The sequence below is a fragment of the Arvicanthis niloticus genome, chromosome 4 (genome assembly GCF_011762505.2).
Source record: "Arvicanthis niloticus isolate mArvNil1 chromosome 4, mArvNil1.pat.X, whole genome shotgun sequence".
Classification (NCBI taxonomy): Eukaryota; Metazoa; Chordata; class Mammalia; order Rodentia; family Muridae; genus Arvicanthis; species Arvicanthis niloticus.
Genome location: NC_047661.1, coordinates 83987026 through 84131204, shown reverse-complemented (window position 1 = coordinate 84131204; position 144179 = coordinate 83987026). Strand labels below are relative to the sequence as shown.

The 144179-nt window shown below is 43.9% G+C and overlaps 1 protein-coding gene and 1 long non-coding RNA gene across 2 annotated transcripts; one reads left to right on the top strand and one right to left on the bottom strand.

Annotated features, from left to right (window-relative positions):
- Window positions 1–77293: 77293 nt before the first annotated feature.
- On the bottom strand, window positions 77294–94773 carry LOC143442088 (uncharacterized). Its single transcript, XR_013110003.1, has 3 exons — window positions 94558–94773; window positions 78757–78831; window positions 77294–78661 (listed from the first exon to the last, which is right to left on the bottom strand). It is a non-coding gene; the product is annotated as an uncharacterized LOC143442088 (long non-coding RNA).
- On the top strand, window positions 93811–143889 carry Cttnbp2nl (CTTNBP2 N-terminal like). The gene is made up of 6 exons (XM_034500550.3): window positions 93811–93902; window positions 107925–108047; window positions 113763–113870; window positions 133121–133351; window positions 137457–137564; window positions 139607–143889. Exons 3-6 carry the CDS (start codon window positions 113772–113774, stop codon window positions 141083–141085), a joined length of 1917 nt encoding a protein of 638 aa, XP_034356441.1. The 5' UTR covers window positions 93811–93902; window positions 107925–108047; window positions 113763–113771; the 3' UTR covers window positions 141086–143889.
- Window positions 143890–144179: the final 290 nt, after the last annotated feature.

The window sequence follows — 144179 nt, the reverse complement described above, 5'->3', positions numbered from 1 at the left end:
AAAAAAAAAATCAGGAGATAGTGGAGGAGCACTATCTCAATAGATAATATTTGTTTAGACTGTTTTAATTGCTTTGAGTTGTTTTAATTATCAAAATAAAAATGATTATAAGTTTGATGGTATTTATATTAAAATTCCTCTGGGAGAGAAGTTAAACTATACTTTTATGATTTCCAGTTACTGGACCAAGGTCATGCTATCTGGGGAGAGAGGCTCTGTATTTGTGTTAACAGGGAAGGAGAAAAGGCTTTGGACCCCTTTCAAAATAATATGGATCAGATATGATAGGGGAAGAACCCCTGAAGATCTTGGTTACAGATAGAAAAGAAAAATCAAGAAGTTCAAACAGGATAGGTAACTTGAACTGCTGATTCCTTGGCATGGTAATAGCCCAATAACTAGTTTAGACAAAAAAAAAAAAAAAAAAAAAAAAAAAAAAAAAAAGTCTCTAGCCAAAACTTCAGCTAATTTAGACAATAACATCTGAATGTTGACAAATTGTTAGTTTCTTCCCTCCCAATAGTAGTCACAGGCACCATTGGCCAACTAAGAAGTGGGACTTTTCCCAAAGTATTACTACACACTTCATGCAGGTGTTCACCGTATGCATGTGTCTGTATTTATGGGATTCCCCCACCGACCTGAATTCCACAAGGGAACTGAGAACTGCTGAGCATGACCACTTAAGCCACAACCACAGTTAGCATAGATGAGCTGAAATACACAACAGAGGGGGCATTTGTATCCGTTTAGGCTGGTCCTCAGCTGAAAACAGTTCACAGTAACTTCCAAGTTGGATAGTTGAGCTCCAAGGGCAAAGAGTTGGGGAAGCGTTTCAATGTCTCAGCTTCTTTGATACTCACTCTCCCTAAGAGCTGATATGTGCAAAGGACCTGAGATAGTATCTAAGCCAAGCTTTGGAGGCCCAAAGTGGGGAGTAACTTAACCTCCAGGTCACCACACAGCCACTGGTTTTTTTTCCAAGAGAGGACAGATGAATTAAGATTGCCAGGTGGAAACATTCACAACACCATCCATCACAAAACACTGATTGATCAACCACTATGTGCTTAATGCTTTTCGAGGCACTTTGACAAACAGAAAAGAGGAATCTAAACTGGGAAGCAAGTACTCCTCGTGATATCCCTGCCTGAATCATGCCATAGATGCTCATTAAACATTTGTAGCATTGCATCCCATTAAACTGTGATGATACTGACCACTATTTACTGAATGATCAAAGCTCTTCACATGCATTTATCTCATTCGATGCTAACCACACTTTAGAGGTGGACACTTCTAGTTACTATTTTTCAGATAGTGCAGCTGAAATGTAGAGAGGTCAAGCCCAAAGCCATATCCTGGGCAAAGGGACAGAGTAAGAATGTGCATTCAACCACAAGATTGTAGAAGCCTTGAGACACACGTAATTGTGTGTGAAAAATCAGTCACTTCTAGCTGAACTGCATTTGCCAGGTCAGAGCTAGTAGAGCCTCTGAACACTCATAGAGTCCCCTTTCCTCCCCAGGGCACAGTGAGTGCAAGCACTAACATATACATAAACCCAAATGTATTGGGAGAGGGGCCAAAAAAGAAGTTCAATACCATCAAAATGAGGGCAATGCTTTTATCTGCTTGAAGAGGAAATTTAGGGATAGACTGAGTTAATAGAAAGAGGAGCGTAGAGAGAACCTGGCAGTGTGCACACCATGAATACCACCTGCCAACTATTGGTGGCAGATGTGTACTAAAATTGGGATGTAGAAAACAAGGCAGGGGTGCCTGAAGAACGTTTCAGTGAGTGGCAAAATCCAGGATAGACCCCAAAGAATGACAGAGGTTTCCAGGGACACTGACAAGTGATAGTATCCCTAGCTAACAGGACCGGAAATGAGAGTCCAGATTCCTGGTAAGTAGAAGAATGTTAACATGAGCCCAGAACACTTGCACTGATTCTTCTCAAATTGTGGGCAGGAGAATTGAATGAAAGGTTTTGGCCTCAGGGTGACTGGAGACAAGATTCAGTGGTTAAGAACACTTGACTGCTCTTTCAGAGTACCCAGCTTTAATTCCCAGCACCCACATGACAGCTCACAACTGTCTTTAACTCCCATTCCAGGGAACCTGACACATTCACACCAACATACATACAGCCAAAACACCAATACACTAAAATAAAAATAAATAATTTTTTAAAAAAAAGTATTGACTTGGAACCATGAGCCCTGGAAAGGGTGTTCCACCTTCCTGAGAGGTAATAGGTCATTCGGGTCTAGGTTTTTAGAGAACTAATGTGATTTGGATATGTTCCCCCAAGGACTCTCATATCACAGACCATGGTGGTACTATGGGAGGGGGTACAACTTCTAGGAGGCAGAACATAGAGGGGAATCCTTAGGACGTTGGAGACATGTCCTGGAAGAGGAGTGTAGGAGGACCTCTTTCTCTCTCTCTCTCCTCTTGCTTCCTGGCCATGAGATGGGCAGTTTCCTCTGCTGCATACTTCTCACTGCCGAGCACCCCACTCAGAGGCTCAAAGTGATGGTTTTGTCTAACCCTGAATGGGAACATCTAAATCTAAGGGCCAAAATAAGTCTTTTTTTTTTTTTAAATAAAGTTTTTATCTCGTTTATTTTGTAATAGTGCCTGAAAGCTGACTATTTGCAACACTGTATCACAGGAACCTAGTGGGGCCACAGCAAGCCCTGAAAAGGGTGTGATGCAACTGGGTCCCCCGGATGAGTACACGGCAGCCCTTTCTCTTCCACTTCCCTCAGCCTGGCCAAGCTCTATGGGATTTGTGTGCTGTTTACAGAACTGCCCTTTTATTCTTGAAGCTGAAAGCTTTACTGGGTATTAAATTCCAGCTTCAGACTGTTGTTTGTGCTCCTGGATGAAGAAAAAAGAGATGGGGCTTTAATGATTTCAAAAAGCAGAACCTGAATCATTTATGCACAGGCACCACAGGAAGCCCCAAGCCAGAATTGGGACAAACACTGCTTCCAGGAGGAAAGAGTTGATTGTGGAAGGTGGGGTGCTGTCCTCACGCCATCAACCCCTAAACCATGCAAGCAGGACCATGTGCACTGGCCCCTTCATCACTAATGAATACCCCGGCAGCATGTGTTATGGTGAAATAAGTCAGCCCACAACACTGGGACAGAGAGGGCTCTGACACTTGTCTTTCTGTGATAAAAGAGAATTGCTCAGTCCTGGATCCCATGGCTTCTTCAGCTTCCGCCTTGTTCTTGTTGAAATGTTTAAGCCTCCTTGCTTTTCTCCCACGGAAGCTGGTGCCCAGTGGGCTGCCCCAGTTGATAAAGCCCATTGAGTTGACAATGGATCCTAGCTACTTTCCCAGGCCCAAGCCCAGATGGGGACTGTACAATGTCAAAGTTAAATAGATCCTGCCATTTCTTTTCCTTGAAGCCAGTAGCTCAATGCTTTCATTAGAAAGGTTATAATCAGACAGCAGAATGCTTTTTTTTTTTTTTTTTTTTTAGCACTGTAGCATTACAGTGCTGAAAGGGACAGAAGACAACAAGACCAAGTACCACGGCCATTTAGAGGATAAGTCTCTCCATCCCAAGCACTCCCTCGCCTCCCTCATCTCCCAGCAGTTCCACAGATGTTCCAAATAGCACATGGCTGTCATTCCTTCTTAAAGCTGGAGGGATCTGGTCATTCAAGCCACTATGAACTACCCATCCTTGAGTTGCCAAGGCCCTGAAATACTGAACACAGCTGCTTCCAGAGAGATCTTAAAGGTGCTGGTGTTACCCAGGTCAGCAGCTGCCAGGTCCCTCAATCCCCAACATCAGCTATGAAAATTCCAAAAGGACCAAGATGTCAGGTTTCAGCGTACCACACAGGATTTCCACAGCTGGGAGGATGGGTGTGCTTTCTGCTTTGCTAATCTCTCAGAGCTGCTGGGCAATCATGTTGGTGATGCCTACTTGCTTGGTTTTAGCCCTGGAAAGTAAGGCCAGCTCTGTCACTAATGAACTATGGGGGTTGGATTTTCAACTCCCTGACCTCCAGTGTCCTCATCCTAGACAGAAAAGAGTCGATGGCTCCTATGATCTCCCCAGTTCTATGAACCCAGGTGAAATTTGTAAAGACCATCATAAGTTCTGCCCTGCCTGGTATGAGGGAAGATGGAATCCTGGTACCCAGAGCTGTGCACAAAGGCAGCTACCCAGACCCCTTCATTTGGGTGAGACAGGGTACAGAGGGGTGAAATAACCTAACAGAAGCTCAACAACTTCCCTCAGTGTCTAGGTCAGACTCACAGGGGTCTGGTGGACCAAAGTGTCATCCTCATCCAGGAAGAAGGTGTCCTCCAGAAACCAGCTCCCTGCCCTACCTCCTTACAGTGTCAGGCAAAGGGTCCTCCTCAGAGGTCCTAAGGCACATTCACCGAATGCCACCTTAGAGTCAGTCAGGAGCTCTGGAGGTTACAGGTGGAGCTAATGGGTGGCACACAAGACCAAGTGTCCTAGGGATTAGAAGGACAAGAGCAGAGGCCCAGCCATGGTGCAGAGCGTAGGTGCTGCTGGCCTGGATCTGAGAGGAGTTGCCTGGTAACACCCAGGACAAGAAGCTCAGAGGCCTCAGTAAACACAAGAAGCTGATGGCCAGGAGTACAGAGTACATGGGCAAGAGAAAGCCAGTTAGCTTTAAATAGAATCATGCCAGAAAAGCATTATCCTGGAAGCTTATGCCAAGGGCCACCTGCAGCTAGTCCTGCCTTAGAGACTCAGCTCATCTGGGAGCATAACAGCTCAGGACTGTCATGAAGCCAGACCACATGGCCCAGAGCCCTTTTCTGCCCACGTGCACAGGTTCCAGATAAATGACCATCCCCACCCCCATCCACCACCTACCCCGGGGAGAATGGAGGTAGGAAAACAAGAAGTTGTTCTGGAGTCTTGAGAGTCTTGAGAGTCTGAGAGTCTCTTCTCCTTACAAGGCCTGAGTTTTCCCCCATAGTCAAAAAAGGATTTGAGGTTGATAATCATAAGATACCTACTCAGACATTTTTGGGATTCTATTATTTAAGAATAAATAAATAAGATCATATATAGTATGTGTATTTGTCTATTTTACATAGTATGACATTTTATGTTAGATCATAGCTATGTTAAGCAGATTTATTTAATCTGGATATTTATTTACAATGAATACAAGTACCAAAATGTCATGTTATATACTATAAAATTATGCAACTTTTATCTTAAAGCCAAAGGGAAATAATTTTTAAAACAATAAGAATAATTGGAAAGGGGGCAGAGAAGAAGAGATGAGGAAGGAAACAATCAATTTATGTCACGGTGTCCATACAGTTGGAAGAGACGCCCAAGGTCTAGTCAGTGGCACAGGAGTGGGGGCTGGCCTCTTTTGTAGATAGACATGCTTTGGCGCAAAGGACAGAGCTCTTTGAGTGGCACTCTCTGTTATACTGATGGGAATTAATTTACCAAGACCCAGAATTTTCCTATAAAGTCTTAGCTCAGTTGTAGAGGCCCTAGGTTGTTTGGTTTCCTTCCATTTGAGCCTACACATTGTGCCAGGGACACCTTGTACCCTGACCTTTACCCTAGAGAATTATGGTCAGCTGACACAGACCCTGGAACCTCTAATTACATCATCAATAAAGAAAGCCAAGTTCCTGGGCCTATAGCCATTGCCAAAGCCCTGTCACTCACGACTAAGTGGGGCAGGGCCAGCCCAGGCAGGAGGATTAATGACAGTGATTGAATATTTTATAAGGGGAATATTGTGTATTTTCCAAAACCAAATGGAATGTCATTTTTCTCCCCAAGAAAGATGGGGAACGTCACTGTCCTCGTTTCCCATTCAGACCACATACTCCAAGGCAAACAAGATGAATGAAACCAGAAGTTTCCAGGAGAGGGGGAGAAGCAAGAGATAGAGTTCCTCACTTCCTCTCCCTGTCAGCCCCACATGGTTGCATCCATCATAACCCAACAGTTGAGGCCCTGTTAACCTGCCTACTATGGGTATACCCCTTCCAGACCACAAGATCATCTCTGTCTCACAGAGTGATTAAATCAAAATGCCACCTAAACCTCTCCTTCTTTTTCTGTAAACACAGAGAATCAGATACAGAGAACACATCTCCAACTCTTCCTTGTGTTCTTAGTTGAAGCTCTCATTTGTTATTATTATTAGTTATTATTTATTTGTGTGTGTGCCTGCATGTGTGCATGTGTGTGTGCATGTCATGTGGGAAGAGCATGCACACAGGGAAGCCAGAGGGCAACTTTGTGAAGTGTTTCTATGTCCACACTGATGTGGGATCAAACTTAGGTTGTCAGGTTTACTCTGAAAGTGCTTCATACACACTGACCCTTCTCACCACCCCACTACCACCAAACCCTCATTTTCTTTAGAAATTCCTTCCATCAGTCTAACTGAGATCCATACACTCTGAATGTTGACTCTTGTGGAGAATGGAATGTAAGTGGCCACCCTCCTAAGGGAGGTAATACTACCTGGTCTCAACAGGAAAGTCCTTTGAAGGCCTGGATCTCCGAGTCACCTCCTACGGCAGGCTCTTGGGCACATCACTGGGCTGTGTGAGTGGTACTGTTTGATTAGCCCTGGGATGGTGAGAGGCCCTGCTTTGCTCACGGCACTCGCACGTGCTGCAGGGCCACCCACAAGCTCCACAGCTTTACATTTGCCCTGCAATCTTTCATGCCGGTTGACTTCTCATCTCCAAATCCCTTTTCACATTAAACACAAACCCACACACTCTGTCCCATTTTCCTTTGAAATAAATCATAAGCCCATGCCAGAAACGACTCAGGGTGTTCTCTGGAATTTGTAAACAGCATTAAAGTCTTGTGGGAAATGTCACAGAGTGTTGGGCTGAATTTATTAAGTAATTTCTCAGCTTAAAATATATCTTTCCAGCCCGCTGTCTGACAACGTTTACCTCTAATGGAATTTTATCCACTCTTGATCACTAAGCACAGTCTCATCCAAGAGTTCAGATGCCCAAGCTCTGCTCATCCTGTTAGGCTCTCAGTGGGAGAGCTTCAGACTCACCACCCAGGCCCTTTCCTTCCACAAGCCAGTTGTGGGTGCCCAACCAGGCTGTATTCTCAGGATGTCAGTGTGTCACCAGACAGCAGTGCATACATGCAACCAAACTGAAGACCAAGGACATCACTTGCAGCTATGGTCAGTCCACACCAGTGACAGAACCAGGCAGTATCTGAGAAAAGGTCTCCCTGATGGCCCTTGGCTCCAATCTACTCTGAACATAATATTTAAAATAAAAACCCACTATTCTCTGTATAAAATAGCTTCAAGACACATCCTTTTAAAATGACCTCCTCATCTCCAGCCAATTATCATCTTTAAGTCCTTCTTAGTAGAAAAGTTGACATCATCCTTTGGCGATTTTGACCTCCGGTCTCATTTGGTCACTTAAGTTCCACATCTGTAAGGAATAACTTTTTATTCAAATTTATAATGAAGAACATAAATGAAAAGGCTGCTCTCTTTGGTCCTTCTAGACCAAGTCCAGGCTGTCATTTTCTGTGACCTCAGGCCTGTGGCTTCAGAGCCCATCCTAGCCAAGGCAGAGAGTAAAGCAACAACATTTGGTAGACCAGCCCTGCAACTGGAAGGTAGCTGCCTTAGGTAGTTAATCCTATGCCTTTCACACCTCTGAATGTTAGTCTTCTCTGCTGTGCAGTACAAGAACTAGAGTACCCTGGTCAACATATCTGCAGTTGGGGCTGGCAAGACGACGACATGGGTAAAGAAGCTTGTTGCCAAGCCTCACAACCTGAGTTTGAATCCTGGGTCCCACATGGTAGAAATTGTCCTCTGTAATCTGTCCTCTAACCTCCACACAATCACTGTGGCATGTGTGCAAATACACACACACACACACCACATACATTTAACTGTTAGGTCTCAGGTAGTGCATATGTCTTGCTATAGAAAGATTTCTGGTGGTTAGATACAAACCAGCATTCCCCCAGGAACTTGTAAAATGGGTTCCTTTGTGTCTGGCAGAAGGGACATATGACTCTCCATTGGCATATACCTGTGGCTGCATATCAAAACCCATGCTGGCCTCTAGGCTCCTTCAGCCCCTACTCACATGCACTTGATATGTGTGTGTGTATTATATATGTGTGTGTATATATTTGTGTGTGTGTGTGTGTGTGTGTGTGTGTGTGTGTGTGTATACATATACAAGGGCCAGGATGATAGTGTGGACTTTGAGACATATATATATATATATATATATATATATATATATATATATACATATATACATATATACATATATATATATGCATGTGTGTATGTACATATATGTGTGTGTATATGTATATACATATATATGTACATATATGTGTGTATATACATGTACAAGGGCCAGGATGTTAGTGGGGAATCTGATATTCATATATACATATACATGTACATGTATGTGTGTGCATGTACATATGTGTGTGCATGTACATATGTGTGTGTATGTGTGTGTGTGTATGTATGTATATATGTATGTATATCAAAGCTCACACTAACATCCTGGTCCTTCTCAGTACACAGGCTTCCCTTCTCTGACATATCTGTTCTCTATATATTGGCATGTTTTTCCCCTGCCTCCTCTGTTATCCCTTCTCCTGAAGACTGAAGATAGCAGTGGCCATAACCAGTTTGCTTCCTTTTCTCTCTGCTTTGGCCTCTTCCAGATGCCCCTGGACGTTATCTCTCTCCTATCCACAATAAAAACCTTCCCACTTGTGGTGGTGTGAATATGCCTGGACCACAGGAAGTGGCACTATTAGGAGGTGTGGCCTTGTTGGAATAAATGTGGCCTTATTGGGGAAATGCTTCTCCATGGGGGTGGGCTTTGAGATCCTGTGCTTAGGCTCCACCCAGTGCAGAGGCCAGTCCTCCTGGCTGGCTTCCAATCAAGACATAGAAGTCTTGGCTCCTCCTGCTACCATGTTTCTCACCTTGGTGATAATGGACTGAACCTCTGAACCTGAAAGCCAGCCCCAATTAAATGCTGTCCTTTATAAGAGTTGCCTTGGTCATGGTGTCTGTTCACAGCAGTAAAACCCTAACTAAGACACCCCTAATTATGGGGCCTCCATTTTGGTGTATTCTTTACTGTGCCCTCATACATAGTAACTTAAATGTTTTTCACAAAATCTACAATCTGGAATTCCATTGTTGGAATCTCAGTTTTGCTATTCACTTGCCAGATGATGTTGGACAGAGTTAGTGTGATTTAAATGTACACCCAAGACTTTCATGTGCTGGTAACTTCATACCCAACGTAAAAGAACTAGAAAGTTCTAAGACCCTTCTGAGGTTGGGTCTAATAGGAGGTGATTGGATCAAAACTTCCACAGTGATGAGTCTAATGCTGCTTTTGTGGAATAGGTTGGAAGTGGCTAACTCCTGCCCACGCAGATTATTATGAAGAGCAAGCATGGCCTCTCCTGTATCTGTTGCTTCCTGTCTTATCATGTGACCTCTGCCTTTACATGTATCCACTTTTCCTCCTATTTCTCTGCTGCTACAAGGCAGCTAAGGCCCTCACATTGTGCTGTTTGGATTCCATTGTGAAGTAAACAGAACGTTTTCACTCTGAACTACCAGAGTCAAGTGCTGTGTTGTAGTGACTCAGAGACAGGATGAATTATTTAACCGATTTCTGCTTCAATTTCCTTATGTATATGATTATGATTATATTAGTGTCAACTTCATAGGGTTATCTTGAAAAAATCAAAATAATATGTATAAAATATCTAGATTAATACCTGGTTATTATGCTTGAATAATCATCAAGCATAGTAAGTAATCATCATTTGCAACCATTAAAATGCTCGTTATTATTTTATTATCTGACTGGCATATACCCTTTGCTGTTTTTCTTCTAATTAGATATCCCAGGTCCTTGGTCTCTGTGAGGTATTTATTCTTTGTCTGAGGAGAAACTTTGAGCTGACTTCTCATGCTGGGGTGAAGGTCTTCTTATGGTACCCCTGCTTTAAGGATTTGAAAACAAGTTCAGTTCTCAAAGGGCTTATATTTCTGAGGAGAAGTAAGAGCTGCTCAGCATTCCTCCCCCAAGACTGCAAGGAGCTCCCTCCCTTCACTCAGGCCAGGCCAGAGGCTCTCCTGTGCATGTGGAACCCAGAGAGTGATGGTCTCTGGGAAACTGAAACTTGTTTTAACAGCCAATATCAGAACAAATGTTGCAGCAGAGCTGTTAACAGTTGATGGCTGCTGGGAAGTAGGGGAACCACTTGTCTTTAAGGGATGGCTACAGAAGGTTCCCTAGGACCCACTGAACAACTGCACATCCATGCACATATGCACAGCACTAACTGGACTCAGCAGTTATTTTTTTTAAAAAAGAAGAGAGTAGGAAGTTGGAAGGGAGACATGTAATGGGGTGAGGGAGAGTTGGGAGGGGGGTTGAGGGTAAGATATAATCAAGATACAATGTATACATTTATAAAATTTCCATGGGATAAGTTAATAATTAATTTTAAAAAGCTAAAGCAACAGTTAACCAAGATAATCACAAAATCTTTCTTTTAGCCCCCAAAATCTAGTAAGAGACAAGAAATATAGGACAAAAAATATAAACTAAAACCCACCAGCGCGGCTTAAGAACCCAATTGTAAAATTTGAAAGTTATGTCTATGACAAGTTTTTGTTTGTTTGTTTCCTGGAACATGTTACATTCAGGCACTTCTTTTCTCTGTTCTAATAATAGACCTGCAGACTAGATGAGAAAAGCCAGCTGTGGTGGCACACACTTGTAATCCCAATGCTTTGGAGGAAAGAGCAGGAAGATCATGTCCCTATAAGGAAAAAAAAAAAGAAAGAAAAAAGCAGGTTAACGCACTGAAAAAAGGTTTCACCTGAGGCTCAGTTTTAACTCCACTCAAAAGAATGCCCTTCGGTTTGATGACATTGCCTTGGACATACTGTAGTTAATTATACCAGGACTCTCTTTACATTTTAATACAGGAAGATGTGGGTGGCATCCATTTCTCAAGATTTAGGAATTGGTCTAAACACAATGAAAATGCATTTATAAACTCACATTGGTTTAGTTATGTGCATCCTAGTGCTCTGATTTTGGATTTTGATTTTTTTTTTCTCAGCCAATGGCTTTCTAACTATACAACTGAAGTCTAGAGGCTATTTTGAGTCAGCCAAAAGACAAAATAAACCATACATTTATTTATTTGCCTCATACTTTGTGTTTTTTAAATACATGCAAAGAATTATGAGACCATTTTAAATATTTACTCTGCCTCTTAAGTCCCAATTAAAACATCGGAATGAAAGGATGTTCCTATAAGGTACGGCAGAGGCTCAGGTGGCTGGGGAGACGGACTGCTCAGAGTGACCCTTGAGAGGAAGCCTGGCCTGGGAACGCGTCCTTGGGGCTGTAAAATCCAACGGTTAATGAGCAAAACTACAGAAACAGCAGAGAGCAGGCAGACAGGAAGGAAGGTCAGGTGCAAACAGGCCAGGGCTGAGAATAAACCAGGGATTAATTATAAATGAATTAAACCTACCATCTCAAATTAAATAGGCAATTTCAGTTTGACATTTACAAGTATTTTTGCTAGTTGCCATTTTGGTGTGTGTGTGTGTGTGTGTGTGTGTGTGTGTGTGTGTGTGTGTGCTCTCAGAGATGATTCTATTTGTGTTTTCTTAAAATTTGTCAAGAAATTCCCATTTCTGGGGCCAGAGAGATGAGTCAGCAGGTAAAGGCGCTTGCCTAGGAAGCCGGTGGCGTCCTCAGTTCAATCCTCAGAACAGACGTAAAGACGAAAGAGAAAAATGATTCCTCAAAGTTGTCCTCAGACCTCCCGCACTCACTCTGTGGCATGCATGCACACATGCACACACACCATGCATACACAGACAGGGACCCTAAATAAACACACAACTAAAAACAAAAAAAAATTAAAGAAGAAATTCTTTTTTTCTCAAATGTTTATTAACAATTCATGTGGCTGCTGGGGATGTAGTTCATTTGGTAACACTCTTGCCTTGTGTGTATGAAGCTCTGGGTATGATCCCAACATCACTTAAGTTAGATGTGCTGGCTCATGCCTCTGAAGTCAGCACTCAAAAGATGAAGGCTGGAGGTTCAGAAGTTCAAGTTCATCTTTGGAAAAAAAGAAAAGAAAAAAGAAAAAGGGAAAGGCAACTCCTAGGTGTGGTGGGGAAGGTTTCTTGTAGCTACGTGTGAGAGCATAGCCAGAGGCAGGGACATTTGGAAGAGTCCAGAGTGGACATGACCTGACTGAGCTGGGCCATGTTGGGAGCAGGGAGGGGCATGAAGAGAAGTGGACCAAGCGAACCAGCCAGGAGACTCAAAGTACAAAGAGGGAAGGTAGCCAAAATGGTTGGGTTATCTAGGGAGGAGCAGCCTAGGCCCTGGGCTGGAGAGTTCAGGTTAGGGAGTGGAGTATGCCAGCTAGGAAGACCCCTATAACAAGTTGGGACTGAGGGATTTCAAGGAGAACCTGGCAGTCAGGGTCAGCTTTGGTATGTTAAATAGGCACCTCAGCCATTTGTCCAGGTTTGAACCCTAACAGTCTTCAGCTACTCAGGGTTTATGGCCTGAACTGTGTCTTTTAAAAAGTCCTGTGAGATTTGCTATCTGTATAGTTGATTTTGCAAATCATGGTCCTGGCAAGTTGTTCTCAAAACATGTTCTGTATCAGAGTCCCTGGGACTCTCAGGCAGTCATGTGTGTGAGCCCGAGGACCACTGAAACTTTAAAAGCACAGTCCTAGAAAGCCGCATGCTTTCTTACTCAGTCTGATCTGTGCTTTCCCTGCCTTTCATGTTTGTTCACACTTGGGAATCCCTGAGCATCACCAGGTTAATATGGAAAGACAAAGCAAAACAAACCAACCAAACAAACAAGAACCCTGAGATGTTGCCCTGATCCTCAAATACTTACCTGGAGAACCTAACCGGCTGCAGAGGCACAGACCTGAAAGTTAATTACTCTCACAAGGCAATCAATACAAACCCCAAGGTAAGGGTGCTATACATCCAAGAACATGGCAGAGCTCAGACTGCCAAGGCTGGGGGAAAGTTTATGATGTAACTAAGTCTTGAGCAAGCCCTGAGGGATGGTCACAGATGATTACTTGGAGGTAGGTGGATAGGGTGAGAGAAGGCAGCAATGGAGGTTGCAGAGCAATGATCCGGTCTGGGTTTGCCGTAGTAAGACGCTAATTAAAACTGCCTTCAGTTCCCACAGGCACCATCTACTTAAAGCTCAAATAGGTGGAATTAAAGAGAGAGAGAGAAAGAGAGAGAGTCCATAAAATTTAGTACCAACTTAATTTTTATTCATTGTGAATCAATGCAGAAACCAGAATAGACCTAACACATCGTTGTGGAGTGGGGTTTGGAATCACAACACATTCTTGGCTGGAATCAAAAAGGTAATAAAACTGAAAAGAAAGCACCAGGTCTTCGGTCTCACTGATGCTTGTAGTTCTGTTCTTGATGTCTACTTGCAGAACATCTCCAGAAACAAGAAGTCAGTAAAACCCAGTAGGTGCAGAAGAAATCAAGTCTACATTCTCTATAGTATATATGCTCAGTACCACCTCTGGGCCTGGGGAACAGGATGTTGTTGCCACTGTTTAGAGACCCTCCCTACCTACTTGTAACCCTTCTCACATGGGGAGAACCCACAGGATTAAGCAATATGCATGCCCATCAGGGTTTAGTGACCTCCCTCATAGGCGATACTGTAGATATCAGAAACACTAAAATTCCCTGTCCATCATTCCCCACCCCTTCTTCCAGTTCTGTTATCCCAACATGGACAGTCTGCACTCTCAGGCCTGAAAAATACTTTGGAGGAGGCTTTGGGAAAATGGTATGGACAGAGCTTAGACAAATATCGGAAATTCAGAAGGGAGGGAGGAAAGAAAGGACCGCATCACAAAGGAAATGAAAAGGAGTTGTCTAGAGGGACTTGAATGTCTCTATTTGCCTAGACTGCAGAATGCTCGGGAAGAGCATCAAAGAGGCTCAGCTTCTTGAATTGTGGCAGCCCCCTACCTTGGTGGTTAGAATGAGAATGGCTCCCACAGGCTCATATATTTGAATGCTTGATCCCCAGCTGATGGAACTCTCTGGGAAGGATTAGAGGGTGTGACAAAATTGGAAAAAGTGTGTCACTGTGGGAGGGTTTTGAGGTTTCAAAGGTACACACCATCCCACGTTATCTCTCTCTGCCTTGTTCTGGTGGATCAAGATGTGATATCTCAGCTAATACTCCAGCACTGTGTCTGCCCACTTGCTACTATGTTTCCTGCCATAGTAGCCATAGACTCTAACCCTCTGAAACCATGAGCCCCAAATTAAATGCTTTCATTTATAAATTGCTTTGGTCATGCTATTTAGCAAAGGAATAGAAAAGTAACTAAGATACTCTTTCTTGTTTAAGTACTCCACATTGCACTTTCCATGACAGAGTGAGCATTTTACTCTATCCCAAGAGAGAAAAAGGAGCCTGTCTCCATCCTCAGATTGTAGTAACTTCTGTGGTGGGGACGGTTGGGAAAATTCCTGTAAATGCCCAGGCCAGCCTTTCCTGACTCTCCTGGACTCCATTTGCTTGAATCTATCACCCTTTCTTCTCCCTTTAGGGATCAGAGATCAAAGCTAAAAGCTTTTTTTACCCTGCTCTGGTCTGTCTGTGGATTCGACTCAGAAAAAAAGTAGATGGCTTCCTTTGGCCATAGATCTAACCGTGTCTTTCAACACAGAAGCAATCACAGATCCCCAGGACAATGCAGCATTAGCTCAGGAATGTGGAGCTGAACCGGTAACTACAGCAGAGCCAAGCCTAAGATGGGCTGTAGGGAGTCCATGGGTAATAAGGCAAGTGAAAGTAAAAAGAAACAGGAAAACAGTCTCCATTTAGGAGAGAAGGCAGCCAAAACAAGCAGTGAGACACCATGGACCACAAACCACAAAGAGCAACCTGGGTGGCAGCTGTTGAGGAAGCGGCTGGAAAGTGTGCAGGAAGACAGACTGGACCTTGACCAGGGAGCTAGAAGTTAGGGACTTGTTACTAGTAAGATGTCATCTAGGCCTTGGAGCAAAGAGGGAAAAAAATGCTCCAGGGAACCTAGCAGCACCTCAGTAGGGATTGGGAGTGCAAAACTGGAATTTAGAGGAAAGACCAAGAACAGCCATATGGTTTAAAGTCCACCTGGTACGATAGACATGGTTAAAATGTGTTTATGGCTCTGCTGAGAGCTGTTCTGATTTATGTACGCCTTGAAACCTGAAGCTCCTCCCTGGTGAGCCGGGCTCTGTGGGGGTCCACTAGATGAACAGCAGTGTGCTTGTGAGCAACAATGGAGCCACTGTGCCAAGCTAGACACAAGCTCAAAGTCCAAAAGCCAAATCTGATGTTCCTAGTTCCTGTAGCCAGAGGATTGGGAGGGCCAAGGGAGGGGTCCAGGCAGGTGCTGCCAGAGACACTGTTCCTTTATGCATACTTTCATTAATCTAAATTAAATGACAGTTTAGCAAAGAAGGGAATATTTTGCTTTAAATTTTCCCATCTCTTCCTCGGCTTAACTGAAAGGAGTACCTTGGGATATGGAAAGAACTACACATTGGAATTCATAAGACTATACATTTGTGGAGTTGTGTGCCCAAAGCTAGAGAGATGGGTTAGTATATAAGAACATGGGAAGAGGGGAAGCTGGAGGGCAGAACAGAATGCTTGGGCAGGGTCTTTCAGAAGATGTTTTTTAGAGGAAGAGCCAGCAGGATGGCTCAGTGTCAACAAGCCTGGCGACCTGAGTTTGACCCCTGGCCCACACAGTGAAGAAGAGAACAGAATCCCACAAGCTGTACATGCAGACCATGGCACATGTGTTCATGCAAATAAATAAAATAAGTCTAATAGTTTTTTTAAAGTAAAGAAGGATCTAAGGAGACAGCTCAGCTGTTAAAAGCACGGGCTACTCTTCCCAGAACCAGTGTTCGATTCCCAGCATCCATCTGACAAATCACAACCCTCCACAACTCTAGTTCCAAGGATCCAATGCCCTCTTCTGGCCTCTATAGGTACTACACACATGGTGCACAGATATACATGCAGGCAGACACATACACAGAAAATAAAAAATAAAATATTTTTAAAGAATTTTTAGAATAAAAAGGGAGGAAGGGAGAGAAGACAGGAAAGGGGAAAATAAATGGGCACATGGAAGAAAGAAAAGCAAAGAGAAGAAAACATAGATGTAAAACATCCTCATCTGAAACAAGGATTTTTCAGATTTTCACTCAACCATGTTGCTTTGCTGGGTGTTTGGTTTTAAAAACCAGCAGGCAATGTCATACGGCTGTTTTACAGCCTCTGTTGCTTTGTCAAAACTAGCCTGTGCTGTCCAACTGTGGGCACCAGACAGCACACTGGTGGCCAGGCACTGTGGGTAGCAGATGTGCAGAATCTGCAGGCAGTGCTGTGAAGCTCATGCCTGGGCCCCAGCTCTCCCTTTGGAGAAGGAACCTGGAACCAGAACCCCTAGGAACAGTGCCAGGGAGGGATGAGCACAAAACTGTCCTGGCAGGTTATCTCTCTCCCAATTTTAAAAAACTCTAGTCTTCCTTTGGTGGAAACACTACAAAACACAGACATAGGCTCCAACTTGACCACAGGCCAATTGATTTACTGCCAAGTCTCTGTTTCCCCATTTACAGACTATCAATAATATTTATCATGGTTTTTATGTGAGTTAAGTGATAGGATAGCATGGCACACAGCCTGAACATAATCTTCCCTCAGCTAATCTTGCTGCTGCTCCTGCTGCTGCTGCTGTTCCTGCTGCTGCTGCTGCTGCTGCTGCTGCCGCTGCTGCTGCTGGTGATTCTTCTTCTTCTTCTTCTTCTTCTTCTTCTTCTTCTTCTTCTTCTTCTTCTTCTTCTTCTTCTTCCTCTTCCTCTTCCTCTTCCTCTTCTCTTCTTCCCCCTCCTCTTCCTCTTCCTCTTCTTCCTCTTCTTTTCTTCTTCCTCCTCCTCTTCTTCCTCCTCCTTTTTTTTTTTGGGGGGGGAGGATACGGGTGGGGAGGTGTTTTGTTTGATTTGGTTTGGTTTGGGTGTTTGGGGGTATTGTTGTTGTTGTTCTGTCCTGGAACTTGCTCTGTAGACTATAGTGGCCTGGAATTCACAGAGATCTGCCTGCCTCTGCCTCTCAAGTGCTGGGATTAAACATGTATACCACCAACATTCTGAAATATACTTTTTTAAATATTGGGGGACACAAACACCTAGATGCATGGGTGCATGGGTATGTGGGTTGCATGGGTGCATGGATGCATGAGTGTGTGGGGTGCATGGGTGTATGGAGTTCATGGGTGTGGGGGGTGCATGGGTGTGGGGGGTGCATAGATGCTCAGATACATGGGTGTGGGGGAGACATGATTGCATGGATGCATGGGTGTGTGTGCATGGGTGCATGGATACATGGGTGCACAGATGCATGGGTGTGGGGGGTGCATGGGTACATAGATGCATGGATGCATGAATGGATATCAGAGAAGAGATAGAAATCCAGGAAGTCAAATTAATGTTTGGTTTCTGATAAATTATATAAAGGTACTTTTTGTATCCCCTCCCACTTCATGACAGTAGCAAAGCTACTTGGAATTCACAGAGGCAACTCTCTTTCCACTTCCCTTCTCCCCTCTCCAAAAACCCTAGCATTACTACTCTGAACACTGTCTTCCCATCAAGCTGGATAACGGTCATTTCAAAGGACCCCAAGGACCAGACTTACTCCCAGTGGCCTATTTCCTCCTGAAAGTTACTGCACAACTTTGTGATGTGTCTGCATTGGAGCAGGACTGAGGCTCCAGAGTGAGAAGATCTGAGGGTCTCAACAGCAACACTGTGAGAAAGAAAAGGACAGCATGTCTGCCCCTCTCACAGGGTAGCATGGTCAAGAGAGGGGTCAAAGGTCAAGGTACCTAAGTTTCACCCATCCTCACTAGAGCACTGTTTTCCAACAGGCACATCGTGAGGCTCTGGCCAGATCATCGGCATCCACACCTTCATCATCCTTACCTTCATTGCTCTCAACCCAGAGCAAACCATCCCAGAAGACAAGTGGGTCTTGTGCACAAGGCATAGAAAGTCCTGCCTGAAACTGTGGCCAAGGTCCAGCCTGCTTCATGGAGGTCTCAGAGCCTGTTTTCCTCATCTGTACCAGGTCTACCCCTAACTTCCAGCGCCTAGATCATAGGCGTTAAAAGTTATAAATCAAGCCAACAGACTGTTAAAATATTCTGTCCCCATACCTCAACAAATACACTTTTATAAGCCTGAAAAGTTTAAACTTCGAATTCTTGGGCTCCTTGGAGTTCTGCACTGGAGTGGGGGAGCTATAGAGAAAGATAATTTCTAGCCTGCAGCCCATCTCTATTACCCTAGAGAAACCACACACACACACACACACACACACACACACACACACACACACAGAGAGACGGACACCCAACTTGGATGCCCAAGCCCTGTCCAACCCCATTCCTAGAGTCAGTCTCTGAAAGACTGCTGGAAAGAAGCTTATAAGGGCATAAGAATCTGGCTTAGGACCACTTGGCAGGAAGACCCAATTTCTTAGGACACAGAGAGAAGGGATTCTAGCTTACTAGATCGTGTGGCTCTGGCAGACCCTGCCCTTCTTCCCCACTTCCTCTGTGTAGCTAAAAATCATTAGATTACATTCCCAAGGCTAGCCCCCAAAGTCTATTTCTTTACTTGGCCAATTCTTCCTCCTGAGGCTGACTCCCAAGGTCTAGCTATCAAAAGTCCCCTTTGACTCACTTAATTAACATGCAAATTAAAATTCAAAACCTCATCCTAACACAGGGTCTCACCTTGTACCTTTATAAACTGCCATTTTTCTATATGCCACATATGTCTTCTCTCTATCCAGAGACAGTTCTTTGTCCTCCTGGGGAAAAATCCTCCTTACCCTTCTCCCTTGCCCCATTCCTCCCCTCTCCTTTGTTGCCTTCCCCTCTTCCTCTATCTCCTGACTTTATCCTTTATCCTTGCCCTCTGCTCTTCTGGTGCAAATAAATCTTTGTGCTTAGAACTTGGCCACGGGTGTCTGGGCGGATAACAATCTCTTACACAGGGAACCATGACTCTCCCTTGTGTTCTATTCTTGTTGCTATGAGAAAAGTAACTCGAGGAAGGAAGGTTTTGGTTCATGAGTTGAGGGTACAGCCCATCGTGGCAATGAAGGCTTGACGTCAGAAGCAGATGTCTGGTCCCATTGAACCCAGAGGGGAAGCAGAGAACAAGAACACTAGTGCATAGCTCATCTGGTTCCCTAGCCTATGGGATGGTGCTCCCCATACTGGAAGTGGGCTTTTCCTCCTCATTTAAACCATTCTAGACACATCTAGGTAATTTCAAATCCAGTCATGCTGACAATGGAGATTAACCATCACTGACCTTAAGGGAGTTGTTTCTTCTTGGATCCGAGGATTCCTTTCCTTTTGGGTATAGTAATGATTTGATGGGGGCAGCAAGCAAGCCCAGAGAAAGGTCCCCCTGGTCACCCTGCCCTTGTCATCAACATCCTCATCTGCTTCTCACCAGAGTATGCCCAGTGCCATCCAAGGAAGCAGAGACAGCCCTCAGATTCCCTCCCTGCCTGGGCCTTGCTGTCACCTCGAGGTAAGTCTTTTAACAACTTCAACCAGAAGCACAGACTCTCGAGCCCAAAGGTCTTGTGGAAAAGAACTACACGGGACAGACAGGAGACCTATATGAAGCTGAGTAGAGCTGGGATTCCTCAGCCAGGTCCCATTTTTTCAGTGCAGACACACGTGCACACGCAGGCGCGCACACGCACAACAACAACAACTACACCACCAGATTTAATAGCTCGATTCTGCTGCGCTTTTCACAGTGTTACAGCTCTTAATAGGCTCCCCTGGTGGGCTGCTTAGGGCCCACGCTGCCTCAGAGCAGCTGCTGTGCTGAGGCAAGGTGCTCAGGAGATCCTTTGCAAACCACCCTGCCTGTGGCTTTCTCAGGGAGCCATCACAGCACGGCCTGGAACAGGCTTCCAGGGAAGCATCGCAGTTTAGTGTGTTCCAGCAGCAACAGCTGCTGCCTGAATGAAAGAAAGCCACAGAAGCTAGTGCCAAGCCACTCAGGAATCTCAGGAGCGTCCCCCCCATCTTCACTGAGAAAGGCCAAGCCCAGACAATGTGGTCAGGGGCCCCACATATGTCTGGCTTCACCTCCTGCCTGGCAGAGGAGGTCAGACATTTGTCCAGGCATCAGCTGATCTTGAGAGAGGGCTGCCAGCTAGAAAACTCAGGGAGCAAGTCAGAGCTTCAGAGGGGTGCGTCACCCACAATTGTGTGATCTTCATCAATGCCTCTATTTGCCCATCTGTAGAATGGAAATGAAAGTACTTCCTATATTCAGGACCATGCCAATTTTTAGAATAGTAAATATTTTGTTAAAGGTCATTAGTTCTAGGCCAGGTTCATCAGCATCACCTGGGACTTGTGAGAAATTTACACCTGGACCTACCATATCAGCAACTCTGGCTACAAGGCCCAGTGATCTATGTCCACAAGTTTGCTATGGTGTATGCGTGAGTACCCCTGATCAAGCAGCACACCAGTGAGCTCCCCACCCTCCAACCCAGAACTGTCCAGATTGTCTATAACCCAGCTGCTAAAGGATCAACACCTGGCTGCCTCCATTCTGTGTGATCAGTGCCCATGTCATACCAGTTTAAATGTGTTCACTATAAGCCTTATTGTGGTCCATTTTCAGTGAGTCCAGCCCGTAGGCACTGGCATAAGAAAGGCAATGCTCTGATGTTATGTGAAGGGTTCTTGCTGTTCTTTGAACCCTCTGGGTTCACAGCTCCGTCCTGAGCATGCTCTGTCTTCCTTTTGCTGCAAAAAACCAGGTCATGGTTAACTGTAATGATCAACGACCTTCACTGGCCCTGAAATAATGAAACAGTATACTTCCTGTTTCCCACCTACCTTATTCCTAAAGAAAACCAGCAGCCTTGACAGGCTAGTGCAGTGGTTCTCAGCCTATGGGTCACAACCCATTTGGAGGAGCCAAATGACCCTTTGACAGGGGTCACAAATCATATATCCACATTACAACCCATAACAGTAGCAAAATTATGGTTATGAAGTACCATTGAAAATAATTTTATGGCTGGACATCACTTCAACATGAGGAACTACATTAAAGGACCTCAGCATTGGAAAGGTTGAGAACCACTGGGCTGGTGCATTCGGGACTTGTCTTCTTACAATAAAACACCTGATAAAAGCAGCTTAAGGAAAGGATTTACTCTGGCTCACAGTTCCAAGGGATACAGCCCATCATGCAGAGAAGGCATGGCAGCAGGAGGCAACTGGTCACACTGCACCCAGTCAGGAAGCAAGGAATACTTGTTTGTTTCTCCATTTGTTTGTTTCTTTTTATTCAATCCAAGGGTCTCACCACCTCAAGCTCCTTAATCCAATCACTCACAGACATGCCCAGAGAGTTGTTTCCATTGTGACTCTGGTCCCATGGAGTTGACAAAGGAGATTAGCTCCTGTGGTTAGCATCCTCTTGTTTTGCTGTGCTATGCTTGTATCTTGGCTGGTTGTTGTTGACAAACAGACTTTTTAGAGCAGTTTCCGGTTCAGAGCAAAACTGAGCAGAAAATGCAGACTGCTGTGTACTTCCGACCTCCATATAAGCACAGCCTAAGTCTCTATCGGCATCTATCCCTGGAATGGAAACACGTTCTTCAACCAGCAACTATACCCTGCTATGTCATGATCACCCAGATTCCACAGTTGATAACTGGCAGAAGAATCACTCTTGGTGTGATAGAACTTCTGGGTTTGGGCAAAATATAATGGCATGTGTCCAGTGTTATCATACCATCGAGAGCAGTTTCTCTGCTCTAAAGATCCACTATGGTCTGCACCAACCACCGATGACCATGGTGTCTTTACTGTGGTGTAATGTTGCCATTTGGGGAGTGTCATAATATTGGGATCATAGTTACAGCCTTTGCGGGCTGACTTGTTTCACTTGGTAATTTGCACCCACATGTCCTCCACATCGTTTCCTGGCTAAAGTCAGCACTGAATGACAGACCACTCTCTAGGGTGCCCCAGTTCTCCATTCTCCTAGTGAAGAGTATTTGGTTGCTTCCAAGTTTGGGCAATTATAAATAAAGCTACAATCACCTCACCACTTTTTGTGTGGACATACATTCTCAATTAATTTGGGTAAGTCTAGGAGATGCCATGACTGGATTATACCAGTGAAGCTGATATGTCATCTTGCAAAGGGGACAGATCACTTTGTGTTTCCTTCATTGGTGCAGAAGCGCTCCTAGTGCTTCACAGCCTCACTAGCATTTGAGACGAGTAGTCATTGTGTTTGAGCCATTCTAGTAAGTATGTGATTCATCTTGCTTTAATTTGCAATTCTCGATTGATACATAAGGTTGAGCAGTTTTCTACATGCTTAATTAGCATCTGAATGTTTGATAAGACCTCTGTTCAGATCACTATTCTATTTTTAATCTGTTTCTTGATTGTTGAATTTTAAAAGCTCTTTATATATGTTAGTAACTGTCCTTTATCAGATGTCTTTTGCAAATATTTTCTCCTAGTCAGGGAACTGTCTTCTCCTTCACTTGAGGTTAGCTGCTTTGCTTTCAATGTTTTGTTTTGTTTTGTCCTGTTTTGTTTTGTTTTCCTTATTAGTATATGGAAGAGAAGTTCACAACTCTATCCTCACAAGGGTCATTGAAATAAACTGACAAAGATTAAGAAGAAGAAAAATCATTCAAGGTTAATAATGTGCAAAAGGGGGGGGGGACCTCTGCAGCAGGAGAAATCACAGAACTATAATTATCTCTTTATTTAAAGACTTAGATACTCCTTTTTCTATAGGGAAAGCAGGAAATGGGGGTGTAGACAATTTTGAGAGCTTGAAAATGATTCTCAGGGGATGCAAATGGTCCCTGAGATGGTCTCTGGAGTTTGAATGAATCCAGGAGGCCAACGCTATCTTGGAGAGAAGTCTGTGGCGTGGTTAAGCTCCATGGCCTCCTTCGCAAGGATAGACTCTTGAAGTGTGGAGGAAGGTGTTCTCTCTAAATGCAGATAAGAAATTCCCACGTCTCTCCCTATCTTAGGGCCAGAGGAATAAGGATGTTTTTAAGGTCTTTGGATTTTCTTTAGGTCAGACTGCTCAGCATTATAAGAAATGCCATATTTTCAGGTCAGGGTTCTCTGAGTCCCAATAGTGGCAAAGATGCAAAGGGAGAAAATAATGAGTATGCAGGGAAAGGCTCTACAATTCTCTGTTCTGAAAGTCTCCGGCTCCTGTCCTCCGTCCCACCCTTCTCCAGAAACAAAGCTCTAGCCTTAGATAGGAATTCCACCAGCAGCAGCCAAATGTCCCCAGAACAACTTTCAGCTCCAACAGGCAAATGGTCACATCTTGGGGGCCAATGGACACTTTGAAAATCTAACCAAAACATAAGATTGACATACAAAGATAATACATGCTTTTACATACTATCTCAAGGTACTTGCAAACTTCTCAACACTCATTCCTGAGGTCAAATTCGGTGAGCATGTTAAAAGGTCTTCCTAGAGGCAGGGTGGGAAAAAAGAAAAAAATAAATAAATAAAACAGTTGTTAAGTTGCTAAAAGACTGCCTGGGAGAGTACCAAAGATTAAAGTGTAAGCCATTCTCCTTTAATGAAAATGTTCCAAATTGTTCCAAATTCACAGTCCATATCCTCAAAGCCCCCTGGGCCATTTCCTGGCCATTCTCTTGCTCTTTTGAGATTAGTAGAAAAAATGAAATATCTTAGAAAAGTCATCTAGCCCTGATGGTACTACCTCGTGTAGCCCCAAACCAAGCAGAACACACACTCTACCCTCTCACATCTTGTGATGTCTCTCTTCCCACAGCAGCGGTGCTCCCCACCCTCCATGGTCTTCCCAAAGCTCTCCTCTGCCCCAAAGGTTCCACTAGTGGGTGTGCTACCTTAGGCCTTGGTGGTCCACAAAGACAATTGGGACCTGGGTAAAGCAAATGAGACACCAACATAAAATTTAAGAGGACTCTGCCAAGTACAACAGTGAGGACCCCTTCCCACAATGACCCCAGCCTGACTTTTCCTCCCTTTGCTAACATTCTATATTCTTAAGAAAAATCACAACTGAATGATTAAGACATTGCTAAATAATCTTTCTTTAGTTAGGAAAAAGATAGAACATCTCGTGCCCTCAGAAAATATCAGAGTATGTAGCAACCTGCCCTCCCCCCATTCTAGTTCTGTGCATCAGCTAACACAAAGAAGGGAAATTGATTTCAAGTTGAACTTGCAAGAAAGTATTATGCTTGTCTAAAGAGGCTGGAAAGGTAGCTCGGTAGCTAATGGCAATTACAGAGGATCTGGGTTTGACTTCCAGACCCCATATGGTGGCTCACTACCATCTATAATTCTAGCTTCGTGGGACACCACACCCTCTTCTGGCTTCCACAGGCAGTAGGCACATGTGTGGTGTAACAGGCCCCAGACCTTAGCACAAATGACACCATGTTAGAGGTAACATTCTAACATAAAACCTTAGGACATAGGCCCCAACACCTGCCAAAACAGGAACAAAGACCTAATCCACCAAAGACCTAGCCCATAGTTCCAGCAAACTCCCTAAAAGTACTAACCTTGCTTTTAGCTTCTGTGTTCTGTTTCTTGCTAACTGAAGTGTGACAATCAAGTTGTACATTTTGTGTACCAAAGACAAAGTGCTATAAGGCTCAGGGATGCGTGACATGGACAAGTTCCCAGTGCAGCGGTGAGCCAGCAATATAGACTTTCTTTTCAGTTTTACGAGTGTACACGTGGTAGTCTCTGCTGGGCTTACCTTGCAACATGTGTGCTCATGTGTATCTATATACAGGCAAAACACTCATATACATACAATTTAAAAAATCTAGTTTTTAAAAGGAAGAACTGCAGTAACTAGTACTGGAGACATGGCTCAATCCAATAGGGCTTGCCTAGTATATGCAAGGTCCTGGGTTCAATTCCCAAGACTGCAAAGAAAAAATATTATGAAAGAATTATTGGAACAAGCCCCAGAAGTCAAGGCTAATTGCAATGTTCTATCCAGAAGTAAAATTTAAAAGGAAACATGGGCCCTGGATGTTAAAGACCCCACATAGCACACAGTCTTCCCACGCACACTGCCAGCTGTACCTTTCCTTTCCTGCCCTATAGAAAGCTTTTTGTATCTTGTTTCCTAAAATGGACATTGCTGAAAGGTGACAATAGCTTCCCTCCTCCCCTGTCTTGGGGTGTCTGTCCTTAAATAAATCTGGTTCCCTTCCCATCAACTGTCAGCTCTTGAGTATTGGCTTTTAAGCTGAGAGCAGATGGACTTGGGTCATAAGAGAAATCCATCCAGGAGTTATTTGGCCAGCAGCCTCACCATATCATGAAACTGGCTGACTGTCAGGAATGTGGAACCAACCATTCTCTCTGGCCCAACCAGAATAAGTTGGTTTATAGAAACCACAGCTAATTCAGACCAAACTCCCTGTCATTTCACAAATCCCAGCCTCCCCTTTGGTGCTCTTGAGAGGATAGGGACAATAGATCAGCTCCCATTCATGAGAAAGAGCACAGACCTTACTAATACAGGTCTTTTTCCACATCACTCTGGTTGAATGTGCCATAATGTCTGCAGAGCCAGCTTCTTCACTAAGTTGAAGGAAGCTACTCCATAAAAGCCAAGTATTGGTAGTCAAACCTGGTCCTCATACAGACCATCCTTACCAGTTTCTGTCCTGAACTCTCCCAAGCCCTTCCTACAGCTCTGCAGTCTTACCACCCCTTTCCCATAGAAGTAGACTCTACTGCCCAGCAAGCGCCAGCTCTTGGCTTCTTCTGTCCATCCCACATGTTTGCCTGTCAACTGCCTGAGGTTCCCCTAGTCTTTCCAGGCCTAGGAAATTCCAGTTCAGTATAGGAGGGACCATCCTCCGGCCTTCTGAACCACCCTCTGGCCCTGGGGGCAGGAAAGAAGGAAGAGGAATGTGATGGAGCAGCCAGTAACTGATAATGGCAGGCAGAAGCTCATCAACAGTTACTCAGGTGTGAAGCTGGTGAGCCCCGGGTTAAATAGGGTGTGAAACACACCCTTAATGTCTTTTGAATGGGGAAGCCTTTACATGCTGGATCTCCCCGTCTAGGCAATCTGGAAGGCAGAAGAGATGGGGTCTGTGTCTTCAATGTAGGGTGTACTATCCCCACTCATGGGCTGCCCACCTCTCTGTTCTCCTTTCTGCCTTTTCCTAGGCTTTATCCAACTTGCCTGTCATAACTGCTATCTTCAATCTTGGAAAGGACTAATGCTGAGGCCATTGAAATAGGGAGGGACAGGTAGGCGGGGAGGCCTAGAAATTGAAGGAAAATTTTCTACCCATTTCTCTTAAGGAAGATAGTTTTCAGAGTTAGAAGACTACAGAGAGTAACCTTACTATAAAAAACAACAACAACAAAAAAAAAAAAAAAAAAAAAAAAAAAACGCCCTACAAAGAATGGAGAGCCTATGTATCATTTAAAGTGTTTAAAAAAAAAACAAAGGAACTTTTGATGGCCTCAGAAAGAAAGCTTGGAAATCTAGAAGTTGGCCATGTAACTTGGAGAGACAGTGCAGCTTCCTCCCTCAGAAGGCATCCCACAAAATGTTTTGCCTCTTGAGTGTCAGGAACATGACAGATTCACTAAACCTCTTCACTGAGCCAGCCACTGGACTAAGTATAAGTGATCAAATTAGTAACAGCCACATTAAGTATGTGTTTCTTCTGGAATAACCAAGGTGTTCTAAGAACTTTACCACACTGGATTCTCACAGGCAATCTATCAGGTAGAGACTGTCATGTTAATTAAGCAAAAGGTTCATAGTCTCCATCTGGGGATCAGTGGGACAGGGCAGACCCACAAGTCAAACCCGCGATCTTAATTACGTGGAAGAGTGAATCATATCTCTCTTCAAATGTATTTCTTTGGCATGGTTTGAGTTGGTGGCGCAGAGAAAGTGTAGTCCTCTGCAGACCACAGGGATGGCTATGAAAGTCTTCCCCCATGTTCAGGGAGGCAGCAGCCAGGGAATGCAGTCAGGCTGTTCTATCAAACATCTTCCTTTCTGCGTGGAAGGTTTCTTTTGCAGGAAGAAAAGACCAGAGTGAGCCATCTGCCCAAGTAAGGATGACCATGAGCAGCAAGAACAGGACAGCACAGGGTGCATGCTGGATTCTTCTTCACTTTGATCTTCTACAGTTTGCATCCCATTCCTTCCCCCCAATAAATCCCACGCTCGGCCCCTTTGTCTGCCACGATATAAACTTCAACTGTCTAGCCTTAATTTGAGTCTTGTGCTTTGTATATAACTTTTATAGTTTTACACATTAACAAACTTGTCACGTTTTCTTGTTAATATGTCAACTGCCCATTTATTTATAGACAAAAAAGATTAAACTCCCAAAGGCAAAGAATAAACTGAAATTTTTCCTAAACCACGCTGGGAAGATGGTTCAATGGGTAAAGAGCTCACAGTGCAAGCATGAGGATCTAAGTTCACTTTCCCTGCACTCACACAAACGGATGGTCCTGATTCGTGCATCTGTAACCCCCCAACACTGAGGGAGGGATGCAGAGCCAGGATGATTCTGAGAGCCCTCTGGCCAGCCAGTCTAGCTCAGACAGCAAGCTCTAGGTCCAGTGAGAGGCTCTGTCTCAAAATCAGACTTTAAGGTGGCGAGTGAGAGAAGACACCCAACATTGTCTCCAAGTGTACACTGCACACACAGAGAGATAAACACACACAGGCATGCGCACATACATACACAGTCCTTAAATTTAATTTTTCTCCCTAAACTACTATTATACAGTGCTTCTCAAGATAACAAAAAAAAAAAAAGAAAGAAGAAAAAGAATGAAAGGAAGGAAGAAAGAAACAAACAACAAAGAAGAGAATCTCTGCCTTATGGACCTCACAGTCCATATTTAACCCAACACCTATTTTTCTGAGTAAAGCTTTATTGAGGACTGAGTCAATAAGGAGCTGGCCCTGTAAGCAGAGAGTCCTATGTGTAGATCCCAGTAGCTGCATAAAAAGCCAGGCATGGTGGCACCGAACTGTGCTGAGGAAGCAGCAACAAGAAGATCCCTGGGATGTGCTGACTAACTAATCTTGCTGATTCTGTTAACTGAGCTCAAAGCTCACTCAGATACCTTGGGTAAAATAGTAAGATGGAAGACGACAGAAGGGACACCCAACATTGACTCTGTAAACTGGCTTCCACAAGAACACACATGCATGTACCATATACACATATACATAAACACATGTACATGCATGCACCACACAAAATAAAAAAAAATAACATAAGGCTTTATTGAACCACTCACTTATATATCCATCATCTGTGTCTGTGTTTACACTGTGATAGCAGATTTGAATGACTGTGACAGAAATTGCATGGGCCACAAATCCTTTTTATTAAAAATAACTTTTTCATGCAGTACATTTTGATTATGGTTTTCCCTCTTACATCTCAGACCTTTTCCAGATCCCCTCCCTGCAAAAAAAGAAAAGAAACAAAAACAAAGCAAGAGACAAGTAGGGGGGAAAAAAAGTCCCAAAACCAAAAATAAATATTATGAGATAAAATATTCATTTATGTTGGCCATCTACTAATGGGCATGGGGCCTCCCTTACATGTATGCCCAGTGTGACTCCATTGGAGAAAACTAGTTTTTTCTTGGTGAGCACTTATCAATTGGAGATGGGTTAGAGTTGGGGGTTTTGTCCAGTTCCCCTTTTACATGGAGACCCCTTCTGGCTTGGACCTGTGCAGGCCCTGGCATGCTGCTATAGTCTCTGAATTCATATGTGTCAGTCCTGCTGTGTTTAAAAGGCACTCACTGTTTCCTTGAGGTCCTCCATCCCCACTGGCTCTTACAATCTTTCTTTCTCTTATTCCACTCAGTTCCCTGAGTCCTGAGTGGAAGGGTTTGATGAAGACATCCCATTTTGGACTGAGTATCCCTACCTACTGTAGGAGAAAGCTCCTCCAATGTTGGCTGAATCAGCCGCTGATCTATGGTTATAGGAGAATGTCTTCAGAGAAATGTTATTATTATGTTCTTTTAACAGAACAATACTATTTTGTTTTATGGGTCACAAACCTTAAAGCATTGCTATATCATCCATCTGTGTGTTAGATTTTCATTACTGTGACCAAATACCTAACAGAACAAGGGAAGGAAGATTATTTCAGTTCATGGTTTCAGAGGACTCGGGCCATGGTCACATGGGCAGAACATCATGGTAGCAGGAACATGTGTCAGTTGAAGTACTTTTCTTGGCAGCCAGGAAGCAGGAGAAGGTAGCCAGGGAAAGATGCACTCCCAATGAGTGACACACTTCTTCCAACTAGCTGTCCTACTATGGCTACTCTCACCTCCTCCCCAAAGTACCATCTCATTTGAGGTCCTTGAAAGATTAATCAAAGAGACAAACTGCATCCCTAGAGAAACACAAAGGTGCTTCATTAATCCCCTAAGCTTTTTTTAAGCCAGTCAGGTTAATTATCAAGACAACTACTGCAGTCCTCTACAAAAAGAGTGCCAAATCTTAGTCTGGTGAAATAGAGCCATCCTTTCTTTCCCAGGAACATCAGAAGAGTTCAAAGACAATATTTGAGTCACTGATCTAAGAAATGAGCAATCCAGCATACCTAACATATATTCAGCCCATTACCCAGATAGATACCATTCCATCCATCTTGAGAATGACCAGAAAGGATAATCTGTGAGCAGCCAGATCCTAATTATCCTACCATCACCTCGATACCAAAATCCAAAGGAGGCAGAAAGGCACCAAGTGGTAGGAGTCCTAGCTATTTACTATGTTAGTCATAGTTACAAAAGGAGAATCCATAAAAATTGTAGCCACTAGAACATTCTCTGGGCCAAATACTGAAGACAGCTTGGGAGACAGTGAGCTCTACTTTCACCCAGTAGGTCTACTCATCCATTGCATCTAACCACTCAACATTCATTAGTCAAATACTGTATACCAGACTCCAGAGTGGGTGTTGTACTCGTTGGGAGTAACATAATGGACATAATTCAAACAAAAATCAGATATTGGTCTAGAACTAGATAAAACAAACAAACAAACAAATAAATAAAAACGATCATACTCCCCTTTATAACTTCAAAATGTTAAGCTTGTATAGTCTCCTATAGCTTGTTTTTTTACAAGGACCTCCTCTGCTTTTGGGCCTCAGAGAGCACAAAATCACTGTGTGAAACTATTCCCGAAGAGTTGTGAACAAACATCTACTCTCCCCAGATAGGAAATTGATGACAGTAAGGAAACCACTGAAATCCAACCTAATGAACCAATGAGTTTGTAGGGGTTTCTTACAGGAGTACAGAAGATGGGTTATCTTACGGGAGCAGAAATGACTCAGCACCAAAATGACCCCTGCATAGGTGACAGCTCATAAGAACTGGAACCCTGGAGTTCACAGCATAACTTGAGACAGCTTGAGAGGTCAGAGAGTATCTCTTCTAGCCAACTCAGCTAATATAAACCTCTTCGGTCAACACTGGTAGTCTGAGCCTCATTTGGACAGGTTGGCTATTCTGATCGCTTTAGCAATCCTTATTGTTTACCTAAGCTTAAGACGGGCAGGACCTTGTGCACTTTGTTGGTTTCAGGGACTTCCTGAGGCTTCCAAGTTGTTTCCTTCCTGAGTTTTAAGGAACCTACCTTCAGAACTTGCTGAATCTTACTTAGCATCCTCAGGATGGAATATTCACCTCTTTTTAAACACCCTGAAATCTTTTGCAGAAGAAACTGCTATGCAACAAAAGGGCCAGACTAAGAACCAGCTGCCCCTGGTTTCACTGCTTCTAAGTCTACCCTCTTTGTTCTATAGAGTAGCTCTCAGCAAACACTGTTTCATTCACTAGTTTTCTACATATATGTAATCCATATACATTATTTATATATGTATATTCAAGATTCTTTTGTTCAACCTTTATTAAATGGTACCTAATGAAAGAAAAAAATCAAGCAAAGAAAAAATTGACAGAAGCATTTTGAGGATGTGAAACCTTAGGTTAGCCTGGGATTTGGATTGACAGATGAAAAAGGTTAGAAAATATTTACATATCAGAAACAAAAATTTGGTTAAACCCATACTTCTTGTCAGCATACAGTTGAGTTTCCATAAGTCTTTTTTTGGTGGGGTGGGGGATTCAAGAAACTTTCCTATAATACTGAATAATTTAAGAGTTCTAAGAACTTATAGTTTGTAACCAAGAGACCACTGAAATTTGCTGTCAGAGACAACATGTGTGAAAATGTTTGCAGTAGAAAATTGTTCACTTAAAGTAGCTAAGCTGTGTTTATCAAAGAAAGCTGGATTTGTCTCACCCTCCCCGCTATAATTAATCCACTGCCTATGACCTCACTAGTCTTGCTGTAATTTAGCCAGTGAAAAGAGACTCAGCCGAGCCTCTTAAAATTAGGACCGAAACTAAAGGCATTCCTTCTGTTAAAAGGAAATTTATTTGGAAAGTCAAATAAACAAGTGGTCCTGACAGATTAGTTTCAAAACACCGTGCAGAATCTTGATTTTCCATGACAGCAGAATTGTCGTGTCAGGAGGTTTGATGAGAGCGCCTGAAGATCTTCCCCTCTTTAATGCCAAATGTGGGCACATCTTCAGGTCACCAAGCTGTTTTCCTCCAGGCCTAGTGATGTTCATCCTACTTCACTCCAGGTCTCAGAAAAATATGCAAAGTGCATCTTCTCCACAAGCCACTGGCCTGAATCTTCATTGCCTCCCTGTAGCTTGGCCTGCAGAAAGGCTCTGGGAAAACTAGCTGGGACTGAATATGGGGAAGTTCCCTGGAGGACTCCAGCTGTTCTCTTACCCAGCCTCGAGCCTCCCTGAACCAAAGACCTGTGACTGAAAAAGCAATTTGCTTTTCAATGCATTTTCTCCTCCCAATCAGGGACAGAGAAGTGGTGCTAGCTGCTGCTTTTGGGTTAGACACAAACACTAATGGAATGACAGCTGGTAAAGGCAAAGGTTGCTGTCTTGCCAGGTGACTCTTGGGGGAGTTGGCTGGATGGCCCCAGAAGGCCTGGGGGGTGGGGGGGAAGGCATTCAGTGCAGTTTCACAAACCAGGGCATGACTTCTCTCACGAGTCCCAAAGCAGGCTCCTGCCGACAAGCTCACGTGATGCGGCTCACGTGACCCCAGGAAGACTCAGTGGGATAAGGTTTTAAATGATCTGTTCCTTCATAGTTTTGTTTGATTTTTGAGACAGGGTCTCTAGTAGCTTTATCTGGCCTCACTAGTGATGATCTTGAACTTCTGGTCCCCCTGTCTCTACTTCTACTTCCACATGTGCTGAGATTGCAGCATTTGCCACCATGCCCAGTTTAATGGTGCGCTGGGGTCTGAACTCAAGGCTTGCTGCTTACTGGTCAGTATTCTACCAACTGAACCACATCCCCAGCCCTGCAGCTCAACTGTGAACAGCTGAAGCCACTGTCAGTTTCCAGAATAAACTAGGAGCCAGTTCTATACCAAAATGTCATTATGCCCCCTTAGATTCCCAGGTGGAGGACTCGTGGACACCCCGAGGTAGTCCGCCCCTCCCTCTCACCATGGAAACACATAACTCCAGCTGAAGGCTCCAGGGAAGGGTATCTCCCTCCTCCCTTTCCTTCTAGATTTCCTTTCTTTCAAGATTTTAACTTCTCAGCTGTTACTTCCTCTCCCTTTTTCTAAGTCCCTTTCCTTTGCTGATCAATCCAAACTCAGAAACGGTAAAATTTAAAAAAAAAAAAGGGGGGGGGGGCTCTAGCTGGGGTCTTAGTTTGGAAGATGCAGGTTTAGAGCGCAGTGAGTGCTCAGAGGAAGGTAGGAGAAGCAGCTTGTGTGGAACTGGGGCTGTGCATCACAGGATAGAAATGCGCATGAAGCCGCGGCAGCACTTGGGAGGCAGAGGCAGGTGGATTTCTGAGTTCGAGGTCAGCGTGATCTACAGAGTGAGTTTCAGGACAGCCAGGGCTACACAGAGAAACCCTGTCTCGAAAAACCAAAAAAAAAAAAAAAAAAAAAAAAAAAGTGCATGAAACAAAAGCCCCAGAATCTCTTAGTGAGCATATGGAACCTCTGGGCACTTTAGCTCCAGATGCCAACAGTCAAAGGGCAGAGAGAAGAGTTCCCATCCCCAGCTGTGCTGGGGTGTGCTTTAGCCCTGTTTCCTGATGGCTCCAGAAGCCATTTGCAAAGCTCTTACAGTGTCGCCTCCATTACACATTTGCTCTCCACACTCACCCTGCCTCTTCCCCATCTTCCTTTTCTGATGGCCTCTCCCTGACGATCTGAGGATTCCTCTGCTCACTGGAAAGGAATTGTTCTCAAACTCAGGAGCACCAAATGCCTCTCCATAGATAAACCCACTGGTGAAAGAGCCCAAGTCATAGGGAGTCCCAGCTGACTCCTGGAAGTGGGAGGAGGCACAGGGTGGAGGTGGAGGTGGAGGCAGGGAGAGGTCCTTTTCTCAGCTCTGGTGAAGGGAGAGTACCTTGGATCTGATGGCAAGGCTGCAAGATAAAACATCTGGACCAGTAAAAGTAAGCCAGGCCTCTTTCCTTCTCTCTTCTGTGAGTCAGTAGTGAGTGTCATCCTGTAGGAGTAGCATCCCTGGAGAAATGGTCCAGGAGACTGGTCCATCCATATTATACTCCACTATCTGCCTGTCTGCCCACATTCTAGGACATCAATATCTGCAGTGTTTCCTGTGTCTTTTGTCAATCCTCTTCTGGGTCAGGTTAGAAGACCCTGGTTAAGAGCAGAAATAGGGGCCTGAGAAAGTAGCTTTGTCAATTACACACTTCCTGAAAAAGCCCAAGGCCCTGAAATCAGATCCTCAGCACTCATCTAAAAAGCCAGGTATGGCAATGTCTGCCTATATCCCAGCATTAGGGAAACAGAGGCAGGAGGATTCCCATAGCCTGCTGGGCGGCCAAACTAGCCAAAAGAATGAGCTCCAGGTTCAGTGAGAGACTCTGTCATAAATAATAAAGTGGAGAGCAATGGAGGACATTAACCTACACACACACACACACACACACACACACACACAAAATCAACTGGGATAAACAGTGAAAACAACCCTGTGTGAAGGGAACAGAGATCTGAGTGGTTCACACGATCAACCAAGTCTCCCCTGGCCTGTTGACAACTGGTTCAATTCTATTCCCCTTTTCTTTAGTCCTAGAATGTTCAGCCCATGAGCAGAGGATCCAGATAGCCACAGGCCCATCAGATGTGCCCCACTGTGCTGCATACTGCCACCTACTGTCTGTTCTGATATAGGCCTGCTCCTCTGTGCATGAGGGACCAGGCAATCAGAACTCCTCTTCCTGGAGTGGGTCTGTCCCTACACTGCTTCACTTACACAAAGGTGTGCTTAGTCAGACCACTGCATACGGTCCAAAGATCTCCCTTGGTCCTCTCCATCCACAAAAAGATTTGAGGACTGTATAAAGCCTGGAAAGAAGTCCCCAGCTATGCTCTCGGAAGGTTTTGTAGAATAAAAGCTATAATAATAACCAGTAACACTAGTGTAGCTCTTTGAAGTTTCTGAGGAATTTTTATCTGTTTAAACTCTGTCAAAAGTAGGCTAAATGCTACAAAGAATGACCCCAAAATTTCAGCAGCTTAACAGAATGAAAGTGTTTCTGTTTTCATCTCAGTTCAAGGCAGATGGAGATGAGCCTGGCAGGAAGAAAAATCTGTCACAGAGGCAGAGGACCAAGGTTCCTTTCGTGTGCCACTGTCAACACTTAGAGCCTGAGTCCTTGTCTTCTAGTCCTCAGGTAGGGAATGCAATAGTATGGAGGGCCACCAGAGAGGTCTCTATGTATCAGACCACCTGGAAGTGGAAATATCAGGTCCACCAATGACAATATTAATCATAGGCTAACCCAGTTCCAAGGGAGGCTGGTGCTGAGAAGGGAAGGATCCAGGATGTGGTAATTGAGTTACTCTGCATTTCGTGCTATAATACCATGAGACAATACTTTCCCCTAAGCAAAAAAAAACTAGATCTGAGAAGAGTTGATGTGTCCCACGTGCCAGTCAATAAATGGCCTTGAACATGTATCTCCTTCCAAGCCTTATCTCATGAAGGACTTTTTCCTTCCATAGTATAAGCTGTTGAGCAACTGATGGGGTCTTAAGCATAGCCTGATTCTGTCTATGCCGACTCTTTTCTGCCCTGCCTCCAAGTATTCAAAAGCAGGAAAGAACCATTGTTGTATAACACATACATCCCCATTACCTCCCAGTTGACTGTTGTACCACAGAAGGGAGACCAAGGCCTCCCCTGGGGCTCAACTGGGGGCGGGGGGGGAGATGCTCATGGGCTACTGTATTTCTAGCTCTGTGAAGAAAACATGGTCCTCTATTTCTAAGAGTGCACAGGCTGATGACAGAAACATAAACTGCTATAACTTGGCTTGATTAGAAATCAGCAGGTCACCGCAAAATGCTCTGAGAACACATGTGAGCAGGAAACTGATTTTCTTAGAGGGTCAGAGAAAGTTACAAAGAGCAGGTCATGCCTGCCCTGAGCTGTAAGTCAAAGATAGCTGGGTAGGGAAGATGAAGGAGGCATGGTGGGCCAGAAAGGAGCATTTGCCCAGACATAGACATGGAAAAGAATGGGCAAGTCCTTGACAGGAGACAGGGAATGATCCTAGAAAGCTGCAGAAGCCCCTGCCTACCCCTGACTCTTATGGAACCCTGGAAAGATGGAAGACACTGAAGAATATCATCAACTGGAAAACGTTTCAGGGCATTATGCTGCAAATCTGAAAGGCTGGAAGACCACACTGGGGTAGCATTAGCCATCACTTGTGTAATAGCATATCTAGACTCTCTACAAACTATCACTGCCAGTTTTCATTATGCAGCTGGGGAAGCAAATGTTAGGGAAATTTACTCAGTAGGCAACAGCAGGATCAGAACTTACCCTGAGTCCTATACTCCAAAGGCCATAGAGTAGAGAGCTGATTCTGAGAGTATGACCCAGGGGGACCTCCGTGGAACCTAAGGGATGAGGAATCTCCCCATTCTGGAGCAGACCTACCTCCCCTTTCCCTAATCATCAATAGTTCCTCTACAGCATCCCTGTACTTCACTCATTCCTTCCCATCCTCTGGTTCTTAGAGTGTCTATGCTTCTTCTTTCACAGTATTCCTTAAGCCTTGTAGGGGGTTGATGTAGATGTCCCACATAGGGCTGGGCACTCAGAAATCACTTCTTCTCAGCACTTTGACTGGTTTTGAGTCTCTGCATTAACTTCTGCCAACTACAGGCACTGAGAGCAACACAAATCTATGGGCATAAGCATAAATATTGAGGAGGTAATTTGACAATATGTCAATTTACCAAAACAACAGTTGTAGGTTCCCCACTGCAGGCCTATGACCTCCAGAGACATCAGCTTTTGCCCAGGTTTACATTGCCAAGAAAGAGTTCTTTTCTGTGGAGCAGGCCTCTAATTCAATCAGAACGTGGTTGGTTGTCCCTGTTACCTTCATGCCACTATTGTATTGGACACATCTTGCCTGGCAGATCAGTTTGTAGCACACAGGGTTTACTGCTGTGTAACACCACTGGTGATGTCCCCCATCCAGCAGCCTGCATAGCATTTTCTGGCTCTATGAAAACAAACCAACCAGGATCAGTTGCTGTTTAATTTCTATATGTCCTGTAACCAAGGTGTGTATGTCTCTAGCAACAGGGTTTTGCCATCTAGTGACAAAGGTAACCAAGCACAATGGCAGTAGCCTATGTGCACCTAGGGTCTTCCTGATCAATTACTCATGTGCACAAAACTTTGGGGGAATGTACATATAAGGAGTTTGTGAGTCCAAAGTCAACACTGTCTTCATCTTACTGATGAAGAGCCTCACTGAAACCCATTAAAAACTTATAAATTGGCCCATCTGTGAATTGGGAGACTATAAGCTGTGCCCACCAGGAAATCTATGTTTTACAGAACTCTGCTCTTAAGTTTGTTTTCTTAACTTTAGAGTAAAAAAAAATCTTCAAAAAGCAATACACTGTTAGTTGCAATCCAAAGAAAGGAATTTTGTCCAAATGTAGTAGTAGCAATACAATTAAACTCAAGGCCCATTTTAGGGGTAGACAAAGACTATGAATAGAAGACCTTGGGAAGTTCCTAATTGCTCTTCACTAAAACTGAATTAAGGAGTATGCAACTAGACCTCAATCTACAGAGCCAGGAAAGTATTTTGGTCTGAGAATAGATATTAATAATAATAATAATAATAATAATAATAATAATAATAATAATAATATAATAATAATAATAATAATACAAAATCACCAGATAGTGAAAATGGTTGAGCCAGGAAGATCTGTTTCACGTCTGCTAAGACAAACTTCACCAGAAGAGACCTTAGAAATGCAGCAGAGGGATCTTCTGCAGATGCTTCCCATCATGCTGTAGCATCTACCCCACATTTCTTTTTTTTTTTCATTAATTTATTTATTCACTTACATCCTAATCACTGCTCCCTCCTCCCAGTCCCCACTCACATAATCCCATCCCTCTCCCCTACTCTTCTGAGATGGTGGAGCCCCACCCCCATATATCACCCGACCCTGGCACATCAAGTCTTTGCAGGGCTAGGCACATCCTCTCCCACTGACGCCAGACAAGGCAGCCCTGTTAGGGAAACAGATCATCCACTGACAACAGCTTTCGAGACAGCCCCACTCTAGTTGTTGGGGGACCCACATGGAGACTAAGTTGTAGATCTGCTACAAATATGCATGCAGGGGGGGCAGAGGGGAGTGTCTAGGTCCAGCTTGTGTATGCTCTTTGATTGGTGGTTCAGTCTCTGAGTCCCAGAGGTCCAGGTTACTTGACTCTGTTGGTCTTCCTGTGTAGTTCCTATCCCCTCCAGGACCCTCAATCCTCCACATTTCTTAAGGGTAATATAACTAATTGGTTTTGCAGACCATTGCAGCTTTACAAGTTCTCTCTCTCTCTCTCTCTCTCTCTCTCTCTCTCTCTCTCTCTCTCTCTCTCTCTCACACACACACACACACACACACACACACACACAGAGGAACTCCATGCATGGTAAGTTTGATGGCCTGAAGGAATTAGGAAAGACAAGCACATTAGCTAGGCAAATAGGAAAAGCAGCTGGTTCTCCTCAGTTATTTAATGCAATTCCGCTCTGTTTGTAAAGGGGAAAGTTCTTCCTCACCAGGGAGCGCAACAAAACATTTATTGAGGACTCCCTGTATATTATGTTGAGTAGATACAGCCAGATAGTAATTAGTATAAACCAAACTTTGGTAACAAATCCCCAAAGTGTACTTTTGGGTCTTGGTTACTGTTAGGGGTTTCCTTTTATGGGGTCCAAGAGAAAGAGGAGCTGGCTGCTATGGATATAGCTTAGGTGAGTCTGTTTTGATTGACAGACTTGTGTTATGTAAACTTTTTTCTTTTAAGTATGTCTTTCCCCCAATACACCTGATTCTAATCATATGTACACCCAACTAAGCATTAAGTGTTTACCACTAAGCATTAAGTGGTAAACAGAATATTCTCCCTAGTTCATTCAAAAGTCACAGATTGCCTTATTTTGCATACATCCAAAATCCCTCCAGACCAGATTGGTACCCTATCTTCCAATTTTGGATATATTCAGTAACAGGTTTGAATAGAAACAAAGCAAAATCAAGACGTTGCCAGGGGCATAACTTATTTCCATTTTTGAAGTGTATACATGCAGCTCTGTGCAGGTGGGGGTTCCAAGTTGTCAACAAGTTGTTGGGTGCATCATTAGGAAAAGGAGTGTCTTTATTGCCCAAGTCACATGGAGTCCCACATTGCTAAACTACTCTTATGTTTGCTGGCCTCACTCTCATAGAGCTTTATGAGTCAAGGGAGACATAAAGTCAATAAATGAATAAGCAAATGAGATCAGAAATGACATCAAATCAAGTCCTTGTAGGAGATCAAAAGAAGACAGAGTGAGACAGAGTTGTGTGGTTGGTTGGTGGAGCTGCTACTGCACATGGGAAAGAAAAGCAAGTGCTGTTGTGAGGTAATCAGAGGCCTGGGGGAAGAGAAGAAATGCACACATGAGCAGCTTCCGGAAAGCACATAAGTGATGGACAAGTTGGGGGTGCTGGCTAAATTTGAAATGTGAGTAAATGAGAACTGCATGGGGCATGTTTAATCTAAACAATTATTATTTATCTGGAAATCCATTTTAACTGGGAAGCCCTGTATTTTCACTTGCTAATTCTCTCAGCAAGCATGAGAGAGAGAGAGAGAGAGAGAGAGAGAGAGAGAGAGAGAGAGAGAGAGAGAGAGAGAGAGAGAGAGAAGACCCAGGGGAGGAAGCACGTGTGACATCTTTGAAAGACAGTATGGAGGGTGGAGGGTGCACTGGGCCGTGGGGCTGGAAAAAAAGGCTGGAAGGACATGGGGCCTGAGCACTGAGACCATGTGCAATGGAAGGCTTTACAGAATTCTGTACAGTGCATGACGATCAGCAGAGCACAATCGCTCCTCTAAGAGTGTCTGCTCCTGAAGAAGAGGAGGAAGTTGATAAGCTATTCTGCACCTCGTCTGCCACTGTGTAGCATAAAGATGAGAATCAGGGAGTTTTGTGATCACCAATGCAAGTGGAGCCATCATAACATGCACAGGGATCATGAGTACCCTTCCCAACTTCCCCCTTCCCATTCAGTGAGAAATCAAAAGGTTAATTGGGACATCCACCACTATTTTCTCATCATATCTGGAACAACCTGGTTGATGCCACTGCTATCCATAGACCCCTGGGCACAGTCCTAGGGCCCACAGGCACTACCTCCATGCCACTACACATTCAGCTGCTTCTCCTTCCAAAACAGGGCAGAAGGGAGAGGGAGAGAGGGAGAAAGGGAGGGAGGGAAGGAGGGAGAAAGGGAAAGGGGGAAAAGAGAGGGAGAGAAAGGAGGAAGGGAAGGAAGGAAGAGGGAGAAAGGGAAAGAGAAAGAAGGAGGGAGGGAAGGAGGGAGGGAAGAAGGGAAGGAGAAATGGAAGGAGGGAGGAAGAAAGGGAGGGAGAAATGGAAGGAGTGAGGAAGCATGGGAGGGAGGGGGGGGGGGGGGGAGGGAGGGAGGGAGGGAGGGAGGGAGGGAGGGAGGGAGGGAGGGAGGGAGGGAGGCTGGAAGAGTTATGTGAAAGCAGAAGGGGACAACTGAGAAAGGAAAAGAGAAAATAAAAGACAACCTCTCCCACTTCTTCCTCTGACCTGACACCCTTCTGCTAAGTCCAGGGTCTATGAGGTGGGAAAGAAAGGCCTAGGTTTCTCTTGGTCCCGCTGCTGCTATTGATTCCTTTCCCACAGTCAGACAGTTGTAGACTATGCCTACAGTCTGGGTTCCTGGTGTTCCAGCTGTCTACTTTAATCAACAACAAGAGTAAATATAGGCAGATGCTGGTGACTTCCAGGATTCTTTATAGAGCTTCTCACTCTGCTTGAAAAGGAGCATTTTCTGAAATTGATTCAGTATATGTGACCCTAGAAGCATCCAGAATGCAGCCAAGCCAGACACGGAAGGGACCCTGTCTCACAGATGTGGAACAAGGAGGTTTGCTTTGTGACTTAAGAAGCTGTAGACTTCAGTTTCCGTCCGCAGCATCGAATTCTAACAGCAGCTGACTGGGCCTGTACACAGGGTATTGACTTGGGATTGGTGTGAGAAACATAGACCTTCCTTACACAACGGTTTCTTCTGTGACTTGTCTCTGCCCTTGGCTCTGTGGTATGCAGCCCTGATTTCAGTAGCCTGAACAGAACCATAACATTTCAGTGTAAGGATAGTGTGGTGTGGGAGAGATCCTGAGCCACCTCAGGGGCTGGATGAGCTTCAGGTTATTGTTTATCTGAAATCCTATTTTAACTGAATGTCCTGTATTTCTGCTGATTAAGCCCAGCAACCATTAGAGAGGAGAAATAAAATGTAAAGACCCAAGGCAGGAGACTGGAAGGGAAGCAGATGCCTGCACGATTTGCTGAGCCACTTTGAACTGCCGTTCCCACCTGTGTATACATAAACTCCATCCTGCTGCTTCAGATTGTTCTGAGGATTCCCTGAGACACTCCACGCAAAGCACTTGGCCCAATATCTGGCACAAAGAACCTTGTCATCTGCAAAATGGAGGCAGCAAAATTATACGTGACGTTTGAACCCGAAACCCAACTGACTCCAGAAAAGAGGACTTCATTATTGGATAACTACCATGCACTCAACTAATAGATCAGAATTAAGACAAAGGACATTAATAAGCCATGCAATTAAAAACCAATAACAGTGTGGAGATTAAATATGGGCTTGATAACGATTCCAATGAAAAAGACTCAGGAGTTTCAATTAGCCACGAGCTCGGTTTGAAAGGAGAGTGGAACGAGCAGCTCACACAACGGTAGATTGTGTAATGATAATTCACATATAGTGAGTGCTTACTGTGGCCCAAGTGCTCCTTAAGTACTGTACTTTACATATTCTATGCCCTCAGATACCCAGGGAGATGCCACTTTTATCACCAGTTTATAGATGACAAAGCTGGGCAGGGTATGTGAAGTAACCTGCCTGTGGTGAAAGAGCTTGCTAATAGCAGGGCTGGGACAGACTAAATCCCCTCTTTGCACAGCTCTTCTAGATTTGCTGAGTATGTTGTCAAGGCACAGCCACCACTCCCTGACTCCACATCTCCCCAGCAGTTAAGCTCCTTCGCCAACACTCGCTCAAAGGCCAAGCCTTGTAAGATGCCCGCAAAGCTTTGCATCACACTGTTTGCTGGGCATGAGACTCTGCCTCGAGGAGTTTCTGTGAAATACTGTATTGTTCCTAAATTGTCACTTCTCTCTCCCCACTCAACTGAACCCCAGAAGCTAATAGCTACCTGCCATTCAAAATGATGTTACCTAAGGGAGGGCTCCTGTTCCCCAAAGATTTATATGCAGTTAGTGGTCAATGAAAAAGGAGAGATGTTTTCTTCAGTGGTGTAGTCACTCTGAAGGGGCTCGTGATCCTTTACCCAAACCCTGATGGAACTCGTTGGGTCACAGAAGGGAAAATAAAGACATTAAAGCAGAAAGGAGGCTAGTTAAGAAGAGAAAGGGGATTAGCTGACTTTGGGAGAAGACAAGAGAAGGAAATGGAGTATGATATACATGCATGGCATTCGTGTATTCAAGAGTAATAATGAAGGCTGTTTATTATGCACAACTAATATACTCTAGCATCTTTTAAATAATGGGACCAAAAAGAGGAGACAAACTTGATGTCTTTGCTGCCTCAAATCTTCTAAAACTTCATGAATATTTTGCACTCCACTTTGTATTATATCTAGCTTTGTTTGAACATAACGATAGTATTTTAAGCAATTTAGCACTCCGTAAAATTGATGCTGTAAGTGTGATGAAGCACCCCTGCTGCTTCATATGACTCCAGCATACTGTTAAACATCCCCAGCCTGGAAAGCTCAGATGCGTGTTTCATAACATGGAGGGTGTCCACGGCATACCACCAAGGGATAAGAAGGTTAACAAGCTTTGTATCCTTTAGTGCCTAAATGACTGTGCTGTTTCTGTATGTATACTAGAAAGTTCACAGAGATTACACATATGGCCTAGGAAAATGTGGGAGGTTTTATTTTGCTCTTTTTTTCTGGTTATGCCATATTATTTTTCTACTATGAGCATATGAAGATGTTATGCAATTTGTGGTAAGTTTTGGGGGGGAAAGATGGATAATTTTGTGTGGGATTTTGTTGTTGTTGAAGTTTGGGTTTTTTTGAGATTTATTTTTATTTCGGGGTGTGTGTGTGTGTGTGTGTGTGTGTGTGTGTGTGTGCACTATATGTACGTGGGTACCCATGGAGGCTGGAAGAGTATGTTGGATCCTTTGGAGCTGAAGGTACAGGTAATTGTGAACAACCTGTTGTGGATACTGGGAACTGAACTCTTCCAATCCCTTAGAAAAGCAGCAAGTGCTCTCAACTACTGAGCCACATGGGATTTCACATTATCTCCTAGACTGACCTAGAACTCACTATGTAGCCCAAGCTAGCCTCTAACTTGACCAGTACTCCTGCCTCAGTGTTAGGATTACATGCCTGAGTCAGTTTGATGGGCTGTTAGTCTTGCTTTTTAAGATTCAAGAGTTAACTGCTGCCTGAATTATTTAGACACCTCTTCAGCAGGCTTGTCCTTCAAAAGCCTGAAGCCATTTCCACCGATGCAGAGACACAAAGCCACAGTATATGAGAGTTTATATTCTCCCTGACTCCCTTTGTCACATCCAGCAGTGACCTGAAATTCCCGAGATGCTTGTACAGACTCCACTCCCCTTCAGAGTTTGCTGTGATTAGCCCACAGCCTGATCCCCAAAACTGTTTAATCTTACAGCCAAAGGTTGCTGTGTCCTGCCTATACTGTGTCATTGATACATACCACTGCAGGATAAGAAGTAAAGGGTTCCCCACTCTGGGTTAATTGTCCTCAAGCTGGATGCTGGCTGAAGCTTGTCATAACCCACTGGACATTTGGTACTTATAGACTAGCCCTCTTCTTATTCTTAGAGATGCCCCCAGTGCAAGCTCTGTCTCCCATTCTTCTGTCTTTACCTCATTCTAATGTCTCAACCCAGATTCCATTACCTTATCACTTATGACACTATTAATCATATTTATTACAAAATTATGTTATGACAAGCACAGGTAGAGTGATATATATATATATATATATATATATATATATATATATATATATTCATTCATCTGGTTTTTTTTTTTTAGACAGGGTCTCATGTGTTCTAGGCTGGTCTCAAACTTGCTATGTAATAGGTGATGACCGTGAACTTCTAATCATCCTGCCTCTGAATGCTGGGATTGCAGACATGTGCTCCAGGCTTGATTTGCGTGATGCTATAGACTGAACCTAGGGCTTTTGTGCTTGCTAGGCAAGCACTCTAGCTACTAAGCCACCTCTCCAGTCCTGTGCATTGTCTTTTAATGCCCATGGTAATCCTGTGAGTAGATTTCATGAGCCTCACTTCACAGATAAGGAAACTGAAACTCGAAGAGCTCTAATAATGCCTAAAATAACCATCCAATTACCTCGTGCTGTGTATTGAATCCCTCCTAAACTTAGAAGCTAAAGACAACTATTTCATTCAGAGGTCGACCAGGCTCAGTTGAGTGATTCTTACCTAAGATTGTTCATGCTTTTGCAGTTAAATGGTTTTGCCGTTAAGGACTAGATTCAAGTATCTCAGGGGTTTCCTTATAATACATACAGTTATCTTGATGACTGTCTTTCTTTTTCCTATTTGACAGGGTCTTACTATGTATTCTGGGCTAGCCTATAACTTACTATATAGCCCAAGCTGGCACTGAGCCTTCAGACCTCTTCCCTCAGGTCACCCAGTGCTAGGGCACGCTGTGCCCTGTTTGTATAATAAGTTTTTATGAGTATGGGTTATAAAGGAAGACCAGTCCACTTAGCCACTTCTGCCCTTAAATGGTTGGCTTGCTTCCTACTTCTCCTCCATGTGACAACACCATAGTATCGGACTTTACAGCCATACATAAAACATAAGGCAAAGAAGCCTCTTTATATATATATATATATATATATGTGTGTGTGTGTGTGTGTGTGTGTGTGTGTGTAAATATATATATATATGGCAGTCATTATGTCACAGCAGCAACAGTGAGCCAACTCAGCAACAAAGGAAACACAATGAAGTGCAGGCATTCTTATGACTTACCCTTAGAAATCACACTTAGCTTGTCTCAAAAGTCTGCCCAGGCTTCAGTAGAAAGAATATATACTCCACCAAATGGTAAAAGGAACATTATCACACTGCAAGAAGAACATACTAAATGTGACATATTGCGGTGGCCATCTTTAGAATATGCAATCTGCTACAATTACATGGTTAAAAGCTTGGGCAGAGCCAGCATTTGAACCTAGTTTGGCCTAACTTACAGGCCTGTCCTTTGCTTGCTGGCGTTTTTCATTGTGTAGTTAGTTGGGTGAGTAGGTTATTTTGGTTTGCTTTTGTGGTTTATTTGAAACAACATCTTGATATGACTCAGCCTCCTGGGTACTGGGATTACAGTCCCCTATTTCTATATCAGCAAGTTTGTGCTCTTAAACCATGAGAGTATACTGCCAAAGCAGATTCATAACATCCCAAGCAGTAGTTTGTGATGGAGAACACAGTGCATCAGAGAGACATTAAGCCATAAGTGCACCCTGGAAAGGTAGGCTGGGGTATTGAGATACCCAGGAACAGAGCAGCATCATATAATTTAACAAACAGTTGAGAATATTTAGCCTAAAGAAAGAGAAAAACCTTAAAGATATCATGACGTCTTTCTTCAAATGTGTTAAAAGGCAAATGCAGCCAAGAAATGCAAGTCTTAGTCTCAGACAAAGACACGGGGAAGCAAGTCCCAATCTTGTGGTTTGTTGCAGATGGCCTGCCACTGACTTTGGACTTACTAACTGTAGCCATCAGCGAATCACCTATCTTCTCTGGGCCTCATGGTCTACATCTGTCAAGCCGTAATAAAGTTTATCTTACCATTGAAAGCAAGGTCTCAGTGATTTGTATATCCAAATCCACAGCAGTGCTGTTCAGAGTAACCTAACTGTAGACGCAGCTTGGGTGTCTACTCATGGGCATTTGTACAAACACAATGTGGTAAATACACACAGTGGAGTAAAATTCAGCCTTAAAAAGGAAGAGAGGGCTGCTGCGTACACCCAAGGGTAAACTTAGTTACATTGTGTAAACTAAGACAGGTTAGTGTTCTAGAGTTGGGTGAATGTTTTCCAAGAGTCTAATTGTACTTTCTCTCACTGCTCTGGTTACAATGTGGCTAGGGACACGTGGAGCATATGGGTTCTATACCCAGTACCTAAAGAAAATGGCTAAGACAATCTATTTTATATTGTATGCCTTTCATCAAATTTAAATGTTATTAGAAACATATAAAGTTGCTCTAAAAATTAGAGCTAGTGCATGTACAGCCACCCAGCACTCAGTGCATACTCAGTGAACTGTTGCTGCTTATCAGAGCTACTTAACAATAAGATGATCTCAGTCTGCTTGCAAAAGCAGATATACCAGGGCAGGTGAAATGACTCAGTGGGTAAGACTCTTGCCTGACATGAGTTCAATTCCTGAAACTCACATAAAGGTGGTAGGAAAAAAGGTGGTAGGAAAGAACCAACTCTGAAAAGTTGTCCACTGATCGACACAGAAACACCACAGCATTTACACCCCTACCCTCCTCACCACACACACACACACACACACACACACACACACACACATGCATGCACACACAGGCACACACACAAAATATTTTTTGCCAAAAACAAAATACAAGTGTTTCCAAAAAGAGTTGTTACACAGGAGAAAAAAATTATACTTAGCAGCAGAACTCTCTGGATGGAATGAATGTTGGACTCAACACTTTGAGTCTTGGGCCTACTTGGTCCACCCAAGATAAAGTCTGAAGTCTGAAGACTGATCATGGTCCTTCTGATGGGCTAACCTCAGTATCTCCCTGGGACCTTGGCAGTTTTCCATTGGGACTGTGGCTAGAGTACAACAGAAGAAGACCAGGGAGCCCTGAGCTACAGGGTCAACAATGGACACTTGAGGAGTGTGGTTGAGGCAGCACAAGTCACTAGCAATGATTAATGTTGGAAAGATGTCAGCTCAATTCTAGAAACATCCACCTAGACCAGATCAACCTAGACTTGGTTTCTACGAGCAGACTCCAATCCCAAAGAGAAAGACATGATTGGTTAGGAGTTGGGACCCCCATAAGGAAGGGTGAGCCCCAAGAAGAACTGATTACAAATCAAGAAGCTAAGTCTCAAATCAACAAGGAACACAGGAGCAAAAATGAAGGAAAAAAAAGAGATGTGGGGAGCTTTGGACTCCCCCACTTATTTGAACAGTTTATGTAGCACACATCATGTCCAAGAATCATTTTAAGTATTTCGTGAATTTTTACACTCGCTTAGGCATCGTGATACTCCTGTAAAGTACTGTCATTGTTACTCCTGTCCCCTAAGTGTAAGGAGACCCATTCAGAAAGACTAGTTTAATCATTTAATTGCCCATGTACTCTCAAAGCTGTACAAAGCTGTAGTCATGGAGGCTGGGGATTCAGCAGGATTGGTTGAGCATTTACCTAACATGCAGAAAACTCTGGGTCTGATTCCCAGAACTGCATAACAAGTACTGTGGCTCACACCTGTAACCCCAGCACTTGAAAGCTGGATTCAGAAGGACCAGAAGTTTAAGGTCATCCTTGACTACAAAGAAGGTCATCCTGGGCTACGAAAGACCCTGTATCAAAAAGAGGGAGGGAGGCTAGGAAAAAAAAAATGGCCCAACAGTTAAGAGCACTTGATGCTATTCCAGAAGACCCAAGTTTGGATCTTTGCAAGCTCACAGAGGCCTATAACTCAAACTCCACAAGATCCAATGGCATCTCTGTCCTTCTTGGGCACCTACACAAATGTGACATACACTCACACATGCACACATACTCATACATAAAAAATAAAAATATTTTTTAAGTTGTCAAAATCAGGCTTGAGCCCAGAAAACCTAGCTCGCATAGTCTTTACCGTTTTATCTTCTACATTAATGGTGCCAGCCAGTTGTACACACATACCATATAGTTCAGCTCTGCAGGGAGGATAGTTATGATTGCCTCCTCCTGAGGGAAAGAGAGCAGAGGCTCAGAGGGATAGAGAAGCTCCCAGACATCATTCAGCCAATAGAGAACTGAGATAGGAGTTTAAGTAGCTTGTCAGCTCTCCCCAGCACAGCAAGTCTCTGATAGGCTCAGGGACACATGACCCACCCATTGCTATGCATCAGTCTACAGTTGCAGGGCTATTTGAATTCATTCCCTATATCTGTAGGCTAAGAAGCCATCAAATCTCAGGGTCATAGCAGAGTCTCAGTACCCTCTCCTAACCTGCCACTTCTCCATTACAAATGCAGCCCTGCCTGGGCTTGGTGTCACTGTGATAAGTTTCTGTCTCTGATGGCAACCCTCTCAGGTCCCATCCCTGACTGCCTGTTAAGCTGCAAGACCTTTTCCTGGCTCACCAGGGAAAACCTTGGAAAAGAAGGGAAGAGGCTGGGGGTTTCCAGAACATTAAACATCCATTGCCACTGCTGCCTGCCAATCTCCGCACTAATCACTTGGAGAAAAGAAAGCCAATGCACCTCAGAGGGAGCCTGAGCAGGGCCTGCTCTCAACAGCACTGCCTGCTGAGAAATCCTTGTCTTTCCAGCAGGAAGGGACCTTGGAAGGTCAATGTGTCCCTTCTCCTGCCCTGGCTCCAACTCATTTCATGCAGTAAAAGAGGCCTGGCACGGCCAGAGGGATGTTTCTCTCTCCATATTTGGTAACAAAAATATCAACCAGAGTTTATTCAAAAGCCAGCAGATATTCAGTGAGTGCTTTCTACGTGCCAGACTGATTAAATAGGCCTTCATTTTGTCGCCACAATGTATAATCAGAAGCTTAAGCAACAAGGGCCAAGGAAGCCATGCTCCTCAGATCGGAGGGTGTGCTGACCCCATCTCTCCCAGTCCAGTACCTGTTTCCTTCTTTCCTGGCTGGGCCAACCCAGGGATGATTTTCATCTGTGCAGAAATTTTCCAATGAAGGCTCTGTGGAATTGAGCCAGCAGTAGGTGTAGTAAAATAACTAGAGAGTTCCAACTGGGCTGTTTGTTTGTTAAGAAAACTACATTGAATTTAGGGTCAATAACATAGCTCAGCAGGTAGAGGTTCTCGCCACACACGCCTAGCAACCAGAGTTTAATCTCCAGAATCCAGATAAAGATAGAAGAAAAGAAACAACCCCACCACACACACATACAGAGAGAGACAGAGACAGAGACAGAGACAGAGAGACAGAGAGAGAAGCCAACAACAACAATAATTTTTAAACTACATTTGGTGAGCCAGTTATGTTTGGTTAAGATAAGGTCTCACTATGTAGTTCAGGATGACTGAATTCACAAGCATTCTGCTTCCATTTCTCAAGTGCTAGGATTACACATGTGTGCCAACATATGTGGAATTGGATTGGGTTTTTGGGGGTGGGGTAGGGTGGAGGATCCAAACTCGTGTCCTCCCACTGGTGTAGCTCTGGGCTGGGTCTACATATGAGCCTGGGAAGTCACTCGGGCTCGGTGGGTCCCAGTTTTCTATAAAGTGAGATTTATTATACCATGTGCTTTATGAATGACCATTCCATTCCAACCTTTCACCATGTTGCTATCTTTAACAAAAACACATTTTCTAAAAACTCGTTGTAAAGGTGTGAGGTGTGCATTCTTTTGTACTGTTGGGAGAATTATAAGTTGATGCACTCCTCTGGGGGTGTGAACAAGCTTACACTCATAGCTTCTTCCAAAGTCTTCCCAGGAATTTACTTTGTACATGAAGAGATCCACACTACATAAAGGGTCATCATAAATCACCTAACTTTCCACCTTTGTCATATCAGTCACATAAAACATATATGTGATAGATGCCTACACTTCAAAGAATTTACAAAATAAATCATCCAAGTGTCCAACCTCTCCTTACAGTCAGACCTGCTACTCTATGCCTGTCACCCCAGCTACTGGGAAAGCTAAAGCAGGAAGACTTCAAGTTCAAAGCCAACCTGTTAGAGTCAGGGAGATCCTCTCTCAAAATAATTACATCTCAATGACAGAATGTTTGCTTAGCTTGGGAGAAACCAAAGGTTGAATCTCCAGTGTGCTGGCAACTTTTATGTCAACTTGACACAAGCTAGAGTCATTTAGAAGAAGGGAACACAATTGAAAATTGTTTGTGTTCTCTCTCTCTCTCTTTCTCTCTCTCTTCTTTCTCTCTCTTCTTTCTCTTTCTCTCTCTCTCTCTGTTTCTCTCTCACACACAGAGAGAGAGATAAAAGCATTTAAAAATTAATGACTTTTAATCTAACAACAAATTCACTTACAATCATTTTAGACAACCAATATTTAACTATCTGTCATTTACTCTCTTCATTACTTATTTTTGTACTCTAAATCTCTTGGGAACATTTTCTTCCTTCCTTAGTGTGCATCTTAATAAATCCCTTTAGTAGGTGTTCTTGATAACCAGTTGTTTAATATTTTAAAACATTTTTCATTGTCTTTATTTTACCATCACCCTTGGAAGGGTCAGAGTTCGACTTGACAGTCCTTTTCACAACGTCGTACGGAGCTGCCATCTCATAGTCTCCTTGGCTTCCACTGTCTCTGTTGAAAAAGGAGCTGGTGTTAGAATCTCATTTCTGCGTGGGCAATCTTTTCTTTCTGGTTACTATCAAGATCCTTTCTTTGTCTTTGGTATTTTCAGTTTTCTACGTAATTTGAAAGACATGAATCTGGGGGCAGTATAGCTGGGTTCTCTGCCCAGGGGGTCTCTCTGGAGACAACTGTCCAGACATTAACAGGAATTATAGTCACCTGAGATCTGATGGGAAGACAACCCCCTCCATGATGGCTGACTCAGAGCAGGTCCCAGGAATGGTCCTCACCATTGGGCCTGACCAAAGGCTGCTTCAGTATCCTCAACATAGAAGCTGGCTTCCTCCAGACCGTCAACGGAAGAATAGAAAAGAGAATGAACAGTGTCTTCTGTGACCTAATTTCTGAAATCACAGAGTGTCACTGTCGCTTTACTGTTGGAAGTCACTGAGACCAGTCTAGTCAGGTGTAGACGCACTGAGCATCACTTCTTGGAAGACAGTATGGAAGCACTTGTGAGCTGCCACAGGAGCCACAACAGAGGCCTGGGGTCCTCAACACCTTTGGTCTTCTTAAAGGAACCACGTGAGTATATGGTTCAGTCAAGTTAATTCACCCTGGGTAAATATTGATCATTAAAAGACAAGAAAAGAGAAAAGGAGAGGGAGAGATGGGGGAAAGATTGAAGTGTGATGTTTTCTCATAGCCCATCTGGAAGAAGTGCCATGTGGCTGGAAAGCTCAGTGAGTATTCCCCCAGAGGCTGTGGTTCCTTTCTCTCCTCTCCTTCCTCACTTTGCTTTTTTGCCTTATCCTTGATACCTTCATATTGTATCACAGAAACATTTTAACATATCTGCATCTCAAGATAAGTACTCAGAAACTTGACTTACAAGAAAAAAACGTTTATTTGTATATTAACTTTGAGAGAAAGCCTCTTGCATCCTGGGCTAGTCTACAACTGAGTATGTAGCACACGCTAGCCTCAGACATGAAGCAATCCTCCTGTCTCAGCTTCAGGAGTGCTGAAATCCTAGGCAGGAGTCACCACACCTGGCTTAAGACATAAAGTTAAAACCTTGAAGTTACTAACATGTGTATGCACAACTTCTTGACAGCTCTGTCTGTCTGCACTAACTATTTAGATTTTCAAATTCCCTTCTTGGACACTTCCCCATCACTCTGGCTCTTCCTTAGTGGTAACTGGTATATGGGGAGCTTCCTTAACCTAGAGAGGTTTGCAGAGAAGAATTAAGCTCTGACCCCTGTTGTTACTCTATACTTGATTATCCTATACTCTATAGTATATTCTAGATTATTCATCTAGTCTAGTCCTAGACTTTCCCACAATGATACTGACTTTTCATGATAGCATACCAGCATCCGATGTAAATCCAGCCCTTTTGCTCCAGGTACAAAATCTCCTGACCTGTGAGCTCTATGTTCCAAGCCCAGGCCTCTGTGGAAGTGCTGGTACCTCAACAAGACAGAAAGATTTCTGACTGCACAGACTTCCTAGGCCGCGGACAGCAAGAACTACCTGGGTCTCATCCAACTTCCCATCTCCCTTCCTTTAGCTCCTGAGCCACATTAAGGAGAATGTGTCCCGAGGCATCATCAATCCTCATGGGCTTGAGTTCCTTCATAGCTACCTAGATGTTTCTGCAGAGCCCTGTGATTCAGACTTGTGACATTTTGTAAGGAGCAGAAAGCAAGAGCAGAGACTTTGACTCTTTTGTCCCTTTTCTGTTTCTCTTCCAGTTTGTGTGGTGCTGGGGATGGAATCTGGGGCTTTGTGTGCCTGGCAGGGGCTCTCCCAGTGCCATCTCCAGCACCTCTATTCTGTTCTTTATAGAAACTGTCTTCCCCCACTATGAGATTAATGAATTTAGAAATCTCTCTCTGCACAGAACCTTACTTTCAAGACCTTCGCCTAACAAGGAATTGGCTTGGAGATCTAAAATAAACAATAGCTTCCTTTCTGAGGTGCCTCCTGACCTCTCTGAAGCACTAAAACCCCTTCGCTTTGTGGGAGGAAAGCACAGTGAATGCAATGTGGATATTCATCCAAAATACACTCAATCTGTCCCCTTGGATCACATAAGATGTTTTCTCAGAAATAGCCTCGCTGCCATCAATCCTCTGTGGAGACCACCAGCATCTTGCCTGTTAATTACACCTCCCTCTCTTCTTTCAGAATTCATTCCCCAAAGCTCAGTTTTCCCTTTTTCAACATCTCAGTTTGGACTCACTTTTCTGGTTTTGAACTTAGCAATTTTTCCAGACTGTGACCTCCAGTCTTTAAATGCAGAATAAGAAAGGATTCTCTCCAGGAACATTTCTTAAGGAAAGAGAAGGCAAAAGGAGGTACATTTTAAGTCATGCTAAGAAATTACATATGAGAAGTCACTTTGCAAATTATCATGCACTACATACCTATCACGTATTATCAAAAGAAGCTGAGAGTGCCACTTTCTTTCTATTGTCCCTCTATATACTTGCCTTTGTGATAACATTTGTCCCAGGGGCCAGGAAGGAGAACCTTAGGGTCAGAAGATGTCTTCTTTAAGTCTTTAGAGGAAAAGGGTGGCCCCAGAGGGGCCACCTGTGGAAAGGCATTGCAGACGAATCTCATCTGCCTAGACAGCCATTGGCTTCAGGCATCTGCTGGCAGACTGGGATTAGAAAATGCAGCTTACAAACCCTATCTAGAGAGGTCCAGGTCACAGTGTGAGATGGTGGCTCATCAGAACCTCAGAGCCGCCACTAGTCGTTTCTGTGGCCCTAGGCAGAGATCCACCCAGGCTGCTGTCCAAATTCTCTCTGCTGAATAGAAGAGGAACTGATTTATATCTCCAGCAGGTATGCCAGAGAAAATTCAAATTGATCAAAAATTAAATATTCATAGGACATTATTCATTAAGATTCATCTCACCGAGTGGATGAAATGAGGCAAGGGAAGAAATTAGCTTGCTTGAGAGTGTCAAAGTGATTATGTGATTAAATTGCAATTTATAATTTCTCCTTCAAAAAAAAAAGTGTTACTTCTTGATTTGTGTTTTCTCCTCCTTGCTGTGCCCCCTTGTTGTCTAGACCTGAGCCAAGGACACTCAGGGTTAATGGGAAACAAGAAGTCTCCAAACCCAAGGTCTGGGATAACCGTCTACCCTCCCCTATCCACACTGACTCCAAGCAGGGTCTGAGACTGCTCTTTCCACCGTGCTTACCTGTCCTGACTCCACACAAAGCCCTTCCACCAGCCTCAGGCCTCTGCTCTTGGTGCCAAGGTCAGGAACCCCAGAAGCAAATGACCACTTCCCCAGAGATGATCATTCAATCTCCACAGCGCCACTCAGTGGACAGTTTCCAGACATGCCCACAACCTTTCCTTCCTCCATATGAAAAGTCAAATGTATGCAATTCAACATCCTCATCCTTCCGCTGGTCCTCACAGGATCTATCCAGGGACATCCCATCCTTCCACTGGTCCTTATGGGGTCTATCCAGGGAAGTCCCTACCCCAAGCTAATGGCCACACTGTCAACGAGAAGGAAAGTCCTTCCCATACCCTGGGTCCCCTCTCCTGAACTACCAAAACAGTCTTGAGTGGTTCTCAGCCTTCCTAATGCTTTGATCTTTAATACAGTTAGTGCCTCATGTTGTGGTGACCCCAAATCATAAAATTATTTTCATTGCTAACTCCATACCTATTACAAATCATAATGCAAAATATCTTTGTTTTCCAATGGTCTTGGGTGACCCCCTGAGAAAAGGTCATTCAACCTCCCCCACAAAGTGGTCTTGACCCACAGGTTGAGAATCACTGATCTTAAGGTAAAGTCTTGGCCAGGTAGTCAATTGATGAAGTTCACCCAGTGAGAAAACTTGACCTGGAAACCAGCAAGCCAGCTCCCAAGCTCTGCCATCAAGGCACCCTGGAGGTACGATTGTCAGAGTTCAAGAACTCAAAAGGTTAAAAAGTAAGCAAATATATGTTCAGTACTAAAACCTACCTCTAGGGCCAGGTGGCATATTCTGTCCTCCATGCCCCACTCTAAATGACTCTAGACTCAGCCTGAATCCGGAGATGGAGCAAGTCCCAGGCAGCTAGGCAGGCTTAGTTTCCCAGCTGTGTCCTTCCTGGCCTGACAACCCTGTGGCAGGAGACAGAGGGGCTCCGAGGAGCAGTAAGTTCCAAGTGGCACAACTGAGCTTTTATCTCTTTTAGACATGATGTTTCTCTGTGCAATTTCATTTCAAGAAAATGCTTTGCTGCTAAAAATAATTTGGAAAGCCACTGAATTAGATGACCCCTTCCATGGCCCTTCCTGTCCCAGAGCCTCTGATGCCCTGACTTCAGTGGTACAGGAATCAAAATGTTCTCTGAGCTAGGCAAAGGCTCCCTCGCTCATATAAAGAAATTCATCTGTCGGTCGGTCGGTCTGTCTAGAATCCAGACTCTAGCTAAGCTGGTATGTGTGGGAATGAAGACAGGTGGAGGGCTGTATCCATCTGCCCGCATCTTTCTATCTTCTGCCATCTTGGCCTTTTGCTGTCTCTCTAACTCTCCGTGTCTTGCTCTTGCCACTTCCCAATAAAGATTTAGAGGCTGGCTCCAGCAGCTGAGAAGGGCAATATTAATTCCAAGCTTGTTTCCAAACACCACGGAGGCCTGCCCGGGTTAATTAGTTGCACAGGCTTTTCTGCAAGTGAGCGAGCTGGCAGGGTTTTTTTTTTTTTTTTTAAATCTCTCTGTCACTGCATTTATTTGTTTGTTTTCTGTTTTATTTGAAAATACGTTTATCTGACAATAAATAACATCCACCATGACTAGGGCTGATAAAGCCAATGAGCAGCGCTTCCCAAGGGCTTGGAGAAATCACACTTAGAAGGCTTTCTAGTCGGATACCCCTACCCTGAAGGCTGTCTCCAGCCCTTGGAAGAAATGGACAGGCCAGGGATGTAGGAGGAAGCTGCAAGAGGTGACAAGACCAAGAGCAAGGACATGTAAGTTGATGCCTACTGTGGGTGCAACCACAGCAAGGGGGGCACCTAAAGGTCTTGGTAAAGGGCATAGGGTGCACTTGCAGCAGGACAGGGTGAGGCAGACGGTCTCCTGTTCTACCAAACATAAGCTGTACCACCTCAGTTGCTCACCTCCACCCCTCGGGCCCCTTCACATGAAACAGAATAATAATCACACCATTCTGCCCAAACCACTTGCAAATACATCAAGGAGATGATGGAAGTGAGCGTACTGTGCAAACAATAGACTCTCAGATGAGAAGTGTTCAGGTGGACTCTCCTGGAATATATATAGTCAGATTCTGAGTCTCCCTGGAAAAAAGCCAGTCTAACATATTAAAGGGGGATTGATGAGAGAGCTTCAGCCTTCCGTCTACAGGCTCTGTGCTGAAGACCAAGCCTAATGGCCTGGTCTATGCAGTCGTCCTAGGCCTCAATCAGCTCTTGCATAAGCCCTAGCTGGGAAGATTCTATTGTTCCAAACAAAAGAATATTATGGTTTCTATATTACTCTGATCCAACAAGGTTCTGTGAATGAAAAATGAAAGAGGCGAAGGGCAGGAGGGCGTGGCCTAAAAACCAAGCAGCCGTCTATCCCAGTTTGGCTTCTGCTGCTGTGATAAGACACTGACTGAAATCAGCTTGGGAAGGAAAGGGGTTATTGCATCTTATAATCCAGGTTACAGAAGAACACTGAGGCAAGTCAAGGCAGGAACTCAAGGTAGGAGCCTGGAGGCAGGATCTGAGGCAGAGGCTGTGGAGGAATGCCTCTTATGGGCCTGTTCTCCATATTTTGCTCAGACTACTTCTTATACAACCCAGAACTGCCCTCAGGGTGGCACCACCCACAGTGGGCTGGGCCCTCTCACATAAATCATTAATCAAGAAAACTCCTCACAGGCTTGCCTATAGGTCAATCTGATGGAGGCAGGGTTTTTTTCAGTTGAAGTTTCCTCTTCCCAGATGACTGCAGCTTGTTTAAATGGACACAACAATAACAACAAGAAACCAACACACAGTCCTAGCTGTGGGTAGACTGAGTCAAGGAGTCAGATCATCTCTTTGTGCCACTTTCTAACTATAAAGTTTAGATGCAGTGTTTAATAGTTTAGTTCTTTTTAATCTGTAAAATGGGGGTGATGCTGGCGCCTAGCTCACTGGGTGGAATTAAGTGTATGGTGTGCTCCAGACATGGGATGGCACATAGCAAGAGCTTGAGCTTAGTAAACACTGGGGAGGTTTTACTGGAGGTTGTAATGCATAGAAACTATCCAAGATACATGCAAAGACACTACAGTGAGTATGAACTCGCTGCCAATGAGAGAGAGCCTGAGGCACACAGTAAAGGAAAGTCCCAGAGGGATAGGATGTAACTGAAGAAGGCTTGCAGAAGGAAGAGCAAACTAAACACAGTCTTAACAGGAAGAAAGGAAACTCCCTCCGCATGGTTATACCCGTTCTTCCAGTGCTGAGGCAGGAAGATAGCCATGAGTTCGAGCCTGGATTCCACGGTGCCTTCTAGACCAGTCTCGGTTAGACAGTAAGACCCTGTCTCAAAAGGATGGTGATCATGATAACGGGCAGAAGAAACCCGGTTCCCTGCATAGTACTGGATTTGCCTTCCAAGTTTCCCCATTGTGCAGGAATTAAAGCCAAGAGCCAGCTAACACCAGAGTTACCAGGAGTCACCAGCAGGTGGAACCAGTCACCACCACACAAGACTGAGGGAACCAGCAACACCCCCAAAATGCTCCAGGCCAGGCAGAAGCAAGTGTCTCCATAGTGTATGGTGCAGAGGTACAGCTTTCTCTCCTGTGAGAAAGCTGACAGAAGTGATTTCTACCCAAGGTGAAGGAAGAGAGAATCCAAACTCTGAAGCCCAGAGCATCCTTGGAGGCCAGGAAGATTGAGATGCAGCCCAGTGTGTTTTCTACTCCACTGCCTCACTGTGGGAAAAGAAAGCAGAGCACTTGATGCCCCTAGCCTGGGATCTGGAGCTACACTTGACTATAGACAATGATTTAATAACCTTTTTTTTATTTTATGATGCTAGAGCTTGAACCTAGAGCCTTGCACATACAAAGCAAGAACATCTAAAACAAAACTGAGTTTGTGTGTGCATACATGCGCATGTACGTGCATATACAGGTTCATGCATCTTAGTGTGTGAGTGCAGGTACCCCCATACCGCAGTGCACGTGTGAAGGTCAGAGGACATACTCAAGTCAGTCCTTGCCTTCTACCTTGTCTGAGACTGAATCTCTTTTTGGCTCCTGTAAAAGCCAGACTCTCTGGCCCACAAGCTTCCAAGGATTGTCCTCCCTCCACCTCCCATCAGCCATTGCGCACCAACGGTCTCAGGATGTGGAGGAACTGGGGAGTAGAGTCTTGAGTGGTTGTAAGTATGGCAGGTATGAATGACCCGGGAGGAGCGCTCATTTATTGAAATAGCAGGCCTGGCTTATATAGCTCAGGTCAGGGAAAGGGGCGTGCTGTTCACAGGGGCAAGGGTCTTCCAAGCATACCAGCTAGATTAGCAGACTGTGGATCACATGATTTCTGAGAAGCCAGTTGTCTGGCAGGGAAACAGAAGCCTAACTGGCTTTGTCTCTATGGAGTTGAGTAGGCCCAGGCTTGACGTAGGTAGGGAGTGACCCCACTCCTGCAGTGCTCTCTGAGACACGTCCCAGGTATGGGCAATGCTACACCATACCTTATCTGACTTGGGAACTCATCACTGTGCCCCTCTTTACATGGACTCTTAGAGGTTCTGGGGACTCGAACATGAGTCCTCACACTTGTATTGTAAGAACTTTTACCCACTGAGTCTTCTCCTCAGCCCCAAAGCAAACATTCTTGCACTGAAACTGGTACTCATTGGAAGCCTAGAGGTTCTGAAAGCAGGAAGGTCACTGATTTCTATCCAGAAGTAAGAAACATGCCTGGGCAGAAGACAGGGCACCCTGTCCATCCGATCTGTATGTCCCTCACACAGCTGCTGCAGAACATCCAGAAGACCCTGTGACCCCATGCAGTGATGTTTGAAAGTCAGCAGAATGACCAGAGCCCAGATTTACCTGGCAGCTTCTAAATTAACAGTTGGCTACACATAACAGAGATGGTGTCACTGGGAGCCTCTACTACTGGTGAGGATAAAGGTGCAGCCAATGGGCGAGGAAAGGAAGGGGCAAGGAGAGGAGGGGGCGGGGCGAAAAGAAGGAGTGGTCCTGGATTGGTAAGAGAGCTCCATGAAACTCAGAAGAGCCACAGTGGACCAGGAAGGGGTAGAGGACACTTGCCCCTTCCTGTAAGTCATGCAAAGAGACCTACCATCCCCCACCCTTCCTCTCTGCCCAGGGGCACTGAGGCCTCAAAAAGAAGGGTGATGGGGTGCCTCCAAAGCAAACCCCACTTCTCAATCACTGCTCCAAACAGCTGTGGACCAACCCCAGCATGTGTTAAAAGGGAAAAGGAAAAGCTTGAATTAAAAATTGCAATGCAATTTTTAAGATTAAAGACTATGTCTTAATTAGCATAATAAGACCATTGTGGTGGGTGAGAGTGGCTGAGAAGTTATGGACACACACAGATGGTTAAGGGATCTGCTTCTCGGCGGGAGAGAGACCTGCACCATACACATTCAGTGCCGGCAGCAGTCACTGAAATAACAAAACTGCCTCTTGTTCATGTCTTGAGTCGATACTGCCCAGTAAATCAAACCCAATTACATATATGTGAGAAGTAATGGGACCTTGGAGACCTGTGTCCCGACCATGGTCAACACCCTGGTGAAGAATAATTATTCACACAGATAACATACCTGTCTTAGCCACCCACGTGTTGTCCTGCTTCTCAGAGTACACGAGGCAGGAGACTCTGTCCCAGGCTTTTAAGGAGGAGCTTAACAAAGGGAACACAGCAGTCCCTCCTTACGAAAATCCCTGGTGGGATGTGCTGACAGGTAGCTGTAAGAGATACAGTTTGGTCATCCTCTCTCCGGTTTATTCTAGAAAATAACAACCTCATCTCATGGAACAGGAGCTGGGGGAACCCATCTGGGAAGGTCAAAAGCCAAGAAGGTCCTGAGTCTCCATGCTGAGATCAGGAGATGAACAAGTCAGGGGACACCACAGGTCCCGGGACACACATCCAGAAGATGGGAAACTACCACTGGTGCCTGGGAGGAAAGGAGGCTTTAAAGGAGCAGGGTGGGAGCTGGTTCAGAGAACACGATGTTGGCCTGTTTATTTCCACCTAGCAAAGGGAAAGAACACTGACAGGTGTCTGCACTGTGACAGAGAATGTGCTATGCAGGGTCTGTCCTTTAGTTTATTTGGTTTTGGAGACAGCATCTCACTGTAGCCCAGCCAGACCTCCCACTCCTGATCCTCCTGCTTCAGCCTCCCAGTGCCAGGCTTACAGGCATGAGTCACCTACACCCAACATTACCCTTGTCTAATCCTACCCACAACCCTGAAGGGAAAATGTTTCTCCGTTTCCCAGACAGGGAAAATGAGGCAGAGAAGTCACCTGAAGTCACCTGTTGGAATTTGAACCTCAGGTCTATCCTTATGGCAGACTTGATGATTCTATATTCATGTGATATTAAAACACTGACTGGTCTACTCCTAAATCTACTGGGTTTTGCCTCATAAGAAGCCACCTGAGCTTTTGGGAATTCTCTTAGGGGTGTCCCCCACCAGTGGCTGAGCAAGGTAGTAGTGTAAGATCTTACTCCTTTCCGACCAACCAGGAACTCCTCTGACAAGTAATGTGCCCTACATGTGCCACTGAACCAGCAAGGGACTCCTCAGGTCTGCATTACCCACTGAGAGCCAACCTACTGTCTAAGTTTCCTTCCCTCCTATAACTGCCAAGCCCCTGTATACGCCTAAGTCTGTCTCACTCAGCACCTGGTTCAGAGGCCTCAGCTAGGAATGCATACACATGCGTACAGACAGACAGACAGACAGACAGACACACACACACACACACACAAAATTTGGCCCCAATACAACAATATTCTCTCTCTCTCTCTCTCTCTCTCTCTCTCTCTCTCTCTCTCTCTCTCTCTCTCTCTCTGCCACTTCTTCCTCCTCACTAATCTTTGGGTACTGCAGATACTGGGTGCTCTATCAGTAGCTGTAGCTTCATTTGGTCCAACGATTCTAAACTAGAAAGAATTAGGGAAAGTCCCAAAGATTAACTTAACCTCAGTGATTAGAAAGACAGTAGTTAATGAGTCTGTGGACACCAAGGGCAGAGTGTTACAGGTTGAAAGGGAAATGTCACCTGTATGTTCGTATGTTTGAACACTTGGTTTCCAGCCAGAGATACAATTTTGAAAAGCCGTGGGAATTTTCTTGAGGCAGAGGCTTCCTGGAGGAAGTGAGTGACTGAGAACCAGCCTTTAAGTTTCATGTCCCAGCTTGACTTCCTATAGGACCTCTGCTTCCTGTTTCATGAAAGTGGGGAGGCAGAGGCCCAGCTACTTGCTCTCGCTGGGTCACCTGCTGTCAAGTTTCCTAGCCATGGTGGACTGGATCCTCTTCGAGTATAAATGCTCCCTTTCTTAAATATTTTTAAAATTGAACAATGAGGCTGGGGAGATGGCTCAATAGTAAGAGCACTAGCTGCTCTTTCAGAAGACCCAGGTTCAACTCCTACACCATCGCTCAAGCATCTGTAACTCCAGTTCCTGGGGAATCTGACTCCTCTGACCTCCTCAGTATAAGGTACACAAATGATACACAGGCATGCAGGACAAACAGTTATACACATAAGATATTTTTTAAAATTTTGACTGAACAAGACAATGGCTAACATGCCACCGTACTTAGAAATCTAAGTTCCAGGTGAGGAATGTCCATAACTTTCTTCCTTTTCCTCTACTCTGCTCCACTCCTTTCATTGAAACAACATAGAATTGGGCCCTGTAGTTTCATTATATGCTGTGCTTAGTGAGGAAGCTTTTTGATACCTGGCTGTAGAAAGCAGATATGAGTAACCCACAGAGGAGAATCATCAGAATAACTGGAGTTTCATCAAAAGAAAAGCCTTTTATGCTTTAAAGGATCCCATCAAGAGAGTGAAAAGACTGACCTAAGAATGGGAGCTGTGTTTGCAAGCTGCATTTGATAAGAAATTAGTATCTGTAATATGTAATTAGCTCCCACAACTCAACAATAAAAGGTTAAGAGACTCAATTAAAAATAAGCAAAGAATTTGGAAATTTTTCTGAAGAAAATATACAAATGGCTGTTACGAGCATGAAATGATTCATATTCAGCCATATTCGTCATGGTGGAAATGTAAATCAAAATGTAAACACACACACATAAGGAAAGGAGAGAACCAACTCCTACAGGTTGTCCTCTGACTTTTACACACACACATACACACTCACACACAATGAATGAATGAATGAATGAGTGAGTGAGTGAATGTAAAAATAAGAAGAAATCATGATAACATACCCTTTAGTGTGGCTATAATTTTTATTTAAAGACCAAGCATGGTGGCTTGTTTCTTCAATCCTAGCACTTAGAAGGAAGAGGTAGGCAGGTCTCTGAGTTTGAGGCAAGCCTGGACTACATAGCAAGTTCCATACCTGCCAGGGCTACAAAGTAAGACTCTGTCTTTAAAAGATAATAACAATAACAGGCATTAAGGTATTACAGAGCATAGGAGGAAATTGGAACCAGTTATAAAGCAAGGTAGCTACTTTGGAATGCAGTTCAGGCAATTGATCAGACAGTTAACAAGAGAATTTTGTGCTGGTTACTTTTGTGCCCCTGTGATCAAAAATACCTGACAGATGTGACTGAAGTGAGGGAAGACTTATTGTAGTTCGTGGTTTCAGAGGACTCTACCTATTATGACATGGGACACATGGCAAAGCAGTTCAAATCACAGCAGCTGGCAAGTCTGGTGGAGATGGAAGCTGTTCACATCATGATGGACCAGGAAACAAACAACACAGGACCCACGTATTAGATGTGATCTTCAAAGAACTGGCCCTGGTGATCTACTGTCACCAGCAAGGCCTCACCTCCCAAATTTTCCATAGCTTTTTCAAAATAGGAGCAATCACCAGCTAGAAGACAAGCACTCCGAGCCTAATTCTGTGGAAAACATTTCAGGAGCAATTATAATAGTTACCATATGATCCATCAGCTTAGCTTCTAGCTATGTAGCCAAGGGAACTGAAACATATGTCCAAATAAAAACTCATATACAAATGTCCACAGACATACCTTTTATTAAAAAATAGGAAAAAAAACAAATATCCAGAAATTGATAAACAGATAAAAAGATAAACTTTATATTGACACCAATCAAATATTATTCAGTCATAAACAGAAATGGAGTTCTTATACATTATACAACATGGTGAAACTAAAAAGTAAAGTGAAGAAGTCAGATACAGGAGACACACACTGTGTGACCCCATCTACATTAAATGTCCAGAATTTCCAATACTGAGATGCAGACAGTGGGTTCACATGGATACCAAGAACTAGGGGAAGAGGAAATACTGAGTGCCTGCCCAGTGGGTCTGGGGTTTCTTTTTAGGGGATGAAATTCTCTGAACTTATATAATGGTTATGGGCTCACAGCTTTCTGGATATACTAAAAATCACTGAAACGTGCACTTTTAAAGGGTAAATTTTATGGTATGTGAATTATATCGTAATAGAAAATTTTAAGCTGATAAGTTAAATATTTTATATTTCTCTAAGGAGACCAAACCACTTCAAATTTGGTGTTTCAAGACATGACCTTTGACTGATTTCCTTCCTCCAAGTTGATGGTCTTTGACAAAAGACCCATCCTTGGTCTAAGAGGGTCGTATTTCAGGCAGGCTCATATCCCAGAGCTAGATTGACTAAAGTTATTAAGGTTTTAGTTTAGGACATCAAAGAAGGAAGCTAATGAGACCTGGTGCAAAGCCAGGTGTGACAATTAGAACAGATCACTCAACCAGAAACAGAAATTCTAGTGTGTACCCTTCATGTCATAAGAAGGCAGCTCACCAATAGGTGACCCGTGAGACAAAGGCCCCCAGCCTTCTGGGAAAATCCCATCCTAATCCTGAAGTGATGGACAGCCCAAGTAGTTAGTGAACTTAACCACAACCCCAAGAAAGGCTGAAGTTGTAAAGTTATGACTAAGGCTTCATAATGAGTAGTGGATATGGCTTGGTAGGCTTATAAGGTGGCCATGTGTCTCATGTTTTAAAAAGCAAGAAAATTAATGACTTATATATACTAAATGTATGTGTGTGTGAATATGCAAGTATGTGTATATACGTATGGCACTATATTTTGACAAAGAAAAAATAGACTTTTCAATAAAGGATACTTAAATAATTGAATGTTCACATGCAAAAACTAAAATAAATTTTAATCCTGATCCTCAAATGATATATATTATATGAATAATAAAAACTAAGATAGACCAGAGATCTGAATATAAAATCTAAAACTAAAAACAAGCAAACCAAAAAAAAATTCTAAAAATATATTTTAAAATGTATAGCAAATATGTGTTAGATGTTTCATTAAAACATAATCTATAAAAGGGAAAGTAAGTAAATTGGGCTTCAACAAAACTCAAAATATTTGCTCTTTAAAAGATACTAGAGTCAGGCAGTGGTGGCACACACCATTATTTCAGCACTTGAGAGGCAGAGGAATATCTGTGATTTTGAGACCTGCCTGGTCTACAGATGGAGAGATATACAGAGACAGATACCAGGACAGCCAGGGATACAGAGAAATCCTGTCTTGAACCCCCACCACCCACGAAAAAGACACTGCTAGAGAGAGTGAGCAGATAAGCCACACACTGGGAGAAATTCTTCGCTGAGCATGTTCCTGATAAAGGCTAATCTATAGAAGATATACCAAACTAAAAACAGCAATAAGAAAGCAAACATACAATTTTTTTCAAACATACAATGTTTAAAAGTAAGATGGATTTGAACTAATTCCTTAGCACAGAAAGATGCAAAATGGGTTCAGAAGAAGATGATCGATACAATTAGCCATTAGAAATACAAATTGGCACACCATGAGGAACTACCACATACCAACATAATGCTTACAGTTTTTAAAGGCAACACAGGTGCTAACGGAAGTTAGAGCAGTTGAGATTTTCATAGCACAAACAGTCTGAAAATAGTTGAGCAGTTGCTTCAAAAGTTTTACATGGGAAGCTGGAGAGATCGCTCAGCCTGCAAAGCTCTTGTCGAGTGAGAATAACAACATGAGTTTGGTCCCCAGCACCAACACAGGAAACGAGACATGGTGGCCCATGCATGTAATCCCAGCACTGGGAGGGAAGAGACAAGCAAGATCCCTAGGGCTCACTGACCACCCAGTCACTCCTACTTGGCCAGCTTCAGGTTTCTAAAAAACAAAACAAGGTAACAGGTCCTGAGGAAGGGCACCCAAGGTTCACCTTTTGCCTCCACACACATTTCCACATTTGTGCACCTGCACACACACCAACATGCACACAAATCCATACATAAACACTCCCACACAACAAGAGCCTGGAATCTTGGCACTTGAGAGACTGAGTGGAGAGATCACTAAGTTTCCAAGGTGGTACTCATTTTGAAGGCCTGAAGAAGTTATGGAGAGTAGCTTGGTTGGCCTCTACTCCATATGAAAATGTGTTTCCCTTTAGGAAGACTGAACTGTCCACAAAAGAGCTATGAGCTGGCCGCAAGAAGATGGCCGAGTGACGATCCAAGAAAGGGATGGTCCTCAGCCAGAAAACAGCTTCATAAATTACATTAATCTCTTATTAAGACTCTGGAAGCATCACTTAAAAACCTTAGTTGTGCTTTATAGCAATTTTTTTTTTTTTTGAGAGAAGCTCTACAGTACTGCAGTGTTAGCAGAATTGGGGATTTGAAAAGACTTTAGGCCTTGCCCCTCGATAATGTCAAAAGTGCCCAGTAGCTCTGGTGAATACTGTTTGGGTTGTGTTATGATTGTGTGTTTAGCTATCTCCTCTCCCAGGTCAGAAGCAGTATCCGGACCCAGTACCAGATTATCTGGGGTCAGATTTCAGTTCATTTAACATTGAGGTTGTGATGGTTTGTATATGCTTGGCCCAGGGAATGGCACTATTAGAAAGTGTGGCCCTGTTGGAATAGGTGTGTCACTGTGGTTGTGGGCTATAAGAGCCTCACCCTAGCTGCCCGGAAGTCAGTCTTCCACTAGGAGCCTTCAGATGAAGATGTAGAACTCTCAGCTCCTCCTGCACCACGCCTGTCTAGATGCTTCTGTGTTCCTGCCTTGATGATACTGGACTGAACCTCTGAACCTGTCTGTAAGCCAGCCCCAATTAAATGTTGTCTTTTATAAGATTTGCCTTAGTCATGGTATCTGTTCACAGCAGTCAAACCCTAAGACAGAGGTGGCCTTGAATGTGTTATTTTACCTCCGTATGTCACAATTTTTTCATCCTTAAAGTAAAATTTTTTCATCCTGACTGATGGAGTTAATTTTCAAAATTAAATATGGCAATACATAAAAAGTACTTCTTCAGTCAATGCCTGACCCATCAAAATCGATTGATAAATTCCAGTAATTAGCTTGAGAGTTCCCTCCAGGGCAGAGTTTAAGTCTTAGAGGTAGTTTTTAAGGTTTCTAGTTCTCCAGGGGCACATGACGTGTTTGGCGTTGGTTTGGCCTCAAAACGAGCTGGGTGGATAAATGAGTTGGTAAATGTTGCTCCTAACGTCTGCCATTTTGTTCCTCTCGTCTGAATTGCTTTATTGCTAGTGTGGTGGACCATTGGGGTTGTGTGCCTGTGTCTGCTCTGCCACTGGGCACAGCCGCTTGGGGAGGCGGAATGCGTGGAGTTTGACTCAGCTGATTATCCCATACCACAGCTGTTGGGCTATAGGGAAGTGACAAGGTATTGCTCTAGTGGGGGGAAAGCCGGAGCTGCTTCAGGGGTCCCCAGGCCTTTGATGAGGCTGGGGCCGTGGGGTTCTCAAGCTCCAGGCTTCCTCTCATGGCCCACTGCCTGGCAGGCCATTTTACCCAGACATGCTTGATAAGTTGGCACCACTAATAATGGCCCTCCTTCCCACCATGACCACAACTACCACTGTAATCAGTTTGCAGTTATTGAAGATCTTGGTGCAATGGTTAAGAGCAGAAAGGCAGAGATACCTGATGGAGCCACACCCTTACCCTTGTACTGCATCTTGCCGCCACAGAGACAAGGGCTAGCATCTGACAAAAGTGTCCAAGAGAGATGCAGACAGACTGCTGCCTCAAGGTCCAGGAACCTCAACCTAGCACTCAGAGTGGTCCTGCTAAAATCTCAATTAGGTCATGTCACTTCTCTGCACAAATCCTTCTCCTCTTGCTTGTAGCAAATCCCAAGATTCCCACAGTAGCCCAGTAGGTCATGTCCACCCTCTCCCAATTCATCCCTTACCTCAGGTCTTCTTGCATGGGCTACTCCATCTGTTTTGTTACAACTGGCCTTACTGCAACTCAAACATTCCCAAAGGGCTCTTGTTTGGAATCTTTACAGTTAACCTTCCCTCTGCCTGCTATGCTTTCCCTCAGAAATTCATCATTCTCTCTTCAAAGACCTCATCAAAGAGGCCTTTTCTGTCCTTTTGTCTAAAACTCTCTAAGAGTGAGGGCTTTATTCAGTGCATTCCTCCTCCCCTGCAACTAGCCCAATGTGTGGCACAGCAGATTTAGTGAGTCCTTATCGACTGTCTAAGTGAATCAACCCTCCCCCCATTCATTTGTCTCCTGCTTGTTTCCCTTCCAAGACAAAGTCCTCCCTAAGGGGAGACTTCTCCAGTAGTGAACTGTGCCCAAAGATGGCTCCTTGACCCAAAGCAGAATGAGGAACATAGAAGCAAACCATTGGAGTGAGAAGGAGCAGCTGACTAGAATTCTCTGCTGGAAAAATTGAGGCTCCCCGGCTTAGCGCAGGGAATTTTGTTTGTCTGTGTTTCCAAGGCAAGGTATAATGTGTCAATGTCCAAGAAGCCTAAGTACCAGTCACATGACTTCGTTAAATGGGTATAATGAAAGAGGACACAGAATTATAAAAAGAAAAGGAAGAAGAAAGAAAACCCTGTTGTAGAGGGGTTTCCAACCTTTGACACTGAAATATGACACTGTCACCAACAAATGTGTTGGGCCACATTCTTTTCTGTTTTAAATTTATTTATTTTATTTTTATTTTATTTTTGTGTGTGTGTGTGCATGAGTGTTTTGCTATGCACATGCCTGATGTGCCCTCAGAGTTCAGAAAACAGCATGAAACCCCCTGAGACTGGAGTTACAGACTGCTGTAAGTCACCCTGTGGAGGCTGGGAATCAAACCCAGGTCCTCTGCAAGTGCATAAGTGCTCTTAACCACTGAGCTATCTCTCCAGCATCAGTTTTAACTCAGTGAACATTCCTCTTTAACAATATATTTCTTTTGAAACAGGGTCTCACTATATAACCCTGGCTTGCTATATAGGTCTGGATGGCCTTGAACCCACAGAGATACACCCACCTCTCTCTTCCACACACTAGGACTAAAAGCATGTGCCACCATACCTGGCCATATTCTTAAGACTCATGTGGCCCAGGGGCTGAAAGTTGAATATGCCTGAATCATTGTTAAGGTTTTTGTTAAAAATATACATTTTAAACAAGTTCCTTGGGCAATTACTGTTCTTTTGGTTTTGTTTTAAAACAAGGTTTTACTATGCAGCCCAGGCTGCCCTCGAACTCATAAATTCTCTGGTCTCTGCCTCCTAAGGGATCTGTTTACAGGTGTGCACAACTACATGCAGCTTCAGGCAGCTCTTACTGTGAATTACAGAAGAATCTTAGAAAGGATCTGTTCAGTGTGAGGCTACACATTAAAATGGAAAGACATGAGCTATCACAGCCTAACAGGCCTGGGTTCAAATCCTGTTGTCACTGCTTCTTATATGAATAGCATCTGCTATCACTTACTCCTGAGAGCCTAGGATCCATTTCTAGTTAAAGTAGAAAGCTATGCAGATTCTATTAAGACATTGAGATGGCTGGATAAGTATAAACTGTGCCTGGAACACAGAAAGTGCTTAATAATGGCAATTTGCTATTATTATTAGTCTGTGTGTGGAGTCACTTCTCTCCTTCCAGCTTTATGTGGGTTCTGGAGACCAAACTCAGGTTGTTCATGTAGCAAATGCCTTTGCCTGCTGAGCCATCTTGCCAGCTCCCGTTACTAGTTTTTACAGCCTCTATATTTTCTGAGTGCTTAAAAATCTCTATAAAATGTTTTTTCTCCCTGCCCTCACCTACTCCTCCACAACCACCACCACCTCTCTCTCTCTCTCTCTCTCTCTCTCTCTCTCTCTCTCTCTCTCTCTCACACACACACACACACACACATTGGCATCACAGAGGTGAAAACATATAGTCCAAAGAGCCTATTCTGCAAATAAAAAACCCTCTCGTATCCCTCCCTAGAGGAATAGACCAGGAGACACATTTTGTTCTTAAGTAACTACCATTTATTATTAATAATAAATTCAATTATTTTTAGAGTCTTCACCCTACCAGAGTTCTCACATGCGTTATTTGAGGACTGAAGCTTGAGAAGGAGCCAGAGAAGACTTTCTTACCACTCACAGTAAGTGGTCTGTCTGTGAGAATATTATTGCGCCTGCACTCAGAGACAACAGTGTGCACACTCCATTAGGAGACTCTATCATCAGGACATTAAGACTGCAAGCTTGATGAGAGAGAAGCAGAGGCCATGGGACCCTTTTAGTTCCTCTCCTGCCCTGAACCACCAGGGCTCTGAAATAACCGATGAAGAGCAAGAAGTCGTGGCTAGAGTTGATCTCTCTGCGTTATAGCAGTGTCCCAGCAACCTGGTCTGCTCAAGACTGCCAGCCTTCCACAACTCCACACTCCCACCTGCTGGGCGCTGCCTGCACAGCTGGGACGTTCATCCACTGCCTGCTCTGATTGCTGCTTGCTCTTGCTTCCCAAGAGTCAACGGCTGCTTTGGGAGCCATAGCACTGTCTGGAATGGACGGAAGCACTCCGTTACTCTCTTAATCTTACTTGAGTCTCAGTCTATGCAGTTTTGTGAACGCTGCACACTCGGAACTTTAGATTCTCTCAGCTTGCAATCAGAAGGACACAGCCCTGGCTTGCCCTGCCCTGCCTGGGTAAAAGGGGACAGAACAACAGACTGCCCACTCAGCCAGATGGAAAGAATTGAGACATTGGGCAGGAAACTGCTGTAAGCTTCATAACTAAGGGGATTTATCCCTTACTCTGCTTTTAAGCAGAGGCATCCCCAGTAAACAGATGGAGAAGAAAAGGCCCAGAAAATCAAAGTGAGAAGCCATAGAGAAGAGACTTGATTTCTTCCATCCTTCGAGGGTATGTTGACACCGCTCCCACTGCAGACTTATTCGGACAACCGCAGACAAAAGCTCAACCTCTGTACTTTCCAACATTCACGGAGTCACCCACTGGTGTTCTCTTGCCCATCTTCTTGTCCATTTGTCTTCCGGATGTGTTCTTCTATACCTTTGACAACCTCACTCTACCGGAAAAGAAAATGTCTTCAGCCACAGCATCCTCCTTCCATTCCTGAGTCCTGACCCCCCCACTCACGGATGCCGGGTCCTCACAGCTTCTTCAGGGAGCTGTTCTTTCTCCCACCTGAGTTCTGCTTTCCTGCCAGAAAAGGAATACACAGGGTCAGCATCCTCCCAGGTCACCTCCCACCTCTACCAGATCCACATCGTCTCTTTTCTTTGTCACTCAAAGCCCCCTGTGTGCTTAATGGTGCAAGATTTGCCTCTTCTGGTTGTTGCAACGCTGGTCCACATCAGCTGACAACCTTCCCACCGACCACTGAATCTCAGCCGTCACCATCATCCAGAGTCAAAGTGCCGAAGCCCACCCACCTGACACCCAGTCTTCTCTCAGCATCACCCTCTCCACCCGCTCCTCCTCCAAAGGCCATCAATGGCTCACAGCATTAACACCTCAATTTAGGCAACAGTGCTACCCCTGACCTCCCAGAGTTCCAACATTTTAATCCTTCCTGGTCTCCCAGTTTATCCTCTCTTCCCAACCCTCAGGTCTGTCTTTCAAACCCCAATGTAAAATGCAGTCATGGTAGCACATGTCTTTAATCTCATTTCTCAGGTAGCAGAGTCAGGCAGATTTCTGTGACATCGAGGCCAGTCTTCACTACATAGTGAGACCCGGTCTCAAACAAACAAGAAAACCCAAGCCTCTGAGCAGTATCTTGAATGCTCTCTCATCGCCCTACCCCTCAATCCATTGCTCCCTTTGTCTTCCACTCACAAGCTCTAGAAAACCCAGACCCCAGAGTCAGTCAGTTCTCTGACCATTTGCCCTGCAGTTAAGCCTGGACTTTGGATTCCTGGTATTTTTTAAAAAACAAAAAAAAAAACTATATTCTTGCACTAATTGGTCCCTGGTACATTTCTTAGAAGGCAATTACAAACCCATCTGATTCTCCTGTCTCTCATCAGGCTGTCTGGCCCTTTCCTCAATGTGTAAAATTAAAGTCAAGAGTGGCTAGAGAGACAGCTCAGTAGTTAAGAGCACTTGTTGTTGCAAAAGACCCACATTCAATTCCCAGCACCCTCAGGGCAGTTCACAACCATCCATAACTCCAGATCCAGGATACATGCAGTACACAGACACAGAAGCAAGCAAAATAATAGTACACATAAAATAATAATAACAACAATGATGGTGGTGGTGATGGTGGTGATGGTGGTGATGGTGGTGATGGTGATGATGATGATGGTGATGATGATAAATCCAAGAACTTGGTCTTTGCTTTTGCCCTTGCCTCAATCTCTACACTCAGAAGAAGACCCTCTACTCAGAGTCCTCTCAGCTTGGACCTAAATCCTCCTCTTCCATGATAGAGATGTAACTCTGTGATGGAATGCCTACCTAGCATGTTCAAGTTCTCACTATGTGGCCTAGGTGAGCCTCGAACTCAAGATTCCCCTGCCTCATCTTCGGTCCTTGTAGAGATGTTACCATGCTAAAATCGCTACCACAAAAATATTGACTTGGGCATTGGAAATCAGTGTTCTGGGGTGTGGAAGAAACAGCCTTCAGGGAAGGGCCAGATGCTACTGGTCACCATGTGTTGCCAGCCAGGGCATGCTGTGTCAGCCACAGGAATCTGACGAGAAGAACACTGAAAAGCTTTTCCTGCCTGTGTTCCTTCAGTGCCCTCCACTGACAAAGCTTAACCCTAAACCAGACAGCAAGGAAGAAGTCACTTTAGGATCCAGCTCTACCACGTGTGTGCATGTGGGGACCAGAGGTCAACACTGGGTGTCCTTCTTTATTGCACACCACCTTTTTTTTTTTCCTTTTTGATTCAAGATCCCCCACATAACCTGAAGGTCACTGATTCAGCCAGGCTGGCTGGGCAACACAATTCAACAATCAGCCTGTTCAGACTCTCCTCGTCCCACCCCACCTGCTACACACACACCCAGCATTTAGAGTCATGTGCCGCTATGGTTGCGTTTATAGGTGGGTCTGGGGATCTGAACCCAGGACCTTATGCTTGTGCAGCACTTCACTGTATGTATATGTCCTCGGTGCCTCAGCAAAAGCCCTGGATTGATGAAGTGTAAGGCTTCTCACTGGATACACAGGTAAGGTTTGTAATTGGTAGAGTTAGAAACTGGGGCAGTGAGTGACAAAATTATAGTCTGTGAACAAGCATGCCGTGCTGTCCCCCATGCAGCTTCTACATGTTCCATCTTAGTCTAGGAAGCTTCTCTCCCTGGCACTAACCACCCTTCAGCGCCATCCTCAGTGATTTCCCCATCCCCCTGCCATCATGCTGGATTATTAGGTCTTAGAAAAGGCTTCTTCTGAATGGTCTTTTGCCTACCTATGGCTAAAACAGACTGAGCATGAAGAGTAGACAAATACCCAGGCTTTCCCAGCTACAGCAGTGGAGGCCTCCGAAGAATTCTAGAGTTACCAGGGGCTAAAGGGCTTGATAATGAAAGCTCAAAAGCATCACACCAAAGAGGAAGCTAAGAGTCCCAGAGAGCTAGTGAGAGCAAAGTGCCAGGATACCTAACTCCCTGAGCTGCAGCAGGACTCTGAGCACCATAAAACTATGAAGGGCTTGGAAATACTGAGAAGGTAAGAGATGTTGGAGAAGCCGAGGCTATGGAAGACAAGGGAAGGCGCCTAGGCTTATGAGCCATCCCAGGATGCCAGAAGAGTTTGAGAGAGCTGCTGAGGGTTAGAGAGCTGGGAGTCCCTATACCTGAAGGGCAGGGCTCTACCGATTGCTGTCAAGTGTTGGTACTCTAAGCGGCAAGCCTGTGCCTTGAGCACCTGGAACAGTAAGCCTCCAGCTTAGAAAGCAGGGAGCGTAAACCTCTCATCCTTGAGGCTTACAGCCTTAAACCTCTGGATTTGGAAGCTTAGCTGTGAGATTCTGGAACTCAAGCCCTTCAACATCTATGGAGCTGCTCCTTGGCTATCAGTGGGTTTGGTGAAAGAGCGCCCCGCTAGCCCTCCGCGACAGCTTCTTCATGAGAATGTGGGTCAGCATTCATAGAGACCTTCCCCAGATTCCTGGATATCTCTTTATTTCCATCTCTGAATTCTGACCTGGCCTGTGTGTTATCTTAAATGGAGAGATATTTGAGGATCTTCTTTCTTAGATAAACACTTGGAAATTTGCTCCTGACACAGCCCAAGAAAGCTTCCGTGCCACCCCTGCTGCCTGTAACTTAGAATCCACATCCGAGCTGCTTGCAGATACAGTCTGAAAACTTGCTTCATACATTTTATCTGGAGTTTTAGCTCTTTCACGTGGAAGTGTATGTACATCTAGTCCCTGTTACTCCATCTTGGTCAGGATTAGAAGTCCTGGTGCTATTATAAATGGTATTTAAGTTTAAAGATTCCAGTTACTCATTTACAGTAAAAAACCAAGTGATTTTGACATTTGACCTTGTTTTGTGCTGTCTTGGCAGCAGATTCCTTAGGAGTTACTACAAGCATGACCATGCTGCCAGGGCAGGAAGTTCAGTTCTTGCAGTCTCTTTGGGTCTCTGCCAGCTTTTCTGTCTCTTTCACTCCTTCCTGTCCCAGGAACTCTACACAGTGTTGAAGAGACGTGTAAAGAAAGGACTTTCTTGCCTTGTTCTTGCTGTTAGAAGGGAGAGTATTCAGTCCCTAACAATTGTGTGGGATGTGACCACTAGGCTTTCTGTAGGTCCTTAATTGCACCAAGAAATTCTTTTCTATCCTGTTTGTGGAGAGTCTTACCCTGAACAGTCATTATTATTTTTTTAATCTGTTGAGATAATCAATATGACTTGTCTCTTTTATTCTCTTGATGTAGCAAACCATGGTTATTATTTGATTAAATATTGTGCACTTGAGAAACTCTTTAATTATAATAAATTCTTTCAAAAAGCTTTTTTTATATGTTGTTTCTTCCAGTTATGAATGTTTTATTAGGGATATTGTATGGATATTTCTGGGAGGTTCTGGTCCAGTTTTACCTTCTTGTTAAGTATTTGTTAAGTTCTAATCACAGTGTATGGCTGCTAACAGATTAAGTTACCTCTTCCACTGTGAGAGGCAGTATTCATTAATAAAGCTGTTTGACTTGGGGATTTTCTTATAGAAAAATTTTGTTTTGAGGGGCTGGGGACTGAGCAAAAGGCTTGATATCTTAAGTATATGCGTACCTCAGTTTTGTATAAAAGATTTTAAAAAATCAAATCAATATACTTGTTGAGTACAGGGCTCTTTGTGCTTTCTAGCTTTTCTGTGTCAGCTTTGGTCATTTGCCTTTTAAGGAATCTGTATACTAAACATTATTTTAAGATCTGCTGGTTCTTCATTCCTGCTATTTCCAACTTGTCTCCCCCTCCACTAAAAAATAACTTATCTAGCTGCGGGTCTCTTAGTTTTTCCCGCTTTGCTGAATTCTACTGTCTTAATGCCATAAACAGTGGTTGTTGGCTTTGTGTTGATGGTGGGTGGATGGCCTTTAGAGGCTCTGGCTGTGGGATTGTTTAGGTCTGATCTGTGTGGCTCATTCTGGACTCAGGCTTTGTAGAGAAGCAGCTACTGGGCCATCTGCCTTCTGCTGATGAAGGATGGGTTGCAAGGAGGTGGCTAGAAGTTTGCAGTTGTCTTATAGTTTCTTTTTTGGACAGATCACATTGTCAGTTCTTTTTCATATGTCATCTGCTAGACAATACAAGTCCCATATCGAGGTCAAATGTCAGTGAGGACAATGTCCATAATGAACCATGGCAAAAGGAGGAGAATTTTGAGCAAATAATTTAGTTTGTCATGAGGAATGCCACAGAATCCGAAGAAAGACTACAGTTGTTCTCAGTGCAAAATCCTTCAAAATTATCAAGTAAAAAGGGGTAAGGATAAGAATTATTGGGGCTAGGGAGATAGCTCAGAGGTTGAGAACACTGGCTACTCTTCTAGAGTACCCAGGATTGATTTTTAGGGCCCACAAGATGGCTCATAACCATCTGTAACTTCAATTCTAGGAAATCTAAAGCCCTCTTCTGGCCTCTGTCGATACCAGGCACACATGTGGCACACATGTCCCCTCCTGTCCTGAGTAGAGACAGCTGTCAGGTGAATGGGGTCACTTGATTGTCTTGTTTGGAATGAGGGCTACTGACATTGGTGCAAATTGCCTGGAGTGGTCCTGACTGGAGCAGGGTTCCCAAGCAGGAGTCACCATTGTGGTGATCCTTTGCAGCTAGGGTGGTGTGTTCAAAACAGCCAGCTGGTTGCTGCTCCTCACTCATAGCCGGAAGGCTTAAGGGAAGAGTCTGTCGGCTGCCAAACACAGGGTCAAAACAACTGGCCTCAAACAGAAAAAAATAAAGATTAAAGAGTGCTTACTGTCCAGAGCTGGAGATGCAGCTTAGCCATTAAGAGCACCAATCAGAAGCCTTAAATTTGTCTTTGTTTAGGTAGCCATATTGTTGAGGCTACCTATTTTGCTTTTGCAGAAGATCCAGGTTCAAGTCCCAGCACTCATGTGCTAATTCACAGTTATCCCTAACACCAGTGCCAGGGGATCGGATGACTTTCTGTGAATGCTAAGCACATACAAACCTGGTACATACTTGCATGCAGAAATAATACTTTCACAGAAAAATGATAGATCTAATTGTTAAAATTTTAAGTGCTTCTTCCCCCTACCCCCAATCTCTGTAAGTGTTGGAGCCCTAAAGGGCAAGGCTTCCCCTCAGTAGGGTTACAGCTCCACCAGTCACACTGCACAGCAAACCTCACATGGGAGATTTATTGAAAGGGAAGAATCCAGGAGTGGCTTCCTCTGCTCCAGTAGAAACAGCAGTAAATGGAACAGTAGGTAGGACTTACACAGGATTTCTTAGGGAGTGGAGTTTTTCAGGATGAGGATTGATGGGATTTCAAGTCCTGAGCTTCAGGATCTCAGAAATTGGTGGGTTTCTGTGGAAAGCTCAGGAATTGGAGGCTTTTTTTTTTTTTTTTTAATCCCTTTCTCTGCATCAAATCCATGGGTTGGGACAGGAAGACCTTCCAGGTCTCGGCTTTGGCTGCTCTGAGAAACTGGAGATGCTGTCACTGTGGCAATTCCTAAGGGTACCCCTCCACCACAGGCTGGGGCTGAGGAGGTGCTGCCTCTTGGACGACTCCTATAGCAGTACCTCACAGCATTCCCTGCAGCAAGCTGCTCCGGGACAATCTCTATGTCAATGTCTAATCACCTTCAGGCTTTCTACTCAAAAACCAGCACTGCCTAGTAAGTGTACCTCTCACCCCTTAACAAAGAGCATCTCTTTGCAAGAGACGGAGACTATTATTTAAAAACAACCGGTCAAATGCAGAGAATGACTAATCATGGGGTGCCAAACCCCCAAAGCCACAGCTACATCACACCATCCACACCTAAGGATCAAGGAACACTGAGGAAGAGGAGGGCATGGAAAGACTGTAAGAGCCAGAGGACCATGAAATCTGCTGTGAAATTGTGTCTCCCAGAAATGATGGAGAATCCTCAACAATACGGCTACCTAAACAAGAACAATATCAACAGACATAGAAGGGGAAATCTTGAAAAGTCCTACACCCAGGAAACCCACTGGAAACTAAGGAATGCTGTGAGCAGGAAATAAGTTTCCCAGATATGAGCTTCATAATTGGTTATCTAATGCCAAGTGGTCAATTTGTGTGTGTGTGTGTGTGTGTATGTGTGTGTGTATACATATATGTATGTATATGTCTATATAATATACATGTATATGCAATAATAAATGGATGCAGCAGGATATCGATATAGATGCATATATATATACATATACATAATCTGTGTGTGTGCATATAACAATAGCAATTAAAGAAAAAGAGGCTGTACATTTGAGAAGGATTGAGGAAAAGTAGGAGGAAGACATGGGAAGGATTGGAGGGAGAAAAGGGAAGAGGAACATGATTATAATAATATTTTAATTGAAACAACATTAAAGTGCTTACAATAAAGCTCTATCACGAGACTTTTAACAACATTTATAACTCCTAGCCAAATTCCCAAAGGAGCATCTTTTGATTTGTCTCAAAAGCACTCCAAGTTAGAATAAAATTATATTCGAAAGGAATAGAGGAGGAAGTCCCCAGGGTTAGCCTAGCAACCTACTAACCTTAGTGAAAGCCTCATAATCCACAAGTTATCATTTTTCCTTAGCTAGGATCACCTTAGTGGTGAAACAATAGTAGACAGAGACCAAAAATTACTCTAGTTATACTTAAACAAAGAAAATTCAAAAGATCAAGTAGTTTCCAAAAACCTAATTATTTCACACATCAAAGCCCATTTATAGAGCATTTATAGAAATACAAAATATCTGACACAACAAGACAAAAATATACAGTATTTGGAATTCAACCAAGATGTGGTTTCAAGGAGGCTGGCCCTCATAGGCTCATCTATTTGAACGTCTGTTTCCCAGTTGGTAGGCTATTTAGAAAGGATTCAGGGGCATGAAGTCGTTGGAGAAGGTGTGTCCCTAGAGACAGGTTCCAAAAGACAACACCAGACCAGGGTCTCTCTTTCTGCCTTCTGACTGCAGATCAAGACAGAAGCTCTCAGCTACTGCTCAGAGCCATGCCTGCCTTTGTGTCACCATGCTCCCTGCCATAAAAATAATGGACTAGTCCCCTGAAACTACAAGAAAGCCCCCTGTTAAATGCTTTCTTTTATAAGTTGCTTTGGTCATGGTGTCTTTTCACAGCAACGAAACAGTAACTAAAACACAAGAATTCTAGTGCACACAAATAAACAGGAAAATATATAATTAGTTCATAATAGAGAGAACGAGCAATGAAAACTGGCCTAAAATGGATGTGAAGGGTAGAATTACAAACAAAGATTAAAATAGAAACTAAAATTACATCCCATACATTCAATAAAACAACGGAAACAACATGTTAACTAAAAATCATGGAAAGTTGTTTTGGTTTTATGTGCCTATATGTATGTATGTATATGTACCACATGCAAGTCTGGAGCCCACGGAGGCAAGAAGGGGGCATCAGGAGGTCCCCTGGAGCTGGAGTGACAGACAATTGTGAGCTGCCATGTGGGTACTGGGAACCAAGCCTGGGTCCTCTGGAAGAGCAGCTACTGTGTTTAACCACTGAATCTTCTCTCCTGTCTCAATAATAAATTCATTTTAAAGTGTAATGGAGGTGAATCCAATGCATGACACATGGTGTTACCAAGCTGTGCTCTGGCTAGGTGCTAGAGCACCTGCCTAGCACACTCAAGGCTCTGTCTTCAATCCTGAATTGGACTGAATTTTCTTTTCCTCTTGTTCTCTTGTTTCTTTCTCCTCCCCACTGTCATCTTCATCTGTTTCCTGGAGAAAGGGTGAGAACAAAGTTGGTACACATCTCTGGATGGCACATAAGTGACTTCCTCCCTCCCCTTTCCCTCTGGTCACATGGCTACTACCATTCCTGGGAGCAGTCAGTATTTCAGGCAGATGTGTCCAGCTGCAGATGTGCTGTTATCTGATGGTGCATCTCTCTGGGAAGCCAGAAAAAGGAAAACTGTGTTTAGAAAGTATATTTTCTCCCTCTCCAGGTAAATAGGAGAAATAATGGAATTGAAATTGGAATGACCATGTGATAAAACTTCTGCCCACCAGGTGTTTATCCCAGCTCATAAAAACAACTATTTGAAAGTAATGAAAAACCACTCCCTGTTGGGGAAGCAAATGGAACCACATGGTTCTGAACAGTTTGAGAGAAAGCAGCAAACCCAGGAAGCAGACAGCAACTGCATGGCAAACAGGATCAGCACACAGTCCCTCAGGAATTCTTTCCAGATGAGGCTTCAGGGAGGCCTGAACCTCTAGAAATCCAAACATGCCGTATGCCTTCTATTGTTAAACACACAGGCCGCTCTGCTTCTGTGGGATGGGGGAAGAACAGGTATGTTCCTGTTTTGCCCCAGTACTCCAATCCACTGGACTTTCCTGCCCAGTTCTTCCTTTCTTCCTCTGTTATCCCTAACGATAAATACACAAGCTTCTACGGTCGGAAGAGTTTACTGCTAATCGCTCAAGGAAAATAGGGATTAAGACCAACAACTATGAAGTCTCTTATTTGCCTAATGGTCCTTTATATGTGCGTGGCCAAATGTCCCTCTGTTCCAAGGGCAGCCTGGCTCACACTTGTTCTCCTGCCATATTGTTAACAGCATCCTTCCACCCTCAGAAGTGTTCACATTGGTCACATGGTAAAATACGCTTTTATTCATACAGTGCCTACTTTATTCCAAGATGATACGCACAAACCTACTTAATCCCCAAAGCAATCCCATGAGGTAAGAAATATTTTTAAAATAACAAAACCAAGGGATGGAGATGTCTTTAGTAGCTTGCCCAAGGCTACCCAGACAGTCAGTGTCTGAACCAGGATTTGAACTGAGGCATTGAACATAGTTCAGTGTTCTTGCACTCTGGTAGGTCTGATGGTTAATCTTCACTGTCTGGGTTTAAAATCGCCTCTGGGTGTATCTGAGAGTATTTCTCAGGGGGTTTAGCTAAGAAGGGAATACACACCTAAGACGTGGGCAGTGCCATACTGTGGGCAGGGGACCCATACTGAATAAAATAAAAACAGGAGGAAGGGAGCTAGAGAGATGGCTCAGTAGTTAGGAGCATTGGCTGCTGTTCCAGGGGACCTGCTTGATTCTCAGCAGCCACACAGTGCCTCACAACTGATAGCTCCAATCCCAGGGTCTCTGATGTTCTCTTCTGGCCTTCACTGGTACCAAGCATACATGTGTTATACAGACATACATGCATACATACATACATATATACATGTAAAAACACATAAAATTTTTTAATTTCTTAAATACTCTTTCCCCCCTTATGTTGTTTATATCAGGTATTTTGACCCATCAATGAGAAAAGTAACTAATACAGAAAATCAGTGAGAAATCAGGCCATGTGGTTCATAGGCTTTTAGAAGTGGTTTATGAAAGGATTGTGGGAAAGTTTGGGACTGTGACCTAGAGAAGCTCTAGAATTCTGTCAGCAGGACTTAGTGAGCTGTTTTGGTAGGGAATGGGGAGACCAGAATGCCCACAGGAAGGCAGACAGCAAAGGCGGCACTTACAAGGTTTCAGAGGAAAATAAAAACTATTAGGAACTGGAACAAAGACTCCCTGTGTTATGTACCGGGGAGGAGGACTGACTGCTTTCGGTCCATGGGCTGAAAATTTGTGTGAGGCTCAATTGAAAGATAATGGACTAGGTTGTTTAGTGGAGGAAACTTAAGATAGCATAGCATCCAGCCAGGGGCATGGCTATTGCTTACACCTGTGTGTGTGTGTGTGTGTGTGTGTGTGTGTGTGTGTGTGTGTGTGTACACATATATACATCGAGAGCAGGAATATAGGAAAGTACAGTGAGAATTCTGGTTTCTTTACAAAATGCAGAAATATAAGAACAGCACAATTTATGGCTTAAAACAGAAAGGGGGAAATGCAGTAAAAAGTTTGCTTTCTTTAAAAACACAGAAATATTATAAGAACGTGTTTTCATTTTAATCCCAGGGTGGGACATGGGGCTGCTTTAGATTGCCCACAGCAGCTGACTGTGATTTGCCTGGTGCTCTAGCAGGGCTATGTTTTTGCCAGCTGGAGTTTCCACAGCTGTGTGAAATTTGGAATTTGGGGGACTTTTCAGAGGATATATAAATGTTTGAACCCCTATAGAAGAGACTGCCGATTGGCCTGTTGGTGGTTCCATGATGTTGGATGTGGTTTGTCAAAAAAGAAAGAAAGGAAGAAAGAAAGAAAGAAAGAAAGAAAGAAAGAAAGAAAGAAAGAAAGAAAGGGAAAAAAATTAGCTATCCTGATGGCAAACTTGCCCCCAAGGAACTTGACACCCCTGATCAACAGGAAGTAGTCTGAAACTATATCATCACCCGCTTCCCCCTCTGTCCTTTTTTCTCTCCTAGCGTTAGGGGGTTTCAAGGGAAGAAGTAAACAGGAGAAAATGGTGAAAGAAAAAAGAGCCCACACATTAGCCAAAAGTCAGGTGACAAAACAGCATAGAGTTTGTGGGCTGGAGAGACAGCTCAGTGGTCAAGAGAACTGATAGATCTTCTAAAGGACCCAGGTTCTATTCTCAGCACCCCAGTGATAGCTCACAACTATCTGTAACTCCAGTCTTGGGGATCTGGTGCCCTCTCCTGGCTGTGATGGTACCAGACCCACATATAGTACAAAGACATACATGTAGGCTAAACAGTCATACACATAAACATAAAGACATAAAACTTAAAAGCGAAAAATGTACAGTTTGGTGAGGAAAAACACATGAGCAAGTTTATAGCTGCAGACAAAGCTTTTGTGGGGAAGTTAAGAGACCTTTCCATCTGTTCATCAGAACAATGAGAAAGAAAAGCCCCAAGCCTTGTGAAAATACAATTCATGCCAAAGGAGGGAGCCTGCACTGAGAATGCCACTGGAGGGATTCCCCACTTCAAAAACAACTGCCCAGGGAAGCGTTTGCTCAGGGTTAGGCACCAAGGCACTTACAAAGCATTGCTATGGCACTACTGACTTTATCAGGAGCTCTCAGCCAAACGCACCAGCATTGCCCATGTGGTTTTGCAGGCATGCAAAGTGCAATGGGTAGAAAATTGTGACAGCTTAAACCAGGGTTTCAGAAAGTTGCTGAGGCCAGGCAATGTTTGACTGAACAGATTCTCTGCAAGGATGCCCTGACAGGCCATTGCAGGACACTGTGACAGTGAAACAGAAGCTGCAGTGGAGACTCCAGAAACTGCAGATGCCTGGACCATGAGGTAACTGCAAGGAAACTTCAGACATGGAGTAGAACAGGCCTGAGAGAGGTTTCAAGTACTATAGGTGGCAAAGCTGGAAGGGAAAGATAATCAAGGCTATTAAAGCCCAAATGATTCCATCATGAAACCCAGATGCCAAATATAGAGCTGTAAGATTTAGTGTTGGCGCTGTCTGATTTTGGTCTTGCTTTGGCCTGATAAATTCCTTACAGTGTCTCTCTATTCTTTCCATTTGGAATGAGAATATTTATTTCTATGCTATCATTGGAGGTATATAATTTGTTTTGTTTCTTATTTATTTAATGGAAGCTTACAGTAGTGAGATTGCCTTCAATCCCAAAAGAGACTGAGTTGGAGGCCTTTTTGAAGTGGAAACATCTAGTTTTTTGTTTTGGGGTTTTTTTTGTTTTTGTTTTTTTTTTTTTTTTGGAAAGTTACTTATGCCAAGTGATGTTTTGCTGGAGCACACAGGTGACAGGATGTCTTGCTAAAGCAAACACATGAGAGACTGTTTTCCTGAAATAGACACAGGTGAACGGATGTTTGGATATAGCAGAGACATGAAGGGACTTTTGATGGAGGACTATAAATAGGACCCACAGACAGTGGGAGTCAGGCATTGAGCCTCGGTTTAGTTTGCTCCACCTCGCTATTCTTCACCAAAGACACACACGTATTGGTTCGCCTTACATAGGGTTGTTGAGCTCAACTTGTGGTAATGCTGCCTTTGGGAGAAACTTGACCAAGAATTGCTCATGAGGTTGCTGTGGCGGCTTGCTGCTTCTGTGGCCTTGCCTCAGGCCAGTCGGTGAGCCTGGCAGTTTCTTCAGGAGTGAACTACAGCTGCCTGGTGTCTGCTTGCTGAAAGGATAGGACTGTAGCTGCTGGTTCATGCGTGGTATCTGCCTGCCTAGTCTGCAGCTGCTAAGTCTGGTTTAGTGCTTGCTACGAGACTGAACTGCTGCCTAAGAAGCTTGGGCTCACCCCCCAAAGAACTATTGTTGGACAGGCCCACTTTCTCTGTATCCTAATAACCTTTCTACCACCTCTGCTGGGTGATGGGCTAGAGGAGAAGTTGAACCTTTATTAAAAGTAGGTTGCAAAAAATTTGTACCTATACTTTTTGAACAATGATATAAATGTTAATTTCTTGGGAAACCTTAAAAATGTACTAGATCCATTGGTATTGTGATGACTATGCCCCTCTGAGATTCAAGATGGAATGGTACTGGTAAACGTGGTGTGTTTGGGGTTGAATTGTAATGATTGATCTTCATTGGCTTCTTGTCTAGATTTGAAATCACTTCGGAGACATATCTCCAGGTGTGAGTTTTAAATTGCTCTCCAAAGGTGTTAAAATGAGGAAGGGCCGTCCTGAATGTAGGTAGTGCCATCCCATAGGCTAGGGGTCTGGACTAAATAAAAGGAAGAAAAGGAAAAAGATGGCTTGTCTTAGGGTTCCTATTACTGTGAAGAGACACCATGACCTCAATGATTCTTTTGTGAAGGAAAGCATTTACTTGCATCTAGCTTACAGTTCAGAGACTTTAGTCTGCTGTTGTCATGGCAGGAAGCATGGTGGCAAACAGACAGACCTGGTGCTGGAGAGGCAGCTGAGAGTTCTACATATTGACCTGAAGGCATCAGGAAGTAACAGTGACACTTCTGAGACCTCAAATCTCACCCACCCCCCATAACACACTCCTGAAACGGGAGATATTTAGAATACAGTACCTGGTCCGGCTTGTTCCCGGGCAGCCGCCATTTTCCCACTGCTCTGGCTCTGGACTGTGGCTCCAGCTATCTAGAAACACCGGCCCTGGCACCCAACGAGATGCCAGCATGGCGGCTGGCTCTGTCAATTCACCACACTGGCCCCGCAAAGTTTGGCTGAGTCCCTGATAATACCCGCCATCCTTGCGGTACCCGGTAGAAAGAAGACTCTTAAAGCTTAATGGTCATCTAAAGGATTTATATATTTACAAATGTTCAATTAACAAGATGCCCACACAATTAGAGCTGTTACCCAATATCTAACCTTTTGATAGAAGTTGCTACCCAGGACAGCTTTCAACCCATCTGTGGTTCTCCATGGCTGCTCCCTCTGTCCTTTCTCCTCCCCTTCCTCTCCTTCTCTCCTCCCAGCTCCTCACTCTGCCCACTTCTCATACTACCCAATTACCGAGCTTTATTGCAAATGTAGTGGGGAAAATATCCTGCTACACACTTCCGCCAACAAAGCCACACCTACTCCAAGAAGTCCACTCATAATAATAGTGCCACACTTGTAAGCCTAAGGGGCCATTTTCTCTCAAACTACCACACTGCTGAACCCCAGCACTCTGTTTCCCAACTATGTAGCCATTGTGCCAAGCTCCTGCCAACATATTTTCCCCACCATGATGCACTGCACCCTCTAACTATGAGCCAAACAAACCCAGCCTCCCTTTAGCTGCTCTTGTCAGGAAGGAGAAAAGAAACGGATATACATCCTCAACTTTAAAAACCTCTAGTCTTCAAAACATTTTTTTTTAGATAATCAGGTCCTTTAATAATGACATATGACATTACTGACATAATGACAGCCACCCACAGAGGATGGGGGGAGCTGAGAGAGGAGATCCAGCAACACAGTGTCTCTTGTTCCCATTTCACTTTGGGCCCCCAAATCCTCCACAGAAGTCAGCTATGCACAAGTCTTATTGATGGGTCTCTGGGCAACAAAAGACAAGACCAGGGAGGCTAAATATCATGACAGTGACCAGAAGCAAGGAAAGTCCAGGCCAAGGCTGAGGCAAGACAAGGTGAGGGGTCAGGTGGCACCTGAGTGGCAGCTGTACCTCAGACTGACATGAGAACAAGCGCAAAAACAAACACTCAGATGTGTGTCAGACACAGTTTGCTTTCCAAAACATTCATTCTTGCTTTTTCTAGCCATAAATAGACAGGGATGATAGATAGATAGATAGATAGATAGATAGATAGATAGATAGATAGATAGATGATAGGCAGGTGATAGGTAGGTATATAGAAATACAGATGATAGCTAGGTGGTTGGGATTATAGATAGCTATCTTTATTTTCATTTGAGGTTCTATCTTTCACCAGTCTGGACTCCATCTCCTGGTGAAGCCTGTGACACAGACCAACCGGTAAAAGCTGCCAACCCCCAGCCACAATCACCAGTACAAGCATAAATGCATAAGTGCTGGGCACAAGACATGCCTATCATATGAGCACTTCTGAAATGGAAGCAGGTGACTGAGTTAAAGATAAGCCTGAGCTTCATAACAAGATCCATGCTAGCCTGGGCTACATAGTGAAACCCTATTGGAAACACATGCTAGCCTGGGCTACATAGTGAAACCCTATTGGAAACAAACAAGAGAATAAACACGGGGACTAAGTCCAGTGAAAGACACAGTGAGATTTTTCTCAGTCTGGGAAAGAGTGGGTGATCCTATCCATTGAATGTAGCAGGTCATGAAATGAGATACACAGTGCAGAATGAGATACACACTGTGGAGAAAAGTGTGACTGAGAACAGAACCCCCACACAGGAGACAGGGTCTCAGGCTACACAAAGAGAAATTTGACCTTGGTAAAATTTTGAGAAGCTAGATCAAGCCACATCTGAAGTCAGATTTCACAGGCTTTTCCATTGCACGAGCCAATAAAAACCTCTTTTCCTTTGGCCAGTTTGGCCAGAGCTTGCTGTCCCTTACATCTGGAGGAGGTCTGATCACGATGTAAGATAATGATTTCAGTTATTTTATTTGGGAAGCATGAGTCCCGATTATGGTGTAAGATAGTGGTTTGAGTTATTTTATTTGGAACATGTAACTGCAGGAAAACAGGACTCCTTGGGGTCAGCGAGTTACACAAGTCTAACTCAAGGTTCTGGGTATTCCAGGTCCCAAATTAAGATGGGGGTGGTAATTGCTGTAATGGGACTAGGCATGAAATATTCACTTCAAGAGTAAAAAGAAAACCAGAGTGCACCGTGGCCAAAAGAAAGGGGGACATGTAATATCCAATCTCTTTCCAAAGAAACAGAAATCCTGGTCACTTTGTTCAGGGTGGATGGGACCCCCATAGGACCCAACAGGAGCAGTGAAGCAGGAGCTGAGGTCATAGGTGCTTCCATCATGTACTTGCTCCAAAGGGCACTTACCAGGAAATTGCCTAGAAATGACAGTACAGCCAACAGCCATAACTGGTCCATTACTTTCCCTATAAATATGTCTCCCTTTTGTGAGCAACAAGGACCCATTCAGCTAACTGTGCGGCGCTTCAGCTGAAATAACAGACCGCAGGAAATGCCTAATTGGCTTTCATCAAATCAAAACTATGGAGCAGCCTGGTCCAACTGGAGCCTAGAGTGAAAATTATTTTCTGATTAATGTCAGGCTGTGTGTGGAGAAGAGGGGAATAAAGAGGAAAGGAGAGAAAGAGCAGCCTGTGGACCATCTTTAACCCCCTTGATAAGGCCATAGCCCAGCAGGGACAGAAAAGGGTTTAGCCTAGGCATGGGAAGAGGAAGAAAGGCAGAGGCAGAAAGGCAAAAGTGGACTGAGAAGACAGCATCATTGGTAAAGTGCCTGCCTGACAAGCCTGAAGACCTGTATTCAACATGGTGGGTTATAACTCCTCTGCTGAGAAGACAGACCAAAGGCTCCCTGAGACCCACCACCCAGCCAGTCTAGCCTAACTGATTAGTTTCACTTCAGCAAAAGACCAGTCTCAAAGGAAGCAGACAATGCACCAGAGGACGTCACCTGAGGTTATCCTTTCTTCTACACATTCACAAAACAAAGGAGGGATTGACAATACACACACACACACACATATATATATATATAAAATCACACACATACACACACATATATATCACACACACACATATATATATATATGTGCGTGTGTGATGTGTGTGTGTGTGTGTGTGTGTGTGTGTGTGTGTGTGTGTGTGTGTAGTCAGCCAGTAATCCCAGCACTCAGGAGGCAGGTGGATATCTGTTGACTTTGAGATCAGTCTGGTCTATATAGTGAGTTCCAGTGCAACCAGGGCTGTGTAGAAAGCCTTGTTCTTAAGAAACAAAACAAAATCTTAGTCAGCTAATACCACCTCCCACCTGTCTAAATGTACAAACATTACATTTAGAAATAATAAATGGGGGTGGTGCAAGCCTTTAATCTCAGTACTCAGGAGACAGAGTCAGGCTGTTCTCTGAGAGTTTGAGGCTAGCCCAGTCTACAGAACAAGTTCTTGGTCAGCCAAGGCTGTAGTGAAACTCTGTCAAAAGAAACAGGTCAAAGAAATCAATGGCAGTTTACTACTTCATCGCTCAGAATGTGTGATGATAGTGGTTGTTTAACAATTTCAGAGACGGCAGTGAAGAGAGGAAGATGTGACTCACCCTGAGACATGAAGCATTATTCAAGAGCTCTGTGACTAATGAATGTTTGGAGAGCGAAAGGAGAAGTTAAAAATAATTCGGATTCTTGGGAACCTCACTGGATGGTTTCAGAACCCTGTAATTTATTGATTTCCAGGAATTTCCCCTCAAACATTTCTTTCAGGTCTTGTGAGGTTTGAATTCTGCACACTGGCACATCAATGGGGCGGGGGGGGGGGGGGAACATATGGGTTTCACACAGAATGAATCAAGGGAGATGATCAGAGCCCTCTGGGTGCTTTTTCTGATAGCAATATTGAGGTGAATTCCCAGGGTCCCATAGACTTCCGTCTGACTTTCTCATTACCATCAAGAAAAACACATGACCCTAATTATCTGGTCCTCAGAATGGACTTTAGTTCGTGATTCAGAAGTCCTCCAAGTCACATTGGCCTAGCCTAGGGACTCACATCTATCACCCACCAGCACTGTAGTCAAAGATTGGGAGACCTAGCTCCATGACTCCAGGCAAGCTCCTTAGCTATTCTTTTAAAAAAAATATTGAAATCTGTTACCTAATCGGCAAAATGGACTTTAAAGCTTTCTTGTTGTGATAACCAACACATTGTACCCAGTGTGAAGTCAATACTTAGTAACTGGTACACAGTATTGGCATCGTTATCACATGACCTTGAGCCAGGCAGCCTCTCTGAACTTGCTTCTTCTCTTGAAAAGCTAGAAGCAGTAACAATTACCTGTCAGGCAGTTACGAGAATTGTATATGGGAAGATTACAAGGTGTATATGTAAAGTGTCTGGCTCAGTGTCTCACCGATAATAAGCACTCAATATTAGGTTTCTTTCCTTCCTCCTCTGAGACCTACCTCCTCCTCTGCAATTCAGGATAAGGATTTTGTGGCTCCGTCATAATCACATTGGCCCCACGTTCAGCTAAAAACCAGTGTGTTCCTGGAGTTGTCTTTTTGAGCTGCCTGCCCGTCTTTAGAATCCCCTACCTGATGGGCTTTCTGCCTACACCCATAAAAGGAAAAGCTATCAGCGCACTAACGAGACTGCCTGGAAAGAAGCAATTGCAGGACTCACTAGTTAACACTAGAGGGCGCAATAAGCTCAGGAAAGCAGTGAGAGCCACACCCAAAAATCTAGGCATTCGCCTGATTCCCGGCCGCTCAGGTCTAAGCAAGAAAGATAAAGAGTTGTTCAGAAAGGCCTTCGTGGGGACAAAAGATGCGAGGGAAACGCAGAGAGCAAGGATGAAACACCCTCCCTTCGACTTCGGCCTGACACCGGACTAGAGAGCCTCTGGCGTCTGAGAGTGGGTAGGACACAGCACACTTCCAGTTCCTCCAGCTTCATCTAGTTCACCCAGTATCGCCGCGTGCCCTAAAAGACTACTCCAGAATATAATAGAGTCCCGGGTGTTTAGTTGGAGAGCAAGGACCCACAGGGAGAAAGAGCTTCAGAAAGGTCTCCAGATGGTTTACAAAATCCCACGTAGAAATTGATGGGTTACTTTAATGTACGCCATCTTACTGATATTCACGGCCTGGAGACAAAAGCGATCATCTTATTTTAAAAGTGAGGAAACTGAGGTGCAGGTAACTCTCAACACTTTGGGCAGTTGTCCTTTAACTTTTTTTTTTTTTTTTTTTTTTTTTTTTTTTTTTTTTTTACTTATCTGTGCTTTAGTGTTTTGTCCGCATGTACATGCACATGATGGTGCCAGTACCCCTGGAACTGGAGTTATAGCGTCACTGCACTTTGTCACCACTCGCTATTGGCTCTTCTCTTGTTGCTCTTGTTTTGCTTTTATGAGGTGCTGGGGATCTAACGCAGGTCCTTTTCCCTTCCCCTCCCCCATTTTAACATTAACTCAAACCACTCACACAACTCCAAGAAAACTACTCAGCTCCAAGCACTCCATATATCACTTTTAACTTTTTATTTTATTTTACTTTTTATGTCAATGAATATTTTACCTTCATGTATGTCTGTGTATTATGTGCATGCCTGGTGTACTGGAAGGCCAGAAGAGGGTAGAACTGGAAACCTGGAACTGATGTGAGTTACAATGTGGGTGCCAGGAATGGAATCCTGGTCCTTTGGAGAAGTCAGTGTTCTTAGCTACTGAGCCATCTCACCAAGTCCCATAAACCAAACGATTTTCATTATGTTTATTCATGTGTTTGTGTGTATGCATGTGTTGCCATGACTTGAGTGTAGAAGTTAAATAGTGGGCTGGAGAGATGGGACAGTGGTTAAGAGCTCTGACTGTTCTTCCGGAGGACCCAGGTTCAATTCCCAGTAACCATATGGCAGATCACAACCGTGTAACTCCAGTTCCAGGGGACCTGGTGCCCTCTCATATATGTAAATGCGAGCAAAACACCAATGCACATAAAAGTTTTAAAATGAAGAAGTTAGTGGACAGTATGTAGAAGTTTGCTCTGTCCTTCCACCACGCGAGTTCCAAGAACAGAGTTCAAATCATCAGGCATGGCAGCACCCAGCCATCTCGCTGGCCCCACAAACCCAAAAGATATTGCTGCGTTCTCTATTGTCCTAACGCACTGAGCATGGTGGAGAGGTGACACAACATAGCAATTATGAGGGTGTACTCTGTGTTTATCCAGTCTGACTCCTTTACTCTGTCATTGCCTCCCAAACACTTAGACCATCTGCCTACAAAGTTCTCCATTTTAGAAAAAACTTGACCCAGTTCTTCAGTTGTGGACATCTTTGTGCTTAATTTCCAAATCTGGAATATTAATATTTTTCCTAGGGTACTGACACAGGTGCTTTATGTAAATTAACTCACAGTACCTAGAACACAATTTAATTAATTGGCATAATATATACTATAAACCATTATATATTATGATATATATAAATATGTATATATATGTGTGTGTGTGTGTGTTAGCTTTACAATCACAACCTGCAATGATATTTAGAAATCTGTCCATTCCTTTTGGGCCATTTACCAAAATGGAGTTAGAATTAAGTGGGGCAATTGTCAACTAGATTTTTGATGAGCTGGTCCTCTAAAACTTCCTGTCTACCCAGAACCTCAGAATATGGACTAGTTTAGATAAAGGGTCTTCATAAATGTCATGAGTTAAGATGCAGATAAGCCAAGCATAGGGGCACATGCTTATAAATCCAGCTACTTGTGATTCCCAGGCCAGCATGGTCTATAGAGAGACTCCAACTCACAAAACGAAAAAGTGATTTAATGTAAATCCCTCTCTAAATCCCATATGTCTAATGTCTTTATGAAAGAGGAGGCCATTATAAAAATACTGAGGCAAAAGGGAAGGCAGCCAGGTTGTGATGGAGGCAGACACGGGGTGACGAAACTGTAGTCAAGGAGTGCCAAGGAGTGCCTGGAGCCACAAATCAGGAGACTTCACAGCCCCCAGAAGAACACAACCTGTCAACAACTTGCTTGCAGACCTCTGGCCTCCAGACAGAGAACATGCTGTGTTGTTCTAAGCTGCCTACTTGATGGTGATTTGTTAACAACAGTTTATGACAGAGCAGTGATCAGACCCGGGGTTGTTGTCTTCATTTCCAGACTAACATCTTATACTCAATCATGGCCTTCCAGGCCAACAACAAACACTTAGGACATGGACCTACAACATTTGCCCATTGAGGAGAAAAAACAAAACAAAACAAAACTTGACCCAAAGTGCAATTGTTTTACACTTAAATGACATAAAGTTGTTGCCTGACACACGGGAACCATTTAATCAATATTAATGGACACATTGATTACACCAAACACACCAAAACACTGTGGATTGTGTTTACATATTCAAAACATCATGGGCCTATTTTCATTCTCTATGTGCCAAGGACACTAAACTTACAAGTTTTCTACATTAAATCACAAGGTTCCAGAACTCACTGCCACTGTTGAAGGCTGAAGGTTATCTGGGGCTCAGAAGCCCTGCCTGTTCACTACCTCAGGGGTGGTAAGTTGAAAGCCATCTAAACATTCTCAGGACTCTTGAGTCTTACAAGGCAATGATGATCTCATCCTGTTAAGCCTTTCTACACTGGCTCAGGAATGGGCTTAAAGGAACCGGGAGCTACTGCTTGGTGCTGTAAAGGATGTGGGTCACATGGTACTGTTTCCATTAGGTCAGCTTTGGAGTAGGATGGGTGGTGGTAGATTAATAGCTACAGAGGGAGGGAGAGGAAGGCTGGGCGAGCTGATTCATTGGAGCAAATCTTAGAGTGAGTCAGAATCCAGCAGAAAAATAGCCTGTTGTCCCACATCTGCCTCATTGTCTGGCAATGAGACACTTCCTCCCTGCATACCCACAGGCAAAGCAAAGGAAGGAGGAGGAAATGGATTCTGGTCAAGCTCATGGTACTATTCCTGTACCTAATACTGTGTCTTTAAAACACTTCGGACATTGTGTTCTATTCTGAGAGGTCTCCTGTAGCCCATGGTGGTCTGCAACACACTGTGTAGCCAAGAAGGATCTTGAATTCCTGATTCTTCTCTGCCTCCACCTCCCAGATGAGGGGATTTACAGGTGTGCACACCCGATCCAACCAGACTGAATACAGAGCATGATATCTTTTCGAACTTTGTGCTCTAGGCCTTTGTTCCAAAAGCCCCTGGGCTGTACTGGAACATCTCCGCATGCCATCTCCAATGCAATGGCTACAGGAAGGTGTGGAGTTGGCTTCCCTCTGCTGCTACGTCTGAACAGGTCCCTCTGGTGGGAGCTGGTGGCTGGTTAGCAGACGATGGCACAGATTTGGAGTTATTCTCTTAATTTTTCTTTTCCAGTTATTAACTCTATAGCCTTCCCCTGGTTCTCTTGATTTCTTTGACTATCTTTTTATCATAATTACACATTATTGTGTCCATTACAAAGCGATGTCCACATTACAGGGTAAGACAGTCTTCTCGCAAAGCACTGACACACATATTATATGGATGATCATAGCACCGTATTGACAAGAAAGACTTTTCCTTCCTCTAAACCATGATTACTTGGGCTGGGCATCTCTCTACCCAGACGGTAAACTGCACCTGTCTCGAGGACTGTGTTTGCCTAGGGCAGTGGTTCTCAACCTTCCTAGTGCTGCTGTCCTTTAATAAAGTTTCTCATGGTGCAGTGACCCCTCAACCATAACTTCGCTGCTACTTCATAACTATAATTTTGCTGTTATAAATTGTCACGTATATATTTTTACAGATAAAGGTTATCCAAGGGGTTGTAACCCAGAAGTTGAGAACCGCGGGCAGAGGGAGTATTAAGTCCTTAATATTCTCTTGCTGATAATTAATTGTGATGATTAGGAATAGTGTATTTAGAGTAATATGTTACTTGTGCACTTAAATATTTGGCTTCTTATATGTACTTGTTACAAGTTCTTTAAAACAATGTGGTCATTAATCCAGCTCAATCACTTGTGAGCTGAAGTGCAGGCTATGGCAGAGTGCATTCTCTTCCCTCCAGGTAATCTGGTCTTACTTCTACCACTAAGATCTGCATTCCTGTGTTCACAAGGACAGCCATTTCCCCTCATCCAACTGGTCTGTTTCGGCTTCGTTACAAACGCATTGTCCACGGTATGGCGGGGCCCAAACATACAAAAAACGCCCCACATACATGAATGGTAATCACAGTGTGGAAAACACCACGTAAATGTGCCATTATTTGGCTTCACCCTGAAAGGCAGGTCGGCAGGGGTTATGCTCAACTCTACCGGGTGCTTTCCTGTTGGTTCCACCCCAGGGTCTCCTTTGTGTACCTAGTGTGATTTGGTAAAGAAGATGGTTTTGCGCCCTTGCTTTCTAGCACGAAAGAGAGAGAGAGAGAAAGAGAGAGAAAGAGAGAGAGAGAGAGAGAGAGAGAGAGAGGAAGGAGAAGGAGGAGAAGGAGAAGAAGAGAAGAGGGAGGAGAGGAGAGAGAGACGCTAAAACTCACTTCTTTTATTTATTCACATTTTGGATAAATCCCCAATTAAGCCACCACAAGGTGTTCCCAGGGTCCTGAAAAGTTACAGAACTCGAGGGGAGACTAGAGCGAACCCCGACCAGAAGAAGGTACTTCCTCCCGGAAGTGACGCCAGCTCAATCCCAGCCTCGCTCTCCCAAACAAAAGGGATCTTGCGGCCTCAGGAGGAGCCGGGATGACTTTGGAGAAGCCCCGCCTTCAGGCGGCGAGGATTGGTTGCAAAGCCGCAAGTACAAGGTTGTGATTGGCCATAGTATCTGCCGGTCACTGTCGCCGGCGGATGAGGGGGCGGGTCCTGGGAGGCTGGGGATGGGGAGCGGGCAGCGGAGGCGGCGGCGGTTAAGGATCCCGGAGCGCCGAGGCCAGGTATGGAGCGCGGGCTCGGGGCTCTGCGGTGCTGGGGCGGCCGGGTCTCCGAGAGAGCCTCCTGGCCCGGAACGTGAGTGGCTTTCAGCAGCAGTCCCAGTCGCGGTAGGGCTGGTCCCCTAGGGGGCGGGGCCGCCGCCTCCAGATCCCGGGATTCCCCGAGGAGGCGTCGCGGCATCCTCCGGGGTCCTCGCGACTATTCATTGTCTCTCGCCAGCCCCCGCCCCTCAGCAGGGGTCTCCTCCTGACCTGTCTCGCTCCACGTCGCCTTGTGCCCAGCCCTAGTCTCGGAGTGGGACCGGTGGGTGCAGTCTTCTAGGCTGCAGCCCCCACCCTTATATTGGACCCCCGCGAATCCAGGCATCCCTTCCTACACCTGTCCCTGCTGGCCAGCCTGGGTCCAGAAGTAGGGTTCTGTATACAATTAAAAAAAAAAAAAAAAAAAAAAAAAAAACCAAAAACACCCTTTTCCTTTTGAAGGATGGGCGAGGGGGAAAAAAAAAGAGGAGACCCAGACAGACACCTCCAACAGCCAAAGCGGCCTTCCCCCTTCTTTAGCCCTTCCCATCCCCCAGCCTCTGATTGCTCCTACAGCCCCCCAGATCCTGTGTTCTCTCATTGAGTGTTGAGAGCTCCCCGGCTTAAATCACATTACCTTTTTCCCATCGCCCTTTGTACCTTCTTCGCCCTTTCTGTTTCTTGTGGGAGAAGCCAGTTTTGGAGGCTTTTTAGGTTTGAGTTGCCTTTTGGTTTTGTTTTCCACCCTGTTTCTTCCCTGAGAACTTAATAGGAAAGCATCCGCATATTTCATAGCAGGGTGGGTGTGTTAGCTTTCAGCAGAGTTGGCCTGTGTGGGTAGGAATGCAGTGTGTATTGTCTGACAGTCAATGAATAATATCCTATTTTCAAATGATACGGTGTCAAGGAGTCAGTAAATGCCTTTGCAGTAGGAATCCCCATCTCCCAATTTGGAGTGGGCTGGTCCGTTGCTCAGGGAGACTGCAGTTAACCTTGAAGGTGTATGGCAGGTTGAAACAAAAGACAGGAAGTATTTGAACAAAATTCAGGTTCAGTTGGCTAGGTTTATAATTAATCTGGTCCTGTGGCCTCTGAGTACTGTCTCACCCCTCTTTTATAGTGGGCTTTTACCCTCAAAGGAAACGAATATACATGTGGTGTGATTGTGTCTAGTGCACCAGCATCATCAACCAAAATTTAAAGCATTAAAATAAAAGGTAGTTTTTAATTTCAGAGAGAAGGGCAGATAAAGGCCTTTTGAATTCTGTTTTCCCGTCTCTGTAGAGTCCCTGTAAAGATCTACTGAAGTCTTCAGCGTTTTAGCAGTTGCAAAGTTAAAATGACTTTGTCCTGCCGTTAATGTCAGTGACTCTCCAGTCATCCTGTGTCTAGCAGTACCACTTATTAATTTTTCCATACCTTTAGCATTTTAAGTTTTCATCTCCAGTTCATTTTACTGTTGGTTATTTATAGCCCATAGATGTGAGGTGCAGAGTTGCAGTCACAGAGAGTGGTTGCAGTGGCTGTGTCTGCAGTCTTCCTGGGTAGACTTCCTGAAGGTAATTAGTTCTGAATAGTCAGGTTCAGAGGCTTCAGAGACACTCTAGGGGCTTGCAGATCTGCTCCATGATTGTTTCCAGATAGCTAGTGAAAGGAAGCACATAGAGAAGAAACTGTGTAAGCAGAGGCTCTGCTGCAAACACGAAGTTTATTGCCCTAGGAGGGAGAGATACTTTATCCCAGAAATAGCAGCAGGGCTTTAAAAAAAAAAAAAAAAAAAAGTAGAACAGGAAACCCCCAAAAGATGTATAGTTTTACGTGAGAACAGGAAGGAAATAAACTAAGGAGACTTCAGGAAACCAAAGGAGTAGTGATTTCCAGGGCCTTGACAAGCAGAGGTTAAAAACAGAGTAGCGTCATTGATGTTTTGGCACAATAAACAAGACCTGTTTGATATACCTTTGGATCTGAAGGGGTTTGTTTTGTTTTGTTTAATCAAGAGTGGAGCACTGTGTCTCTGTGTTTCTGAAAACTATGTAGCCCAGGGTGGCTTCCCCTCCTGTTGGGATTACAGCATGTACTTAGTGTTCAACTGTGGTGGAATTCTTTCCTCTAACCTTTTCAGTGTCATTTTTGGTCATGTTAGATGAAGAAAAGCATTGTGTGCAGACAGACAGTTTGTGTCTGTGTGTGTTTAGTGAATTTCATTAAATTATTCTTAGGCTGCATAAAGTCTTTGTAGCTTCCACAGTGCCCAATATGAGCACTGAATTTAGTTTAAAGCTCTCACCTAAGAGTCAAACTAGAGAGGTAACAAACTGCTCAAGTATGGCACATCTTATCATTTTAAACCATCTGCCTTCTTGTCTTTGTGTAATTTGATTTTTCCTTACCTGACATGATAGGAAATTGCAGTATCTGAAGTTGGTAAAATATTGACTTTCCTATGAGAAAAAAAAAATCTCTGGTTAGGTACTGTATATTTTTTTACTGTCATGAATTCTGAGTCAGACTTACAAACATGATCAATTGTAGTCATTCTAAAGATACATACGTACAAGAATCTGACGTAATGGGAATGGAGTGAGTTCTGGAGAACACTCTAGGAACCATGTTAGTTAATTTTTATTTTAGTTTTTGAGTATTTGGTTTGACCCTAGTGTGCTGGCTAGTTTTATGTCAACTTCACACAAGCTAGAGTCATTTGGGAAAAGGAAAACTCAGTTGAGAGAAAATGCCCCCACCATATTGGCCTGTGGACAAACCTGTAGGGCATGTTCTTGATTGATGATTGTTGTTGAGAGTACCCAGCCCACTCTGGGCAGTGCTCCCCCTAGATTTGGGGCCTGAGTGCTATAAGAAAACTGGCTGAGCAAGCCAGTAAGCTGTGTTCCCAATCCTCCATGGCATCTGCCTCATTTCTCAGTCCAGGTTCCTACCCTGAGTTCCTGCCTTGACTTCCATCAGTGATTGAATGTGAGCTGAGAGTTTTAGAATGAAGTAAATCCTTCCTCCCCAAGTTGCTTTGGATTGTGGTGTTTGATTTTATCAATAGAATCCCAAACTAAGACAACTGGTTTCCTTTAAGGTTTTGGGTGGGTTTTGTTTTGTGCTTTTCTCTTAACCCTCTGCTGGGTGGGGATTGAACTTCAAACCTTCCACCTGAGCTATACCTCCAACTCCATTTTTTGTGCTTTAATTTACCCTTAGTTGTATTAACAATGCACAGGTGTGCCATGTCCCTGGTTTGTTACAGATCTGTGCCAAGTCAGAATTACGTTGATGGGGCTACCAGTTGGTTTTTTTTACAGGAATTTGAATTCTCAGCTTTTCTGCGGTGTTTCTTTGAGGCCGTAGTTGAACTGATGTTTAGTGGTGTAAGGTGAAGAGAGGGTATTTCTAGTTCAGAGCCCCTCTGTTGTGAGCTAGAAACAAAAACTTCTGGTTTTAAAGATTGCGTGAACCTACTGTGTGCATGTTTGTATAAGTCTACCAAGCAAGGTGCCTCATAGCAAATAGTCCTTGAGAGATAGATACTGTTATTGACATGTTGTTATCAGCACTTGGCGATGAGTTATGGAAGTTAATGTGCACACCCCTTTCTGCTCTCTGGAGGTGAGGCAAGAGCCTCTCCTTCGAGACTACCCTAGTCCAAATGAAAGAGAGAAAAAAAAAGAGAAAAGATACTAAAATAGTCTACTTTAGCAAAAGTGAAGTAGTGTTTGTTGGTTTTGTTTTAAATTTGTTTGTAAATAGCTACGGTTTGGGCTGGAGAGACACTCAGTGGTTAAGAGCACTTGTTGCTCTTACAGAGGACTCAGCTTCATTCCCAGTACCCACATGGATGCTCATAACCATCCTTCACTCCAATTCCAGAGGATCTAACACCTTCTTCTGACGTCTACTAGCTGTCTACTAGCTACTGACCACTTCTGTCTACTAGCACTTTGGTACACTGTAGGCAGAACACTCATACACAGAATGAAATGAGATAAATCTAAATGGCTGAGGTTCCTAAATTGAGGAAAACAGAGTTGTGCAGCTCATAATGTAACACATCTGAGCCAATGATTTTTTTTGAGAGCATGTGCTTGTGCATTCAGATATCCCGTGTGTGTGTGTGTGTGTGTGTGTGTGTGTGTGTGTGGAAAACAAAGGCAAGAAATTCAAGTTACCAGTTCTTCCACTCCAAGTTCATTCTGCAACTTTTGTGAATGGCTCTGTGTGTACTGCGCTTGCTACATTATCTTCTATAAGACTTAAGAAATTTTCGATGACAATTTTGATTTAAAGCATTCTTGAAGACTTGCTTTTGAAGACTACCTTCCCGTTAGTCTAAAAGAAAGAAATAAGTTGAAGACCAATCAAGAATGGATGGGAAAGAGTAGGGATGGGCAGTTGAGAATGGAGGTGGAGGATGGCAGGGGTTTGGGGACTGAAGACTGCAAGGTCTATGCAAGCTCAGTGTATCAAGTGCATTGACACAGTCCATCTCAATGTGTCTTTGCTGTTAAAGAAATTGTAACTGTTATAGCCACAAAGATAATTGTTAGTACATTTAATAGAAACTAGAAAGGAAAGTTAGCACAGAAACTAAGACTCCCAACTCTGAGCCTAGTGAGCATTTAAAGGCGTGGGACCTTGTGTGGAGTCCAGGGGATGGGGGAAGGGGTAGAAAGAGAAATGAGATATTGCTTTAACAAGGCGCAAGGGGCTGGGGAATTGGCTCAGTCAGTCAGTGCTTGATTGCATAAGTGTGAAGACCATAGTTTTGCTCTGCAGCACCCTCACAAACAGCCAGTGCAGCTGCAAGGCTGCGGGCTCAGCACTGGGGAGCCAGAGACCAGAGGATCCCTGGGGCATGTGACCTGCTAGCCTTGCCAGCCAGGAAGTTCCAGATCAGTCAGTGACAGACATCTCAAAAAAATGAGGTGAGGAATGATTTAGGAGATACCTGCTGCAGACCTTTGGCCTCCACATGCATGCACATTTGCACACATCCAAGCAACATACACATCCACATCAGAAAAGGGAAAAAAGCGAAAGGAGGGTATAGGAAAAATGACGGGGCAGTGAGGAGAGTGCAGCTGAGGGATGAGGTGCCTTTTTCTTCCTTATTTTAAAAAATTGAGACTGGGTCTCACTAAATAGTTGCCCAAGCTTGAACTCAGTCTGTAGTCCAGATAAGCCTTGAAATTGGGATCCTCCTGCTCAGACTCCCAGGTTGCTGGGATTGTGGGTCTGTGCTACAGGCCAGGCTGTAGTCTGTTTCTCACTGGCTTGGTAGTTAAGGACACAAATCAGGTCCTGTATCTTTACCCCATATCTTTAGGTTGAAGACACCAACATAATTTTTTTACCAAAGCATTTTTTTTTTTAAAAAAAAGATCCCATGTCCTAAGCCCTTGCGCCTCAGCACACTAGCTGACTCCCACAGGTTCCTCTTGGGGGTACTTAGTTCTTACTCAGCCTGTCTCATCTCGAAGTCATCATTTCCCCCTAAAGCCAGTTCCTGTTCTGACATCCCTGTTTCTGTTGACCACATTGTCGTTCGTCACCGAGTCTCCAAACCTCTGCTGAGTAGGAATTATTTCCCCTATTTACCCCCTAAATGGAGTCAGTCTCCAAGTTACTGTAAGTGAAGCCCTCCTACTTCCTCCTCCTCTTTCTGCCAGACAGAATAGCTGTCCACAGAGCTCCAAATCTTGTTAAACACTAAGCAGATGTATAAATGGATAAACTGACAGACTAGAATGGGATAGTGGCTCCTGAGTTCGGAGCTGCGTTTATTTCTATTGCATGTCTAATGTCGGCATTAGCTGTGATATTTTTAGCAACCCTATTACAAGTTAAAAGTTGTAACTTGATGAAAAGCTGTAAAAAAAAATTTTTTTTAAAACTAGAACCAGAGACATACTTTTTTGCCTTTCATTTTTGTTGCAAAAGGCACAGCAAAAGGCTGATCCAGGTAGATGAGTGCCCTTTCTGTTCCTAAGGAGTGCACAGCTATCATTGGCTTGGACATGTGTTGAACATATCTGTAAAGTGACTTTTTGGGGAACTGGGGATGCCACCTCCCCCTTGGATCAGGTCAGCCTACTGGGTTGGGATCAAGAAGGAATACGTGTATTTTGACTTGTAAATTAGACACGTGAATGATAGACAGTTATGCTCCATTGGAAAGAAAATGAACAACAAATAATGTCCTGTCTGTGGAGGTGGACTCAAAGGGATGCTCCTTGGGGATGCAGAGTGAAAGCTGACGGTCACAGTCACAGCTCAGTCCACAGCGTCCTGCTAGAATATGTCATGCCATTTATAGGTGGGGATCTAAAGCTCAGGTGTCAGATGGACCCAGAGCAGCTTTAAAACCGAGTTCTCAGGCTCCAGAGTCCATGCATGTACTTGCCAATACCACAAAGTCTTCCGTGAGTATGGTTCCCTTGGGGGTCCTGGAGCTGGCAAAAAATTGTTACAACTATACTTAAGTTAGAGCAGTGTTTCTCAACCCGTGGGTTTCAACCCTGTGGGGGTCAAACTACCCTTTCACAGGGGTGCCTAAGACCATCGAAAAACAGAGGTATTTATATAACAATTCCTAACAGTACCGAAGTTACAGTTACGAAGTAGCAATGAAATAATTTAATGGGTGAGAGTCACTACAACATGAGGAACTGTATTAAAGGGTCACAGCATTAGGAAGGCTGAGAGCCCCTGCCTTAGAGGCTTGTGTGAAGGCTCCTGCAGTTCAGGAAAAAGGCTGTGAGCATAGTTAAGACCCAGATAATCTTCACTATTGTGGTTAATCCTCCAGACTGGGATTTTGTCTTTACAGTCCCTATGGAGCCAGTGACTTCATCCAGTGTAGCAGTTGAAGGGTTTTTCCATTCCAGCAGCCTCAAGAATGGTGATCCATGAAGCATTTTACTGAAAATAAAATCAACCTACACAACTATTTTTTCCTTGCTCTGGTTTTGTCTCAGAAAACCAGAGTTTTCTGGGACTCAGTGGGTAGGATTGAAAGACAGACGATGTGTTGGGCTGGAATTGAATTTCATTTAAACTAACTATCTAGTACTAAATTAGCTCAAACTTCTGATAATCTGATGTTTAAAGATATATGTCATTTCTTAAAATTTCAATGAAAAATGTTTTTTAGAAACTACTGCCAGGCAGTGGTGGCACATGCCTTTAATCTCAGCACTTGGGAGGCAGAGGCAGGTGGATTTCTGAGTTCAAGGCCAGCCTGGTCTACAGAGTGAGTTCCAGGACAGCCAGGGCTACACAGAGAAACCCTGTCTTGAAAAACCAAACCAAACAAACAAACAAAAAGAAACTACTACTAGGGCTGGAGAGATGGCTCAGTGGTTAAGAGCACTGACCGCTCTACCAGAGGTCCTGAGTTCAATTCCCAGCAACCACATGGTGGCTCATAACCATCTGTAACACTGATGCCCTCTTATGGGGTGTCTGAAGACAGCTACAGTGTACTCACATACATAAAATAAATCTTTAAAAAACAAAAAAAAACTAATTTTCATTCACACCCATTCCGGAAGCTAAAACTATGTGGTTCTTCTGGTGTGGTTATGTTGGTAAGAGTAGTAAAAGGGTGTAGTCAGGTACTCAGGTTGACAGACATGGTTTTCATTTTGAAGCTGCATCTTATGGTGTAGTCATGGCTGGCCGCAGTCTCCTGAGTGCTGGGATTACAGACATGCACCACCATGCTTGATTAACAACAGAGCTGGTTTTCGGTAGCTTTGTTCTTGTTTGTTTATGGGCATGAGGCTGCTTCCATTGTTCTTCAGTATACATGTAAAGCTTGCTGACAGCATATAAGAGAGAGAATGAGAGAGACCGATGAACAGATACATACACAGAGGACCCTAAGAACCAGACCAAACCAGAGCTTGGTCTTGGTGTCCGAAACAGCAAGTTAGACTAGACTTTAGATATGAGAGGTGGAGCCAACAGAGTGGCTCAATGGTTAGGGACATTTGCTGACAAGCCTGATGACCTGTGTTCAGTCCTGGGTACCACTTGATAAAAGGAGAGAACTAGTGCTGGCAAGTCATCTTCTGAACTCCATACAAAAGCCATGCCTTGTGTGTACACCGGCACACACACAAAAATAGGTGGGTGGGTGGGTGGAAGGAAGGAATACAAGTTTTAAGTGGTCAGTGCTAGACTTGGATCTCGCTAACTGCTCTTATAATCCTCATCTGTAAAAGAGGCCAAACTAGATCATCTCTGAGGTTGTTCTGTCGCCTGAGGCTGGTAAAGTGAGGTCCGGGAGCAGTAGTTTCCAAGGAAGCCTCTGGAGTCAAATTTACTGGGTTCAAATTCGGTTTCTTCCACATACTAACTACAAGACTTTAAACAAGTTGTTCAGCCACCGTGCATCAGCTTTGCCATTTTAAACCAGGGTTGTGGTGATCTCTCACCCAAGATGGTGATAACACATGTCAGGCGCTTAGAAATGTCTGGCGTATATTCATGTTTAGCTCAATAAATGTTTATCTTTTTTCATTACTTGTTTGAATTCTTAGAAAGTTATGCTGTAGAATGCTGAGGTGCTGGTGGTTAATGTTTTCATTGTTCACAGTAAGCAGTTTTACAGTAAGCATAAGCCTTGAGAGTCTGGGGTCCTTGAGTCTGCCTTGCATTGAGTACTCCAGTGTTTCAATGCTGACCTTGAAGAGTTTTAGTGTAACTGCAGATCTGGTCCCTAGACACACCCTCAGTGCCAGGTAAATAAATGTCTTGTTCTCTCAGCACCAATGGACTTCTCCCTAAGTGTATTATTCAGATCCTCTTTCTGGATAATTCATAGTGCCCTGAAATGCACAATCTCTAAAACCTTTTTCCAAAGCATTCTTTTTATTGGAACACTGTTTATTGCATGGCTAGGAAAAAAGGTAAAGCTGTCTGAGAAAGGGTACATTGTGGTAAGTCCTCACATGGTAGGGGGAAAGCTCAAATCTAGTTGTTCAGATGTGCTTTAAGAGTAGAAAGTGGGGCTGGAGAGATGGTTTAGCATTTAAGAGCCAACATGGCAGCACACAGTCCGATGCCCTCTTCTCGTGTGCAGACGCAGTCCCTGTGTATAAAATATGTAAGTAACACCCCCAAAGACTAGAGAGCAGGGTCTAGTGCCACACTAGCACTTGGGAGCAGAGCAGGAAGGTGTCAGTCAGCCGTCAGTGGGCTCTCGCCTTACACTTTCCCTGACTGGTCTGTATTCTAATTTTCTCTCATAAGGATACCAGTCTTATTGGATTAAGGCTTGTATTGACTAATTTTTTAATTAAGATTTTTTATTTGTGTATTTTGATCGTATCATTTGCCGTTCCCACCCCACCGCCACCATCCTAGCTTGTTCATTCTCTCTTCTCTCAAAAAAAAAATAAGAATCAAAAACCCTGAAAAGCAGAACCAAAAAACTCAGTAAGAAAAAAAACAAGGGCTGGGGCGATGGCTCAGCGAGTAAGAGCACAGACTGCTCTTCTGGAAATCCTGAGTTAAATCCCAGCAACTACATGGTGGCTCACAACCATCTGTAATGAGATCTGATGCCCTCTTTATGGGGTGTCTGAAGACAGCAACAGTGTACTTACATATAATAAATACATAAAAAACTTTGGGCCAGAACAAGCAAGGCCAGAGCAAGTGGAAGAAAGAAAAGGGGAAAAATGAAAATGAAAAAAAAAAAGCAACATGGAGTCCATTTTGTATTGGCCAACTTCTGGGCACTGGGCCTACCCTGTGACAGAGCCAGTGGCACTTGGTTAGAGAAACCTGATTTTCCTTGTCCCACTGGTATCCATTGCTAATAGCTGAGAAGGTTATGAGAGAGGTCACACTCCTCCACAAGTGACAGACAGCTCACTCCTGTGCCCACCTCCCTTTCTCCGTGCTGGACTCTTGTCCTGTGTGAACCCATGCAGGTTTGGAGTGTGCTCTCACAGTCTGATAGTTTTTACGCTCATCATTGCTGCCGGATGATCCTGTTTCCTTGAAGTCGCTCACTTACCACCTCTGGCCTCCTCACCTCCTCTCTCACGTAGATCGCTGAACCTTGAGGGGAGAGGTTTGATAGACATCTCATTTATGACTGAGTACTCCGAAGTCTTTTACTCTATGCATGTTGTGTGATGACTTCATTTTAACTTAATTGCTTTTGAAAAGTCTCTGGGGCTGGGAGTTAGCTCAGAGGTAGAGCGTTTGCCTAACACGTTCAAGGCCCTGGGTTCAGTCACCAATACTGCCAAAAAAGAAGGTAGGGCGGGGCCTCTGCATGTGTCTTCAGTGTCAGTCACATTCTGAAATTCTAGGATTTGACTTGAACTTGGGGGTAAGGGCTCAGCCTGTTAACAAATATAGAAATGTAAATATTCTTGTAGTATCTTCAGCTGAGAAAAGCTTGATTTAAAGTATTGCTAATTAAGTTTATATTACTTAATATTATAAAATTCCACAAAATGGAATTGTGTTTTGTACCTTTAGGATTATTTTTGAGGAATTAGTAGTAAAAGGAGATTCCCCCGAGTATTACCATGCGTGCAGCTGGCCTCGCTTCAGCTCCCTTTGCCGTAGTCTCCCAAGTGCTGGGTCGCAGGTGTGTTCTAGCACAGTTGGCTAAAAACTGCTTTTTAAAACAAATCAGAAAATCATTTTGTTACAGCATGTTAGCATGGTTTTCTTCCCTGGCCTGATCCAAAAACAAAGTAAGAGAGGGTGGGACCATTTGGAGCGTTGTCGCTGTCTTACACAGCCAGACAGTAGCCCTTCTGCACCCAGATGTGCCAGGGTGGGAGAGGGTGGAGTCTTTTGAGCTAGTCTAGTCACCTCCTAAGAGGGGGCAGGGGCCCCTGGGTTCATCTGCAGCCATGCATTTGTCTCTGTATTTAGACTTAGTGGCTTTAAGCACAGTGTTCCCTGTTTATCTCACATATGCTGGTTTTCTTTCATTTGGCTAGGTCTGGTTTTGTTTGTTTTTTAGTAAAGGTCTCATATAACCCAGGCAGGCTTTGAATCCACTAGGTACTTATGTCCAGGCTGGCTTTGAACATTTTATCCTCCTGCCTCCCACCTCCCACAAGCTTGGATAATAGATGTGCACCACTATGCCCAGGTATATACTGGGTTTTTAAGATAATGCACTATTTTGTGAACAGAGTACCTATTTTGTGCATCATCTCTGGGTTTTAAGTTATGACCCATATTGGTTTTATACAGATTTATTTCAGGCTACGAGATTGGAGCAAATTCAGTTTATCTTTCCAGTCATATCTAATTGATGATTCTAAGACCTCACTGAATGGCCTGTGAGACAGTTTTAGCCCAAGTATGAGTTACTTAAGCTCAATATCTGAGTGTGTAATAAAACGATCTCATAGTAAAATGACTGAATTTTTTTTAATTGACTTGACTTTTTAAGTGGGATTTTTGTTTTTGTTTTTGAGGCTACCCTGTCAGGAACTAAGATTCATCTAAAATGTTCATTTTTTTTTTCTACAAGTTCCTTATTACTGACTACTTAGGAAGTAAACTTTCACTTGCACCCAGAGACTCACACCCAGATACTAGACACAAACTCTTTACCTGTGCTCTGCTCCACCCTGCCCCGCCCCACCCCGCCCCGCCCTGCCCTACCCTGCCCTATTACTTACATGGCTGGAGAAGCTGTTTGGGGTGTTTTCTTTTTCTGCCACCTTGTCTGTGGTGAAAACACAGCTGTGTCTGTTGTCCCCCAGGATTAGCTCAGTTCCAGAGCACAGGCTTTGTTGAGAAACAAGCAGCACAGTGAGGACCTGGATGCAGAGCTTAGGAGACAGGAAGGGTGAGAACAAAGCAGGCCACAGCAGCACAGTTCCCAGGCAGAATAGCAAGGCAGTTAAGGTGCAGTGTGGGAGTACACTAGGGGAGGGGTGTGGCCTACGTGTGCCGTCCCTGCTAGATACCCATAACTTCTCTGATTGTCGTCACATTTAGGCCAGGCATGGTAGATTACACCTGTAAGATCAGTACTTGGGGGATTGAAGCAGAGAGAGAAATTAAAGGCCAGCCTAGGCTACATAGCAAAACCCTGTCTCAAAAAGAAAAAAGATGCACTCAGAAGGCAGAGGCAGGTGGATTTCTCTAAGTTCAAGACTATTCCAGACCAGCCAAGGCTGCATAGTAAAACTGCCTCAAAAGACAGTCAAAACAGGGAAGAAGGGAGGTGGAGCCAGGGGCCAAGGAGATGTGTATTTAATGAAGACTCACAGTCTCCTGCTGTCAGTTGGAGAAGTGGGGTGAGGAGGCTGGGACTGACTAAATGTTGTGCCTAGCGAGCTTGTCTGGAGTCACGTACCATAGTGGGACAAAGTGCTCTCATGCTTAGCCTTTATCTGGCCTTAGTTGTTCAGGGCATTGGAATACATGCGACATTTTTATTGTATGTGTTTATATGTATTTTTATTAAGAAAACTGAACAGTAGCAGTGCACACCTTTAATCCCAGCACTTGGGAGTCAGAGGCAGGTAGATCTCTGTGAGTTCAAGGCCAGCCTGGTCTGCAGAGTGAATTCTAGGACAGCCAGGACTACACAGAGAAGGGAAAGAAAAGAAAAAGTTTAAAACACTGTCAGCTGGCAATGAGAACATACCCAGACAACTTGTCCACAAGTGGTTTTTCTCTCAGATTTATAGACTGTAGCATTCCTTACACAGAAGTGTCTGGGTGTAAACTGTGGGGCACACAGGGTCTTGGAGGGCTCTATTGGGAAGAGTAAGCTGGGCATCTGGTTGGGATGATCTCGTCTTTCAAAGTCACTTAATGGATGCTGTCAGTGACGAGTAACAGCTCACTCAGAAAACAGGAGTCGACAGCCTGCAGTGTGAGTGGTGTGCCCGAAACCTGGCAGTGATGGTTCTGATAATGAGTGTGGGTTAAGAGCAGCCTTTTCCTGAAAACCTTGAGCTGTATAATTGTGTGCTGGCAGAAATTGCTGGAATTGCTTTAGTGGTTGGCCTGCATGCTGTTGGTTGTTTACTCTTGACTGTGTGATAGAACCAGACTTCCTCTCCTATATTGGGAGATTCAGAGTTTAACTGTTGACTTGATAAATAAATTGAGATAAAGTTAAAGCCCCCCCCACTTCCTTTTTTCTTTTGTTTTTGTTATTTCATCCTTTCCAGTTTTAATACATGTATATTGTGTTCTGAGCACGATTCCCCATCCTTCCTCTCCACCCCAGGCCTTCCTCCCTCCCTTTCCTCAACCCACTTCTTTCCTTGTGCCTCCTTTTTCCCTTGTCAATTTCACATCTTTCATGTTGTAGGGTGTATGTGTGTCTTTTTTTTAATTGTAACTTAATACTATTGGAAAACTATAAGCAAAAACATTTGTTTATAAGCCAGCATTTAATGTGTAAGCATGATGAGAAAGATGGAGGTTGGCAGTGTTAGGCCGTCCTTATAAACAGTGGAAGTGGGCACACGTTGGTTTGTTTCTCTGTGGTTATCAGGGAGTAAGATCAGACACTTCCTTACCCAGATTTGGCAGGTGGAATGCTTTAGTCTGGTGATGTTCTGAGGCGCGTTGTGACATTGTACATGAGTCATGTTGTCTCCTGCAGACAGGCTTTTGGCAATTCAGGGAAAGTTCGTGCCTAGTGCCCTTGACAAGCTAGTCCTTGACGGCACTGGACGTCAGAAGAGATTTCAGTATCTCAGAGGCTAAGGCAAGAGGATCACCATTTGAGATTAAGGCCATTCTAGGCTCTGTCTTAAAAAAGAAAATGAAAAAAAGAAAATGTCAGTAGCTCGCACTCTCACTAATTACCCCTGGCTAAGGGAAGTCAGAGCCCGGTGTTTCGTGGACATACTCAGCTTCATCCCCGGGACTGGACTACGGCTATCTGGCTTTACCAGCTGTGGTCCTCGTTGACACCAATGGGGCTCACCACATTCCTCATAGTATGGTCACATGGACGATGAATTTCTTCTTGTTTTGCAGTGTTGGACACTTTCCCACCATGCCGACGACATTTTAAGTATCTGTCAGCTTTCTAAAAGTATAACTGAAGGAAACCTCTAAGACTTCGTACCTACGGACTAAAGTGCAGCCAACAATTATCAGGTCAGTGTCACCTCCACTCCGCCCACAGGAACACCACTGCCAGGCTAAATCATGATGCAGTTTGGTGTGTCTAAGAAGTATTACAGTGTGCATCAAGAGTACATTCAAATGTATGGAATAGCAAAGAATTGCTAAGTCTTAATATCAACGAAAGATTACTACAATATGGTGGTCTTGAGTTACACAGCCGTGGCTTTCCCCCTCCTGTGTACTGTTTGTGTAGCATTATAAGGAATAAGAGAAATGAATTGATATTATTAATAAAATGTTCCAGGTATTAAAGTTTGTGTGTAGAAGTGATTTTATAGATACAGGTAAGATGTGTGTGTGCGCGCGAGTGCATATGTGTGTGTGTGTTTGTGTGTCTCACTGATGTGTATGATACACACCCTTGTGCATGCATGTAGAGACCACAGGATGTCTTTCTCTATTGCCCTTCACTGTATTTCTTGAGACACGGTGTCTCACTAGACCTAGTGCTCACCAGTTGGCTCGTTTAGCTGGTCAGTGGGCTCTAGGGATCTGTCTGCCTGTCTCTGCCCTCTTCAGTCCTGCCTGTGGTTGCAGGTGCATGCTGCCATACCCGACTTTTGTATGTGGGTGCTGAGGATCTGAACTTGGTCCTTATGCATGCACAGCAAGCAGTTTACCCAGTGAACCATCTTTCCAACCCCAGAGTATTGTTCTTCATATCATTGATAAAGAATGAATTTTTTTTCTTGTGTAGGCTAGACTGCTTTCTAATTTAAGTGACTCTGAAGATGATAGAAATTTTATTCTTTGATGGAAGTGTAGCAGGTCAGAGACTTGATTTGGGTATAATCAAATTTGTATAGTAGGGGTAAAACCCAGTCCCTTCTAAGCTGGCAGTCTACACTGCCGTCACCTCCAGTCTTTATGCTTATTTAGAGCGGAACTGGAGGGACTTCGGAGTGTACCTAATTTGTTTCGTTTTTCCTGTTAAACAACAGGGCCAGAACAAGTAAGTATGTGTTCCTCAAGGCCAGCTAGCTGTTCCTGTCCCATCGAGGACTGGCATTCTGCACTTCTCAGTAAAGCTCTGTGCTTTACTGAAATGACATGGCCGCTTTTGAACCTCTTTTGACTATACTTTTGAACTTCTAAACATAAGTTTGAAGACTTTAAAAATATTGGAGAAAAGAAATATGAATAGCCGTTTTTACCACTGTTCCTCATCTTGCCTTGGTCCTTATATGTCCAGTTGCTTTACTCTGCTCCACTGGTATTTGGGGAGTGCCTTTCCCATCTGCCCATCATACTGCTTAGCATCATGGGAAGAGCGAGGAGGAGCATAATAGGAATCCCCTCTACCTGTGGTCTTGGTGAGGGAAGTAAAAGTAAGAAGCCAGCATGGCACACCGGGTGTGTAATTCCTCCCCATGCTTTACTCTTGGTGCTATGGCCTGTGGGTGTGGTCCTGACTGCAGAGGGAAAGCTGTCCTAGTGCCTTCCTTGGAGTTATTTTAGAAAATGAAAGAATAGTAGTTATTAGTTACTAAAGCAGGGAGCTGGGAGATAGCTCAGTGGTTAAGAGTGCTTGTTCCACAGCCTGGTGTGATGGCTCATGCCTTTAATCCCAACACTCAGGAGGCAGAGGCAGGTGGATATCTGAGGTTGAGGCCAGCCTAGTCTGTAGAACTAATTCCAAGACAGCCAGGGCTACACAGAGAAACCCTGTCTTGACCTCCTTCCCCTGCCCCCGTCCACAAAAGAAAAAGAGAGAGAGTACTAGTTGCTCTTTTATGGAACCTGAGTTTGGTTCCCAGCATCTACATAGGGTGGCTCGCAGCTCCCTGCAGCTCCAGCTTGAGGGGATCATCACTCTCCTCTGGTCTCTCTGGGCACCTGTACTCATGTGCACATACACACTCACAGATGTACATACGTAAATAAATGATAGAATCTTAATATATATAATGATAATTAAATCAGGACCGGTGAGATGGCTGGCTCATTGGGCAAGATGACTTGTCCAAGCGTGATGACCTAAGTTCGATCCCTGGGACCCAAGCTGTAGGAGAGAGATGACTCCTGCAGGTTGTCATCTAACCTCCACAGGCACACCGTGGCACACGGTTCTCAGACCCACACAGCAATAAGTAGATAAGTAAAACAAAAATTTAAAGTTACTGAGCCAGATGTGGTGACTTATGCATGTGATTTCAGCATGAGAGAGGCTGAGGCAGGAAGATTGCTGTAAGTTCATGCCTACTCTAGTGTGGACCACAGAGTAAGATCCCATTTCAGAAATAAAACAAACAAAACTAAACAAGGAAGGAAGGTAGTCCTTAAACAGCACTGGACATCTAAGTAAAGATTTCTAAAGCCCTGTCGTCCCAAAATGCGTCTGTAAGAGGAAGTTTCCCAGTCACTCAGATAGGAAGAGTCAGACCTCGCTGTGGCTGCCAAGGCTCGAAGTCTTTGTTGTGCCTGATGCAGCATTGAGGTAGGAGTGACAGGCAGCTCTATTAAGTTTGTTGAGGGTTTCTAATTGGGATTGTTTTCTTTTTTTTTCCTTTTCACAATAACTTATGGCACATAATCTTTAATACTACTGGAGACCCACCAGAGGCTGGAATTCACTCAGGGAAGTTAAAGTTACATACATTAAGGACATTTTTCTGTGTGGTAAGAGATTTCCAAGTTCCATGCTAGAACACGCTCTGATGAGACATCGGAGTGCACATCTGTGCGTGTTCTCTGCATCCGTGTGGTAGCCCTGGAGAGTCAGTGGCTTCTCTGAGTGCTGGAGAGAAGTTGAACTCACCATGTTGGCTTCATTCGAAAGAAAAACTGTGACAGTTACAGTTTGGGAAGAAAAAGTAGAAGGAAAATAGTATTTGTACTCCCTTGGAAGCTGTAGACTCTGGTACTGTGTTTACTGCCAGAGGTCTGCCTACATGTGTTCTGAGACAGGAGACTGAGTAGGTGCCACACTATTTAACAGATGCTTGTAGAATTATAAACTTGTTAGACAGATTGACTTGAAAACAGCTCTTAGAACCACTAAACACTGAGCAAAGCAGGATATCACAAAATCAGCATAGCAGTCAGTCCCTTTCCTGCATGCCAGCAGCCGACACTGAGAGAGGACTCGAGAGAGAAGTCCTGTTCACAACAGCTTCAAAAATAAGTAAGAACTAAAACGCCAAGGAGGGAACCTAACCAGGAAGCAAACGGTTTCTACAGTGAAAACCCTGAAGAATAATTGAGGAAGACTAGAAGGTGGAAAGATCTTCAGTGTTTATGGGTCAGCAGAATTGATAACAATGAAAATAACATTCATCCAAAGCAATCTACAGAATCTTTAGTGAAATCCCCATCAAAACTCCAGTAACATTCCTCACTGTATAAATAGGAAAAACAAGCCTAAAACAAAGAAGCACAGAAGACCTAGAACAGCCCAAGCAGCCCTGAGCTTGAGTAATACTGGAGGTGTCCAGTACCTCCAGTTACACTGTACTCATACTGTGTGCCCATACTACAGGTCTGAAGTTACACTGTAGGCACAATAACAACAACAGCTCAGGTGGTTTAAAAAAAAAAAAAAAAAAAAAAAAAAAAAGAGCTTCCTTTCAAGCCTGGCAACCTGAACTGGATTACTGGAACCCACATAGTGGAATGAGAACCAACCCCACAGGTTGTTCTCTGACCTTCATACGTGTGCCATGGCACATATAAGTGCATTCATACATAACACACAAAAGTAAACATATAAAATAAGTAAAAATGACAAGAAAGTAAAACAACCTCGATAATAAGTGACTATGAAACAGACACTTTTCAAATGAAGAAGTGCAAATGGCCAGTAAACATGAAAAAAAAAAAAACAGTTGGCATCCTTAGCTGACAGATAAATGTGCTGAGAGCCAGTTTTCAGACAGTAATAGGGCCAAGTGTGATGATGGTGCATAACTGTGGTTCCAGAACTTGGGGAGCAGAAGCAGCAAGGTTGTGCAAATTCAAGGCCAGCCGTAACTGTATAGAGACACAGAAGAAGAGGGTGGGCAGGGGAAAGGAGAGAAACCTAAGAAAGATAGCCTAAGAGAGTTATACTCTACAGGTGGTCCAGGGCACTGAGATCTACTCTGCAGATATAGAAGTCAATTTTACAGTTTCTCAGAAAACTAAAATTAGACCCCTGCTACAGCGTGCCTGGATAAACACCCAGAGGACTCATGTTCATTGTAGCAATATTCATAATAGCCAAATAATAATGAGCTGAGATATTTCTGCTAACATCTGAAGAGGTAAATTGTATATGCACAATGGCATTTTATCCATCCGTAAATAAGATTAATAAATAAGATTAATAAATTAATCTCACTTGCAGAATAACTGGATGCAACTAGAGATATCAAGCACAGTAAATAAAAATTACATTTTTTTCTCACTTGTAGACTTCTCCATAGATATATAAGACCACACACACACGTGTGACATGGGAGTAGAAGCTAGATTGGGAGAGGAAGGGGACCGGTGTCAGGGTAGGGGGAAGGAGAATGATTGAGGAGGTGAATGTGGTCAAAGTATGTGATAGAGTTGAATGACAATGTCTTTAAGAAAGCCGTTGTGATGTACAAGGAGTACCTGCCGTAACCCTAGCCTTGGGAAGTAAAGGCTGAGGCTCACTAGAAGCTTAAGGCCAGCCAGATCTACACAGGAGGTTAGGCCAGGCTACACTGCTTAGACCATATCTCAGGAAAACGGAATAATGGTCATAAAAAGTACAATTTGTAGTAGCCTGGCTAACTGAGATAGTTAAAGAATGTAGTTTACTTAGAAGTATATTTATAACTGGGCATACTGACTGACACCTGCCACTCTGGAGCCTGAGGTAGTAGGGTTGAGAATTCAGGGTGAACCAAAATGACTTAGTGAGTTTTAGGCCAGCTCGTATCACATAGGAGACTATGGGGCTGGAGAGATGGATCGTGGTTAAGAGCACTTGATGCTCTTGCCGGGTGCCCACATTCAGTCCTGTGCACCCGCATCAAACGGTTCACAGCCTACTGTAACTCCAGTGCCCCTAAGGCCTCATGGGCCCTGTCCTCCTCATGCACAAACCTGCACACAGAAATACCATTTTTAAAAAACCTCTTTAAAAGATGAAGATAGATGTTTGTGTGCATATATTTGTGTTTAAGTCTGGGTTGCTGAAGGATGTGTAAACATTGTGATCCCTACTTTCTGTCAGAAACAATTTAAAGTTTGTGCTACACTCTCAGCGACGTCTACACTTGGAGCAAGCATTACCTTCACCTGAACTTTACTCAGCCAAGTGAAGAGAGATGCTAGAATGTTCTGTGCAGTTTTCAAGTTCTGTTGTCTAAGACTGGGGGATCTCCATGGGATGCAATAATTCTTTAGTGAAATGATGCCCGGTGGAAAACAATTCTACCTGAGTTTCTAGCAGACAGAATTAGTTCCTGATCCTTTCTGAGACCCAGGTTGCAAACCAGCTTGGAAGAGGTAATGAATAATTGATCTTGGTGATGGAATCAATAATTTACAGTGGATTTTTATTTTTTCCTCTTCCTGCTCAGTTTATGATTAACATCAGGAAACTCTGGTGTTGTTTTGACTCGCAGGTCTAAAGGGTATTGTGTTGTACATTTTGCTCTTGTGTCTTGTCTTTTCTCTTTACTCTGATCAAGTTCCTCTTCTGAAGACTGATTTTTGCCTTTGTTTAAGACTTTCAGGATGAATCTGGAAAAACTCAGCAAGCCTGAACTGCTGACACTGTTCAGTATTCTTGAAGGAGAACTTGAAGCAAGGGACCTTGTTATAGAAGCTTTAAAGGTATGGAGGGGGGTGCGGAGACAGAGATTGACTGCTTATCCAATGTTGTGAGTTGTTTCTCCAGTTTATTTATTTTATGTGGTTTTATGTGGGCATTGGTGTAATTTGTGTCAAGAATTCTAGGCTTAACATGGTAATGCACACCTTTACTTCTGGTGCTTGGGAGGCAGAGGCAGACAGATCTCAGTGAGTTTGAGGCCATGTTGGCCTACAGAGTAATTTACAAGGTCAGACAAGGCTCCATAGACCTTGTCTCAAGTAAACCAAGAGGGAAAGAACTGTTGAAGCCTTTCTGCCCTCAGAATAGCTCCATTGGTATCTACTAGGTTTCTAAACCTTAAAACTTGTATTTTTACTGTGTTTTGGCTGTTTTTAAATGTTGACCATTTTGAGAACTTGCTGAGATCCACTTCATGAGACACACACACACACTCACACTCACACACACAGAGAGAGAGAGAGAGAGAGAGAGAGAGAGAGAGAGAGAGAGAGAGAGAGAGAGAGAGAGTTAGTTAGTTCAGGGTCTGATGTCCAGAACATTAAGGTTTCCATAAAACTATCTGTGCTACCAACACAATTAAAAACCCTTTTGTTCAGCCAGGCAGCCAGTTGGTGGTGGCACACACCTTTAATCCCAGGAGACAGGTAGTCAGATCTCAAGAGTTAGAGGACAGCCTGGTCGACAGAGTTCCAGGACAGCCAAGGCTACACAGAGAAACTCTGTCTCAAAAACAAACAAACAAAAGCTGTTGTTACTAAATTTGTTACCTGTTAAAATGCAAAGGACAAAAGAGACATGTTAGTGGGACGTGTTAGTGGGAGTAGTCTGAGGAAACACTACAGAGGGAGTTAGTGAGTAGTCTGAGGAAACACTACAGAGCCTTAAGAAGTCCAAGCAGATCCACCCCTTCTGTAGGAGCTCTTTACACGCGTGCTCGTGGGGATTCCCCTTCCTGTCTCCGCATACTTAGAAAGGATGAGAAAAGACTTATCTGTTGAATCTGCACAGATGATACTCCCCAGAGGCAAAGGACAATAAACAAAAAAGGTGAGATTTGCGTGTGCCAAAGACAAATGGATCCCTGCAAAATGCAATTAAGTAAAACCTATGGTTTCTAAAGCTGATAAGTTTAGAGTGACACTGGTTTATTTCTTTATTATGCTTATTGGTTGGCTGGCTGGTTGGTTGGTTGGTTGGTTGGTTGGTTGGTTGGTTGGTTGGTTGATTTTGCTGACTGGAAAGGCTGACTTTACTTGTAAGATTTGCCTCAGGACACCATTTCTTGTCCTCACCTGAGAATGAGAACAGAAGTACCAAGGAAGGTTCGAGCCCTTTCTAAACCTTTGTAGAACCTGTTGTTACTCAGTCTTCCTCCCCCTCATCCTCTGCCTTTATCCCCTCAGAACTGATGGGGAGATTATATCTGTAATGGGAAGAAGCAGAGCATGCCCTGAGTTGTGCTCTGATGGTTTCCCTAGCCTGAGAGGTCACAGAATGGCACCTGCTGCATGTGTCACTCTGCCATTCACTCTCCCATAAGCCTGACAGAGCCTGATGTACATACTTGGTAAATGTTTGTTGTAGTAATTTTTGTTGTTGAAGATTAACTCAGGGCTGTGGCCACGCTGAATACATGTTCAATCACTAAGCCACAGCCCTAGCTCCAAATATTTGTCGAACAAATAAGATGACTGCCAGTGTTTGAGGGCAGGTGTTTGGGGTTAGTAAGGCCTGTTCTCTGCTCTGCCACAGGCAGCCTTGGCTGCTTGCTGTATGTGTTTCCTAATGGGTTTCCTGCATGCATCTAGTTCTCTTGATTATAGTCTGAGAAGTTGAAAGGAATCAGGGAAGCAGAAGCTCTCTAAGGGTTCTGTTTTGATAGCCAGTGACATTCAGAATTGGGCCAATGATAGACTGGGCCTGTGTGTGGCCTATGGGTGATAAAACTGAGCTCAACCTATAGCCAGTCTAGTTCTGCCACAGACACGTATCTTTAAACATCTGTTGGGACACAGTTGTTCACAGCTGTGGTTAAGAGTCGACCCAGATGTCAATAAGAATCTTTGTTGTTGTACTTTGGGGTTTATTTGTATTATGTGTGTGAGTGTTTTACCTTCATGTTTGTATGTGCACTGTGTGTATACTTGGTGCCTGTAAAGCCAGAGGAGGGAACCAGGTTCCCTGAAACTAGAGTTACAGACCATGCTTTTCTTTCCCCCCAAGACAGGGTTTTTCTGTGTAGCCATGGATGTCCTGGAACTCACTCTGTAGACCAGGTTATCCTCTAACTCACAGAAATCTGCCTGCCTCTGCCTCCTGAGCACTGAGATTAAAGGTGTGGGATACTACCACCCTGCTGAGCCACCTTGCTCTTATTATTAAGCCATCTCTCCAGCCCCTTACCAGATTATTTACATTAAAAGGAAATCTCATTTAATTTGTGGGCTAGTGTTTGGTTGGTTAGGTGGGTGGTTGGGTGGTTGGGTGGTTGGGTGGTTGGGTGGTTGGGTGGTTGGTTCTCTAGTAATACCAAGATGTTGCTGCCTTACAGCAGTTTTTCTTAACAAATATCTGTTGGAATTTCTGTACTAACAATGATTTTCTTTGTATTAGTTCATATTTCATACTTCAGAGAGTTGAAAGGCTTTGGTCTTTGGGGTTTTGTTTTTGTTTTCTTAAGATTTATTTATTTTTAATTATGTACTTGTGTGCATGAGCACATAGAAATGAGTGAAGGTTCTCTGGGAAGCCAGAAGCATTGAATCCCTTTCAGCTGGAATGCAGTTGTGAGCTGTTTGAAGTGGATGCTGGGAACCTTATTCAGATCCTCTGCAAGATGAGTGTGCCCAGTTAACCACTGAGCCATCTCTTTATCTTTCCAGGCCATTTCCTCCCACCCTTGCTTTTTGACACAGGGTCTCACTGGCTGTACTGGACCTCAGGCCTTCAAGAGATCTTTTTGCCTCTTGTCTCCCAAGTACTGAGAGTATAGTTGTGCAGTTTGGTCTTTGTCTTAAACAACTTTGAATGGTCTTTTCTGTTTCCTTTCAAAGAGAAAGGAAAATTTCTTTTTCTACTTCCATTTAAGTTTTTGTTCTCTGAGCAAAACCATATGGCTACCTGTTGCTTTTCAGTGAATGTCAGGTCACATTGGCAGGTTTTGTTTCTTTAGGGAAAGATTGTAAATGTTCTACAGTTTTTAAGGTGGATCTGACTATAGAGCCAGGACTGTAAAAGAGCTTTATTCATTCTCTGAAGTTGTTGCCAGATTGCACGGCACCTACTGTAGTCCTCAGGTAGGGAGCTTCTCCTACCTATGGAAGTCACCCTGCCCTGCTCTGTTGCAACCAAAGTGTGTTAGCAATAAAGCCATGAAAGGCAGTGTTCCTGTAATGTAATATCCAGCCTTCCTGTATGTGAACTTTAGTTGTTAAAGAGACCATTTGTATTGTATTTGGTCCTAATTGAACCTTATATAAAAGTGATTTTTGATGTAAGAAGCATGTGCCAAGGAAAAACAATCTTCATGAAAGTCAAAAGTAAACTTATTTCCTGATCGAGGGCACTATAAAAATTCCCTCAAAAGAAAAGGAAAATCACATTGCTCAGAAGCCCAGGGTGGAGCTAACATAATCCAGCAGGAAAACTCCAGTTTTTTCCAGTAATTCCATGCAGATCTAGAAAATGGCTTGCTGAATGCTTTGAGCCTGCTGCAGAGGAGGCCGAGGGACTGAAAGCAGTAGCCATTTAAAAACTCTGGAAACAGAATTGATTGCCAATCAACTTTCGAGCACATGCTTTGCTTTTCTCTTTGTGTTGGGCATGTTCTATATTCCACACACATGTCTTCCTCTGATACAGAACCACACTTAGCTGTATCAACATAGAATCTGTCTCAAAACAAGATGGAAGATAATCAAAGGAAGACATCTGCCGCCATCATTAGCACACTTGTGCACCCGACCACACAAGCACATATGTACGCAAACACAGATGTTACGGCTCTTGGCTGGATGAGATACTAGACAGGGCTTCTACGGCTTTACCATCATTACACAGTTCATTGGTCTAGGGCAGCAAACAATGCTGATGGGACACTGCAAGGAAGATACAATGCTTACTTCTGAGGGCCACTCTGTTGTCACCAGCAGCGCTGGTTTGGAATTACTCCATCCCTATCCTGATAACAAAATGTATGACTTTTGAAACAGCTGGCAAACGTTAAGGTTGACTTTGTGGCTTAGAACAGATGGTCTGTTATAGCTGCCCTACCCAAACCCCTCCATATTTTTTATTTTTGAGACAGTCTTGCCATTTAGCCCAAGCTGGCCTTGAGCTCAAGATCCATTTGTCCCTGCCAGAGTGCTGGGGTCACAAGTGTGCTCTGGACTGTTTTGATGTACGTATCCCATGGGACCATTTCCACAGTCACAAGGGCATGTGTCCATCACCCCTAAGATCTTCTTTGTGCCCTTTTAATCCACTCTGCCTACTCCCCCACCCTGTGCTCCTGAGTCCCTGGTGTGCTTTCTGTACCCAGACATGTTACATTATGACTTCATCGAATCATACAAAACATATTCTCTTAATTCTGGGAAGGTAGACTTCTTCAGCTCTACATGACTGTTTTTATTGTTTGAGAGTTTTGTATGTGCAAATGAGATGTTTTGATCAAATCCACCTGATTCCCTCCCCTCCAGCCTCCCCCCCCCCCCCATCCTGCCACTTTTTCCTCTCAACTTGATGTGCTCTGCTTTAAACCTACCAAGTCCATAGAATGCTGACTGTATGTGCATGGCCACAGGACCATCCACTGGAGTCTAGGCCACATCCCTGGAGAAACCAGACATCCTCCCATACCCCCTGTCAGCCATCGTTGCCAGTAACTTCTCAGCTAGGGGTGGGGCTTGATGAACCTCTCTCTCACCCACACTTGGATTTTGGCTGGTTTAACCTTGTGTGAGTCTTAAGGATGCAGCCTCTGGTTCATGTATGTAACAGGTGCCCTGTCATGTCCAGCAACTTCTGTTTCTTTGCGCACACACCCACTACTTCTGGCTCATATAAAGACTTTCTAGCTCCTTTTCAATGTTCCCTGAGCCCTGAGGGAAGGGACTATGATCTAGATGTCTCATTTAGCAGAGCACTGCACAGTCTCTCTGCATGTTGACTAGAGTAGGTCTCATTAATTGCTGTCTACTGCAAAAAGAAGCTTCTCTGATGATGGCTGCAAGATGCCCTAATCCATGGGTATAAAGATAAGAAGTTGGAGCCGGGGAGATGGCTCATTGGTTAAGAGCACTGGCTATTCCTCCAGAGATCCTGAGTTTAATTCCCAGCAACCAGATGGTGGCTCACAACCATCTATAGTGGGATCCAGTGCCCTCTTCTGGCAGGCAATGTGTACATGCAGATAAAGCACTCATGCATTTAATTAATTAATAAATAAATCTTCAAAGAAGGTAAGTTAGAGACAGGCTACTGTGCATGATTGTTTATTATGTATATGTATTATAATGTATATCAATACGTATATGTATATCAATATATATTGATAGTTGATGTAAGACTGAATGGTATTCAACTACATGTATACATACATCACAATTTATTTTATCTATTCATACTAGTATCTGCACTATTTCTAGCTCTGTGTTATGATAAATAAAGCCATTGTGAACATTCACCTGTATAAGGCTTGGTGTGGATGTGTGTTGTAAGTTCTTTTGGTTAAATACTTAGGAATGTGATAACTATTTAATAATAGGTATATATTTACGTGTGTGTGTGTGTGTGTGTGTGTGTGTGTGTGTATAAGAGAGAGAGACACACACAGAGAGAATGAAAATATTGTGTTAGGATTACATTAGCTGCCATGCCAAGATCATGTTTAATTTTTAAGAAACTGTCAAAGTAATTTTCCAATGTGCTAAACCATTTAATGTTTCCACCATGAGTTAGTTAAGCTTCACCAGCATTAAGTACAACCCCTTTTTTATTTTAGCCAATCTAACAGGTGTGCCATAATTCACTTGAATTTCAGTGCTGTTATTGTATGAGACCCTATAACCCAGGCTGGCTTGGAACTCAGAGCAGTCCTGCCTCGGCTACAGGTTCTAGTCCAAACACCAGTCTGTCTGTCTGTCTTCCTTCCCTTCTTTCTTCCTTCCTTCCTTCCTTCCTTCCTTCCTTCCTTCCTTCCTTCCTTCCTTCTTTCCTCTTTCCTTCCCTCCCTCTCTCCCTTCCTTCTTCCTTCCCTCTCTCCCTTCCTCCCTCCCTCCCTCCCTCCCTTCCTTTCTTCCTTTGTTTGTTTTTTCACTTTGATTTGGTTTGGGAGTTTTGGGTTGTTTGATTAGTTGTTGTTGTTTTTCCTTTTAAGAAAATTAAAAGCTTTTCCTTTTAAGAAAATTCACTTCTTACTGTGTGAGAGCAACCATACCATGCTGTGTGTGTGGAGGTCAGGACAACTTGGTGAGTTGGATTATTCCTTCCACCTTGGCTGAACTCAGGTCAGTAGACTTTTGTCATTGAGCAGTAAACACAGAAGAGACATGATGTAGACAGGATCTCAGTGTGTAGTCCTGGCTGTCCTGGATCTCACTCTATAGACCAGGCTGGCTCCAAACTCAGAGATCTGCCTGCTTCTGCCTCCTGGGTGCTGGGATTAAAGGCATATACCACTATCACCCAGCTTCTCATTTTAATTTTCATTTTTCATTTCTTATTGACTAATTTAAATGTATTTGAATGTCATCAGTGGTGTTTTGAGACAGTCTCACTATGTAGCCCATTTGTCTGACAGTTACCCTCCTCCTACCTCTACCTCCTGAGTAAAGCTGCTCCTGAGTAAGATTGTTCCGAGCAGAATTCATAGCGACAGAGGTGCTGGAAAAGCCTAGCATCTCATGGTAGGGTCTGGTCCAGAAAATACTGTTGACATTTGGATTTTGCTATGCATTGTAATGCTAAGTGCAGGGCCCCCCAAGACCTGTTTGCCCGCAAGACAAGAGAGTCCTCACATAGACCCAAGTGACCCTACGTGTCCTTGCCCTTAAGTTATTTTTGATTGGTGAATAAAGAGAGCAATAGGTACTCTGAACCACTGAGCCATCTCTAGCCCCTGGGAGAAATTTATAGCTTTTCCTTTTAAGAAAATTCACTTCTTACTGTGTGAGAGCAACCATACCATGCTGTGTGTGTGGAGGTCAGGACAACTTGGTGAGTTGGATTATTCCTTCCACCTTGGCTGAACTCAGGTCAGTAGACTTTTGTCATTGAGCAGTAAACACAGAAGAGACATGAGCAGGATTTAGGTTCCAGAGCCTGGGGGTGTCAGAGAACCACCAGGGAGAGAAGAGGTAAGGAAGAGAGAACACCACCATGGGTTAGGTGAGTCATGAAAACGTGGCCCTGAAGGCTGGCCAGTTGGAGTTAAGAGCAACCCAGATGAAACGTAGTAAATAATAACTCAGGGTTATCAATAGGAAAGTAAATTCTAATAGCATAGAGGGTAAATATCTGCCCAGCTCTTGTGCTGTTTAAGCTATATTGTAAATAATAAAAATTTGTGTGTTTTATCTAGGAACTGAATGATTAAAGGCAGGTAGAAACCCTGAATTGGGATTAAAATTTTCTACAACAATTACAATGGAATCAGTGTGGAGTACCTCCACATTAGTCAAGAAGGGTCTTTGTGTATCCTAGGGAGTACTGTCCACAGTGTGGTGTGTGGAAACATAAAGCCATAACATGGAAAATAATAAGTTATAGCCTAGTGGGGGAAACCTCCCAAAGCCTCTTCATTCTCCCCCTCAGCTTGTTCCCTGAAGATGGTAGGACCTCCTGACACCATCTTCCCAGCGGGTGTGTGTGTGTGTGTGTGTGTGTGTCTGTCTGTCTGTCTGTCTGTCTGTCTATGTGTGTGTGGAAGGGAAGTACCAATGGAATGCCCTGGCGGGAAAGAGCCACAAGAAGGGAAAAGGCCATTTGTATAGATGATTGTTCATAAAAGGGATGTTTAGAACAAGAAGCTTGTATTGGTAAGTGATGAAACATCTGAATTTCATTCCTGAAACCATGGAACCTCATATATATTAGCTAGCTCATAAAGCAATTATTTGGAGCCAGCTGTTCACTAGACAGCTTTCTGTGACATGTCATTCTTGCTGTGAATTGTGTAAGGGGTAATTACATCTGCCAGTGAATTTCTCATTTGGCTGACATTTTCCTGTGAACTCTGGGATCTGTGGGGGGTGGGAGGGGGTTGTTATGCCTTAGAGGGAAGGAGGGAGGGAGGGAACGAGGGGATTCTGCTTGTGAAGTGCCACTCCCTTCCAGAACAGACAGTTGGGACGAGCGTGCTCTGTACTTTTGTAGTCACTCAGCCTGAAACTAAGACTGATAGAAAAAGGAAGCTACTTATTCCTGTTATTTTGACTTCCTGTCATTGTTTCTCCTTGCATGTGTTGGCCTCGTGATTTAGGTTTAATCAGAGGTTATTTCTAGTTGCTCCTATAGAAAGAAGCAAGGAAAACTATGAAGTTTTAGTTTAAAGTAAAATCTATGGTGTGTCAGGTAATGTATTCAGTTATTTTGTCAGCTTGCTGACAGCCTGTGTAGAAAGGAGACACTTACAGAATGTATTAGGAGTTTTATTAGATGGAAAAAACAGGGCTGCCAAGGCTGATGGCTCTCAGCAGGTAAAGATGTCTGCTGCTGACCCAAGTACAGTTCTCAGAACTCTTGTCAAGGTAGAAGGAATAAGCCAGTTCACCAAGTTGTCCTGACCTCCACACACAGTGTGGCATGCTCACTCTCACACAGTAATAAGTGAATATTCTTAAAAGGAAACACTATAAATGTCTCCCTGGGGCTAGAAGACTCAGTGGTTCTAAGTAACTGCTGCAATTCCAGTGGACCTGAGATCAGTTCCTAGCACCCACATTAGGTAGCTTCAGTTGTAACTCCAGCTCCAGAGATCCAGCGCCCTCTTCTGAACACTCATGGCACCCATATATGAGTAGTATATACTCATGCAGGCGTACACATGTACACCTGAATAGAAGTATGAAATTGTTTTAAAGAAAGGAGGGAAAGAATTATCTCGTTTACAAAACTGTTCTTACATTTACAGGGATGTTCATTGCACCGTTGTTTCACACCAGGGAATTGTAAACCTCCTGTCTGTAAAGCTGCATAACCCAGTGCAGCTGTGGAATATCCTGGGTTTTCACTGTGCAGCCCATACCCAGGCTGACCTCGAGCTTGTAGCTGTCTCCCCACATGCCCAAGTGGTTGTATATTTTAAGAAGAAAACTGCCATGCACTGACTTAGATCTCTGAGACAACAGTTTAGCTGTGTTGTTGGGTTTTATACATATGCACCTAAATATATGTGATTGCTTAAGAAGTGGCCCAGGAACAGAATTCAGGAAGACTTTCCGGGAGGAAAGATAGATAAAATGGCCCAGGAAAGCTCACAGACTCAGAAATAGATTGGGTTGCAGTCAAGAGGACTTCAGTTAACTAAACAGTGAGATGTGATGAGTGCCAGGGTGTCTAGGTATACACTGCCATGCCCACTTTGTATGGGCTTTTGCCTGAACTCAGGGTTCAGGGTTACTGCGTGCTGGGCAAGCACTCCACCAGCTGAGTGCCTCCCCAGCCTCCTTTCCCTCGCTTCCTTGTGTATTCATCAGTTTTCAGCCCTCTCTTGGTCCTCCGATTTCTTCCCTTACAGTACTTCTTGCCCCTGGTGTAAGGCCCGTGTGGACCAGTCTCTTCATTATGAGCCACCTGCATCTCTCGTTTGCTTTTTATCTCCATCACTCAACTTCAGTTCTGCCTGCTGAGAGCACATGTAACTTCTAATGCCCACCACCCCTCTGGGCTGGAGATTGGACCCACAACATAGCCAACACATACGGCAAACATTCCACCTCTGAGCCCTTAGCCCCTAATGACCTCTTTTAATTAAATTACCTAAGCAGCTTACTTTGGATGGTGTGGGAGGGGGTGGGGCAGTTCTTGAGACTGTTGCTATGTAGCTGACAAGCATCAGACTCCATACCTCAGGCCATCACACTTTTTTTTTTTTTTTTAATGTGTGTAAGTTTTTCACCTGCATATATGTCTGTATACCCCTTGTGTGCATTCCTAGTGCCCATATAGGCTAAAAGAGAGCATTGGCTTCCCCTGGGACTGAAGTAATAGATACTTGTGAAACACATGTGAAACACTGGGAATTGAACCTGGGTCCTTTGGAAGAGCAGCCAGCACTCTTAAATACTGAGCCATCTTTCTAGCCCCTCATCTTTTTAAACTTTGGTTTTTTGGTGTCATTGGCATTCTTGTCTTACCATTTCTCATCATTTTTTTTCTTCCACATGCTTCTTAAATGGAGTGCCCTCCATAGCTGTTTAAAATATAATTCTCTGTGATTCCCATGGTATAGTTCAGCAGCTGTTCTTGCACATTTCATGACTGCATTGTGATGGTGTTGTATCTTGCCATTTAGACTGTGGTGGTTGGTTGTGTTTGGGGCTTTTGTTTGTTTATTTTATAAAATTACATTTACCTATTTATCTATTTAGCATGTCTGTGTTTGTCTTGGAACTGAAGTTACAAATGAATTGCCTGGTGTGTGTGTGCTGGGAGCTGACTGGAAGCATGCATAACCACTGAGCACCCCAGGGCATTTTTTATAAAACCTGTATTCACTTAATGTGATTTCTCGATATTACAGTAATGTGAAAATCTTTTAATTCTGATCAGCATTGGACATTACAAGGATCTTTCTATTTTGTAAGTCTCAGTCTTCTACCCCCATCAAGTGTAATTCCATGAGGAGCTGGTATTCAGTCTCCTCTAACTCTGGAAGCCCAGTATCTGGAGCCTCTGTAGTACTCACAACTATGTGTCACATGAAGAATGAGTTGGGACCCTTTAAGTCTTATGTGAATATTTTGGTTCTCAAAAATAGATAGCATTTATTAGTGCTTTTTAGAAGAGAGGCATAACTCTAATAAAGCAGTTTCATAACTTCCACTGTTGATAATTTCCATCCAGTCACGTTATTTACATCTCTGGGAACAGCTTGTTCTTCAGACAGGAAGTCATGGCTTGGTGTTTGCTTTCATATCTGTGTAAAGGATGCAGACAACTGCACCTCTCTGTCCACTGCTTGTGTTTGTGTAATGAAACAAATTTTCTCATTTTTTAAAATAAAATTATTTTTGTGTTGTGTATATGGGTGTTTTCCCTACATATATGTCTGCACCACATGCATGCAGTAGCAGTGGAGGTCAGAAGAAAGGTGTTAGATCCTCTGGAACTAGGGTTGCAAGCACTTGTAAGCTGTCATGTGGATGCTGGGAGTACAATTCAGGTCCTCTGGAAGAGCAGCTGGTGCCCTTAATGGCTGAGCCTTCTCTCCAGCACCCACCCTGTTTTAACTTTCAGTGAACATTTTGTCTTAGTATCCTTTCTTGTCTACACCCCCCCCCCTTGCCATTGGTAATAATGGGAGCTTTGTATCAGAAGAAAAACAAACATCCGCAAGTTCCTCCTGATTCTACCCTCACCCCTAAACCCAGGCCCTTACAAGTGCTAGGCAAGACCCTCTCCCACTGTGGCTACTCGAGCTGTACAGTATTAAACAGTGCAGTGTTCTATGTCCTTACCTTCTAAGTACTTAAAGAATTATATTTCCCACATTGTCCATCTGAGGGCTTTTATGCACATCTGTTTGAATTACAGATACTGACTTTCAGAATGCATTTACTTACCCTAGTTCTGTGGGGTTTGTATTTATTGCAACTTCTCTCTCTCTCTCTCTCTCTCTCTCTCTCTCTCTCTCTCACACACACACACACACACACACACACACACACACACACACACACACACGTAGGTCAGGGCTCTCACTTTGTGGCTATCTGTCCTAGAACCCTCTTTGTAGACCAGGCTATCCTTAAGCTCACAGAGATCCTTCTGCTTCTGCCTCTCCAGTACTGGGTTGAAGGGTTTGCATCATCACTCCCAACTGGGGATTTATTTTTCAGGTCTTGGGGTTTCTTGTTTTGGGTTTTTTGGGGGTTTTTTTTGTTTTTGTATCTTTTAGAAAATGTTCATCATCATCTTTTTTCTCTATTTTCCAAATTAACACTACTTTAAATGTTTTATTAAATTTATTTTAAATTTATGTGTATAGATACACACAAATAAATGTAAAACAGAAACTAACTTCAGGCTAGAGAAATAGCTTAGCAGTTAAGAGTGTACACATGCTGGCCTTCAGAGGATCTGGGTTCAATTCCCAACAGCCACATCAGGCAGCTCACAACTGCCTGCAACTCCAGTTCCAGGGTTTTGTACGCCTCCCGGAACATGCACTTGTGAATACATACAAAGACACATATACATAATAAAAATAAAAGTAATTTTTTAAATTCTTGCCTTCTGATGGGGCTCACATGGGGCTGTTTGTTGCTCAGTGGCAGAGTACACTTGGCACTCGAAGTCAACAGTGGCCCTGGAAAAGGAGCTCACTGGATGTGACTGAGGAGGAGCCCTTCTAGGGTGACTCTGAGAGGGATGATGGGAGCTGTGCAACTGTCAAATGGGTCCTGACTGTCATTTGTTTGTTTGTTTGTTTGTTTGTTTGTTTTGAGGCAGGGTCTTAGTATGTATTGTTGGCTGGCATGGAACTCATTACAATTTTAATTAAAATAAATTATTTTTATGTTATGTATATGGGTGTTTTCCCTACACATATGTCTGTGCACCACATGCATGCAGTAGCAGTGGAGGTTAGAAGAAAGGTGTCAGAGAGCCTCTGGCTCTCTAGTGCTGGGATTAAAGGTATATGCCAGCACAGCTGGCTCTAACTGTAATTTGTCTGAACTGACTACTAAATCACACAGCTTGGCTGGTACCGGTGTGAAGAGGTCAGAGGACAACTTTTGAGAGTCAGTTAGTCCCAGGGATCAAACCCAGGTTGTCATTGTCAGTCTTGGCTACAAATACCTATACTCATTGAGCCCTGGGCTTTTCAGTATAGTGAGTAAAAGAGCCTAAATTCATTACTGCTGCCCAGCCTGTGGGTTAGTCCCATTGTATAGCACTCCAGGGGTTTGGGGTCAAGTGCCTCCCTACCGTCCCCACCATCAAACCTATTTCCTGTGATTCAGTAAGTCACTGATTGTACCATTTATCTGCCAGAACCCACCCACTTCCAGGGTTGGCCTTTCCTTCCTATTCCTCAGGAGTTTCAAGTCTGTGTCTTAGAAAATTCTAATCAAATAAACTCTACTCGGTGTTCCTCTAAACGCATGATGCAGTGTAGAAACCATTAAACAAGCAGAGGCCTCCTAGCCCTTGCTGGTGTTGAGCTTGTCCTTGAAATGTAGCAGATTTTCCACTTCCTTGAAGACTGAGCACTGTGTCTTAGGTGTTCAAGTCCGCCTTCCTCTGTCACCACCCACATCACAGCATATGCACTACACAGCAAACCAAGTACTAAATAAATGCATGCAAAGCTTGTGTACTCCTGAATACTTTGGTTATGCGATTTTTTTTGTTTTTTCTTTTGTATATTGTATATTTGAGCTCCAACCAAATCTCTCCTAGTTTATAGGCTTTTGTATCATTTGTTAGTTTAAAATAAGTGGTAATACTGATACATTTTTATATTAGAATTTATATATTTCTTTTACCTTAAATGGAAAAGTAGAATCAGCAGTCAGACTTCTTAGAGTCTTCCTTCGATTCCAGTGTCGTTTATAGTTGAGACATAATACAAAGTAAATTTTGCTTTGTGACAAAGGGGACACAACACACTTATGGGGTAACCCAGAATAACCCCACTCCTTACAGTGCTCTGCAGCCGCTTCTCTTCTGGTTTTGAGGCAGGGAGGAAGCTGAGAAGAACCCAGGGCTACTCCCTGCTGTGCAGACTTCTAGCTGCCTGGACTTGTAGCTGCCCTTACTCACCAGTTGGGGCCTAATGGGAAGTTCATTCCTGTTAAGTTCTGAGAGCAAGCGTCAGCTTCCTCTTCCTCTTCTTACTCATTGTGGACCAGCTTCATGGCTTTGAGAAAGTCAGATGCTACCATTTAATCTCTTTTGAAAGAAATGAATTTGATAGTGATATCTGACTGAAGAGGGGTGTTGTGCTGGTAGTGGTTGGTGGGGCACTCCTGTATTCCTAGCACTCAGGAGACCAAGGCAGGAGGATCTCAGTTCTACACCAGCCTTCTGCCCCCCAAATGCTGGAATTAAATGAGTGCACAACCACCACCCAGCGTCAGCATCTGTTTTTAAACTTTCTTTCCTCGTGACTTAAGGGATGTGTGATCACCTAGCAAGGAGATGAAGAACTGAAGTTGTAGCCTGGCTGCTTCCCTAGGAGGTCCTGGGTTCCATGACCCATTCTAATGGGAGGTGGTAGTCAGAGAAGAGCCCTAGGCATGTGTCAATGGGAATGTATAGGAAATTTCTAACTCACTTTTGTTGTGAACCTAAAACTACTGGGAAAGGTAAAGGATTTTGGGGGGGTTGTGTACACTGAAATCCTTAATTTATGTTCAGGACTATTTGCCCTTTATCCATTCTTTCTTTTCTGTTGAATTCCCATACACATTTTCTTCCCCACATCAAAAAGGTAAGTATATGGATCCAGGCCAGAAAGTACCATAGCCCCCATAGCCTCATTCCTAGAGGGAAGGGATCCGACAGAAGGACAGACATACTCCACATTCCTTTGGTTTCATCATAACCTGTCACAGACTTTGGAATTATAGAGTGAAAAATTATAAAGACCATTTTATAAAATATATACAGGCTGTTTCTTTACCCTAGACCTGAGCAAAAGAATGCAAGTTCCAGAAGGTGGAACTAAATGTAAGATTTCAGGCCTTCACTGCCCTGGGATATATCCCAGGTAGAGGACATTATCCCTGAATCAGTGGACACTTGATGGATTAACATTCCTCAAGCCTCAGGGTTGGGAAGGCCCAAAGCAAGAAGACATTCCTGACCACAGAGAAAGATGTAAGTCATCTGGGTGGTTCCAAGAAGTAGCTAACTTTCCACTGTTCTTGGTTACCACCCCCCTTGAGGTTTTCCCAGTGTTACAGCCTGCTTATGTTCAAAATTTGTAAAACAACCAATCATGTGTAACCGCACGAAAATTCCTCCTTCTCCCCCTCCCCCCCCCCCATGTGCTATAAAAAAGGCACCTCAGCATGCTGGCCTTTTGTCAAACTCGACTCCTGCGAGAGTGTGCAGTTTGACCGATGGCTGCCAGCTCTCTTCCCTAATAAACCTCTGCTGATTGCATCCAGGTATGGTGTCGTGGAGTTTGTGAGTGGTCGAGACTTCCCGAGACTTGAGTAAGGGTCTCCCGAGTTTGGGGGGGTCTTCAGTGGTGCTGATACCACTCCTTGGATTAAATTCACTCTCAGTCCTGAATAGAATTTAGGACACTTTTGTCAAATAATAATAATTGTGTAATCTTATATAAATAATTGCCTTTCTAAATATTTGTGCCTGAAGATTCCTTTGAAGGGAGTGTTTGAAGTTCGTCCTACTTCAAAGGCAGTTGAAATACTTTTTTTACTTGGGGGGTGGGAGTGGTGACACATGCTTCCCCGCTCTTGTATAAGTTAGAGGATAACTTACAGAGTTGGCTCTCCCACAGTACAGGTCTGGAAGATCAGATTGAGGTCATTAAGCTTGGCAACAGGTACCTTTACCAGCTAAGCCATCTTGTGTCCTGAGTTAGTAGTTTGTTTTGTTTTGCTTTGCTTTAAGACAGGGTCTCATATAGCCCAGGGTGGCCCCAGACTTAACATTTAGCTGGACATGACCTTGAACTTCTGACCCACCACCTTCACCTCACAAGTATGCAGACATGCATCACCACACCCAGTTTTATGCTATGTGTGGAAGAAACCCAGGGCTCCATGCATGCTAGGCAAGCACTCTACCAACTGAGCCATCCTAGACTAATTCTTTACCTTTAGATTCAGAACTACTTCTCATCTAAAGAATATAGTGGCTGATATCCTCCTGAGAGTGGAATATGCACACTCCTGTGTCTTTACACACATTACACTAGGAAGGCAGAAAGGAAACCTCTTTATTTGGCGGGGAGGCGGGGGGGGGGGGTCTACTTGAAACAAAATCTTTCTATGTGACTCGGGACTCGGGCTGGTTTGAAACTCTCAGTTCTCCTGCCATAGTCTGAGTGCCTGGCTCTTTCTTTTTGAAGGCAGTGATAGCACAGCTGCGGCTTTGGAGACTGAGCATGGTGGCTCCAAGGCTAGTCTGTGATGTTATTTTAAGCTTTCTCTAGTGATGTGTTTCCTCCAGACTGAAGTGAAAATGAAGGAGTAATAGGTGGCTAGTGATCTGGCTGTTGATAGTGCCTCTGTTGTCAGTCTGTCTAGCAAGCCAGTATTTTCCTTTTCTCCTAAATTAAAGACTAACATGTTTTCTGACAATGTAGGGAATTTCTGTTCTGCTGAAGTTCATATTGACACTGAAGCAAAAATGCTGAAATAGGAAATTGATTGGTTTTAGCTTTATTAATTTGTCGAAAGCAAAAACTGAAGATAACGCCTGGCCCCTCATGGGCATTTTTAATAGCTACAAATAATTAAAATATTAATAATATTTTACCCTGTAATATAATGTTAGTGGTAGCATATCTCATTTCTTGGCTGTGCCCAACCTCAGTGAGCTGCCTCCTGAAACTCATACCCTGTGTGATCCCATCTGGAATGTTCCAAGGTTGGGCTGCACACCTGGTCTTGATAAGCTAAACACTCTACATTGTGGGAAGCCAGCACTTAAGCCATGGTGACTAGAACCTCATGAGATACCAATCAAGAACTATCCAGCTAACCCCTCATCCTAGATTCCTGACCATTAGATACCACATAAGATAAAATAAGTATTATTTAAACTGCTAAAGTTGCTGTTTGCACATACCCCCATAAAAGTTATTTTTATTAAATTTTAGCATTTTAGTTTTGCTTATTACTGCTATTTACAGTTAAACATATAACCCATGAATTGGTTGAAAAAAATAATTTCTCTCGTTTCTTAGTGTTTGGGTTTTTTTGTTTGTTTGTTTGGGTTTTTTTGTTTGTTTGTTTGTTTTTGGTTTTTCGAGACAAGGTTTCTCTGTGTAGTCCTGGCTGTCCTGGAACTCACTCTGTAGACCAGGCTGGCCTCGAACTCAGAAATCCGCGTGTCTCTGCCTCCCAAGTGCTGGGATTAAAGGGGTGCGCCACCACCGCCCGGCCCTGTGTTTGGTATTATAAATACAGCCTTGAGCTGACCTTTTCTGTGTTTGGCCCTGTGGTTGAATTGCTGTGTGACCAGAGCCTTTCCGTCCACAGCACCCTTTCATCTGCAGGTGAAGCTGTGTGTTGGTGTGGATTGTAATTAACCGTGCAGGTGACTGTGGAGTGTAATCACTCTAAAGTATCAGAGAAAACAGACAGCCTAACAACTGTTCTCAGGCTGAGGCCTCAGCAAAGAAGCTACTATTGCTTGCGACTCTGATGCTTACTGATCACACAGGATAATCACCATGTGGGTTTTTAAAGTCGAGTTTTAGGATTAGTTAACTCTACGGTCAAACCCGACAGGCAGCTTCTTGGCAGAACTAACATCCGCATCACCAGTTGTTCCATGACCAGAGTCGACGTCCCAGCTTCTGCTCTCCCATCCCAACTCTCCACAGCATTTTAAAAAGAAAAAGTCATTAACGTAAAAGTTAAAAAGACTCCAGCTTACTCTTTCTTTTGAGCTACAAAATTAATCTTGGTGACAGTAGCAGTCATTTTTTACACTAATGATGCAAACTTGGTTTTATAAGAAGGGCAGGAGCTATAGAAGACTCCAGGAAAGAGAAAGAATAAAGATGAGGAAAGAGGTCAAGTGTGGTGGCTCATGCCTGTCAGTCCAGCCAGAGTCCAAGGCCAGGGCCTCCTCCATACTCCAGTACACACAGGGATTTTTAAAAAGAAAGAAGAATATTTGCACTTTCAATGTCTGTGTCTGATAGGATGGCTATAGATCAAACCAGAAATCAAATAGAAGCATGTTTGTTTTGAGGCAGGGTCTCACTGGATAGCCCAGACTGACCTCCATTTAGGATTTCCTCATCTCAGCCTCTCTTGCAGGACTTGTGGGCTTGTGCCACCATGACCAATGTTGGGGTTTTCTTCATAGTTTGGTTGTTGTCACTTTTGTTTGTTAGTTGTTTTGAGATAGGGTCTCAGAATGTTGCTCAGGCTTGTCTCAGGCTCACAGAGATCCACCAGCCTCCTGAGTGCTGGGGCACAAAAGCATACGCCCCTATGCCCAGCCTGTGTAGAAACTGCTGGTGCCACTCTGTTTACATACCTGAGGTACTTGTTGCTCATACCATGTAATACCTAAAGCTTTCCTGAGCAGAGGTAAGACAAGGAAACTAGAGTATCTTCCCAAACATTTGTTGATCCTTAGATACCTATTGCCAGGGAGAACAGAAAAGACTAAGGAATGTAGAGGGAAATCAGAGATTCAAAAGAGGATGGAATTTGGCAGAGGTAGAAGGGATTTTTGTGTATGGCTGTCGTTATATGTACCTACACCCTCTTGACCCATCAACAGTGAAAGCAAGTTCTCTCTGTACAGATCAAGGAGTCCTGAATTCTTCTCTGTCCACTTGCATCTCTTGCATACCTTCTGGCACCTTGATCACGTCTAAGTATATAAACTGATAAAGTCATCATGCTTAACACTTTAGGAATGCAAATGGCATACAAAAGAAAGACAAGATAAATGTGAGGGTTACACAGACAGACTTGTGGAGGCAGTGGGTTTGCTGCTTCAGAACTTGGGGCTTCCAGAGCCATGCTAGCTGGGTTTAAGTACCTGTTCTGACGGTCGGCTAGCTGGGTAACTAGCCTCTTTCTAATGGTTTTCTCATCTGCAAGGTGGAGGTGATTATTATTACTTTATAAGTCTATAAAATCACCTAAGTTAATATGGCCATACCTGCTCTGGATAATGAATATTGGGTCTGTGTTTGTATTACTAGACAGTGCTACCTCCTGATGTCGCCTGATGTGTAGTCAGGTTTACACCAATGCTACCACCTTTGGTATTGCAGCACATTCCTCTCTTTAATAGTTTTGTTTTGTTTTGTTTTTTTTTGGTTTGTTTGTTCATTTGTTTTTCTTATTCTCAGGCCCAACACAGAGATACTTTCATTGAAGAACGCTATGGAAAATACAACATTAGTGACCCTCTAATGGCTCTTCAGAGAGATTTTGAAACACTGAAGGAGAAAAATGATAGTGAGAAGCAGCCAGTGTGCACAAACCCCCTCTCCATCCTCAAGGCGGTGATGAAGCAGTGCAAGAACATGCAGGAGCGCATGCTGTCCCAGCTGGCTGCTGCCGAGAGCAGGCACCGCAAGGTAGGCTTGCCCATAGGCAGGCTATGCTTCGGAAATCCCCAGAGGACTCCGGTCAGCCACCAGTGTTCACGAGCCTTGGAGGGGGCTGGGGAGCTCATGGGTATCAGAAAACTCTTCAGTTGCACAAGAGTCAGGGCACAAAGGGAAACGGGTCATTGCACAGGTCCAGACATTACTAAAGACAGCATTCATTTGTGATGTGTCACTCCAGAATATTTGGTGCTTTTTTTTTTTTTCCTTTTCAAATCTCAGTCTTCCAAACTTTAGCAGCAAGCTGGTGTTTAACCAAGCTTGTAGCTGAACAGAGTGTTCTCTGCTTATTTAAGTGATAAAAAGATTAACAGGTACTTAGGAGAGAGAGAGAGAGAGAGAGAAAGAGAGAGAGAGAGAGAGAGAGAGAGAGAGAGAGAGAGAGAGAATGAATGAGAATGAGAATGAATATAAATCTACCTGATACCAACCATGCAAGCGTGGAGATTATTTCCATTCATTCTGGTTTCTCCGTTCATTACAAGGTGTAAGGCTACAAACCGCTTCTGGGATGACTTGCTTTCTAGTCTTTTCTTTACTGGATTGGGAGTTCCTGGGCAGGCACTCTGGTGCTGATAGCTCCTAGGTAGGAGGGCAGAACTGTGCTCCCTGCAGTTTCATGTTTGAGAATTCCAGTGTGTGCATTCTTTCTCCAGCTTGTTCTTGCCTACAGTCGAGGTTTGGCAAGAATCTGCATTTTAAAAGCGAGCTATTTAGATTTGGACCTACAAGATAGGCACCGACAGTGGCTTGTAGGAGACATTTTAGTCAAGGAAATTAGTCAGCAAACTTAGTAGGCCTTAGTTTGTTCTCATGGTTATCTCCACGGGAGCTCTCTGCTAAAGTCACATCTGGTACGTTGCCCCTGAGCTGGGTCTTCTTGCCTGTCAGCCTTTGTTTCTCTTCACTGAGTTCAGAGGATAAGTACTTAAGCATGAATAAGTCACATAACCCACAAGGCCCCTGAAATATATGAAATATCAGAAGTGTATGCATTTTTGTGGAAAGTATATTTTTTATACTTTTAGTCAAATTCCAAAAGTTGCCTATGGCCTAAAAGAACTCTCTTCCAGATCATCTGCTGTTCAGATACTAATCTGCCTGAAAGTGTCTTTTGTGGCAATGTGTCTAGTCCAGAATGTATTATCTAGAACATCTGTGGCAGCATGTCTAACCGAGTGTGTCATCTAGAACATCTGTGGCAGCCTGTCTAACCAAGTGTGTCATCTAGAACATCCATGGCAGCGTGTCTGACCAAGTGTGTCATCTAGAACATCTGTGGCAGCGTGTCTAACCAAGTGTGTCATCTAGAACATCTGTGGCAGCGTGTCTGACCAAGTGTGTCATCTAGAGGCTCCTTTATGGTGTGCAGTCTTATTTGCAGTTCATACAGGAAGTAATTGAGTTGTGCTGAATAGCATAGATGTCATGGAAGGTGGAGTATAGTTTACAGACCTAGGTGACTGGAGAGAGGAGAAAGTTAAAAATTACTGAAAATTCCTTAATATGCTCTGTTTTAATTTGTTTTAAGTAGCATTAAATTTTTGAAATTAAGTAATTTACCTGTTTTGTTTCGTTGATTGGTTTCTTGTGACAGAGTCTCTTGTAGCCCAGGGTGACTTTAGTTTCTTGCTGTGTCACCAAGGATGACCTTTGCTACATGGGAAGATGAGCATTACCACGTCCAACAAAGTACCTAGCTGCTCTTGGGTGTTTTGCCCAAGCTCGGCACTACAGTTGCCAGTAATCAGTCAGTACTTAGAGGTCTGTGTGTAGAGTAGGTTTGCTGAAGGCTCCCTATGTCTACCCTTTGCTGTGCTGAGGCTATTAACTGTACCCTCGTCCTCTCAGAGAGATTAGGATCTGAACAGCAGACCATCTGGAAGAGAGTTCCTCAGGCGCATCTTCTTCCTTCCCCAGTGCCCCCAGCACTCAAAGGTAGCTTTATCTTTGTTGTTTTGAACACAGATTTGTGTCACACACACACACACACACACCACCGCATCCACCCTTCCCAGGCTTTAACTCACTGGGTAGCTGAAGATGACCTTTTGACTTCACCTCTCAAGCACTGGGATTGCAGATGCTGCTTCCATACCCAGTTTAAGGAAGAGTCTTTATCTAATCTTTTGAAAATCCAGATGCCCTGAAACACCTGCTACTTCCAGGGTTCCTTCTCTTTGGGAGCCTGCAGGGTGAGATGGCTCACTCCCTGTTACTGAAGCACTGCCTCTCCCCAAGCTTGTTTTCCATTTCAGAATGTTGTTTTGTTTTGTTTTGTTTTGTTTTTTGAGACAGGGTTTCTCTGTGTAGCCCTGGCTGTCCTGGAACTCACTCTATAGACCAGGCTAGCCTCGAATTTAGAAATCTGCCTGCCTCTGCCTCCCAAGTGCTGGGATTAAAGGCACCACTGCCTGGTGTCAGAATGTTCTTAAAACTTCCTGTCTGAGGCCTGGAGAGATGGCTTAGCAGTGAAGAACACTAATTGCTGTTCCTAAAGACCCTCCTTCAGGTGCTGACACACCCACATCAGGCAGCTCACAGCCACCTGGAACTGCAGCTCGGAGAATCCAGTACCTCATGGCCTCCATGGGCAGGCTAGCTTAGGTGGTGCACACACACTCTCATGCATGAATAAATACAATAAATCTTTTTTTAAAAACTGTCTCCCCAGGGCTGGAGAGATGGCTCAGCAGTTAAGGGCACTGACTGCTCTTTCAGAGCTCCTCAGTTTAATTCCCAGCAACCACATGGTGGCTCACAACCATCTGTAATGGAGTCTGATGCCCACTTCTGGTGTGTCTGATGACAGCAACAGTATTTCACATACATAAATTAAATAAAACAAAAAACTTTCTCCCCTACTAAAGTCTCTCATCTCTGAGACTCTATAGTATTTTTATTCCTTTTTATAATTTTAAAGGGCACTCAAACTAGACAATACACTTAACCCAAAGTCTTTCTATTAAATTTAAAAACTAGATTTTTTAGCTCAACAGGAAGTACACTAATACATCTTAATTTTAGTTTTATTTATATTTATTTTTATTTATTTATTTATTTATTTATTTTTTTGAGACTAGATCTCCCTGTATCTGTATAGCTCTGGCTGGCTTCGAACTCATTGTGTAGATAAGGCAATCTGCACAGTCATGGAAATCCTCCTCCCTCTGCTTTCTGAATACTTAGAGGAGAGGCATTTGTCACCATGTTTGTTTGTTTGTTTGTTTTTATTTTAAACTTAAATGTGGTGTTCCGTGTTATAGAAAGTGTTCTTTCTTCATTCCTAAAATTGTATGAGATAACATCCTGAGAGTTGGCCACCGAGGTAACTGACTGCCCTGGAGGTCTGGGCTGAGCCACCTCTGAAACAGGAGCTACCAAATGATACATTCGCATGTTAGATGCTGTGTGGTTTAGGCATAACTACAAGGGAAATGTCCATATCTACCTGTATTTTTCTGGAAACTGGTTGAGCTCCTTCAGCACCAAGATAAGTGGATAAATGGGCAAGTCATTAAATTCTTGTGAAAAATCACCAAGTAGGATCCTGATAACTGAGCCTTCTGCACACAGGATGAAATAGGAGTCTTTCCCAGTTGATCTGGGTGAACAAATGTGTGTTGTCAGTTAAGCAAGGCAATGGGTGTTCTGTTTGGTTTGAGCTTTAGTTTCAAGCTCAAGCTTTGGTGTCTCCTGTGCCTGCATTGAGGGGAACACCCCAGCTTTGTGTGGTGCCGCCCACCCCCACATCGCTCACCCCAGCAGGTCCCTAGTTGTACCAAACTGCATGTGATTTTCCAGAATTCTGCTGGTTCTCAAACCTTCCCAACCCCCACAGCTAATTAGTTTCTCTCTTGTCTCTGTTTGCATTCTTCTGCACATACTTCAACAAAGTAAATATCTTGTTTTCTAGCACATAGTTTGCATGTCTTTCACCCTGCTAGACGGCATGTGCCCGGAGAGCCCTGTCTGGATTTCATTTGTTTGCTTATTTAATCTATAACCCTCAAGTGTTGAGTGGTGTAAGTGTTGAGTTGATATATTGAAGTTAATGCTTTAAAATCCTTTACAGGTAATCCTCGACCTTGAAGAAGAAAGACAGAGGCATGCACAGGACACTGCTGAAGGAGATGATGTCACCTACATGCTGGAGAAGGAGAGGGAGAGACTGACACAGCAGGTAACTCAGGAAGAAGGACTGTACTGACATTGCCTAGAACGACACTTCTTAGGTTTATTTCAGTGTGCAGAATTACATTATCAGTCTTTACAAAGGAGAGAGAATGTCCCATGTTTAACATATCTGTTTCCAAAACGTCTTTTAAAAAAAAAAAATAGATAACTTGGGGTTGGAGAAATGGTCCAGTGGTTGAGAGCAAGCACTGCTCTCCAGAGGGCCCACGTTTGGTTCCTCACATCCACACCAGGTGTCTCACACTTGTAATGCCCTCCTCCTGTCTACAGCAACACCTGCACTCACATACACATAGCCCACACCCACACACAAGAACACAGAATTTTAAAAATAAAACAACTGTCATTCAAAGCACATCCTTTAGAGGTCTCTGATTTTTAGGCTTTTGTTGTTGTTGTTGTTGTTGTTGTTGCATGACCTACAGTAACAACATGTCACAAACCAGTATGCCCTAAGCAAAGTGTTGAGGTTTTGTCTTGCTTGTATTTTAATGTTAATATTGGGCCCCCAAGATCTGGTTGTCCCAGAGATGAGACAGTCTTACATGTAGACCCAAGTGACACTGTGTGATCTTGCCCCCAAGTTATTTTTGATTGGTGAATAAAGATGCTGACAGCCAATAGCTGGGCAGACCAGATATAGGCAGAGTTTAGGGTTCCCTGGCTTGGGGGAGGGAGGAGAACCACAAGAAAGAGAAGAAGGTGAAAAGGATGGAGGAGGAGCCACCATGGGTTAGGTGAGCCATGAAAACGTGGCCCTGAGGGCTGGCCAATTGGAGTTAAGAGCAGCATGGATGAAACATAGTAAGTAATGAGTTGGAGTTACCAATAGGAAAGTAGACTCTAATAGCATAGAGGGTAGACGTCTGCCCAGCTTTTGTGCTGGTTAAGGCTTATTGTAAATATAAAGATTGTGTGTGTCTTTTATCTGGGAGCTAAATGATAAAGGCAGGGTAGAAACCCCAGTTTGGGATTAAATAATTTCCACAACACAAAGATTACAGGACGTGAACCAACCATTTGTTTATTTTTGTACTATACAGTGGTGTTGTCATGCTCACTGTAGACCAGGGTAGCCTTGAACTCACATTCTTGTTTTGTTTTTATTTTTTTTTTGTTTTGTTTTGTTTTGTTTGTTTTTTTTAAAATATGATCATGGAGCCAGGCAGCGGTGGCAAAGGCCTTTAATCCCAGCACTTGGGAGGCAGAGGCAGGCGGATTTCTGAGTTCAATGACAGCCTGGTCTACAGAGTGAGTTCCAAGACAGCCAGAGCTACACAGAGAAACCCTGTCTCGAAACCCCCCTCTCCCCCCCCCCACCCCCAAAAAAAAGAAATATGATCATGGCTCGCTGAACTGGTTTTCCCATTTATCAATGTGTCTCGAATTGGAAATTCCTGATTAGAAGGGTTCACTCACGTTGTTTTCTCTCATTCAGAGTCTGTATGATAATGTTAGACAATAAAACAAACTACATTTGTGTAGATCCAAGGATGGTGGTTCATGCCTCTCATTCTACCAGTAGGAAGGAGGATTTCAAGTTCAAAGCGAGTCTCAGAGAGAGACTTTGTCTAATGAAAACAACAAGAATGGGACTTCAGTGCAGCCATTTATGTTTGTTCCTTTCCTTTACGGTCAGACAAAGCGATTGCTGCAGCTTTAAGTTTGATTTTCAACAGCATCCGTGGCTAGACCCAGCTTACATGGCATTCTGTTATCTGTTTTGGCTGATTCTATGGCCTCTCTGCATACCTAAAACACAACGGTGCATCGTACTCCCACTGTTCTCCCTGAGGCAGTTCGGAACTCAAACGCCTCCCAAGTCATCAAGAAAGAATTAAATCATAGTGTGTGGGGGTTCTATGTGGGGTGTTCAGAAATACTAATTAACCTTAGCACTATGGTGTACAGACAATGCTGTGCACCAGAGAGCAGCCAGTGAAGCCGCTCTGCATGATCGTAGTTGTCTGTACATCTTTTGTCTTCCTTCTCTAATCAAGATGTGTGGTGGCATTTTTTTTTTCCTAGCTGGAATTTGAAAAGTCCCAAGTGAAAAAGTTTGAAAAAGAACAAAAGAAGCTGTCCAGTCAGCTGGAAGAGGAGCGCTCCCGCCACAAGCAGCTCTCGTCCATGCTGGTGCTTGAGTGCAAGAAGGCCACCAGCAAGGCAGCCGAGGAAGGGCAGAAGGCTGGAGAGCTGAGCCTGAAACTGGAGAAGGAGAAGAGCCGAGCGAGCAGACTGGAGGAGGAGTTGGCAGCTGAGAGGAAGCGAGGCCTGCAGACAGAGGCCCAGGTGGAGAAGCAGTTGTCTGAGTTTGATATCGAAAGGGAGCAGCTAAGAGCCAAACTGAACCGAGAGGAGAACCGGACCCGGGCCCTGAAGGAGGAGATGGAGAGCTTGCGGAAGCTTGTGAAAGACCTAGAGGCAGCACAGCAGCACAGCCGCACCAGTGAGCAGGGCCGGGAGCCAGTGACCACGTCCAGAGGCACAGCCACAGAGCTTCCCATGCGAGTGTCTGTGTTTTGCCAAACAGAGAGTGTTCAGACAGAAAGAAGCCATGGGAGCATCGTGACCAAGCTGACAGATGCTGGTCTCCCAGGTCCCACCACTGCTACTTACTCCTATGCAAAAGCTAATGGCCACTGTGACCCAGAGATACAGACTACCAAGGAATTGACTTCAGATGGCAGCACAGAAAACCAAGGGCCTCCTCGGGAGAAATCTGCAGTATCGGCCCAGGAGAAACCAATGGAGAATGGTGGGTGTCCTGTAGGAACTGAGACTCCAGTCACAATGCCCAGTCACCTCCCTTCTAGTGGCAGCTCACTGTCTCCCAGCAGCACCGCCTCTTCCTCTCTGACATCATCTCCTTGCTCTTCACCAGTTCTAACTAAGCGTCTCTTGGGGTCATCAGTCAGCAGCCCGGGCTACCAGTCTTCCTACCAAGTAGGGATCAACCAGCGTTTCCATGCAGCTCGGCACAAATTCCAGTCCCAGGCAGATCAGGATCAGCAGGCCAGCGGTCTCCAGAGCCCTCCATCCAGGGACTTGTCCCCTACCCTGTTAGACAACTCTGCTGCCAAGCAGCTGGCCCGAAACACAGTCACTCAGGTGCTCTCCAGATTCACCAACCAAGGGCCAATTAAGCCAGTCTCTCCCAACAGTTCTCCCTTTGGGACAGACTACCGAAATCTGGCTAGCACTGCCAACCCAAGAGGTGACACCAGCCATTCACCTACTCCAGGGAAAGTGTCCAGCCCTCTGAGCCCACTCTCTCCAGGAATCAAGTCCCCAACCATCCCCAGAGCTGAGAGAGGAAACCCTCCACCAATCCCACCCAAAAAACCTGGCCTCACCCCTGCGCAATCTGCCACCACTTCAGTGACCAAGACTCATTCCCAAGCTTCCTCCTTGACCACCACAGAAGACCTGGCCAGCAACTGCTCTCCCAGTGCCGTGGTGGCCAATGGCAAAGATGTTGAGATACTTTTGCCTACAAGCAGCTAGTCCCTAGGAGTGAGTCACCACATTTGACATTCCATCAGACTTTGTCTAAGAGTTCAGAGTTAAACCCTGGAGTCAGATCATGTTATTTATTTGATATTAGCTACAGCCATCTGTATAATACATTCAGTGTATTTACCTTTTTGTATTTTTTTAAGTAGAAATTGTGTACTTTGGATTTTTATGACTCACCTCTTTGTACTAAGCTAGAAGGGGACCTCATAGACATAGCACGTCTCAAGCCCAGCAGTCACCAGCACGCTTCGATGGGAGCGCTTACTGAGGACCAGGCGGTGGTCTGCTGTCAATTTTGGAGCTAGAATTACTCAGCACTCATTTCAAATTATGCAGAAGCAGTTCATGCAGATTTTTATTCCAGATGAACATGTTTTAAAAGTGCCTGAAATCAACTGCCACGTGAATGTGATTCTGTGGCAGAAACAAAAGACAGAGCATTTCTTGCAGAAAATGAGATCCTCTGTGAATCTGAATGTCAAAAACCAACACTGCTTTTAATCCTCTCTGACTGTTGAATGCCAGCTTTGTGTTCTGAAGCGAGGTTTGCACAAGTAGAGTGGAAATCCTTCTGAAGGGTGTGAACTCTGTCAGGCTGAGCTCTGTAAAGCCCTTGAGAACCCCTCCAGAGCACTTAGCAGTTGGGGTGCTGATTTTCTTGTGCTTTTGAAAAATTAAGTCATTCTCAGTTTCCTGCATCAGTTCTTGAACAGTGAAATCACATCTCCATTCAAAACTGTTCTCAGGCATCAGCCGTGGGAACTTCTGATTCTGGTCGCTTTGACTTGAATAGGAAATGACATAATGAACTCTTTATTCTGTGATCAAAAAGCAATAACTTAAAAGTCACTCTTTGTAATATTGTAAGTCAGAATTATACAGATTTTACCAAATTGTTACATTTACTCTCCATGCTGCCAGCACGTCTGTTTGTGGAACCAAATTAACTTTGCCCAAATGGAAGTATACCGATATCTGTAGATAACATGCCCCTTTTACATGTTTGGCATTCTCACACTCAAGCACATAAATATTAGTGTGATTGTATCCCTGGAGTTTGCAGTATAGCATAAAAGGCAAGTAGAGTCGCATGTTAAGATTACCTACTGAAGCAGTTAGATGTGGCTTGGAGCCAGTCAGTCAACAGAGGAATCCATTTGACAACGAAGTGGACAATTCCAAATGAAGCTCACATTGTCAGCGTCATAGGAAAGCACATAAAATAGCCCTAGTGCCACAGAACTCAGCCAAGTGAGTGAGTGAGACAGCACAGTCCCTCAAGTGCTGTCCACTCAGAGTAGAGGGGGCTGTAGCAAGCCACAGCATCGTGGCCCAGTGATATAGGGCCACCCCTTTGAGCCCCAGCTGCTGCCATGCAAAAATTGCTGATCAAGGTTACCGGTTCTCTAAACTTTCATGGAATTGAGATTCCCACAAGAAGATTCTCATTCAAAACATTTCCGGTTTTTAAAAACCAGGAACTGATTTCAAATGTTTTTAAGCGCTGGTGCTTAGACAAACATGGCTGCAGCTGACTTTAGCTTGCAAGCTACCAAGTTACAGCCTCTCTCTTCCTAGTACTTGTGCTGTTTCCCGAGTAGTGAGTTTGTATAGACAGAAACCTCCAGGCTCCTCCACTGTATCAACTACATCTGATAACTATTCCATAGAACAGAACACTCTTGCTCTTGCCAAGCAGAACTCCCAACAGACCAGCTCAGGACACTGGTTACAGTTTTATATCCAAAGTGGGAGAAAGGAAGGCCTTGGTGTCTCTACATACATTGTTCTGGCCAGCAGCTACCCAGAAGCCCCTGGCCTACTGTAACCTTTTATTGGGAAGGAGAATGGGTGACCATGTATTTGAAAAACCAAAGGATTCAGTGGACCCATCCAGGTTAGATAACTCACAAGGTTAGATAACTTTGATTTTCTTTTCTTCTTGAACCACAGAGCTGAAAACAAAAAGTCTCCCTAATAATTTAGTTGTTAATAACTTTTAGTTATATTTTTATTAACCCATTGAGTCAGTAGGCAGGAGGTGGGTGATTAAAATCTCAGTGGGCAAGTCAACAACAGAGGACACTGTTGACTCTATAGCTTACAGTTTAAGTGATTAAGGTAAATACATGGCACATGAAAGTGTGGCTGCTGAAATGATGAAGACATGTGAAACTGTCCAGAGCAGTCCTGCATTGAATTTATTCCTATTGTGGAGCCAAAATGGACCAGTGATGATCAGAAGTTGAAGCTTCTCATCAGGAAAGACTGCAGTGCCTGAGTGTTCTTACCTCTCTTGCTTTAAATGGTAATCTTCAAAGTTGCATTGTGCTCTTCCTCTCTTTGGAGATACATATATATGTGTAGAGAGAGAGAGAGATTGAGAAAAAGGAATGCTATAAGGAAGTTTATTTCTTAGGGGTGCACTGAACAATATTTCTTTTACAATATAATACAGGGGTGGGGATATGCAAAAGAAATGTGTATTTTTGCTAGTTCCTATCTTCTGAGATAATAAGCACAATCCTGAAATGGATCCAATAATTCAGCTAGGTGTTATAGATTAGTATTTCAGTTTGCAGTAGATTGTGAGTGTGTATACTAAGTAGAAGTTCCATGATTCACAATTTGGGTGTTAACCATGTCAGAGAAACTGTTCCTGGTCAGCAGAATCTAATGATGTGCTCCGTGTAACACAACATTAACTAGTCATTAACAGCTGTAAGGCCAAGTGCACCGTGCAGAAGGCTTCATTTTTATAGCAGACTACATTAAAACAAGTTAAATCGTAACTGTCTGGGGGAAAAGTCTTGTCTATGAAAGAACGTACCGCTCGGGCTTGTTTTATCAGAAAGGGGAGTGTGTGATCGAGTTTTTGAAAAACTTGAACTTGAAAAACTCATCCAGGTTAGAACTTCCAAAAAATTAAGACATGGGCTTCCTTGTGACGCACAGAGCTTGGGGTAGGGGTTCCAGTAATCTAGTCGTTAATAACTTGTAATGTATTTTTACTCACTGGGAATCTCACACATGCATGTAGATATAGGGACATCCACTGGAGCATGGTCTACCTGCCAGAGGC

Excerpts from the sequence above, each read along its gene's own strand:
- Cttnbp2nl (XM_034500550.3), top strand. The coding sequence starts at position 113,772 with ATGAATCTGGAAAAACTCAGCAAGCCTGAACTGCTGACACTGTTCAGT. Across the intron at positions 113,871-133,120 it reads TTGTTATAGAAGCTTTAAAG|GCCCAACACAGAGATACTTT; the intron begins GTATGGAGGGGG and ends TCTTATTCTCAG. Across the intron at positions 137,565-139,606 it reads GGGAGAGACTGACACAGCAG|CTGGAATTTGAAAAGTCCCA; the intron begins GTAACTCAGGAA and ends TTTTTTTCCTAG.